At 42.5% G+C, this 121,896-nt stretch overlaps 6 protein-coding genes across 7 annotated transcripts; 3 read left to right on the forward strand and 3 right to left on the reverse strand.

Moving 5' to 3' along the window:
* The first annotated feature begins 10,788 nt into the window (after positions 1–10,788).
* On the forward strand, positions 10,789–25,994 carry ndrg1a (N-myc downstream regulated 1a). The gene is made up of 16 exons (XM_061093298.1): positions 10,789–10,926; positions 15,665–15,736; positions 16,721–16,756; positions 19,277–19,382; positions 19,718–19,838; positions 20,200–20,262; positions 20,364–20,424; positions 21,305–21,391; positions 21,500–21,556; positions 21,691–21,794; positions 21,946–22,002; positions 22,120–22,171; positions 22,468–22,515; positions 22,987–23,022; positions 23,357–23,408; positions 24,450–25,994. The coding sequence occupies exons 2-16, from the start codon at positions 15,683–15,685 to the stop codon at positions 24,695–24,697; spliced, it is 1,182 nt and encodes a 393-aa protein (XP_060949281.1). The 5' UTR covers positions 10,789–10,926; positions 15,665–15,682; the 3' UTR covers positions 24,698–25,994.
* Positions 25,957–34,094, reverse strand: ccn4a (cellular communication network factor 4a). The gene is made up of 5 exons (XM_061093299.1): positions 33,868–34,094; positions 30,343–30,631; positions 29,189–29,443; positions 27,735–27,928; positions 25,957–26,768 (listed from the first exon to the last, which is right to left on the reverse strand). The coding sequence occupies exons 1-5, from the start codon at positions 33,913–33,915 to the stop codon at positions 26,469–26,471; spliced, it is 1,086 nt and encodes a 361-aa protein (XP_060949282.1). The 5' UTR covers positions 33,916–34,094; the 3' UTR covers positions 25,957–26,468.
* A 13,664-nt stretch (positions 34,095–47,758) lies between these two features.
* sla1a (Src like adaptor 1a) lies at positions 47,759–51,930 on the forward strand. The gene is made up of 8 exons (XM_061093042.1): positions 47,759–47,885; positions 48,257–48,348; positions 49,208–49,307; positions 49,480–49,566; positions 49,748–49,851; positions 50,328–50,459; positions 50,912–51,038; positions 51,336–51,930. The coding sequence occupies exons 1-8, from the start codon at positions 47,851–47,853 to the stop codon at positions 51,535–51,537; spliced, it is 879 nt and encodes a 292-aa protein (XP_060949025.1). The 5' UTR covers positions 47,759–47,850; the 3' UTR covers positions 51,538–51,930.
* Positions 51,931–60,291: 8,361 nt separating this feature from the next.
* On the forward strand, positions 60,292–62,241 carry abitram (actin binding transcription modulator). Its single transcript, XM_061093114.1, has 6 exons — positions 60,292–60,459; positions 60,594–60,645; positions 61,208–61,337; positions 61,434–61,510; positions 61,585–61,654; positions 61,780–62,241. Exons 1-6 carry the CDS (start codon positions 60,378–60,380, stop codon positions 61,915–61,917), a joined length of 549 nt encoding a protein of 182 aa, XP_060949097.1. The 5' UTR covers positions 60,292–60,377; the 3' UTR covers positions 61,918–62,241.
* Positions 62,242–65,356: 3,115 nt separating this feature from the next.
* On the reverse strand, positions 65,357–68,948 carry LOC133026454 (galactose-specific lectin nattectin-like). The gene is made up of 2 exons (XM_061093348.1): positions 68,653–68,948; positions 65,357–65,967 (listed from the first exon to the last, which is right to left on the reverse strand). Exons 1-2 carry the CDS (start codon positions 68,946–68,948, stop codon positions 65,418–65,420), a joined length of 846 nt encoding a protein of 281 aa, XP_060949331.1. The 3' UTR covers positions 65,357–65,417.
* A 256-nt stretch (positions 68,949–69,204) lies between these two features.
* Positions 69,205–121,203, reverse strand: ctnnal1 (catenin (cadherin-associated protein), alpha-like 1). 2 transcript variants are annotated; one of them, XM_061092662.1, is made up of 19 exons: positions 120,641–121,203; positions 94,019–94,208; positions 85,420–85,607; positions 84,144–84,263; positions 82,804–82,893; positions 82,383–82,553; positions 80,902–81,102; positions 79,754–79,840; positions 79,292–79,450; positions 78,738–78,830; positions 76,675–76,825; positions 75,622–75,659; positions 75,476–75,526; positions 74,979–75,133; positions 74,181–74,229; positions 73,508–73,564; positions 71,987–72,106; positions 71,319–71,402; positions 69,205–70,825 (listed from the first exon to the last, which is right to left on the reverse strand). In XM_061092662.1, exons 1-19 carry the CDS (start codon positions 120,734–120,736, stop codon positions 70,655–70,657), a joined length of 2,271 nt encoding a protein of 756 aa, XP_060948645.1. In that variant the 5' UTR covers positions 120,737–121,203; the 3' UTR covers positions 69,205–70,654. The 2 variants fall into 2 exon arrangements, with proteins under 2 accessions (XP_060948645.1, XP_060948646.1); XM_061092663.1 differs by lacking the exon at positions 120,641–121,203 and adding an exon at positions 115,737–115,898.
* Positions 121,204–121,896: the final 693 nt, after the last annotated feature.

Genomic DNA, 121,896 nt, shown 5'->3' on the forward strand with positions numbered 1-121,896 from the left:
TATATATATATTTTTGTTTGAGGACAGAATAGTATGCAGTAGTTATCACACTGAAACGATGATTAAAGGTGGTTTTATTCTACTTCCTGGCACTTGGTCCAACTCTGTCATATATATTTTCTTTATCATGGTATGTTTCACTTGGTCTGAAGTAGACGTAACAGTAGCATGAAAATGCAGGTCAGTCCTGTTTTTAAAGCTGTGACATATCAATGAAGACTCACATCAAGTTGTTAAATCTGATCATTTTCACCAAGATAGTCAGTCCCACCCCCCGAGGCCCTGTTCAGTGGGGTGATATAGTACAAAGTTGACTGACCACAGTGGCGAGGTTGAGCTGAGCAAATATGTAATCTATGAAATCTGTTTGCTTTTCTTTTTTCAGGTCATCTGAGGCACAGGTCAGGTCCTCAACTGTAACCTAATTAAATTCATTCGAACAGAGTTGGCTACATTTCACGTGTGTGCACATGTCTACTGATTTGAAGAATTTAGTTTGATATGTGACATTTCACAGTGCAGTACAATGCATCTGCCAACCCACTGTGTGGACTATAAAGGGTGGTGTCACTCTAATGTACCATTTTTACCTATCTGATTTAGTACGAGGAGAAATGGTCAGTGACTATGGGGGGGAAAAACAACCCATAAATGAATGTTTAATTCTACTGTGCAATGTTCTATAGTGTTCTTGCACACTCTGACACATCACAAATAGATAGAGAACACAAAGTTCATGAAATGAGCAGTCAACTGTCACTGCTGTTGGGTCAAAACACATGAGTGACAGCGGAGGGGCAGGACGGGACATGTGGGAATTCATGGCCCAGCCCTTCTACACAGGTTTAACAAGAAAGACTTTAAATAATGTGCAAATAACGTTTGCCTAGGAAATTTACGGCCCAAAACATTGTAACATTTTCTTATCGGAAAAAATGCATGCGTGCATCATATGTATCACGATTGCCAGATGGTAGACAGTCCCAAATCTCTGTCCTCGTTGTCTAATTGGTAAATTGGCTTTAAATTTAATTATCCGAAGAACGCGTCCGTTACAAAGAGATTTGACGCTCTCCAGGTACGAAGCGGATAATTTATAAAATGTGAGGTATTTAAATGCATCTGAACCCCCTTCCACTCTATCGTAGTGAGGAATCTCTTGCAGATAATATCAGAGCATGTGAGTCGAAAGCGCACTGAGGGGGGGTCTGTCAAGAGATGGCAGCTTGGCCCAGCCCTACCGAGGGCGAGGAAGAGAAGTTAGGTGAGCTCAGCATTTGGCAGCCTATGCCCACGACATACTTCCACCCTGTGGGATTACTGGTGGACGACCTAGATTACGACGCAGCCCTCCTGCCTTCCAATCTTTCTTTTTTTTGGTCTCCCTCCCCCTCTCCCTCCCTCACTGCATTGACTGGTCAACAGAGATTACACTCAGAAAGCCTGGCAGTCAGACAAAATGGCTCAGCATGTGACTGAATGAATGACACATTGAGGGACCGGAGACAAAAAAGGAAAACACTTTCTTTTCTTATTGTCACTGTTTCTTTTCCCCCTTCTTCTCTAATGTATTCCCTATTCTGGATCATTTACAGATTGTCTTTCGCTCCCCAAGAACAGAATAGGGTTAGTTTTCAAAGGCTGTATAGATAAAATAAACTTTGCTTATAAAAATCCCAAACTGAACAAATTTGAATATATTGATGATGAAATGATTCCAGGAGATTGAGACTGAGACTCTAATTGCGCAGTCACAGGGAACACAAGCTTGTCTGTCTCTCTCCTGTTATGGATCAGCTTGTTCGTGTTTACTCATTGAGCAAACTCATCCAAGCATTGATCCTCAGAATGCTTCACACTGTCCATACGTTTCTCTCTGTGCTGTTTAACATATTGCTGTGGATCCTACAGATTCCCTGACGTTACTCTATGCAAGCGTGTCCCTGGACGACAGGTCTGTCACATGGCCTCTACCGCTCCGTCCTTGCCACTGAATAAGAAAACATTTCCTTTGTTACAAGAATGCACCAAATTGTGGACTGGGGTCAATAACACTGTGCATGGTCAAATTGGAATGGCCTGATCCCCTCGTTCAGGTGATTTGTTATAGTAACGAAGGAACTTAACCCCTCAGCATGACCCACCGAGCGTGTGTGTGTTTTGCAAGCTAATCTGCAGCTTGTTTACATGTAGGCTAGGAGACTCCATGGGAGTCTGCTGCACTGAGGTCAAAAACACTATTATTAGCTCTCGACTTCCATTTCCTTCCATTTGTCAGTGAGACCTCAGCAGTAATGACAAATATCTCACTGCCGTTACGATATAATATTTATTATTATACTATATTCAGGGAAGTTATTTCAGTTTTATCAGTAAAATGTCCTTAAAGAGTCCCTGTTAATGTCATGTCCTGTTTATTAAGTAATTGTCATGAACATGATTGGATGTTTTGTCTGTGATGTCTTAAAATGCATTTCAATGTGTGACTTTATTGCTTCTATGCTTAAAGTGTCTTTGAGCATCTTTAAAAAATGCCATATAAATCAAATGTATTATCATTATTATCAACCTAATTATTAACCATAGTAACTGTGTCTTCCATATATAAATGTAATATATGAAAAGTATAGTTAAATTGTAATATAAACCAGCATTTTTAAATTAGAAATTATTCTCTAGTTGGTTAGATTTACACCACTAGTGAGTCATGATGAATACCGTTCAGTAAGTTTTACATTTTAAACTCTTCATCTGATATCGAACACATCCACTTATTGAACTCCAGGGCTACTGCTTTACTTTGTTTTTAACTTGAAACTTGAATGTGTGCACTTTAGGCTTGACGGCCCTGTGACATCAGAGGATTAAGACGCGTTAACTTCCGTCACAACAACAACAACAACAATCGGTCCAGTCACGTCGCGCTCGTCCTCCTCGTCCTGGCCCCGCCCACAAGAGCTTCTTCATCCTCGAACCGCCAGATCATCAGCCTCAGGGGCCGTGCTGCGTTCAGGGGCTGCACACAAAAACACACTCATCAGATAATAAGGTGCCTATGGGCCGTTTGTTTTATTTTAAAATGTGGTGGAGTCACTTAAAATATATCATAGCCTAAATGAATGTTTATATTTATATTTACATAAAATTTAACGAAGCGAAATTATACCATATATGTATAAAAGCTTATAACAGATTAACAGTTTAAAAGTTCTATGCACTTTAAATATGCCTAACATATATGAATTGTTTACCAAATATTGGTAAATATTGGACTATACAGTAAAATCCAATACAAGCCTCTGTAGTAATAATCTTTGAGCTATTTTTCTTTTATGCATTGGGAACTTATAATTTAGATTTTTGACGGCGACCAAACATGAAACCGAGATGTCTTGAATGCCCCTTGGCATCAGATACATTTTTCTCAGAGATTAATACACAACTTTTATTTCCGTTAAAAAGTAAAAACAACTGAATTCCTCCACCACTTTCTCCAATGTGATCTTATGTAGTCTAATCAGAGAAGTGATATTGACAACAGTCCGTGAAGGTAGCATGACACACGATGAATACAGTTACACGAAACAATGCTTTTAATATGCATGTGGTTTGAAAAGAGCCGGTGACTAGAGTGTGTCTACGTCACTTAGAGGTGCTTGAGAATATCTTTTTTTTATATATATAATTTTGAATGTACCAGTGCTGAAAACGGTTGGGTCCTGAGGCAGAGTGGAAACGACCTTTGATTTAGAACATTGTGACATTGTGGGATTCTAACGCCTGATCCTGAGGAGGGTGTTGGTTCTTTATCCTCACTCCGAGGTTAATAACAAATCATTAACAGTGAAGTTATCTGGGTCACCAACAACAGACACTAAAGTTACGCAGCAACGCGATATCAAACTGCTCCAGTTTTATTTCCAACCTCTTCCAAAACAAAGCGTCAATCATTAATATGACATTTTTTATTCAAGCCTACGAGCAAAACACTGGGTTAATCAGCAGTCAATCTCCATTTGTCATGAATGAATATCTTAGGAAGTGCAGCGTCAGTCATCGCCCTCCTTGTCCTCTGTATCACCACAGATTTGTTTCAAGAGATGTGATAAACAAGAACATAAACACCGCTCTTATTTGTTTGTGTGTTAAATACATGGCCACAACCAACAATCAGTCTGTCGAGAGGCAACAAATTCACACAAACTGTTTGGGGCGTAGCTACAAATATTTAGGCCCTGTGCATAATCGGCCTTGGTTGGGCCACCTTTTACTTTCAAGACATAAATTGGCCTACCTGAACAGAAATGGAATCCATAATGAAACATGTGCATCTGCGGAGCTCATTTATCTACAAAGTCTGAACACTCATTCCCAACGACATGACTGCTTCAAATTTCCCCTGGGGTCCTCAGTGTTTAGAGGTTACCTGTAGGAAACTCTAATATTGTTACCTCTACCAAGAAGTTATACATGTTTTATTAACTGCGTTTGTTAGTCAGCAGGATTAAGAAAAAACTGCCAAACCGATTTCAATGACATTCTGTGAAGGGGTTGCACGTGACCAGGGGAAGAACTCTGAACAAATGGGCGGATGCAGAAATTCCCTTTCTTTGTAGCATTTGCCACATAATACATTCAAGCTCTCACTTCTTTGTTATGAAACTGTGGCAAGATGAATTTGAATATAATGGGCTAGATAATAAATAGATGGTGAGATTGTGCTTTTAGAGTGTCCTGATTTTTACACACAGTAGCCAACAGTAGAAGTTTAGTTCCAGAGTCGATAATGTAACATTTCAAAACTGCAACATAGACATCGTTGAGACTTCCAGTGTTTAATACTCTTATTACCCTCAACGTTTTTCAGAAACACTGAATAGTTAACTCTTTCATCCTTTTTTCATTCATGCTAATTGGGCTGTGTGTGTGTGTGTGTGTGTGTGTGTGACTCCTTGCTAACTCCCTCCTCGCCATTCTTTAATCCACTAATGCTCCCTTATCCAATAAAAACAACTGCTCTCAACCTGATCATTCAGCCGGCGTCCACTCCTTGTGTATATACACCCTGTTGTTCTGCAGCAGCTAAACCCACATGTGACACAGAGGAGGCTGTTACCACTATCTTCCCTCTGAATAGATAGGATAACATTTTTAATTTCACTTTTAGGCTTCATAGAAATTCCAATCAACTTGATAGGAACTGAATCGAGCTGAGGAGTGAAGATCCGCTCCACTGAGATCACACCTCCGCAGTTGGGCTTGAATGTAACGTGGTGTAGTCTCACCCACTGCTAACATTCCTGTCATCCTGACCTCACATATTTCCCTCAGGAATCAAAACAGGGGCCGGGTAAGGTGCAGTTTCCCGTTTGATAACCGGTCCAACTTTATATGCAGTGGCAGACTTGCCGCTGCCTGAATGTGTTTTTCTTCCCGGGACCTAAATGCCTAAATAAATAGGTTTTTAATCAGGTTTGATTGAACAAATATGACATGGAGGCTGCATGAAACAAGCTGAACTAGAATATGACACCCAGAAGAATGCACAGCTCCGCCAAAGCACAACAGTCCCCTTTAATTCAATCAAGCTGCACCAAATTTCACACACTCATAGATATCACATCCCGAAATTAATTTTTTTTTTTTTTTTTTTTTTTATCAAGTTGCTTGAATTATTCCCTGAGAAACTTGAAAAACACCCTATTTTGCAGTGTGAAAAAAAAAGTTCCCAGATCCGCCCTCGATACGGATCTCCACCGAAAATGATATGGTTTCTTTCCCTCTTCGTGGAAATCCGTTCTGCTGCTTTTGTGTAATTCATGCTAACAAACAAACAAGGATAGAAACCCTCAAACAGACGGACAGGGATGAAAACACAACTAGGTAATACTTGGCGGTTTTTGCATGTTAAACTCTTATTTTCCATGTATGTGTGAATTGTCGTTGGCAAACCTCGGCTTTCTCACACAAGGCGCGGTGCAGAGAACCCAGAGAGAGTGATGCCGCGGCCTCGTTCAGCTGTGTCATCAGTTCCCACTGTGTCCTGACATGTTTACCGTGTCTAAACTTGGTGCTGGCGATTAGGGCTGTGACTCGATGAACAGTGACTGTAGCTCTGAGGATTAGGTGAGCTCCAGTCCACTCACTGTTTTTTTATTTGAATGCACCTCAGAACAGGCTCAGTCCGATGCTGAGTGTCATTTATACAACCACATCCATTGTTGCAACCAGTTGCGTATATAGCTGCACGGTGGCTATTTTCTTTTGTCTCAACGATTGGCTGGATTCGAGCCATTAACGTGGAACCATGCATATCAGAATGTCACTTGACTGCATTGTACATAACAGCTTGTACTAGTGTGAATACACGTATGATCAGTGTAATTGGTCACTGGTCATGTGCCTTTGCCTTTCTGAGAAAAGGGCAGAAGGTATTTCATGCTTTTTTTAAAGATACGACCTTTAATAATTACACAGACTTGTTTGTCTCACTCCTTTAAGAAGGAGTCAGCTGACTGTCAGTGTGTCTACGGCCATTAGTGGCTGTGTGACTCTGAGCCCCCTTCATTAAAACAACAAGTCTCATAAATAACCCACGACAATTAAAAAGAGACGTCTCCTCACCATTGTACAGTTTTTGTGTGTGATTTTGTCGTATGTATGACAATGCAGCTGACAGTGAGAACCAGAGGAGTTGTGTTCTCATTTTGTGGCCGTCGGGTTAGTTTAACCTTTGTCCCTAAGTGTTCATAGACCAAACAAACACTGTTATTAAGGCTTCAGTGTTTAATGAGGACTGTTATGCATCAGTAAAATGTACCCAGCCTGGTTAGTCACTCAGTAACTCAGCCTTATCAACATCAAGAGAAAAGAGGACAGTCTTATCACAGCAGTAACTGCAACTTATTGAGATCCATATTGAATACAGGCCAGGCTGAAGAGGAACCTCACATCAGAACACATTCACTTTACAGCCAAATAAAATGCCACAAGGTTTGTTTGTCTGTTGACCTACAATGAGATGTGATAACAGCATACGTTCATAAAACTACCAGGCCGCCTGCTTGTAAAAATCTCTTTCATGAACAGGAAAATACAAAATACCCCATATTTACAATCAAGGAACATTCTTTTTGAGCATATTTAAGTTAAACATATATTCATGTTAAGTTGTTTGAAAAATAGTCTTTCTTTTTATTTCAATAGACATTTTGGCACAATATGCTTTCATGCCAAGAATTAGATCAGAAGAACGTCACCGCGACATTAAATATACAGCTGGAGCTTGCAGATATTTGGCGAACAGCTTAACAGGTATACCTCATTTTACAGGTAAAAACTAATTGGATTAAACATTTTAATCATTCAAGCACTGTTGCCTCAGGGTGAGCAGGTTCTTGGTTTGAATCCCAGTTTGTCTGGGGTCCTCCCTGTGCAGTATTTGCATGTTCTCCCCGTGTTTGCAGTTTTTGTGTACCCACCAGCCCCCTGCAAACCTAAAAGGCAATGGATGTAATCCACTGTCAGCTGTAGCTTCACATTTAATTTAAAGCTGCATCATAATACAAAAAATATGTACCTCCACTGAGGGGGTAATGTACATTTATTGGTTTGTGTGTAAGCAAAGTTACACAAAAACAAGTGAGAAGGTTTCCATAAAACTTGTGTATGGGTCAGAAGAGGGCGGGTTTTTCTTTTCAGTTTAATGGTACGTTATCTAAACTAATGAAAAGATTTCCATTAATGGGACATGGATACTTTTTTCACTTTCTTTAACATTCATGAATCTTAATGAAAAAAGCAGTCCGATTTGGTGGATTGGTATTTTGACAGAATAGACCTTAGAGAGTGACCCTCTCATCTATCTCTCCACAAGAAAGTGAATAATTACATTTCCCAGAATTTGTCTAAGGAAAGACCAAACAGGGCCAAGCTGCATGTTATGATTTCTCAGCAGGAAACACTGGAGAGTAACTTGCCAACTCTTTGTAAAGATTCACCAGAGAGCTCTTCGGACACGAGTACTGACAAAACCTTGACTTTTCACCCTGAACACACCGGAGACAAACTTTTCCACGTTGCTCACGAATTAACACTTTAAAATCCTTTTACTACGTGACCTACAGGCACACTTCATGTCACATGTGTCTGAATCACCCATTCTTTGCAACCTATTACATCACCCATGACTGGTTGAGTCCGGCTCAGAGGAGGGCCATACAAAAGACTGAAGAATGGGTGTGTGTACGTGTGTGTGTGTGGTGACTAAACTTTGAGGAGTGGAGCACGTTCAATGTCAGGAAACAGTCTGTAATAATTTGAAATTGAATGTAAATATTTGCCCCGGTGCAGGATTCAGCCGCAGGTGGATGAGCTTTAAACGGGCATATTCAACTCACTGCTGTGTTTGCAGTGAACAGCAGAGCAGCGTGGGCATGAACTTGGAGACCAAACATACATAAACCCAGAGACCTCTCACTGGTATCAACAGACACAAGATATGAGACAGTTTCAGTTCGTGCTGTTCCTGGATGTACAGTTCAGAGCCAGTGTTTCAGTGGAAGGGAGAGGGAGAGGGACGAAGACCAAACAGAAAAAGTGGATCTAACTAGTTCTAATGTTCCTTAAAGAAGTGCTTGATTTGAATCAATGATGAATGTGTGACAGCATGTGTGACGGGGGGGCAGCACACACCTAGAGACCTCTGGCCCCTGTGATATGTGCCTGGTCGCTGCTGCCAGCTGCTCCCACAAACACTGTAATCAGCCAGGTGAAAGTCCACCGCTTTTTTATCAAGGATTGAGACACTGGGCGACCTGCATGTGCTGCACTAAACCTCTCACAGTTGGCAGGCTTCGCAGATGCTATCTCTGTTTTCACCCAGATGGTCCCACGGGAGCGGGTCGACGTGTGAAAACGCACACAGGGGATGACGCTCACGGCGTTGATTCATTCATTCAACGTGTACGAATATTTCAGTTTCAATCCGGTTCCATCAGCACTGGCCAATCGTCTCTCTTCAATCCCCTGTGAGCAGTTCAGTGTACTACATTAGCATAGCGGTTATATCTTCCCCCTCCAATGCGGCCATTGTTCCGACATGTTCCTATCGAAGGCCTCACATTACAAGCCCACAGTGCGGCTATTGTGTCTCGACAAGGACCCTTCACACACCCGATGCCAATACTCGCACTTATTGACGAGCCACAGTGCGACAGTCAGAGTCCTGCAGGTGTGGAAATTTCCATGCGCATCCGAGCCCTGTGCAACATGCTTAGTAAGTGAAACCGACGAATCCGGAATCGCCAACATCGGGCTTTTCACTCCGCTGAGACGTGCATTTACCCGCTCAAATCTCAGATTACATCTGACATGTGTGTTGCTAGAAAGGCGTCTAGCCACAAAGAGGACAATCAACACAGATTATAAACCGATGTGAAGTCGCTTTGTGGAGTTGGATAACACGTCTCTCATGCTCACACACGTGGAGCAAAGTGTCTCCCCAGTGGGATTGATTGTTTCGTCTGTGGGACAAGCTAACTTTGATTAGACAATGGTAGAGCACTATCAAGGGAAAATAAGGAGGGGGGGGGGGGGGGCTTCCCTTTGTACACACATATCTACTTTTGGCCTCAAATCAAGGTTGCAGGCCTGGCTTCAGTCCTACAGCCCCTCGGCCTCTAGCAGCCGCACAGCAGACAAAGGCTCCAACACATCTTTATAAAAGTCGGGATTCCACCAGGGGAAAAAAAATACCATTTTGAAAGCTGCTCCTCTGTTGGAGTGAGATTAATTACAGTTTGCAGGGGGGGGGGGGGGAAAGGAGAGAAGATTCCTGTCCCCACCCTGTCAGTGGAGAGAAGGAGCGGTATGGATTCCAATAGAGAGAACATCACATGTGTCACAGGAGAAGAGGTGATGACGACACAATGACACAAAGGTGTGTTGAGAGTGTTGTGCAATTTTTATACATCAACCACCATCAACTGCTGATATTGGTTTTTAATCACTCATCCCTAATTCAATGGGATATGAAGAAACAACACAAACACAAACACACACTGAAATCACGATAAAAATATACAGTTGTACAGTTGCACTATTACAATTGGTTCGGGGGGGGGCCAAGGGCGGGTCCAGGGGGGGCCAGGGGAGGCGAGGGGGGGGCACTGGTCCGGCTGAAATCTCAGTAGTCCCCCGAAGCTGCCCTGGGCCAGAAGCCTTTTCGGGTTTAATAGAATTGCCAACTCATGACATCACTAACATTAAATATGACAATTTGTTAAGGATTTGTCTGTTCTCAACTTTTTGTTGTGCTTAAAAAAGGAAGAGTTCTCAGAATGTGGTTTTACTTAAAGCTATAGACTTAACAGTAGAGAAGGAATTACGTTAATTAGAACCTCACTGAACCAGGAATTGTGCATGGATGTTGCCCCCCCCCCCTTTGTGCAATTTTGGCGCCTGATTCAGAAAAATCTTAGATCCGCCACTGAGATATTTGGGTAACATTGTGAGAGTATTGCTGATATATTTCGGGGGGGGGGGGGGGGGGGGTAAAACTTGCCTGGGGAGTTTTCCCCTCATGAGTCACCATCTGTTTTGTCTTCTTCTTCATCATGCAACCTCTGGAAAGACAAGAGTGGAGCTGCGTGTCTCAGTCCCACAGCTGCTGTTGCCCAATAGAGAGAGAGCAGGGGGGGAGTTAAAGTGGGCTGGCCCTGCACACTCCCCCCTTACAACCCCCCCCATCCTTTATAACATTCCCTCAAACATCCGCCTTGTGCTTCACGTTATAAACAAAGCAACGCCTGTCCCACCACACTGCTGCAATCTGTCTGAAGAGAGAGAGAGAGAGAGAAAAAGTTTGTCTGGACATTTGTTTGCGGGGAGTGATCATCTCAGGACAATCAGAAGAGAAATCCACAGGTAGGTTCCTGCTCCTCTGCTTCTATTTCTCGTCAGTATTTGATAAAGAATTTGATAAGGAAGTGGGGACGCCTGCTGGATCACTGCCAGTTGTTGTTCTCAGCATGTCTGAGCACGTTGTTATTCCTGTTTGACAGTGACACTTTGAAAAGTTCAGTTTCAGCAAAGAAAAGTGTCCCATCACACTAGTGTGAGCTGGAATATATACAGAAAGGAGCAAAAAAATACTTATCGTGCATCTCAGTATTTGTTTGTCTGTGTTGTCACCTACAATGCATCAAGAGCAGGAGTTTTGTTGGTAATTTTCTGAAAGCTTGGATGCATTTTAACAGTAAGGGGGAATTTAAAAAGGAACTTGAGAGTGCTTTTTAACATGTGATCCTGGAACAAAGAGGAAGCATTTATGTCAAATGTTAGGAACACAACTAGGAAACAAGTTTCACAACAAACGATTTTGCTTTCGAACCTTTTCATTTAAAGAAAAGAATGTATAGATCTCTGCTGAGTTTCTGTGACCAAACCTATCCCACCCAAATCATAGGATCTATACATTTCTATACAGCACTGTGAAGAATGCTGTCTATTGACTTGTGGCATTAATGACAGTCTGCTTATAAGAGCATCCCCTCCATGAGTTCCTGTCCGAACAAGCATGTTCCCTGACCTGTTTTGTGAGCTGGGCGTAGATTTTCCTGTTAATTCTGCTGTTTGTGATACAGCCTTTATCCAGCCCTCAAGCCTGAATAGAAAGATTAGGACCCTGCCCTGATCTCTTCAGACGCTCACGAGCAGAAGAGGTTTTCTGCTGCGAGACACAGGAAGGTCTGATCTGACTGTAAACAGCAGCAGCTGTTGCTTGGAAGCCGCTGTGGTACTGAAAAAACAAGTGTTTTTCTCCGCATGAAATCCCCCTGAAAACAACCCACCCTCCCTCCCCTCATCAACTTGCTGGAGCAACAGAGACGGCCACATTTTGATATCTTTTACAATCTGAAAATGTAGGTCTGTGACAGCTTAGTCCAGTGTTGGCCTGCTGCTGTGCCAATATTTCAGAACCCAGGGATTTGACAGATTAAGCGAGTTCCCAAAGATTAGGGAAGCAATCATTGTTCCTGCAGATGGATGCAGCGGGCTTGTGGATTTAAAAACTATATGGAGGGAGCGGAGGAAGGATGGCCTGGCCTTGATTCCAGCCTTTCCTAAAATTTTAGATTCCCCATCCAAATCTAATCAGTGCATATGTTTCTCTGTCCCTCTCTCTCTCGTAGCGAACAGAGGGAGACCTTGAGCTCATGCTGTTTTGTAACTTGGATATTCTGGCTTTAAGTATTGTGTCATATCTGTGGATTTGCTGTGGAAAAACAAGCACTAAAGTGTTATGCAGGCACGCCACAGTGTGAGTGGGGTTGTCGACCGCCAAAAGCTCGAAGCACATTAAGTCACTGTCGAGTGAAAGCATTGGATTTTCAAAAAAGTCTACTTTTCAGGAATAAAACCCAATCAAGAGAATTAGGATTATTGTCAACACTTAAAAAAAAAAAGTAACAGATCATCAAAGGATGGTATAAGATAAGCTTTACTACAGTGTATGATATCATGGGACTATTAGTCAATAAGTTTTTGTTTCACCCAAAACTCATTTCTTTTATTTGTTGTGCAGCTTCAGATTTGTGGGTCTTCCCGAGCCCATATCCTCCCACTGCTTCCTGTTCACGATTGCATAACACAGTCTCACTTCTGCCAGGACCAAGCTGTTTGACTGAATAGTTTGTTTTCCTAACTACAGCCAGGCATGAAAAACACAGGTTTCAATATATGTGCATGTGAGAACTGGTTGGACTTGGTTGGAGAGACAATGTGCAACCGTTGCCACAGACTACAAGCCAGTTTGGAGTGAGGCCAGCTCCAAGAGAGCCCCCTGCTGCAGCCGCGACATAAAACCCCTGTGAGAAAAAAGGTGCACAGCAGAAACATCCCACTCCCCATTAATAATAATGTTCCAGGCATCTGACAGTTTAGTAGAAATCGAAGAAAAAAACCCTGCACAACTCGAGAACTTTTAATCTATTTCTCTGTGAGACACTTTTAAAAGTTCAGTTTCAGCAAAGAAAAGTGTCCTATCACACGAGTGTGAGCTGGAAAATATACAGAAAGGAGCAAAAGATACTTCAGATGCATCTCAGTATTTGTTTGTCTGTGTTGTCACCTACAATGCATTAAGAGCAGGAGTTTTGTTGGTAATCATTTCTGAAAGCTTGGATGCATTTTAATAGTAAGGGGGAATTTAAAAAGGAACTTGAGAGTGCATTTAAACACGTGATCCTGGAAAAAAGAGGAAGCATTTATGTCATATGTTAGAAACACGAGGAAAAAAGTTTCACAACAAAAGGTATGCTTTCTAACTTTTTCATTTGAAGAAAAGAAAACATACACATGCACCTAGGTGGAGGTTACTAACTAACAATTGATTTAATAGAAATTAGGGCTGGGCAAGTTAACTCGTTTCAATGGAGTTAACTCGAGTTAACTCAAGTGATGAGTTAACTCGATTAATTATTTTATCTCGCATTCACTCAGGTTTGATTATTTATTGTTTTATTGTGAAAGTCAGGCTTTTATTTTGTGAAAGTCTGTTGCTGACTGCTGCAGAACAGGAAAAAAGAAAATAATGCTGCAGAACAGGAAAAAAGAAAATAATTGGCGGATAAACAATCGAGTTAACTCATCACTTGAGTTAACTCGATTAAAACGAGTTAACTTGCCCAGCCCTAATAGAAATGTATAGATCTCTGCTGAGTTTCTGTGACCAAACCTATCCCACCCAAATCATGGGATCTATACATGTCTATACAGCACTGTGAAGAATGGTGTCTATTGACTTGTGGCATTAATGGCAGTCTGCTTATAAGAGCATCCCCTCCATGAGTTCCTGTCCGAACAAGCATATAGCAACTATTTCTCTGTGAGATTTGTTTTACGTAAACAGCTTAAAAGTCCACATTTATGTATCAACAGGCGGCAGCTCTCTTGTCACACTGCATGGGATTATCATGCTGTGGGGTTAAACCCCATGTGCTGGCCAGGTGAAGCCTTATCTCAGCGAGGGGGGAAACAGTCAGAGGTGCACGGCTGGTGGAAACAGCAGGCGACCTACTTGTGTCCGCCTGCTGTCCAGCCACACTCTGTGCAAACTGGGTAGAGTCCGCAATCTGACTTCTGTTGTCGTTAATGAGCTCTGTGTTTACAAATAAAGCTTAAGAGGATTCGGTTTTTTTGCACATTTTCTAAACTAGAGCAGTCGGAGCCGTTTGATTTTCCAACATCACGATGTTCACAAACACGCCTCCCTCTCACACGGCGTTGGAATCTCTACGGGGGATGATCTCTTGTCCTCTCCAACAAAGCTCCCGCAGTGCCATGCTTTTGAATGCCTCAGCAAAAAAAAGAAAAAGAAAAAGGAACCTGTTGTTTGATACTCCTCTTCCTCTGTGGTGCTGTGAGGTCCGGTTGGCGCCGGTCTCCGAGTCAGAGGAGCGTGTGTGTGAGTGTTTGTGTGTCCAGGGCGTATTCTGCCCGACAACCGTCATCTCCACACTTGAAACCTGATGAATCTCTTCCTTTAAAAAGAGCATCCCGGGCCCCTGTAGGTTGATGTTGACGAATTGTCTGCGCTGGCTGTGTACAATCACACACACAGAAGGACAGAGAGCACCAAACAGATAGAGGCTGCCTGAAAAAAGAGCAAACATAGCGACTGCAACTAAGACGAAACCGAGACAAACAGAGGAAAGTGACAGAGCTAGGGCGCCAGCAGGGAGCTGAAAAGAGGCTGGGGTTGTGTTGGTGGGAACTCTGCTTCCTGTATGTGTTTGGGTCATTTAAGGCCTCCTTCAGCCGGGGGAGAGAGGAGGGCCGACCCCTGGCTCTCAGGAGCCACCAGGGGCCAGCACACAAAGAACCCTCTTAACTGGCTGATTTGATTTGCATGCAGGAGCTGCAGCCTGTTCGCTCTCCTCCAGATCAACACAGGCTGGCGTCTCTTTCTTAACATGCCCAGTTTTACTTTCTCTCTCTCTCTCTCTCTCTTTCTCTCTATCTATCCCCTCTCTCCTGAATCCTTCTCGCTGAACAGGCCCTTAGTGTTCTTTCTTTTTCTTTTTTTATATCTTGAAACTGGGAGGGGGTCGCTTCAGTTTTCAGTAGATTCTGGCTCCAGCTCAATATTTTTATTCATGTTCGAGTGGCGTGACAACTATTCTGGGTGCACATTTCCTCTTTGTCGTCCTCTTATCTGTCCGCCCTCGGTCTTCCTGCCCGAGCACTGTGTGTCACGTCATGTGTGTGAGACTCTCTGTTCGTGTGTCTCTGTTGTGGGCGGCTTACTGGGTGTGGCCCGCTATGTGGTCCAGTCTCTGCATGCTGCGGCTGTGCACTTGTGTGTATTCACTTCTGTTCAACTCTCTTTTATTTGCTCTGTGAAGAGTCATTAAACTTACGAACACACCCACCTCAAAGTTTTAAAGTCTCAAAGTTAAAATCTTTTCTGCACCTTTTAAAAAAAAGAAGTTCGAGACTCAAATAGTTTGCAAAGTCTTATATTTGTCCTTTTGCTGCATATATTATCCAACATAACTTTTCCTTTCTCTGAACCGGAAGTATTTTCCACGTGAAAGGCCGTAAACCTCAGAGACACAGACTGAATCAGCTCCTCACTGACTCTCCTCTCTGACCCCTGCAGGTTCTGCAACTTTTGGAAATGGATGAAATCCAGGTTGAGTCCAAACACCTGCTGGTGGACAGGGAACTGCCGGTATGTATCCTGATCAGAGCCAAATCACAAACAAGTTATTGATAGTTCTCATAAATAAGTTTTAACCTGCTCAAGGAAAGTTTAGTGCTCAGAGTTGTTTGATTTATACCTAACAAGTCACTCATATAGGTTATTTATAGACTTGGGGTTGGAGATGCTAATAACATTATAGTTACTAAGTTTGTTTAGTGTTTCAAACACTTAATAATGATGAATCTCTTACCACACATACCCAATTAAAGTTTAATATTCTGGGGCACTGTTCATTCAAAAAAGTGAGATTAAAGATATTCATGTAAATGATTGTAATTAATGTGTGATTATGATGTGATTGTTTTTTAGTATCTTGATTTTACTTGCACCCCTTGTTTTTAAGTTAAGTGTCATCGTGCATTGTTAAAGGGGTATGTAAATAAAATGTAGAATTATTCATTATCGGTATGGTAAAAGGATGATTTTTATTTAAATGAAAACTATTAAAATAAAAGTATTAAGTGAGTACTTGCGCAATCCAATACATTTCCTTTTTTAATTTAAAATTGTTTAATCTTCATTTACATGAATACACACTGTGACACAAAAAGTGCTTCATTTTCTTCCTATTTAATTAAGCAAAGATGGGTGTGAAAAAACACAGGGAATTTATTAAAATATCTTTTAGAATAAAAACTTTATAGATCTGTATCTGGATTTGCATGTGTGCCAAAAACATATCAGAACGATGGCTGCAGAAATAATGTCTGCTCCCCCAGGGATCAACAACAGTCACTTTGAATTCCTCATGTAAACCACTGGTCAAACATTCTCTGTGCCACTCAGGTTTCTCAATAAAGTTTGATGTCCTTCATAACACTTCCGATTCTGATGCTGTTCAATCATTATAACCACAGTGATGGGATGACGCCCCCCCCCCCCCCAGGATATTAGATTGAAGTTGTAATTGCATCAGTTTTACATTTTCATTGCTCTGTTCTTTCCTTGCAGGGCCTGAGAGAGGCTGTGCAGCAGCTTGTTATCAAGGTACGTTTGCACACATTTCTTAATCCCGCCACTTGCAAACCGAGCTTTAATGGCTGGTGCTTGACTTTCAGATGAGACCTATAAACAGTTGTTTGCACAGATGGTTTTATTCCGTGTTTTATTATTTGAACTGGTCTAGTACCATCTAGTGGCTGACATAAAGACACTCTTTGCTTCATGAGTAGTCGAGTCTGGTTGTAGTGGCTCGTCCATCTTGGTGATGACCTTTCATCCGCTGTGATGTTATTAGGGCTGAAATCTAATTGTGGCTTCGCTAATTCAGTCAGCTGCTGAAATGATGAAACATTCCCTGGTTCTGGATTTGTAAGATGCAGCTACTGTGGATCAAACCATTTCCCTTTCTCCTCCCGGGCATGTTCACGCACTCTCAACGAAGTTTTCATCCCCTGTTCATTTGTTAGTAAGTTTGTTTGTGGGTAAGTTTGTTCAAAAACAACTGAATGAATCTCCACAAAAGATGGTGGAAGGAAGTGGTATGCGTCAGGGGAGAACTCCTTAAAATTGTGTGCTTATCCCGATTGAACATTGTGAGATTGGTCATTTTACTATGTTTCCCCAGGGAATAATTCATGGATCTGAATGAAAATACATCAGGCAGATTTAGGGAAATGAAATCCATGAATGTGGGAAATTTATTGTACCTTGATTGACTTTAACGGGACTGCTGGACCTTGGGGGAGGTTGGTGCTCCACTGCGCTCTATTCTAGTTTCATATGTGTCTGCTGCTGAGTCTGGGGGCTTCTCAGCACCTTGGACAGCGTCCAGAGTCAGACCCTCACTGTCAGAATACATTTGGTGCTGAAAAAACCTTATGCTCAAGATTTAGAGCATGAAGGTAAGGACTGAAATACCTCAAAACCGGCTTTACTTAGTGCTTTCATCGTCTTTGTTGTCATGGGTCTTCTGGTCAGTGGGCAATGATCTTTTGACTTACGTTGCTGTTAGATATGTGACCTGAAGTATTCGGCGCAAATCTTCTGGTGTTTTTGCGACGACTGAGCTTCCCACAATCAGGGGAATAGGATTAACTGAGACCGGTGATATCCGGGGGATTCACGCCTGACTTTGAGATGCATACATGCACCAACGCAGGCACACAAATCCTTCACCTTTTCCCTTCAAGCTTTATAGATGCATGTACAGCGCATGAACACACAAACAAACAAGTACGTGTCGCCTTGCAGGATTATCTCCCTTGTGTAGCCCACGTGCTTGAGTACGTTCTGCAGGGATGGAGGGCAGGGCGGGCGTGGTGAATCCTGTGATGTTTACATGTACGTTACGTCCGGTAAATAGGTTACACGCATCCTTGGATGTTCCTCTAGTGCAGATCTAATGCAGCAAAGACTGGTTTGAAAACCATCCAACAGATCATCGTGTACAGTTAAGTAGACGAAACAGGTCAGGTCACCATGGGACAGTGTGTGTTTTTTAATAATTCCATTCCCAAATAAATAGTTTGATTTAAAAATAAGTTTTTGGGTTAAAATATAATTATTTTAAAGTATATTTGTTAAAAAATAAAAAGTCTTTTATGACATTAGTAAGTTTCCAAAGCCCTCATCCTATTAAGTCATATCACAGATTCAGTCAGTTATTGACTGTTAATAAAGTATTTTTTTGGGAAATGTTTATAAGTTATCAAAAGTCTTCCACACTTTCATTTAAATCTGCCTTTCCTTTTTTAAACCGTTAAATGCCACCAATCTCAGCTATTGTTTGGAAAGTGTTTCCTGGAAACCCTTCTGAATATATCAACTGCCATCTTCTCCGCACTCATTCATTCAACATATTCCCCCTCTGGCCACACATCCATACTTACTCATCACGTCAACACAGTAGCCAATGGGCCCTCTGTCTGACATTGGCTGATCCAATTTAGGGATCACTTCATCTAGAATTAGCTTGTTTTGAACAGTGTGCAAGGCACCATGGGAGGCCAGGGGCTTAGGGTTGGACTGGTAAGCAGTGGGAGTATAAAACACAGCCCTCGGCTTCAGAGCTGAACAACTTCAGAGTTTCATCAGCTCCTGGATCTATCGCCGCTGCAACCGGTTTATTTTTTCTCCCAGTATTGAGCAGTGTCGAACTCCTCTGCTGCAGTCATGGTTCTGGAGGATTCAGATATGGAAATGATTGTCACTGAGATTGAAGTCAGTGTGAGTAGACTGAAGGCTGCGTTCAAGTAGATTCTAGTGGACTTGTTGGATTATTATCATTTTTTGCAGCTCATTAGACAGAACGGATCAGACTTTAATCAGTGGATGATATTTACAATGATTTTCTAGTTTGGTTGGAAAGTTGCACTGCAGAAATAATCCATAACTACATGAGGAAATAATGCAGGATTGTGTGAAACACTTATATTGGAAATGATTGGACATTTAATCTTATTTAACAGCACTTTTTTGTAAGTGTGGTGAGAACTTTTCCTATTTTTGGGAATTTATATCTGAAAGTTTAAGTATATTTACCTGTCGTTGTTTTTGCCTCTACAGGAGCACGATGTGGAGACTCCTTATGGAAGAATCCACTGTACGATGAAGGGGGTTCCTAAAGGGGAAAGACCCGTCATCCTCACCTTCCATGACATCGGACTGAACCGTAAGCTCTGCTCCTGATTCTGCTCTTTCTATGCGAAACATCTGTTGCTGTGCCTAAAGCCTGTGGCTGTTTGGAATTACTGTACCATGTGGGACCAGATTAGGGTCCACTGATCTAACTTTATATTATTGAAGCGATTGCACCAGAGTATCTCAACTCCTCCGTAATCATCATCAGATTTATGAGACAAGATGATGAGTAGTAACACCTACATGTTGTTCAAAAACAACTCCGAGTCTTGTTCTCAGTTCACCTGAGGTCCTTTCCACTCCTCAGCCAAGTATCACTTATCCACCTACACCCCTTTTTTTTCCTATGGTTTCTTTTTTTCCCAGACAAAACCTGCTGGGACACGCTCTTCAACCATGAGGACATGTCAGAGATCATGCAGCACTTTGCCGTGTGTCACGTTGACGCCCCTGGGCAGCACGAGGGAGCAAACACTTTTTCCACTGGGTGAGCCAGACGCACAAACACACACACACGCATGCACACTCGTAGACGCACTCCATGTATGTCAAGCAGTCTGTGACCTTTGACTCGACAAGTAAATCACAGCGGATGTACTTAAGACAACCTAATTTTGCATGTGTGTTGTTGAGACGGGTGTTTATCTCGTCCCGACTAATCTCTTTGCTTTTATGGTGGGACTTTGCTTCGTGTTAAAAATACCTGGACAGTGATCTGAGGACAGATAGCGAGGCACAGGTGGCTGATATCAAGGATATAAAGAGCATATTCAGAGCAGTGATTAGATAGTGGTTATTATTAAATTGATAACTGAAGCTTTGTAACAATAAGCTTTTTGTTTTCCCAGATACGAGTACCCCTCAATGGACCAGGTCTCTGAGACACTCCCTCTGGTGCTGAAGCACTTTGGGTACGTTGAGCTGCAGTTTACTCACACTCACCGCTCACGCTCATATTTAAGATGTCTTCCAACCTGTTCTAACAGTATCCGTGTCTCTCTGTGCATACCAGGCTGAAGACAGTCATTGGAATGGGCATCGGGGCGGGCGCCTACATTCTGACCAGATTTGCAGTGAGTTTCGCCCGTTTGAACCTCTGAATCAGGCTTAATACATATGAGTTTTAATCAATCCAGGATTAGCACGGCCGGCTAAAGTGTTTCTACGTTTTTGCTGATTTTGGCAACATAACACAGCTTATTGCTTGAGCCCACTGAGCCACAAAAGTCTCAGGAATGTTCCAGCAGTCAACACTAGCACTGTGCTCGGTAGGAAGTCACACTCTGTTGGCAAAGGCCTGACGGAGATACAACATTAAACTCCCTGCTGCAGCTTTCTCTATAACTCAAATATGTGTGAACTAATATGAACAGAATATAACGTTTATTCGACCAGAGAAGCATCTGTGAGATACAAATAGTGAGTTACAGAGAGACAACACCAAAAATGTCACAAATATAAAAAAATAATTTCATCCAAAAAACCAACCTAATTGACATATTATAACCACCCAAAGAGGAATCTAAAAACCTTAAGAATTAACTGAAAAGGAGGAGATGTAACAGGTTGCATGAATTGAACAGAACTAGAATGGCACTTGTATCTAAGACATGGCTCAACAGTCCCCTTCAAATCAATCAAGAAACCAAAATTATTCTGAGGGATACCAACCAAAACCTTTAGAAAAGCCCTTTCTTGTTAATTTTAGGAAATACTGTTGTAGAAAATTGTAAGGGTTCCTCCCTGACCCGTGTAGCATCTTTCCACCAAGTTTTCATAAATCTGTCTGGTAGGCGGATGCATTATGATTCTAAAATAACACATAACACATACAGCCAGAAGAGGTAGCACCTAGTTATTCTATTATTTATCTATTATTTGTATTTAAAAGCCAATACACATTTTTTTTGTTACAGTAATAAATCACTAAGTTCATGTTAATGTGTGTTTTAGCTGGACTATCCAAACTTGATGGAGGGCCTGCTGCTCATCAACATCAACCCGTGTGCTGAGGGCTGGATGGACTGGGCTGCACACAAGGTAACACACAAACTCACACTAGCACCTCATACACACCGAATCATGGGAGAAGGATATTGGACAGAATAAGGTGAATGATGTTTTAAATAAATTCATATCTGATTTCAGCTCAGTGGCTTGGCTCACGCAATGCCCGACGTGATCATCGGCCACCTCTTTGGAAAGGTACTGATTCAGACTCTTTCTCAGGATACAGTAAATCCCATTCCCACCCCACTGGTGCAGGACAGGATGTGGGTAACTCGCTCTTCCAGGTCTTTGTGAGTTAGTTAACAGATGTTTGTGCTTGACGACCACAGGAGGAGATCCATCACAACCAGGATATGATTGCAACGTACCGCCACCACATCCAGCATGACATGAACCAGTTTAACCTGCATCTCTTTATCAAGTCCTACGAAAGGTAAACACATCGATGCATCAGGCCTTTGCATTATGTTGAATTTGTAAGCCTGTATAAAGGTGAAATAATGCACCACATAAATCATAACCTGAGCTGCAACAGGTTGTAGAATCTTAAATTCTTATTCACAAGGTTTTCTTTCTTTCTTCAGTCGAAGGGATCTGGAAGTTGAGCGACCGGTCCCTGGAAGCCACGTCAGAACCCTCAAGTCAGTTTCCAACAAGCAACATCTTCACGTGCTGCATATTTCTCTTTAAATCGAAAAACATAATCGATAATATTTGACCATCATTTAATGTGCGATTGCATGTGTCTCCTCATCCAGGTGCCCCTCTCTGCTGGTGGTTGGCGACAGCTCACCTGCAGTGGATGCTGTGGTGAGTTGACGTTCACACAGCCGTTGAAAACAAGGCTCTTATTGCTAATGATCAGACCTCCCACCACTATAACCCAGCAAACTCGTGCTGGACATGTTTTCCATCCAGTTCGGGCCCATGTTTAAACTGAGGAGATGTGCATGGTTTAGCGCTTACGCAAGAAAAAAGTTGGATTTTGTATTAAAATTCAAATAATAGTACACTTTTGGAACAGTTTGTAGCCTAACCCTAACCCTTTTATAATGTTCAGTGTACAAAATACCTAAATGAATATATGTATTTATGTGAACCTGCAGGTTGAGTGCAACACCAAGCTGGACCCGACAAAGACTACCTTGCTTAAGGTAAAGGAGCCTGTTTCTGTCCTGTCACCCCCTCCCCTCCTCTCCCCCCCGCCTTCTGTCCCATATCCTTGCTCAGATTATAACAGCCTTGATGGAAATGCATCGGCTGATAAGATTCCATTGGCTCAGCATCTACCTGGTGACATATTAACCCGAGTTAGGACAGCTGAGTGCGTCCTGAGAGGTGTGCATGCATGAGGAAGCATTCTGTTTGCCGCTGACCTACTTGTGGTGGCCCGTGATGGCCTCTTATGACCCGCGGCCAAAACCAAATGGCCGTTCCAGCGCAAATGGCGGCCATTTATTGGGGTTAACTGTGCACTGATTGGCGGTAGCAGGGGGAAAGTGTTCCTCGGGTTCAGGTGGGACGTGCTGAGCGTAACGGTGGGCAGTGGCGTGGAGCCACTTCGCTGTGTGAACGTCGGAGCACCGGCATCGCTAACGGCTTTGTGTTTTCCCTCCTCTCTCCAGATGGCTGACTGCGGTGGCATGCCCCAGGTTGACCAGGTGTGTACGTGTTCTGTTTGTGCGACACAAAACCACACTGATGTTGTTGTACAGGGCTGCATAATCAGTGCAGAGGGTCAGGTGGACGGGTGCGAGGCATAGGAAGGTTGCACCTAAGAGCATTAGCAAGTGGCAGACGTGCACCACATTTGTCAGGTTGTAATCCTCCGCCCTGGGCAGCACCTGCTCATAGCAGCTGTCATATCTCAGACCCGGAGCAGTAAGCTGCCGGATGAGAGACCGAGTCTGTCGGTGATATGTAAACAAGTGTGATAATTAATGACAGGAGGACTGATCTGATCATTTCCCTTTTCTGTGTTCTGCTCCTCTGCAGCCAGCGAAACTGACAGAAGCTTTCAAGTACTTCATTCAGGGCATGGGATACAGTAAGTATTCAACACACGCAGTATTTATGTTTTATTCAACTGTGCCACTAACTACTAGTGTCACACGGCCAGACCTCATCCAGCCTCCACACGGCTGGAGAAAGTCAGGAAATCTCCCAACACACGATGTTTAAAAGAAAAACATTGTGTTTGCTGTGTTCAGCCGGCAGAAACTGACCTTACTGCCACCTTGTGGTGACACGAAGTTTGCATCATCGTCTTCACCCCATGGTGTCGGTTGTTAATAAATGACCCGAGCTCTCACTGAGGTGTAACTTGCACTCAGTCTGAGGTCAGCTGCAGGTGTTTACTGCAGTCATTCATAAAATTCAATTATTATTTATAAGATTTACTCTAATTATAAAGTAAAATGATCCAATATTAAGTTTCAATCGCCTCATCGTAGTTTCCTACATACATTTCTATTTTGTAGTTTCTAAAGTTTCTAAAAATGTGATAATGATCACTTATGGTCTGTGTTATAAACTTCGTTGTTGATTTGATGCATTTTATTCTATTATGTGATTTGATTCACTGGATATCAAAATACATTGTTTTACATAAATGCTCATTATAGCTCTTTAAAAGATTCACCTGCAAAGTAACTAGTCACCACAGCTGTCAGATAAATTTAGTGGCTAAACAATTACATTTCCATCTTAAACATTGTGAGTAAAGAAAGTAGGGTATACGGAGGATCGAGACTGCCCAAATCAGATAAATAACTAAATTCATAAATGGAGAAATATATAAATGTACATAAATAGTGTAAAGTTATAGAGGAAAGAAACTGCCAATAGTTTATTTAAAAATGTAATTAAATAAATAACTAAATGTAGAAATACATTAATGAATAAATTAGTCAATAAATACATATAGAAGTACAGAAATATCCCTTTTTCCGCACCGAACTACATATTGCAGTTTTGATCCTCGATATAAAGAAACCTCATGAAATAAACTCTAAATTACACAATTGCACAAAATCAAAGCTTCATTCAAAACAGTGCATTTATGTAATCTTCCTCTTTCCCTCCTCAGTGCCGTCTGCCTGCATGACCCGCCTGGTCCGCTCCCGCACCGCCTCCGGCACCAGCGTCACCTCCTTCGAGGGGAACCGCTCCCGCTCCCACACCCACGAGGGGAACCGTTCCCGCTCGCACACCAACGAGGGGAACCGCAGCCGCAGCCAAACCGCCGAGCACCCACGCGGCCGCTCCCACACGGGCGGCTCCATGGACGGCCCGGTCGACCAGGCCGTGCCCAAGTCCACCGAAGTGTCCTGCTAAAGCGAGCCTCCATCCCCAGGACACGCGCAGCTCTCAAAGGTCCCTTCGGTTCGTGCTGCGTTGCCTCTAACCGACACACACACACATTGCTACTCACACACACATCTAAGCGAAGAGGGACACAAGGGTGGCGTAACCCGGGTTTGTAAAAACGCACAAAGGACACTCACCTGCAGAGGAGTCAGTGCAGCTGAGAGGCCCCAACTAGAAAACATGAGGTCTTGAGTAGGAGGTCAAGGGGTCAACTGTAAGCCTGTTTTATCATTCTGAGGGACTCCAACACATCTGAACTGCTCCTGCGCTCCGGTGTCAGGCGAGTGTGTCGTTAGGGACAACGCAGCATCTGGGAACACCGAATCAGAGATTGTCGGAGAAAGCTGTGGACACCAGCTCGTACATGTATCGCTCATAACCTCTCATACATATATAAAAAGAAAAAAAAGAAAATTGTTTTAAATTTCCATTTCTGCATTTCCTCATCCTGTTTGTATCCATTTTTACCAATATTGACACAGCTTTCTTAAATATACCTGACTGTTTTCTGTTCACTGTAATTGTCTGATCATTTATCTCGTTGTTTTCCATGTCTGACGTGTTGTCGTTGGTACGTAGGAGCAGATTTATAGACGTAGAGAATGTGGAGGCACTTGTGGATAAATCTTTAAAATAAATAGCAGTTTGCTTTTCAAATTGCGAGTGTAACTTTGAACATTAAGGGACGTGCATCAAGTTTATCATTTATATACAACGAAAAATGTTGTTTCATCTCAGCAGTGTCCATTATCCTTGATTTTTTATTTTAAAACATCTTGTTATTTTAACTACTTTTAACTCAAAGATACATATCCGTCATGAGTCTGTCAGCTTCGCCATTAATCAAAACCACTCAGAAACTCAGAAGCTTTTTATAATGGATCGTGGCCTCATACAAAAAGGTTTCTTTCCTCTTTTTTTTAAGATGATTTCTATGCAATCAATCACAATGGAACAAAGATGTGCCACGGAATCGTTCACTCTTTAGACGAGATGCTCCTACGTGGTGGTGGATTATTTGGGGGGGTGACGTGTTAGGTCCGCATGTTAACATGAGGATAGCCGTAGAACTTACCTGACACCTTCTACTCCCGTATTTTACTTTGCACTACAGCAGCGTTTTTTTTTCTTCCGCTTGGTAGAACACAAACATACAGCTTTGTAAAGATTGCGATACACAACCGTCTAATGCCGTAGAAAAGCATTAAAATGACGTAACAGTTTGTATTTATTAAAAAAACGACAATAAAAACCTTGTAACAGATCTTCCCTGACTGAGTCTCTTTTTTTATTTGTTATTTTTATTTGTAAAGAAAAACTCTCAAACGTAAGGCTTTGTCTTTGGCATTTCACTTAAAGAAAAATAAGGAAAACATATCTTCAGTAAAGCCTCATCATGTATTCGACTTGTGAGTTTACAGATGTTCCCAAAGCAGCTGGAGAACATCACATATATTATTACATTACCGAAAGCTACATAAATAAATTAAGCCTTCAATATTTCACACACTCAGTGGCTGAATATTTTCATTTGCAAAGCACATCATGCTTTGTGAATCCATTCTGGAGACGCATATATATATATATATATTTCATATTTACAGATTTTTCCAATAGGAAAAAAAGACCACATGAAAATCCCTTCCCTCCGTCTGACACGTTACAAATACAAAAACACTGCATGAGAAAAAGAAGGTGGAGCTAAGTCCGGACGTCCTTTAGCTGACGTGGCGCTTCTTCAGTTCATGACTTCTGGGTAACCATAGTAACTCTCCAGCCCAGCGAAGATGTCGTTGGGGTTCTTGCAGCTGAGGTTGCAGAAACAGGCCTGGACCCACAGCATCTTCCAGGTGAAGCCCGTCCCGTTCGGACACTCGAACTCCACGTCGATGGTCTTGGACTTGTAGGGGATGCAGCAGCGCTCGTCCGTGCAGACGCCGCAGTATTTGGGCCGGTACAGCTTCTTGCTGGTGCAGCCAGAGATGGTGAGGTTGGAGGGCTGCTCCTCCCTGTAAATGTTCAGACACTTCTTCCCTGGCTGCAGGAGGAAAGGAGGAGAAATACTTTGCGTTAGTTCAAATAGTCGAGCCTGGTTTGATTGCTTCAGAAGTAGGGCTGCAAAGGGGCGGAAAGTTTTCGGTAAATTTCCGGAAACTTTCCGGAAACTTTCCATGGGAAGTTCAGCTCGGGAATTTTGGGAATTAAAAAAAAAAAAAAAACTACGCAAATTTGACGCTGAGCAATAAAAACATCATTCAAAACTCTATTTTAAAGATGGATGGAATGCAGCATAGGCTGCACGTTGAGTTTCAACCCTCCACTGTGCATTCTTCCATCACATACAAAGATAATTCCCAGCATCCTTCACTCTACAGCAGGGCTATTGAGGCCTGCTGTAGTGTGCAGGACTAGTCAGGTAAGTTTCGATGATATTACTGGGGAAAATATATAAGCATGCTGATTGAGGATTGTTCATCTGTTCATCTAGCCTATTTCCATTCATTTATCCATCAATTGTAAAATGTGTTTACAGATGATTCCAATTGTTTGTCTAACTATTTATATCTCTGGCATTGCATTAGTGTTTTTTTACAAACTTTTTTCTCATCTTATTCTACAGAACAATGCCACGTGCACTATCTCATGTGTGGAGACATTTCACCCCATCCAATGTAGAAGGAAAGGCTGTGTACATTTGCAAATACTGTGCAAAGACCTATGTTAAGAATGACAAAACGATGCAGAAGCATAAAGTCAAGTGCACAAAGTTTCCTCAGGGCTCAAATCAGCCTATGACAAAACAAAATGTTTATATATATGTCTGTATATGACAAGGTAAATACAGTTAGTATAAATTACCCACAACATTTCCAGTTCATTCCCGTTAATTCCCGTATATTCCCGTATATTCCCGTTAATTCCCGTTAATTCCCATGGAAAGTTTCCAACTTTGAATATTCACGGAATTTTGCAACCCTATTCAGAAGTCACCATCAGGTAGTACCTTGATGTGTTTGGTGATGTCCACCTCGCAGGGCCGCAGGTTGCAGAGGCGGGACTCTTTGACCAGCTCACATTGCTCGTTGGCGTTGGAGACCCTCAGGGACAGGCCGCGGCCACACGTCTGGGAGCAGGGGCTCCAGGAGGTCGTCTGGGAAATGCAGTTCTTGTGCCAGCTCCCAGTCTCAGCTGTCAAAGCTGGATCAATAGGAACAGATGAGAGTTTAACACATTGATCGACATTGTTATGATTCAAGCTTAACGCCCTTCAGTTTCAACACTATTGTTCTCCTTCCAATGAGCACATCTGAGAGATTGTGTTAAATAGCCCAGCAAATACAGATTACTCTCATATTAAGCGTCTATAAGGAAATAGTGACCCTAATGAGCCAATGGTCTAAAAACACCAAGACACTAAATGTACAATAAAAAAAAACTGACCAAAGAAGCAAACACTCACGTGGGACAGAGAATAATAATAGTTTTATAAAGATAAAAAGGACTAAAGTGATTCTTCATCAGTTGTAGATTAACCTCTTTTCTATTGAAGAATCAGTAAATCTGACTGATGACTAATTTTAAAATGATTTGAACTGATCGAGAAGCCCAGGGGAAATTTAACTTTGATTGACTTTGTGGACAACTTTGGTTTCTTTGTGATATCTATTTTTCAGCAAGGACCAGTTGCGAAGGAGTACTGCATCGCCTGGTACAGTATGCGTTTCTAAATTAAAATCCTCAAACAGAGTTTTCTGAGTGGTCTGGCTTTGATTAAATTCCATTTGCAACACAAAGACGTCTTCGTTCACATTCTTCCCTCCGTGGCTCAGAGCGCCACTGTGTGCTAAACGACTGGAAACTGGACGACACCCAATAACAGTGTGAGGGCTTCAACAGAAAGGGATCGGTCTGTCCCTGCACACACACACACACACACACACACACACACACACCACACACACACACACACACACACACACACACACACACACAAACACACACACACACACACACACACACACACACACACACACACACACACACACACAAACACACACAAACACACACACACACACACAAACCTCATGATGCCTCTGGACTACAAACTGTGCTCAATAGACTTTTAACTGCACATTTTAAACACAGCTGCTGCTGTTCTACCTCTTTTACTTTTCCTCTAAAAATCCAAAGATTTGAAGCTACATGGAATCAATAATAAGTCATAGAAGTTGATTTTTCATCTCCCATACCCTGACATATGTCCTCAGAACTCCATTAAATATAATCAAACTCATGTTGACAATATTTTGGAGTAGGGAAGATTCAACACTTAAACGTTACACAACTCTGAACTTTTTGCATTTCAATGAGCTGGAAGGAAATTAAGGGATTTGGTCAAATGTCCATGCGGGTTAGTATGAAAAGGCCCAACTTCACCAAGCAGAAGACGTGTCCTACCCTCCACTGCGTGTCGCGGCGCCGTCTTGCGCCCCCTCTTGGGTTCATCACAGATCCACTGCTCACAGCATTGTCCCCGAACTTTGACCCGACGTGGGGTCTGGCACCACACCCGGGGCGGCTGGGACTCTGTGCACACCGACACGCAGCCGATGGCACCGTTCACACACACGCACTGGTATTTACAGCTGGGCTTGAAGCTCTGCCCATTACGGTAGATCACACCGTCGTGCTCACAGCCGGTTCCCACCATATCTGGTACCACAGAGAGGAAGGACAAGCAGGCACACACTGAATGCAAAGAGACAAACAGGGCAAAGTGCAACTCCTTGGAAGCTGCATTCATGACTTAGTATTTATGATAGAATAGTTATGAACGTAGATGAAATATCTGTCACATTTTAGGATAAATAAAAGTCTGGTTTGCTACTTTCATTTGCTGGTATCACAAGAGTGATGCAAACCTGGAGCTACGTGACAAATATCACAAATATCAGTGTGAGAGAGGCAGTTTGTTTGGAGTAAATATAGTTAGTATGAACAGCAGGATTTACTATAGACCAGACAGAAAAGGGTCAACTGCATCCACAAAAATGCAGTGAAGAATAAAAAGCAATGAAATGAATGAAAACATACATTAGATAATGACATTATTAGAGCTTTGAATCACAAAGGATGACATTGTAGCTGCAAATGTAACTGTAAAAAGAGACTACATTGAAATGCACAAACCAGAATCCTCTCTTTCAAATTCCCAGAACTCAGACTCTATTGGAAAAAGGTTGTTTCCGTATGTGTTTTCTAAAATTGTAATCACATTTGTGGAGATGTAACTTTTGTCACCGTATTCAAAGAGATTTAAATTCATCTCCGCAACCCAGTGCAGTTTCAAACTACATACATTATTTCCCAGATTCAAATCAGGTCCATGTGACCACTGAAAAGTAATCAGTTAAAGGTACAAGTTGAAGGGAATCCCTGAAGGTGTTATGTAATGTTCACATGGCAACAAATGCGCTACATATTTAAATATAGCAACTACAAACTGCTGAAATAAGCAAAAACCACATAAAATAACATATCACAGCAGAAAATGTACTGAGAGCCTTTTGTTATTCATTTGTTGGGTTGTTGTTTTTGTGAGTGACACTTACATGCACACACTCCTTTTTCGTACCTAGGCTTGTCCGAGCTGTAGTCACAGTACAGTCCCTTGTGGTAGTCGCACGTGTCGGCCTCGTTGCACACCTCGCCCACCTGCCGGGCGCAGGTCTTGCAGCAGTCACAGCCGTCCATGAGGAGGCTCACACCCGGCGGGCAGGCGGGGGGGACCCCCGGACACTCGCAGGGCCACTTGCAGTACTGTGTCCGGTTGTAGGGGTCCGCGTATGGGGACGTGACGCCTGTGGCAGGCGGCATGGCAGTGGAATTCTGGGAGAAGGCCTGGAAGGAGGAACATGGACAATTGAAGCATGAATGACTTTAAAACAACTTTCTTAACAAAATAAGGAAGTTTAACCACAATTTCACGTAAATATAATGTTTTTCTCACTCTCTGAATAATTGTATGCTCATTTTACAATTAATGTTCCATAATATACCATAATGAATATACAGTACAAGCTTTGGTCATCCCCAAACGGAGTAGCTGACAAATCTCTGTGTTGGTGAAAATCTAAATGTTATCTTATTAAATGAGAGGTATTTGCCCCCATGTGGTGTGGCAATATTTTTAATATCTGTAATCCTGAATTATTTCGTGTCCAGCCCTCTCTTTATTAATTCTGTCTCCGCTCCAAAAGCTTTATAATCACTTTTTATGCGCACCTCTGCCTCGCCGCCTGCATGGCTGAAAACATGGCAGCCTGCTTATGTGTGGTCATGCTGTGCCATAAATTAAATTGGTCTATAAAAATGAATTAAACATCCAGCGGCGATAATCTTATTACATGTATGACAAAGTCTTGTACGTGCTTAACACTTCAAAGGTGTTTCATCAACACTTAGAATGTGTAATCCTGCCAAACACAGAAACACATCATCAAGATCTCTCCTGTCTTACGAGCCGCTCGCCAAGATCACACAGCAAAGAGCCCAGCAGCGCTTAAAAACAGATGTTTCCAGTGAAACAGGCCACACGGGGCACGTTACAAGCCCAGAACTCTGGGATTGGTTTTGGAGAGTGGATGCATGAGTCTCTGCAGAGGAAAAACTTGCCCATTTTCAATTTCGTTTTATTTTGTTCACACAACAAATAGAACATTTCAGAGTTGGAATTGAATTCTGCTTGTTTTGAGAACATGATGTGCAGGAGAAAGAGCCAGAGGTAGGTCTGCAGGTTTTCGCTCAGGGAGTGTGGAGTTGAGAAAATGGAAAGTTTCTGCAAATGCTGTGATTAATGATGATTCCTGAATGAAGTAGTAAATCTAACGTCCCTCATAATTACCACATTATGAACTGGTCTAGAGAAGGAGTGAAAGATTTGACAGGATGTCGGTAATGATCTATATCCTCATAAATCATAACATGATGGGTAGTTGATAGATGGAAAGATAGATAGATAGATGGATAGATAGATAGATAGATAGATAGATAGATAGATAGATAGATAGATAGATAGATAGATAGATAGATAGATAGATAGATAGATAGATAGATAGATAGATAGATAGATAGATAGATAGATAGATAGGTAGATAGATAGATAGATAGATAGATAGATAGATAGATAGATAGATAGATAGATAGATAGATAGATAGATAGATAGATAGATAGATAGATAGATAGATAGATAGATAGATAGATAGATAGATAGATAGATAGATAGATAGATAGATAGATAGATAGATAGATAGATAGATAGATAGATAAATGGATGTACTTTATATACACATATGCACATGTATTCATATACACCAGCACAATTAATATGCGATACATTTTCCAAGAGCAGGCTTAATCATCTCATGCATGTCGTATACAGCCATCATTTGTTCTCAGCGCTCCAATGAATCTATGTTTATAACAACAGCTGCTTTTTGTGGTGTTGAAAGCTAATGCAGATAAATTAGTTTTAATAAGAACAGCGCCACCAGACCATTACTCAGAGTTAGGTCAGCCTGCAGCGATCAGGATGAATTACAGAAAACAAACAAACATAGATTAATTATGCAAACAAAGAAAGAAAAGCAGAGAGAGGTGAATGTTTCATAATTAGGTAAACATGGAGTGGGCCTAATGCAATCGTCAGCCTGAAATTGTTCATCTTTGCAGATTAAATTTGGCTTTATTTAAGTGTTTAATCATTGGGAAGAAATAATCTCTTGATCTCAAAATGTCCAGATTTCATCTTTGTTTATGTGTCAACCAAGCCAAAAAAAATAACCATCATCTGGTTCCATGTTTTCCAGGGTGACCTCAAACTGTTTGGTTTTGGTGTTGTGGTGATTGACAGCTAATAAGAAGGGTTGTTCTCCCTCTGCAGGACTGATGAACCCTCTCCCCCTGCCGCTTTCATCTTTCGTTGCTGTCTGCCTCTGGTCACGACACATGGCCTCTGAGAGTGAGTGCACGAGCATGATCCCTTCCTCAGGGGAGAGGGTCACATTTGAAAAAGGAAACCTTTCCAGATATCACCACGGGGCAGTGAAGAAGCTATCACCTAGATGTTGTTTATAATTTCACAGAAGACCTTAATTTTAATAACAATAACAATTATGACTTAATTTTGATAACAAAAAAAACATTTTACAATTCCTTTTGGAGAACTACTCGAGTATAATATATTTACTTGATTATTGTTTGACGACTGTAATTGCTGTTACACCACTAGGTAAATAGGTTGTGAATCTGAGCAAAACTAAAGTGACTTTTAAATAAATATTAGACTGATCCAAATCAAACAAATATTGACCCAAGAACTTTTTTTATTTTGTTTTGCTGAGCACACAGTTTCCAGATGCAAAACAGATGTACTAATTTGTCCAAGATAAAAGGAACAGGAAATCATAACTGAAACTGTTTCCTATACAACCACAAGGTGGCGATATAATATAAATTGAGACTGAAAGTGAGACTGCATGATGGCAACTGCTTTTACTGAGCCATAAAGTTGCCACTGGTTTCAATTTAGAAGCCAATTAGAAGATGGGTCATCAGCAGGATGCTCTCTGTGGAATTAGCTAAATAAAAAAATTGGGATAAGGTCATTTTGGATTCCTAATTTATTACTAAGCATACAGCTCTGCAGAAACAGCCAACTGAGTTAGATGCATTTTAAAACGAGAACCCAATCAGACACATGTGGAGACCCTCAGGATGCAGACCAGTAACACTGTGCATTCATTTTAACAGGAGCTGGGGAAACTGGAAGAAGTCACTTCAACCTACTGTGGAGTTGGTCACTGCCAAAACTCCCTCCCATAAGATATTTGTATTATTATTTCATGGATAATAATATGCTACTATACTCAGTGGAGATTATCAGGATTATAATTTACCTGATCCCCCTACAGACCCTATGCAAACACCACTGTATTCCTCCCGAGGTCAAGAGCAAGATATAGACTTGCACTGACAAACACTGAAGCAATAACACAATAAAACACCACAAAAGACAAAGCACAGTCTAATAAAGAAATACTATAAAAAGATGTGGGTCAACGATCCTTCATCCCACCTGTTGAATCCCGCCTGCTGCTAGAATCCACAACAGGAGCCACCTCATCACTGGTGGAGATGTGCAGATGCATTGAATCCAGAATTGGTCCCGTTTAAAAAGCAGGTGCGCTCCTTCCTGCTCCGGGTCCCGTGGCTGTCATCCCGTCCCGCACCGCAGCTCCTCTGCCCCGCGTCCCGGCCCCACAGCCTGTTAAAGAGCTCCGGCTGACGTAAGGTCTGAGAGGACGAGCCCCGCAAGCCTCTGACAGGGGGACGGTTCCTTTCCTCCTCTCCCTCCGCTCCACTTTCACCCGGTCCTCCTCCTCCTCCTCCTCCTCCTCCTCCTCCTGCTCCTGCTGCTGCTGGCAGACCCTGTGGTTTGGGCGTGTCCTGGGATTATCTCTCCTGATGTTTCAGAGGACACTAACTCATCCTGTCCCATCTCATCTGGGCTTTTATGGCCTTTCTATACCTCCACCCTGGCATGACTTGGAAAAATAGGGGGAAAAAAGCCACTGAACTGCAACTAATGTGTTGAGAAATGATTTTGGTTTTGACAGGAGGGAATAAATATACAGTACAGGTTGCCTTCCTGCTGCCTGCGGGGTCTATTTTAAGGTCGGGACAGTGTCTGGCCCGCAGATGTTCACTTTAAATCAATGATGTCATTGCCACTTTTCTTTCTTCTCATTTTCCTGGAAGTTTCTTTTTGAGATGATGCAGACGAGGGGCCAAGAGAATTCCACTTTGATCTGCTCTTCGGCCGTATGGAAAGTGTCTCTTATTTCAATTAGGCTGCAGCGTTCATACTGAGTAACTAACCCATGTGACAGGTCTGCAGAACAACCTCCACTCTGCAACATCTCATAGACAACCCAGAGAGATGTGAGGAGTGCCCCAGGTCTGAAGCCATATCACTTACAGGCCTCTCTTCTGATCCCTGCCAGGGAGCTGTCAGCCTCCGAGCCTGATCTGAGCTTCTCTCTCTCTCTGCTCCAACAACCCGACCCCTCCACCTCACAATGTGCCCACTCTCCGCTGCTCCCTCCCTCTCATGACCAGCTTCTCCTCAGCTTTACTTGTTCCATCTCCGTCACTTTCTGTCTTTCTCGCACTTGAACCCATTTCCACCCACTTCGGTGGAGGGATTAAGATTAGATTTGTATTTTAGGTAACATCTTCTCTGCCATCTGATCTCCCACAGCATATATCTTCCTTTCCTCAACACGGTCGAAGGATTTCATTCAGTGATTCACTTAACTGAGACACACCTGAGTCTTGGTTCATCTGACAGATACAGAATTTGGGCAAAAAAGTGTTTTGTTTAATGTTAAAAAATGAGTCCTGTGGAACATATTTGTTTAAATTAACATTGAACTGTCTGTGTTTCAATTGATCAAAGTTATGATTAAATACAGAATTAAAATGCATGAGAACATGAGCTATAAGACACTGAAACATTAAGTCATACACTGTAGCTCTATTTATTCATTGTTATCTTATTTGCCTTTATTTCATCAGGTTATTCCCGTTGAGATTACAAATGAAAAATGTCCTCGACACAGGAAAGCTTGACAAGAATAGCAGCAACACAGTTTCAACAGCAAAAGTAATGAACGGACACATTTAAAGAATAATAACATAAACTATCAAAAAAATCTGTTCAAAGGACAGCCTGCTGTTTTGAGACAACCAGAAATGGCGGGGAAAATGAAAGCACATGGTTCTGTCGTTCATGTCTGCGCATTACCCATTTTTCAAACTCTATCTCTTTCCTTCTCTTTTAATCCTACACAAACTTTCCCTACTTGTCCCGTCTCAAACTGTCTTTTTTCACAAACCAAAGCTTGAGCCTCTTCCATCCTCCACTGAAAACAAAAGAGAGAGAGAAGTTTTAAACCACAGATGGTATCATTCATGCTCACGTCGGCATCTGTCCTCCATTTTCTGCTCTGATACGATGGTGGTAGTTAGTGTTAAACTGCGGCGCTTTACATGAACATACAGTATGCATCATTAGGTGACGTCCATCAAAGGGGCGCAGCGTGACAACACGTCTGTGCTGCCTTTGGTTAAAAAAGAAAAATCGCATAATGAAATCCAGGTCTGAGGCGACTGCTGCTGTGTTCTCACATGGAGAGGATGCAGAGCTCCGTTTGTCAGCTGAGCAGGATTCACTGTGTTTTAATGGTTCAGCTGCAGCTTTACATCGAAGGTTGTTTAAGGGGAAAAGCTTAAAGAGAGTGAAGGAAGAAAACGTCACAAGTGCAAAAACTCCAAACAGTTTATCCTTCTGGGAAATACAGTCATTGGTTTTCTATATGAGCTTTCTCAATCGACCCCTGGTGGCTGCCTGCAGTATAGGTCACAAACATCGCCTCCTCCATGTTAGTGGATGGGACAAGACGGCAGCGTTTCTACCTGGGAAATTCTGGCTTCATTTCATGGTAGTGGGAGGAAATGTTGTCCACTTATATTGAGTCTACGGTTTCCAGACTTTATCCTTTATCAACTGATTTTTTATTTATTATACACGTTGAACCATTGATTTCATACTCTTAACCCTTCAGAATCCCTGTGAGGTAGAAACCCCCCTCAGCGCCCCCTTCATATCACTCAGTGTCTGTCCCATGGGGGAGAGGCTGCACTCCAGGTATAAAAGTGTGATATGTATCGGATGCACTGGGGGAACCAACCATCTATGACTCTGGTCTCTCTACATAGCCGGTCAAACTGAAAATCCCCTCATTAAAATCCCCTCCACTCACAGAGAAGCCTTGAAGTCGAAACGTGTTTTGGAAATCTTTGAGCTTCAAAGTCAGAGTGGAGTCGGTATAATCCTCCTGACAATGGGAGAATGACTTTACAACACCTTGAGGCGACCAAAAACTGCTGAGGTGATACCCAAGAAAAAAAAAAGAAGGCTGCCCCTCAGCACAGCCCTGGTGTGGGAACATGTTCAAGACGTCAGATCGCTCCTCTGCAGCTTCGAGCTGTAAAGGGCTGTAAACAGCAGGGTGTTTTCTCTGCAGCCTGAAATAGATCAGAAAAATCTGCCTCGCTGCAAAAAACACAACTTTAATTACAGTTTAGCTGAAAGTTGATGTGACTCCAGTGATTAATACAACATGCTGACAGGATTAGAATCGAGAAATTGTCTATAATTATTTAAACCGTATCAAGTATCTTTTGCTTTTGCATTGCTACTGTTTTTTCCCCCCATTTTTTTATGGGGCTTTACATGTTAGTGTGTATTTGTCATGTTATTTCCTGCATGTCAACTTATTTTCAAATATTTGGACAATATATGCACTGTTTACAATTATTTGTCCTTTTTCTATATGTATATTAAATCTGTGCTTAATAACAGTGACACAAACACTTGAATGAATAGTTAGACATTTAGAAAAATGCGTTCAGTGTTGAATGAGAAGATCGATTCCACTCTCAAGTCTGTACTGTGAGTGTGACGCTCCTGCCAGCGGATGGTTCACTTAGCTTAGCATGAACTGGAAAGCAAGGAAACGACTGGTTTTCACAGTAACCCAATCCACCTGCCAGTACGCCTACTGCCCGATAATTAACATGTCTAGTTTGTTTTGAGCAAAACCCATAGAGTAAAACACACTGTGGTTTGGTGAGCGGCGGGTTTTAGGGGGGGAGGGGCTTTGCAGGAAGTCATTTCACCCTCACGCTGACATAAATAGGCCCTGTGAAAACCAGGAGGTGATGTTTTTACATTGACCATTTTGTACAGATTAAATAAATGAGATTAGATGTTAATTAGTGAGTTTTAAAGGTGCCGTTGGGCAAACACAGGCGGGTTAGCTGCTTCCACCTGTTCCCAGTCTTTATGTTAAACTGCACAGACATAAACCTTCAGGAAGAGAGTTTTAATGTGTGTATTTACTTTACCCAAATTTCAGGACATTCCGTTAAACTTAACTGAACTCTGTCAGCAACAGAACTCTGTGTGTGTGTGTGTGTGTGTGTGTGTGTGTGTGTGTGTGTGTGTGTGTGTGTGTGTGTGTGTGTGTCTGTGCAACACAGAGAAACAGCCTGGCAGGCCGTGCTCAGACCAGTCCAGTAATTATCCACTGTCTTTATATAGCTGTGGTCTGAGCCTCATGGACTGAGGAAAACATCTGCTGAGCTCCACACACATGAAGCTACATGAACTCAAGAGCTGTTTAATTGTATTCTTACACTGTCTAATACACAATATACTGTTATTGACACATATAATGTAATAATGGAGGCCTGACACATACCATAGCCCAAAGAAAGCCAAACCTTTTCAGCCTTTTAGTAAATATTTGATTTATTATACAAAAGCTCTCAGCAGGTTTTATATGAGAAGGTTATTCAATACAAACCTGATGGAAATGTGTTAATATTTGATGTAAATTCTTTTGTCATGGAGCAACATTGTAAACACTCCTTCAGTAATCTTTAATTCTTGAGATGTTTATACAGTAATTAAGTGTGTGTTCATTCCTGTGTTTGTTGTTATGTGGAAAAATCCTGACGGGCTTTGCAAACATTTAGTAAACTGCTGCGCGGCCAAAAACAACTTTTTGTTTCAGTATTTGGTTCAGTGCCGGTCCGGTCCCGGCTCCAGGCTTGGTATGAGAAGCGATGCATTGTTTTGCGTGTGCAAATACGTGCACGCGTTTCTAAACACATGAATGCACTCCGGGACATAAAGGTCTACTTTGTGATTGAAATAATTACGCCAAAGTATTCTAACGTCAATTATTTTTCTCTCCTGGAAGCGTATTTTCACAACATGAGCCAGGACTCTGCTAAAACATTTCCGTTTCTGATCAAAAACCTGCTTTAAAACTTCCCCTTTAGTTGCAGTCATGTCTCTGGTTTGTGTCACTTCTTAGTTTGACGTTTGTCTCGCCCTTCAAGTCACATTTGTCTCGATACACACTTTTTCCATTCTAATCGTAATCTTTTCGAATGTGACACTAACCTCAGCATGATCAACGGTTTACCACAGGGCACAGCGTTTATAGCAACTTCAGTCCGGTGCAGAGTTTCATGTTTTCAAATATTCGACATCTGTGTGCAGAAAGCTTTAACGTCTGTGTAACTTCAGCTGACATTCTTCACCTCATGTCAGCCTTGTCCTGTGATTTAAGTCCAAGCTTAGACTTGTCTTCTGTTAACGTATTCCACATGCTGCTGGTTCTGCACCAGTCTTCAAGGATTTTATTGTTCTCCACTGTATGTGTGTGTATGTGTGTCTATGACAATGACAGATAGGTGTTTATGTGCAGACGGCCCTCTTTGTGCATTGTGAGTATGAACACGCGTGCAAAAAACACAAACTGCACAGAATGGGATTCACATGTCATCCATGAGTTAGGGGCCGGCTGTAATGGAGCCTCTCCTCCGATTCTGACGCGCTGTGACAGCATCAGGGCCTCAGTGCTGCTCTGTTCGTTTGTTTGGCTCTTGGCTCGGGCGAGAGTTGACATGCACGGACAAAGCGAGAGAGGATTCGGGACGCCTCGAGATCCCGACTGCTCTCGAGATCACGGCTTTAAACAAAAGCTGTCTCTTCGAGCGTCTGTGTGTGTGAGGGCGAACGATACGCGGCCCCGTCAGGCGTATGTGTTTCAGTTCAGTGTGGCCTTGGCTGTAGTTCAAACCAAACACTGGCTCAAGCTGCTTTTAGCTCTGTGGAGACATTGTCTTGTGCATTTCAGGAACACAAACAAGTGATTTTTTTTGGGATATGCCTTATGGTTGACTCGTTTAAGGTCCGGCCATTTCTTGATTGCCTGAGGCCCGGCCCTGAGCAGGAATGCTTTCTCCTAGGCGTGGTTATCCAGGCTGACCGGCTATTTCCAAGGCACTAACCTCTGGATAAGTGGTTTTTGAGGAGCATCCATTTGCGCATGAAGCTCAAGGTGTTATCTGACTTAGGGACGGGAGCACGACACAGAAATCACATCTATGCTCAAGCTTTTCAACTCCTGTTTATCACATTCCCTCTGGTTCCTGTGCGTATCTGAATGACTGACAGGGTTAAATGACTTTGAGGCATTCTGAGGCTTTAATGCCAGATCTCCTACATCAGCTTATCCCCTCAGCATCCATGGGATCAGCCATTGACATGTGTGCAGGTATTTAGCCTCATTCTGATGCTATCACATCGATGATTGGAAATGACAAATTCCCCAAATAACACACGTTCGGTTGGATCCAAATGTAAAGCCATTCACGGCAGATTTTAGAGCTGAAAGGAGGCTGAAATAATCAGACGTAGAAAAAGAAGAGTGGAAAAAGGTGTCCAGGCTCCCTTATCTGCTCCATCTCTTGTGAAATCCAAAAGGCTAGGGAGTATTTGGAGCCACAGTGGGCGAATGGATTTTCTCAAAAGTGATGTGAAGTCGTAAACAGGATTTAAAGCATGAGCACATCCTCCAGAGAACCAGCAACAGCTAAAAACCACTCTTCAAATACCTGCATGGTTTACGTAATAACAATTCCAAGCCTGCAGGGACTGAAGGTGAGATGGTTATGACAGGGTTTCCTTCTGTCTTCTCTTTTGCTCCATTTTCATACACCCTGTTTTCCTAAGGAAACCTGCAAGTACTCACTCCAATTTTGCTCCAGTCTTTTTCCTTTGACCTTCTCTGCTCTGTGAAGTTGATAATGGGAGTGAATGAGGGTTAGTTACCCTGTGGGATGAAACACAGCCAGCACACAGTGGACGTCTCTCCAGTAGTTTCTGCACTCAGCTGTGGAATCTGTTCCCACACGAGTTCATGGCCAGACACTGTCAGTACATGGCTGTGACCTGGGATCTGATTCTCCTCAGTGCTGACAGCTGAAGTGTTTTCTGTTTGGTTAGAACAAATTGTTCCAGTCACATCCAAAGAAAAAAACAAGGTTTGACCTTCACTTGGAACAAATAAAAAGTCAGTTTATGATATATTATGTTAGAGTTTAGATAAACAACTCCAGTGAAAAAGAACATAGGAAAGTAAACAGATATCGCAGCTTAATATAAATATAATCACTCTTTCATATCAGACGTATCCGTGTAAACATGTCCTGGATTCTGCTGAGGGCAAAGGGCGTGAGGCTGGCTCAGCGCTGCCTCGATACACTGAACATAGATGACGAGGTGAATTCCAAGGTTAAAAACATCCGGCAGGAATGTCAGGAACGAGGGAAATGACAGGAATCACGTTACATGTATTCAATGACCACCAGGGAGTATTTACCCCCCCTATAGAAACAGTTTCTCAGATCAGAAACACAACCACAAAGCTGTAGAGTTCATCCATCTCCAGGTTGTGTACAGTTGCTGAAATGTTAGTGTTTGCACAGGAAGTAAGGAAACACTCCAACGCAGCTCCAGAGGAAGGCTGCTCCTCTCCTGACCTTAAAAGCTAGTGGCTGTTTCCATAGAAAACATGTTACACATTGGTCAGGTTTTAGTTTTACTGTAGCAGTACATAAACACATTTATGTTGTGACGGATAAATACATATTTTCAGGAGATACCCAGACAATAACTATTACAGTTTTAGGTCAGCTCAAAGCCTAAAGCTACTGTCTGAAACTTTTTGCCAATGCGTAAAATATTAAAACAGAGGTTAGGCAAACCATAAGCTACTGGTAATACTGATTGATGATGACATGACAGCTGTCCTAAAGTCAGGCCAAAGCATCTCGGTTGTCATCTCCTCCATGTTGGTTGATGAGACATAGACCAGAGTAAAGTGTCAAAGTACACATACACATACAAATTCTTCTCAGAGATAATTACATCTAATATATTTTGTTATGATGTATGATTATACTGGACTAGATAAGGTTGGAGCAGCATCAAAACACTCAAACTGATTGGAATAAGCGTTCACATTTACTTATTTAATTAATCTTTCCATTTGTGGAGGACGATTTAGTTGTTTCTTCTTTCCAAAGCTACTCAGTCTTTACATCTCGTCTACGAGTGTTTATGCCTGTACATTTTTGTGTGTGTGTGTTATAAAAAAAACACATTTATTTCACACATATTGAATCTTTCAACCTCACCAGCTGCATGTACAATATCACACTCTGCATTTCAGCGTGTTCACTTTCTCTCCAAACAAACAGGGGTGTGTGATGCTGGAGCCTTTCTCAGTCTGTGAGACAGTCCAGCTCCATAGCAGGATATTCTGTACACAGTAATGAGCTAAAGAAGCTTGACAGCCATGGTTAAAAAAAGTAATTGGACCAGAAATTTACTAATAGCTGGAAATTCATTTCCACAACCTCACTGAGGATCGTTTCTTAGAAAAGCAATAAAACAATTGACCTGCCTGGAGTGTCTGCACAAGCTGAATGATTTTGAAATCCAGTCAACGGAAAATGACGCTTGGTATCGTCTGTTATGCAATGTGTTGTTTGGCTGTGGCTGGAAAGTGCAAGAATCATCCGCTGTTTCAGAGCATTTCACATCCTCACTAAACTGAACACTGAGTAAGATATACAAGTTGTTAAATACGAACATTTTCCTTAACTAAGATCTTTCCAGCGCCAGAAAATAGAACCTTCTATCAAGCTCGTCAACAAACATGAAATCTGCTCCACGCAGTTTGCTCAGGACTGTGAGTTAATACATTTCACACAATCATACATCAGTCATTACATGTGTCCAGTGAGCAAACACATACTTACACCACAGCTGACTGCAGCTCAAATGTCTTTATAAGATCTGGCTCTGGGGCTTTTGTGGGGATTTACATGTCTTAAAAACAGCAGTGTGCCTTGTGCTTTTGTAAGGGGGTGTGTGTGCATGTGCATGTACATTCACAGGTGCACAGTGAAAACATGCATCATGAAAATAGCTCACCGGCCTGTAATGACTAGGTAATAGATGATGACGCAGCGATAAGCGGTGAACTCGCATCTGGATGTGTGGAGGGAGTGACTGGGGGCCGCTGATGCAGACTCTCATTATGGGCTTGGCAGTGGAGGCTGGCAAGGTAACCGATCGTTACCCAGCCCTGGATGTAAAGGCTGGCATTATCCCCGATGTGTGCATGTGTGAGCGTGAGTGTGCACGTGGAAGTGGTGGGCGGGGCTGTCAAAAAACACAGGTGGTCCTGAAGAGAATCAGTGATTACAGGTCGAGTTGAGCTCCGATTCGAGGAAGACTTTCCCTCTTCGCTCTGCACACCTCACGCTGCAGAGCAGGAACGCTTTGGTTTAACGGTGCAATTAGCACAAGACTGCTCTCCCTCCACTAATGGATGCACGATGTGATACGTGTCCGGGAGTAACCTCGGGTGATGTTACTGACTTAGAGATTCCAAGTGGCACGTTGCACATTTCGCAGATGAAAGGGAGCGAGTGGACACGTCATGCGGACACGGCTGTGGAACGTGTCCTGTGGCTCTGAGCTCTGTAAAGTGTCACACAACAAAATCCTCGATGACATCTCAGCTGGTGCTTGGACATTAGAAGACATCGTACACACAACTGCATTGTGGGAAATGTAGGATCTGCTGTGTTTTTGAGCTGGGCCCATATTCGGGGCAAAAATTTAGACTGTTACTCAGGTTTTGCTGTATGTAGCCGTCTACTGTTTTTAATCTGTGTCTTGCAAATCCCTCAACCACATGGAAGCACATTATTGAATCAATGGAGTACCTTAAAGTTCTAAAATATATTAAATACATGTTTTCTGACGTTTGCCCTTTTACTTGTATCTGCTTTTTATCCATCGGGTCTTTATGCTCCAGCAGAAACTCGCCGAATACAAAGGAGGAGCAACTAAAGCACCTATTTACAACAAATTCCATGTTGTTTTAAAATGTGTTTCTATTTATTTTTAATTAAGAACAGACAGGATGTAACAAATGTACAAACAACAACAACAGTGCGGCCAAGGAAATAGAAATTTAAAAAAGGAGGACATGAAGTCAATAAATACTGGTGAGATCAGTAATGGAGCAAGACAAAGTGGCAATAATAACTCAAAATAAGAGGCAGATTTATACAGAATATGCAAAATACAAATGTATAGTAGGACTGGAAAGGAACAGCCAAAGTTATCTGAGTCCAACCATCCATCGCCACTCATTGTTTTATCCAGCACTGATGTATTTTACTTGTTGAATGCTTTTAATTTGAAGCAGGATATGTTTGGTTTGCAGTAGCACCAAATGGATCCAGCTCTGATCCAGCAGTGGGAGAGTGAACAATGTGCATTGAGGTTAGTATCAATGAGGAAAAAAAGAAAACACCGTAACATTGGAATTACGTGCAGCATCGTTCCCTGTGATCATTTCCACTCGAGGAAGTGAGGGTGATTTTATAAATGGCGGATTTCCCCGAAAACAATTAAAACCACTATAAAGTGACTTGATTACAGGCTTTGAATGCATTAAATGCTGAAAACAATCCAAGCATAAATAGTATCAAACAAGGTTTATGAATGAGACGGTAGCGTAAAGCTTCACAGCAGCACTTACGATGATTTACTACTTTTCTTCTGGGGATAGTTTTGAAGGCCCTGCTGCCACCGCTCTGTGAAAAGCCTCCACTTAAGTGAGTGTCATCACTCTGCCCGGCACCAGATTCTTTTTAACGGTGGTCGCGGTTCACAGTGATGTCAGTGATGTAATTCTCATGAGCAATATTTTCCTAAGCCATTAAGTAAGGTCTCATTAATGCGGCAGACTGGAATGAATGTTTCAAGGTCTGGAAAGGTTTCCAGGTCTGAAAGTTGTTGTTGTGGATTCACTGAGGAGGTTTGCTCGTGCTTCGCTGCCATGAAACACTGAACAGAGGACGACGTGGTAATGACTTTGATTTCTTAATGCAATTTTATCCAATTGCGTTCCCATTAAAAAACCCCAAAGGAATCGGAATAATGCTCGGGAACAACAACGTTATTGCAGCTATTTCAAATCACAAAATAAGCAAAAAAGAAATAACACCGCTGCCAAAATCCATCAGAGGATCATTCAGACGGATCGTTTTTGAGAGCTCGGAGGAATGCATTAATGGATGTGAGAAGCAGGGACGGCTGATCACTTGCGCAGATGGTTTCGGTGGATAAGATGCTCCAGATGCCTGCATGACCCACATACAGTAACCGCCTTGCATTAATAATTACAGGCTAACTGCTTGAGGATTTTGGGGCTTCTTTATATATAAGTATTTTTGGCCTCAGAGCGCCTTTAAACCTACAAAGTCTGTGGATAGAAACTGTGGCCGCGATACATTCACACGCAGCCAACACACGCCCGGTTCCTCTCAGGCCTGTGGTCTCGTGTCCAGTGGGGTCAGCCTCGCTTCTGTATTTAGATCCTGCTCGTTACAGCCAGAGAACTCAACAGCCACATGAGGGCTAACTACCGGTGTCCGAGCGTGTGGAATGTGTATTGTTTTTTAGGAAAAGAGGAGCCGAGGAAAGATTTATAATAGTGGCACTCACCTTTTGACAGCATGTCTTGGTTTAGACTCCTAGAAAAAATAAAGTGTGACGGAAATTCTTTTACAGCCAGCAATTTTGCAGTTTTAGAGGGCGTGGTAATCACCTCTCCTTGGATCCTTCATACACTTTCAGACTCGGGCTCAACAACAGTCACTGGTAACTGCCGCCCATGCCAGGCACGGTGAGAGAGAATCTGTCTTTATGTGTTGGCCAGAAAAAGTGCAAAAAAAATCCCAGACTGTCTTAAAAGTGGAGCGTACAACTTCTCCTACATGTGTAATAAACTGGGAACTGAGACATCAATCACTCAGAGGCTCTTTAACAATTGCACATGACAGGTAAATGTGAGCCTGCAGACCTGCTCACACCTGCTCCACTGCTTTCATGAGCATTTTGTGAATAAAGGAATTTCTAACATTCTTTTTGTATTCACTCGAGACAAGGATCTAAAAGAAAAGACAATATTTTCAAATCGTCATTCATGCAATTCGCCAAATAAACACCCGGCTAATAAAGGAAACTCAGATGGGTGGGAGTCTCGATCAATTACCTAAAATAACTGAGGAATACAGTTTCTCATCTTCAGCCAACAAAGGGACCATTGAGCTGGAGGTCAGCGTGCACGGCTCCACTGGTTGACTTTCACCTGTGTTATGTCTGCGAGAGACTTATTCAAAGAGACACATGGTCCTGGTGCGTTTCAGTGACAAGAGCCAGGAGCTGAATAGAAAAACAGAAAATAAAACAAGCTCCGTCGTCAAGGAAGAAAATGTTCCAGAGTAATATCCCCATGTGCTGAAATACAGAGTTTAAAAGTGTTACTGTCGAGCTGTTAAACTTATGCTTTGCCTTTCTTTCTTTCTATGGTGACTTATTTTTGTTTTCTTACAAATGCATTTCTTTGTCATTTATTTACTATTTAGAAATGAATGCTGAATGCTGTTAAAAGTGGATTATACCCATGAAAGTTAATAACTCACTTTGTGGGACAGATTGGTCTTGATGAAAGTATGCGCTCTACTGAGTATTTGGTTATTTAAAGTTCCCTTTCGCAAAGAGACAGTTATTTTTTCATAAAGTTATGAACTTAAAATGAAACCAAAAGGCTGAAGTACGAGTGAAACCTACTTTGAAACGCTCTAAAATTGCATGAATCTGACCACAGGAAATACTGCAAATTCTGCAGTAGAGATAAAAATGTGAGGTCTTAACGCCACACCATCTACACGTTGACGTTGTATTTATTTTCATCTGAAGCCGATGAAGACTTCCTTCCTTCTTTGCAGCCACAACAGTTTGAGTCCTGGCTTCAGACACCAGTCACCACCCACCAAGCCACAGTCGCTTTTTTATTCTTCCCAGAGCAGCAAAAACTTTTGAGCTCAGTCTGACACACAGTTTAGCAACAGTTCAGTTTAGATGGAATGTGATGTCTGGTTTCTGTGTTCTCCCTCAAAGGAATATGTTATGTTTGTAATGACTCTGCTCCTTCACACAAACACACACACACACACACACACACACACACACACACACACACAGCAGGAGGCCAACCAAAGGAACAGCCAGCTCAGTGTTTTGTCTGATAAAACTCCAATTACTCTCATGTGACAATGGTTTCTCTGACTATACTTCTATTTTTGAAACTCCTGGAAAAAGTTGATTTTGAAAAGGAAGCTGATATCTCCTTCTGTCTCCAATTTGCTTTTCCTTCACGTTTGAGTCGGAGAGCGAAAGGTGGTAAGAGAAACCGGGCCCGAGGTGCAGGAGACTGATCCAGCTTTTAATATGGAAAATACATGAGCTAAGATGTCTTGAGAGTAGTAAAGTGTGTCACAAAGGAATATCGTTATGTAACCATGGATCTTAGGCTTCAGATTCAATCATTCCGACCTTATACGAGAGTTGAACTTGATCAATGTCAAACGGGGAGTTAAGGGAGACATTTTTAAATGATATCTTTGGTCTGCACTGTCAGCACAGTGGCAGGAGGCCGCCAAAAAGTTACACAAGATTTATAAGCACAGACCTACATTTCCAGGGGCTTTAAACTTGGTCAAAATAAAAGGATATTTGTTAGCTTTGGCAAAAAACAAGACTCAAAAATACTTAGCTGATATAAATTCAATAAAGATTATGTAAAAATGATGGAGATGAGTTTTTTAAAATTTAATCAAGCCATGGAATATCATTTAAAAACAAAAAATACGTTTTAAATCACATTAGTGTTCAGAATATCTTCATTGACCAGTTCATGTTCTTCTTTTTCTACTTTTTCTTTCTTTCTAACTCTAGAAATCTATCTAAGATATTTCTATAGATAACCACAGTGGCAGAGTGTGGCATTAGCATGCTCCTCTTTCATAAGCTGCGCTGGCCCTCTTCCTCATTTCAATACAGGAAGTGTGTTTGCAGTCAGATGCAGAGCTGTCGCCACACTCTGTGACGGGTCATTCCTCTGAACTTCTGTGAACATGGTACTTCTCTAGTACCAAGCACCGTCACTATGCCCCGTTCGGGACATCACCTCTCGTACCACACTTGATGCCATCGCAGCAGGAGAACTATAAATCCAACAGGTAGGTGTTTCATATTTCAATTCTGTACAGAGGGGACTGTTGACCCTCCGTCCTGTCCAGCTGAACACTGTGTGATGCAAGCCTCTGTTGAAATTCAGGCACACAAATGTGTAAGTCTGATCATAATATAAAATGACCAATGCTTTGCAATTTGATGTTGCAATGGAAACATACACATCTCACCTCAGCAGTCCCATTTTGCAATGAGTACGTAGGGGACACTGTGCAATTGTGAGTTTTTAGGAAGTTACAAACTTTGTGGTGAAGAGGCAAAGAGAAGTTCAGCAGTATGCAATACAGCTTGTTATACGAGTGGAAAATGCACCCGATAGACATATTTACATCTCATTGTCTGTGTGCTGTCACTTCAGGCTGGAGTCCATCTGGAAGATGGGGAACATGATGAAAGGTGGGATCGCCAGGGACAAGCTCGACACTCAGAACTTTGACAGCTCTCAAAAGAGTAAGTTTTTAAATAACACTAAAACCTGTGATGAAGAAACCAATTTAATTTTAGTTTAGAAGCAGCTAAAGTAGTGTGGTGAATTTAAGAAGGGCTGAAGATCAAACATATTTTAACGTCATGCATTTGTACATCACCTTTTGTGTGCATGTAAAAAAATGCACTTTTTGAATTTGAATCTGTAAATCTGTCAACAAAAAGTCCCAGTTCAAGGACAACAGCTCTAGATATAAGTTAATCTAGATAATTAGAGTGTGTGGGGCGACTGGTGGCGTAAAAACTAAATAAAATAAAGAATGCAAATATGCCAAAACTCTTGCGTTCTCTTTAAAGCTTAAAGGAACTCTCTAGCTGGAAATGTGCTGGAACAGTTGCATTTCAAAGTGGTGACATTTTTAGAAGACGTGAACATTATTTCCATTCATTTAAATAAGAAATATTAATATATGCAATATAAAATATTTTAAAAAGTGTGAAATATACATGAGCTGAACATTTTAAAGTTGGAATGGAGTTTCTAAGCTGAAGCAAGTAGAAGTAGTTACGAAAAGGTGGAAGTACTTTTTACAGAGTACGTCCATAACAAATGTCGTAAGAAATGTGCTTTGCAACATATCTGCACTGAAGTTCACAGACTTCTTGGTGGCCAGAAAGTGTTTACATGCTTTGAAACATGCACAGCTTTGTTTATATCAGGAATGTCATAATAGAGTAAATAACACTGAAAACAAATTCAAACAAACACTCAAATTAATTGACACATAATAATGATAAGGGTTAGTTTTTTGGAAACTTCCAAAGCAAGTCTGTGAAACATCGTGTGTCTGTTTGTAAACGCCGTAAATATTGTTCTTGGCAGATTCTGAGGACAACACGGTGGTGGTGCTCCAGGATTACCCGTCTCCTGATATCAGCGAACCCATCTTCCAGATGGGGGAGAAGCTCCAAGTCCTCGCACAGTACGATCACGTTTTGCATTCTTGTTTTCTGACCGAGACATGCATTTTTCAGAGAAAATATCACAAATAAATATGAGGAAATAGAAGCAGTGAAGGAGCTCTCAGAGTATGGAGAAGTGCTCACACAAAAAGGTCAACTGTTGATTCCTCTTTGCCTCTTTCCGTTGGTCAGGGAGGTTTACTGGTGGAGGGTTCGATCCGTCCAAACAGGGAAGGAGAACTACATCCCCAACACTCATGCGGCAAAAGTCTATCATGGGTAAGTTCAATAATACTGACGCTGTCATGAAAAATCCCTAATCTTTCTTCACCTTTATATCTAAGAAGTCTCTCTGAATATCCAAGATATCAGTTGTGTTTCGTGTGACAGTGTCACTGGTGTAAACTGGGAAATATTCCGCATTTGATCTGATCTCTGACTGATGTTTTTGCTGTGTCAGGTGGCTGTTTGAGGGGGTGGAGAGGCAAAAGGCCGAAGAGCTGCTGCTTCTACCTGTGAACCGAGTGGGTGCGTTTCTGGTGCGGGAGAGCGGCAGGGAGAGAGGTGAGAGTCTGCAGCAATCACCTTTTCATTTGGGGTAAACGCTGGGTTTCAGTAATTGTTAGAAAGTAAAGGGTCTGCAGAGGGAAGAATTAAGAAGTCACTAAGTCAGACTCAAATCATGAAAAAGATAGATAAAAAATAGTTTTCACTGATGTTTTCAACTGAATATACAGATTCTTGAGGATTTCCAATGGAGAAAAAGTGTTTCTAAACACTTTTTGTGTAATACAAAACAGCAGAAACTAAAATGTGTACACGCACTAATATCGCTGGTCAAAGCTCACCAAAGAGGAACTCCACGCCCACATTTTCTTGTTTCGATACTCAACCAGGAACAAGCTCAGACAATAGTAAAGCTGTTCACTTATTGACATGTAGATAAGAAAGTCAATATCAGTCTCTTGTACAATAAATATGAAGATGCTGCATATAATCTGATATGATATCATTAAGTGGATCGTGTTTGTCGTCTTCAGGCCAGTACTCCCTCTCAGTGAGGCACCGGAACATAAAGCACTATCGCATCTTCAGACTGGACAACAGCTGGTACTACATCTCCCCCCGCCTCACTTTCCAGTGCCTGGAGGATATGGTCAACCACTACTCAGGTGGGCGGATGCACTAACCCTTCAGATAGCACAACCAATTAGAAACACACAGGCCCTGAAAGACTAATAATACTGATCGAAACTTCACATGTAGAGTGGAAAGTGAGCGAAAAGACTTGTGCAACCACATCAACCCAAAACAACTTTTTGTGATCTCAATATGGAACTGTTTCTTATCAGGTCGCATTTTTATAAATACATTTCCTGCCCTGACGAATCATTTTTGGACCAAAACAGGAAGTGACATACAGTATGCAAAGTAACAAAAAAAGTGTTATCATTGCTTTCTGGAAAATTGCAGTTCTTCTGGGCAAATACCCTCTTCACAAGTGTGGTCGGTGTGTGCTCTTGAGTAACAGAGTGTGACAGAGGTTATTGCAGTTATGGAACATAACAGAGAGCAGTGTTATAGTTACACCCCTCCCCCCCCCCCCCCGCCTTTGCCTTCACAGACAATGCAGATGGCCTATGCTGTGTGCTGACCTCTCCCTGCCTGTCGGCCGCCGCCCCTCAACCAGTCGATCCTGCAGCTCCGCCTGTTGTCATGCGACGCAACTTTGACTGGAAGAAAGTAGACAGGTAGGATATGGGCTTGGTGATGATGACGGTGCATAATAAAACTGGCAGATAGTAGTTTATTTTTGAGTCAGCTTAAGATGGTTTTGAATGTTGAAAATAGCCAAGATTAGATGCAATAATCTAAGTAAATAAGGTTTGTTTCCATCTACATTTCTAAATATCCAAGCAGATTTTTATTCATCTGGATTAAATATCCAAAAGTAGAATTGGATTGCAGATTTGAAGCTGGAAGAGGACATTTGTGTTAATGTGAAGCTGCTCTGTTCTTATCGATGTCTACATCTCCTGTCCTTGCAGGAGACAGCTGGTGAGCACAGAGAGCTGCAGTGACAACGCGGTGAGCTACGGAGTCAGAAACAGCATCGCCGCCTACCTGTCCTTCTCTGAGACTCAGGACAATGCACATTTCCGAGCGAAGAGCAGGAAGAAGAAGAGCAAATCCGTCTATGTTGTCCCGAATAGCGGCATGCAGCACAGTGAATTTGACGAAGACTTCTAGAGGCTGCGGTTGGCTTCAAAAAAACTGGAATAGCTTCAAGCGGAGGTGGCATCCTTCTCAGAAATCTACCACTGCTCTAATGTCAGCAGAGGTGCTGAACATTCCAAACAACAAACTTCAACGAAAAAAACGCAAAGTGCATGACACTTTGACTGAACTGATAAAGAAAGAACACGGTTGCAGTGGACAACAGTGCAATTGAAATGTGATGTGTGTGCATTCAGCATATGAGCCAGAAATAGTCTTATTTGCCACTGTGATTGTATGAAGAAGACTTGTAAGCTGTCGGCGCTGTTGGGTCATATTAATGTCTATATTATATTTTGTCGCTTTCAAACCATCAAACCTAATCAAACCTGTGGTGTTAATAAATGTTGAATGGTTTAAAAGTCATATTGTGAGAACAGTTTGAATTTGCATTGATTGACTCATTTGATATTTTGTTTATATATTGATTAGAGCAGTTTTAAGTTCGGCATTGTATAGAGTATTATGTGATGATACTAGCGGGGAAATCTACAAAACCAATCTCTCCTCTGACATTTTCACATTTGTACTTCCTCCGATTTCGTTAACAGCTCGAGCTAAACATTTCTAACCACTTCTCTGAGGAAGCAGACCATGAGCTTGGGTCTAAATAAACAGCGTGTTCATCCTTAGATCTCTGCTCGTGGCTGGTGCATGTGAGTCAGAGAGTAAAGCCTGATAAACATGTCCAGGAATTTAATGTGCAATATGAGCTTAGTCAGTCTGTGAGGAAAAGTTGACTGGAGGTGATGCGTTTGTCTCCTGAACAGATGCATGCATACGTGGCAGCATCATAACGGACTGGATGATTACTTGGATAAGAAATAAGAAAGTGTTACACAGCAAAATTATACTTATTTTTCAGACCTTTATCTAATTTTTTTTACCTTTTAATGCCTCTCAAATATTTTATATATTCGGTTTGAAAAGGGAAATCACTTTTCACCCACTTCAGGTAAACACTGCATTCGATTAAAGGGTCACGAGTGAAAAATATTGTGAGGAACAGGTTCAAAGATCACGCGTCATTTTCAACCAACAATGCTGGATGTGAAACTTCACTGCTGCTGGGTTAACTTCCGTGGGAACATTAACTGAAACCTGAGCTATTTTGAGACCAGTTTCAGATTGTCTGATAAGCCGTACATCCCCAAACTAATGCATCATGAGGCTCGCGACCTGCAGCCTGTCTTCTTTACTATCGTTCGTCACGTTTATGAGCCAACAGTGTGTGACCTGTCAAGCTCAGCGTTTTCTTCTCTGTCAGTTAAACAGAAAGATCAAAAAGGTTGCCTGGGTTTAAAATTGTAGTAAAATACCTGCAAGTAACCGGGAAGTCAAGCAGGGTGTGTGGGTGTGTGTGTGTGTGTGTGTGTGTGTGTGTGTGTGTGTGTGTGTGTGTGTGTGTGTGTGTGTGTGTGTGTGTGTGTGTGTGGGGGGGGGGGGGGGGGGGGTGTGTGTGTGTGTGTGTGTGTGTGTTTGCGAGTTGAGTGGAACAATCACGGCTGCCCCATGCAGAGACTGCTGTCCAGTCAGCATTACTCACTCCTCACATCAGACAGCTTCCCTCCAGACGACGTGGAGCCCGTTTGGAAAAAAGGCTGGAGGTGCTCAGAGGGAATTTGTTGCCGATCAATGATTCATTGGGATTTTTTAAGATGATGATGGTCACGTCTTAAATCCGAAAATGAAGGGGAGGACGTTGGGAAATTTTCATCAAGTGCTCCTTGTGTTAAGTTCAAAATAAACTGAAGCTTCCCTCCGACCCATCTGCTCATTCTTATTCAATCCAAACAACTCTTCCCTGAGATCATGTGAGCATGTCCTCCATCACCAATGCAGATAAGAAAGACAATACCCTGTCACCCTGCCAATCATCACACATCTGCGTGTGTACACAGGGAGAACAAAGGCTCTCAGTTGGGCCGAAGAGTGGGAGAGTTACGGCTCAGACGTAAGAAAACCAGACACCTGCGCAGAGCATGTTGTCTTACGAGAGAACTCCTGCTTCAAGATGACGCAAAGGGGATTTGAGGTTTCTGCATCTGAATTCTGTTCAATGTTCCCATGGATGTGAGCACCAAGGAAAACACTTGAACGCTGCACTCTGGCCTTTTTCTTGTTTTCCCTGCAAGAAGAGGAAGGGAGAGCAGAGGGCCGTCCTCATCTCTTGTCTACAGGAATGAGATGAAGGCGCAGAGAGAAAAAAGTGAGGGATAAATGAAGGAAATTAAGAGATGCAGAGAGATTCGTCCTCCTACGGCCTGTTTTCGGTTAATCAGGTTCCTTCTAATCTGGCCACATCCTCTCACTCCACCCCGAGGCCCAGCTGTCCAAACCGTTGACTTCACCACTAGTTAGAATCCAGATAAATGTTTTCTTAGCTCAGTCAAAAACACACTCCCTGCTTTAATTAAAACTGCAGCCACTTCTCTCACCATCACATGATGTAACGTTAAATTCTAACTCTGACCTCTTCCTCAATAGGTGTAGAATGACAACAATGGCAGGAACTGAAGAATAGTCCAACGGTGCCAAAATCATGGTAAGGATGTCATTTCTCTGGGAAAATCCTCTCGGTGAGGTGAAAGAACCTCTTCCAAAGAATGGTGTCCACAACACTCGCCTCACAGCAACAGCTCATGAGAACATGTCCTTTAATGCTGAAACAAGGGGCCTCAGCCAATGCACACACACCATATTCAACGCTGTCCAGGGAGCCGGGGGAAAACAAACAGAAACCGAACGTTGCATAAGAAAAAAAGTTCCACATCTTTGCCGGGGAACGAGCTGCTCTTACGTGACCTGCCAGGACTCTGTGTCTGCTCCCATTCCTGTGAGCACTTCTCGTAAATACTGCTGAACAAGGAGGGGACGTTCCTTGTGCTGAGAAAATATGCAACGACATTTTGTAAAATCTTTTGCATAAGGACGCTTTCCCTTTGCGTGTTACAGATGCTTTATCAGCTGGACCTGAGTGACACTGTTGATAGCTACTATAGTCCCTGAACTCTTTTTAGAACATTGGACAAGATGGTGAGTATCCCATATACAAATACAGCAGAGATTAGGGACATATCATCAGTTGTGTTCCTTAGCGTCATTGCATTTCGCCCTTTAAATCACACAACACCCTCTGCTCAGGCGAACCAACACCTGGGTGTGTTACCCTAAAATCTTGGTGCCCAGTCGGGGTCTTTCCATCACCACTGGCTGTAGCGTTCTATGTTTCAGCAGAACTATATATACAGACCGATAAAATCAAGCTTAGTTGATTGTGAAAAGCGTGAAAGAATATTGCTGGACGGGGATAAATAGACATTTGGATTTGGAAAGCTTCAGTCAGGCAAGAGGCATAAATGAGTTCTTCTGGGAAGCAGTTAAAGGACAGATATTTGGATTAATCGGAACAACCTGGCTCTGCTGTCATTCAATTTGGCAGCCGAGTTCAGAGCCCAGAGCATCCTGCCTGCTGCTGCTGAGCTCGAGGTGAAGAGTTCCTCTTGGAGAAAGGTTCATTTTCCATGAGGAGAATTCCAAGCAGCCGTCTGCCAGGTGGCTCCTCACAAATAATCAACACAGGCAACGTGGCGTCTAATTAGAAATTCAAATGTTGGTCAACCTAAATAAGCCCAATTGGTGTTTTATATATATTTGTCCTCTTCAGAGTCTCATGCACTTTAATGTTTTACTAATTTGTGGTAAGAATCCAAAGATTAACCTCTAAAACCTGTAGATCATCCCATGTATGTTCTTTCCATTGCCCTCAGCTCCTGTTGAACCCCATGTGTCTATGGAGATTGATAGGCAGGATGACAGCCATGAAAATGTGGCGTCAGGAATAAGTGCTGCAAAGTCAGTGAAATGAAAGAGAAGACGAGGGAAATGAAGACGAACGCGCTCCAGGTCGAAGAGTTGGCACGAGATGGCTCCGTCATAGACAGAAACTAATTTGTGATGGATGACTACAGATCCGCTCGGCTCGGCTCACTTACTGAAACATTCATCTTCCCTTGTGGGTTGCTATCTCTCAGAGTGGAAGTTCATATCGTTCACAATGTACGTGAGGGACTAAAATAAAAGTAGCGTAAGTGTCAGCTGTTGAAACAAAACCACTTCCTGTTGTTCAAACACTAAACAGGCCAAAGCTAAAATTATGTCACTGCAGTGTCTCTCAAACGTTAACTTTTAAGAAAAACTTCTTCTCCACCCAGCACTGCAGTGATGTACGAGCATTTCACTTCTGGGAGTAGAGACGTCCTGCAACAGCAACTTCTGCCAGGGACATTTAATCCCATCTCTCACACATGCAGCGTAGACACACACACACACACACACACACACCCACATCTAAAACAATGATATCTTTATATCCTTTATCTGAAGCAGATGTCTAAATATCTCGCTGTCACTCCGGGTGTTGTTCATGCAAACCGTTGTTTCTTTAAGGGAATCGTTTGGCATTTTGGGGAGAATGCCTTTCTGGAAGAGATGAGAAGATTATATCAATCTCGTATCTCCGTGAAGAGAGGGAGCGCCGCTTGACCTACAGCAGTTCCCTGATGAAATATGTTTTGACAAAAGGTGCTGATCATGAATTGATTTACACACACTCACATTGTCAGTGCCTGAGGCCCCCGCTGCTTTTGGACAGGGGCCAGAAATAACAGAAAAGCTCTGACGTGATTAATCGCACTTTTGGGCTGCTGATTTCCAGATCAGAGAGAAATAATAATCGTTCGACACAGGACCAGCTTCTTAACAGGAGAGGTAGCGCTCCTCTGCAGCCGTTGCGTATGTAAAGTTCACTGAAATGAGCTCGGGACATGTTGGAACAATCACCTACTAAGCTTTTCCAAGGGGAAAACCAGTCAGATATGTGAAGTGGCCTTATAGTATGATCGGTCCTTTCATTAAAGCGTTAAATGTGCTCTCACTAAAATACTCTGACACGACAGCACATTGGAGAGCCCTAAAAATGATACGAGCGCTACCCTGAAATAACATACGTCCTCTGATCCACTGTACGTTACAGCTAATGTGCACTTTGGCAGCACATTACTCAGTGTGTTTAATGATAGATGCAGATGTGTGTGTGTGTGTGTGTGTGTGTGTGTGTGTGTGTGTGTGTGTGTGTGTGTGTGTGTGTGTGTGTGTGTGTGTGTGTGTGTGTGTGTGTGTGTGTGTGTGTGTGTGTGTGTGTGAGAATGTGAATGTGTATGTCTCCTGTTTCTTTCCAGGAAAAAGGTGGGAGCTATTTCAAAGTACTGCATGCCTTTCCCTATTTTCCTAGACATTAATTCAAGGCAGATATACTGAAGTCAGGCCTGCATTGCATACAATTCCATTCCTTAACACTGAGCTGCTGAGAGTGTTACTGATAGCCTGTCTACATGAACCACTTTGGGGAAAAGAAATTTCATTTGTTGCAATAATTCTCTCCATCTGCACGACAGCACAGAAATATTCCATCTGTCTTGGTGAAACGCTCCAGAACCTGTGCCACAAAGACGGAAATCTTCAATTCTCTGCTCTGCAACTTAACTTCGGTGGGTCCAGTCCTAAAAATAATACAAAAAGGATGACCACAGGTTTCCGATTAGCCACGCAGGCATCCCCCCCTCTAAGTCAGCGCTTCTCTTTTCCCTTATCAGACTCTGCTTTGGCACAGAGGAGCTTCCACTGTTTAAAAGCTGGACATCCTCCATGTGGAAGGAGAGACTGCAGGGAGTCCAACAGCCAAGCAGCTGGCGAGAGAAGAGGAGCTGCTCGCTGTAGCAGTAGCTGACGTGGAGCTACAGTGCGCGTGCATCACACACACACACACACACACACACACACACACACACACACACACATATACACACACACTGACGCCTGTGCAGCTGGAGCCACTCGAGACGCCTGACAGACGGCCAACGAGTGAACCTCAAAGTTGAGTCTTGAACAGGGGGAGACTGAGTGTGTTTCATTCCAACAACATGCAGAAGTTCAAGGGTTGGGAATGTACACACACACACTGACAGGAACATGTATGCAATGAACCGATTGATAAACACGTATGCAAACACACTCATGCACACTACAAATACCAGCATCCTGTGAGGGAATGTACTGGTGAACAGGATGGACTGACTCACTTCCCTCTCATACAACTATTTGAAACGGTCAAACATCCTTGTGAGTTTTTTACAGAATGCAATCTATTTCTCCTTTCTCCCAGAGTCAGGTGATGAGCATCTACTCATTCTATTATCAGCAGTTTTCTGTGAGAAATTTCTGGAAAAGAATCACAAGTGAAGCTGTTGAATCACCTTAAAAATGTTTCTTGTTTATTGGATGTGCCTGATGCAAGACTTCATATCTGTGGGATCCTCCCTTTGTGTCCACGGTTTCCACAATGGAGTTGTGTTTCATCTCTGAAGTATTTGCAGACTCCGGGCCTACCACAGACAGAGCGGTCACGGAAAAACACATTACGATGGGTCCCGACTCCCGACAGCAAAACTTTCCAGGTCTCCGTGAATGGATACATGGAAAAGTCCTTGTGCCCCCGAACGCCAGCCTAGTCTCCCTCGCTCCTGTGCCGCCAAGATGAAGTCATCATGACTTAATCTGCCTCGTGCCAATGCCCCCAACTATGTGTCCCTCTGCATTGTCCACTGAGTGCAAGGCGCGCACGGGGGCCAGATATGTTTGGTATGTGATTGGTCTGGGTCAGAGAGGGGCTATTTGTCACATCCAGGGAGGGGAACATTCCTTCATTCCTAGATCCAGTCTCCCTCAGACCTCTTCATTACATAATCCACTGGGATGCAGACTCAACATGCTAATACATTAAGTCTGTAAGAGTCGTGAGAGCAAAGTGAAAAAAGCCCCAGATGGAAGCCTGCACACCGATGATCACATTCACACTGTGAGGTGAAATATAACAAACATTAAACAGTGTTTAACTGTTTCAAACATAAAAAAATGCAGCGTAAAAAATATATAAGACTCTTTATTTGGAGATTTTTGTAGTTTAGGGGTATTTAATGTTAATGTTGATACCCTCTGAGGACACTTGGTTTAAATCACACAAACTATAGGCAGAGGTATTCTGTGGTTGATAACAGTAGCCTGACATCTAGTGGGCATTGTGAAAAACTGTGCTCACAATGGATCCCGTTATAACAGTATACAAAAGCATGAGTAGTAAAATAAAAACATGCTATGAGATACACTATTTTTATTTGGAATAAATTGATTTAATTTGATTTTAAATCACATTTCTTTACACAGTGCCCTGGCCTCTACCCGACAGGTAATCCCAGGGGCGGATCCTGGTACAGGCGACATAGGCGGTTGCCTAGGGTGAAAAATGCAGAGAGGGCGGCACAAGAGACTGAATTATCACGACGTGACACATGCAATGTAAAACAATATATTAACGTCACACCATCGTCCTCTAACCCCGGGACGCACCGGAGGTAGAAGCGCCGTGAAAAGCGGTCCGCCTCACTTCCTCGCCCATGTTCGCACCAGCAGCGTAATGCCGGGAAGAACCGGGAAACGCCGTGGCCACACACACACACAAGCACATCATCTCCTGTGGGGGGTGGGGGGCGGCTACAGGCTTGCGTAGGTCAGTCAGCTGTGAAGACCAGCATCATTTACCCCTGAACCAGTGCGGAGAAATGCGCTCCCTGGGCCGCAGGGATGAGCCAGCCCCACGCCACTACGCTGCCATTGGTGGAACCAGGACACCAGTGGACACAGGAGCTGGGTCCGAACTCATGGGTAAGTTTGGCAGGCTGTCGTGTTGGCAGGACTTCAACCACCTATTCATTGCACAATATCTAATAATATGTTAAAAGACCATTTCAAATTAAATATATTTTAAAAAAATTAAAAATTATTAAATAAAAAAATTAAATTAAATAAAAAAAAGAAAAGCCCACTGCGCACATCCTGCGCTGAAGCCCATTGCCCAGGAATTGCCCGCGCAGGTTTTTATTTTTTTATTTTTATTCATTTAATTTAATTTAATTTAATTTTTCTTTTTTATATTTAATTAATTTAAATTGACATAGTGTAATACATTTTGCAATTAATAGGTGATTGAAATCCTGCCAATTTTAAGAGTTCAGTATATTGGCGGCTCGAAGATAAGAAAGATTGGAGATGGAACCCGCGGACTTCATGTTGAAGAACGACCACTCTACCCACTAAGACAAACCACCTGCTGACCTCCATGAGGAACTAAGCACGATAAGAAGATGGACAAATTGTCTTGTGTGTGTCTGCATTTATTCATTTATTTCATGTCGTTTGTTGTCCCGCATAGTTAGTTGTCTACTCTGCCTAACTGGAAATGCAGTCTGGAATAAAGGAAACCATCAGGAAACTTCACTACTGTCAAATATTATGTTGTGTTGTGTTGTTTTGTGTTGTGTTGAAGGAAAAGGACGAGGTGAGAGCTGGACTAATTTCACCTTCTGTTCAAATACCCACTTACTCTTGTGAAATAATCATGTAATTTTTAGTTATTTGCAGTTAAATCGGTTCAGATTTACTTCGTGTATTTTATCAGTGAGTTGAGATTTACATCATTCGTGTATTTCATTAGTTTATAAAACTTCCGTTAACTCACCTCTTCCATTCCGGGGGAAACGGGTGGAAAAAAAGCATCCGGAACCTAAGCGGTCGGGCGAGTTTAAATGACGGACCATTACTGTGCCACATCATTAGCGGTCCGTCAAGCCAAGTCGTGGAGTAGCAGACATTTCTACAATTTATTGTGTTTTGTCACAGTCGTGTTGTGAATAGTTTGAATGGACGACACAGAGCAGAGAGACCCAGAGGACATTGCGCCTTCAGTTATTGAGCGGTACTACACACGGTGGTATAGAGCAGGTAAACACAACCTGACTGATCCTCTCCTGGTGTAGCTGGGTGCTAACTCAGCTAGCGTTAGTTGAACCTTCAGGGAGAGACTGTAATTTAAAATCTATAGAATGTTTTCATATGATTGTCTCGATCTGATTCAGATATGAAGGGGAAACCGTGTGAGGACCATTGCGTCCTGCAGCATTCAAACAGGTAAGACCAGCTGGTGTTCACTATCAGATAAACTACCAGTCCTTATTCTAACGGGTAAATAAGTTCACACTGAGTGTAGTTAGAGATACATGAGCCTTTGGAAAAGGTTTTAATTTCCTGATATTTTAGTTGGGTTTGTTTTTTTAGATGTATTGTCTATGGCAGAACCAAACTATCAGGAGCTTTATTCAATAAATAATTAAAACATGACAAATAACAATTTCAAAATAGGACGAAGGTTTACAACAATAGTGGGTTATTTCAAGCCTATACACTATTATTCCGATCGTCCTCTTTATTTAGATGATGTATTTTATTCTGAATATTTTAAACATTGCTTTTGCTGCTCATTTCCTTAACAGAATATTAGTTTCTTATATTATCTCATTATTTCCCTTTTTATCTTCCGTTATTTTATTGCTTTTCTTTTTGACAAATTTTTGACAAAATGATATATGTGAACCTAAATGAACAGAATCAACAGAGGAGTGTATTGAAAAACAGAAACGCAAGAGATTTGTAACATATTCCAAAGGCTCATTTATTAAATTTGTGATTGCAGAATATGTGTTGTCACATTAGCAGAGACTCACCCGATCCTCCAGGAAGGACGAACAATCAAGAGCATCAACTACCAGATCAGCGATGGCTGCAGTCGGCTGAAGAATAAAGTGTCCGGGAAATCCAAGCGGGTAACTCATAAAGCTACGGGTGATTTATGTGCATACCCTTGTTCTTCTGTATCTTCAGGACCTCCTAACCCGTTTTGTCCCCCCCACCCATTATAGGGCGGGCAGTTCCTTACTGATTTCGCACCTCTGTGTAGGATCACATGTTCAGATGAGACTGAATACACGATCTACAGGTGAGGCAACAGTCTGTTTCTAGATGTATATTCTGCATACGTGTACCGATGACTCACAAATCGTATATTTTTAGCTGCATCAGGGGCCGTCTTCTTGAGGTCAATGAGAGTATCTTAAAAACACCTAAACTCCTGCTGGAAAAGGTAAATATGTGCATATGTCTGATTTTAAATAACCCATATTTTTGCAACCCTTAATGTAAATAAACAGTGATGCACACGGAGCTAATCCTGTCTCGAACTGTGTTAATCTTGTCTCATCTGAACAGCCGGCCACTGACGGATACATCGCCGTCATCCTGCCAAAGTTTGAGGAGAGCAAGAGCATAACGGAGAATCTTCTGAGCCGAGAGGACTTTGAAAGAGTCGTCTCCAAACGGATTGCTGGCGAATCGCAGCCCTCCTGACGGCGCTAGGTGTTCCCGCCCTGTTCCAGGTCCCAGCTGTTGTGGATGTGTTTATTTTTCTTCAATTCCCACCAGGCTGGATAAAAAAAAAACTGTGGATGCCATCCTGGAAAAGTGACATTTACTTGTGATGACTCCTAAAAGACTTTCATGTATAATGCAAGCATTGTACTCCCCGACCTAAACAGTGCTTTTATTTGTTTATGAAATTGAAAGTTTGAGGAGGCTCCCTTGGTTTGTTTTTTTGTAATTTGAAGAACAAGGAGAAAGAGATAATAATAATTACGTTCTCTGAATACTGTAATTAAATGCAACCCAACAAATAAATTGGTTAGAATTATTTTTGTAGAATCATTAAAAACAACTACGCGTATTTAAGAAAAATATTGTTTTTTTTTTATGTGTCACTTTTAGCCTTTCAATTGTCAAAAGAATAGATGATCCATAACTAGATCTATGATTTCTTCACATCTGTAGAGCCACTACAATACCCAACATACTTGCTCAGTCAGTACAAAGCATCTCTAAAGCTTAATGTCGGTTATAACACCCTCACCTAGTAATAAAGTCATAACCTTAAGAAACATAATATATATATAATATATCTCTATATATTTTTATATATGATTCAAGTACCAGATTATACATACCATATACCAATCAATACATAGGCAGCTTCACAATGATAGTCTTCATTACAAGTACACTTCAAGGCTCTATTAGACACTGGTGCCATTTCAGAAATATCTGTCTTCTCTTTTGTGAGAAAAGAGAATAACTGTTGACACTGAATGTGGTTTGACAAGACCGGGAACTTAATAACATAAAGTCCTAAAGCATCTCAGTGATGAGATTAAGCAGCTGAGAAACCAGGGTAAAATAAAAATGTGTCCAGTAATTAACACTGGAGGACTAAGAGCTTTACATTTCGTACTAGGAGCAAGCTGAAGATCTTCATGAGAACAATCTTATTTGGCATTAAATTGTTTTTTTCTTCTTTGCATTTCCTAACATGGCACATGGAAGATGGTCTATATCCTATGGAAATTAGATATTAATCATGTGGTGTAATCCACTTTTAAAATACTTAACTATGCAGTAATTATGCACATGAGATGCTAACTAGTGCATCGAGGACAGAATGTACCACAATGGCTAAAATTACATAATGAGTATCAACATTACAAGCCTATGGCACAATGAGCATAGGAGACTGGAACACAAGGGTTTGGTGACGATGACATCATGCAGGATGGGGTTTAGATCTAGTTAAATTAGAAATCTTAATATTTACTATTAAAGATTATATAATGAACAGTTAAGGTTTAGTTCTTGACAGTGTAGCGGTTGGCAAAATTCACTTATGCAACATTAATGAAAGGACATTTGTAAAAGATAACATTTATTATTAACATAATAAAATATTTAAAAAAACACAAATAACTAAACAAAACGTACTAGCTAAAACAAAGATGTGTGTGAGTGTGTGTGTGTTTGTAAATTAGGGTGCTTTCAAAATGGTTGCTAGCCACAGTTCACATCTTGATAAAGGCCGGCGCATGCTTCTGCGTTTTCACGGGCCTGGAGACGCAAGAGCCCTCCCGGGCCCCTCACGGCTCTTCCTACGTCCTTACGTGCGTCGGCCAATTTTTCTAACTAGACGGCAAAGCCCCGCAAGCATCACCCGCCCGCAAGGGCTGTGATTGGTCTGCTAACTACATCATTTCCGGAGTCGCATTTCCGGTTCATGCCCGGAAACCACGGAAGATTTAGAAGAACGAATATGGACCAAATAGAAGAGCACTTGGCAGAAGAGATCCGAAAATATGTCCACTAGTATAACCTGTCACTAACCGGCGGATTTTTCCGCCAGAAAAAGGCTCTGAGGAGCCGCCGTGGCGATGTAAATAAATCGCTCTATTCGTGCCACACACGAAGAAGAGCCGACTTCGACAAAAAACATTACTCCGCCTAGTGTTCTGGTGGGGAATTGCATGGCAACCCGCGCAACGGTTGGAAAACCATGAATGAGAACGAGTCCTGCGTTACAACTGCGAGCTTGCGGGCCCCTGACAACGCAGAAGCATGCTCCGGCCTTAAGCCTGCTTTCAAAATGGTGGTTTGACCCCCCTAAGATAGCACCCCCCCGCCCCCCTCCTTCTGGAGTGGGGACGTAGTTAAGTAGGTGTAGAGATATGCGTGTCTGTGAAAATGCTAATCAGATAATGGCAGAGTTTGCGTAGAGCCTAAATTACATTAACTTTGATTTAGCTTGAAACTACAATAACACAACAAATATCAAACTTTAAATACACCACACAGAATCAAATAAACAGTCTTGCTTAGTTCTAGTATCATTCTTAAGCCCAGTATGTTACCAGTCCTCAGAAAGGAAGAAAGTTGCTGTGCAGTTCATTTAGCAGTTTGTCCTGCCGGCTGTGTGAAGTCTTCTGGCTCGTGTGGTCTCTGCTTCCGCGGTTCTGTTGAGCTGTGAGGTTCAGTTGCTTATTGAATGTTTAGTTCTTACCCAAAGGACGTTGCGTCGCTGCAAGGAGTTGGAAAAAGCTTGAGATGCGTGGAGGTTTCCCTGAGAAGATGAGCTGGAAGTTCGACCTTTGACCTCCGGTTGTTGGAAAGAGAAGATTTGAGCTGGAGAAATCCGGTTTCTCCACTCGCCGATGCAGGAGGAAAGGCCGGCAGCCTTCCCCTTGGAAGAGTCGTGAAAGAGGAGAAGAGTTGCTTGAGCAGCGTGGACCCCCCCCCTCCCTCGTAGTTGAAGGAGAGAAGGCTGGCCGCCTGCTGTCTTCGGTGGTGTTGAGGAAAGAGAAAGAATTGGGGGAGACCTTGGTCTTAAATAGGCCCAGTGACCCCCAGGTCATGTGGCCAGATTGACCAATTGGAGTTGACTTTTGTGGCTTTTCACACTTCTCTGTGACTTTGCTGAAACAAAAGGAACCTGTATCCTCCTGGGAGACTGAGTTATTTGACCTTCTCAGTACAGAGAGAACACGTTGCACCCTGGGAGATTGAGTTCGCTCCAGCACATGCGACTTTCTCAAGACAAAGAATATGTGCTTTCAGGTTTTGACTACACATACAGGCCGAAAGAGAGGCCTGCGGTTTGCGCAAAAAAACATGTCCCAACAAGGGTATTTATTAAATGCATTAAAAATGTTTATGCATTCACAAAAGTTTGAGCAATGCACAAAGGTCCTTATGATCACACAAGTGTCCTTGAGATTATAGTAAATCATTAAACCTGTGTGGGTACAAAAAAATAATTTAAACATAAAATGTGAGTGTTTATTTGTCATTGATTTTAACAATAACATTGGAGTTGTTAAATCAACAAACAACAAATACCTAACAACAAGTCTGAAAAGTAAGGGGGTGAAATGAGAACAATCAGAGCAGTGTGCATTTGTATCTTCTCTGCTGAGGACTATTTCATGTCAACAAGCATCAGGTGATCAGTGACCAGGGTAAATCAGACTTAACAATCACTGAGGACACATTATGCGAGATGCACAAACAGAAGGATAATACTCACGACAATATACATCATTCCATTTCTTATCATTGCTATAGTTGTTATGACCACAGTGTTCTCTTCCTTGGTAGTTGTTTGGTTCTCCTGGTGACCAAAAGGTAAACTTCACTGCACAACCATCAGACCACATCCAGCTGTAACATTTGTAGAGGTCGCTGAGTCCGATCCAGGTTCTTCCTTCAGCATGATCAAAGTTCTGGATCAGGGCTTTGATGAAATTCTGTTCATCCAGACTGTGGATAGACACCAGGTTGGCTCCCTCTGACACACAATTGAGCTCTGCATCGGCCCAGGTCATATGTGTGGACACGTACTTGTAGCAGCGGTTGTTGAAGCCGAAACAGAACATGGGACAGTTTCCACGCTGCAGCTTGACCTCAGGTCCATCTGAAGGAGACACAGCACCCAGGGTCAGGGCAAACAGAAGGAGGAGCAGGATCATGTTGGCGTCTCTCTCTCTCTGTCTCAGGAGCAGGACGAGGGGTTGGAGATGATCTGCACTGTTGGATGAGAATGAGAGTTTTAAGGAGACAAGTGGGCAGGCTGCGTTCTTTTATACTCTTCAGAGAGGGTGTCTGCACTGTTTGATGTGATGGTGTGATGTTATTGGTCAAAGGCACTTGGCAAACACTTTGTTTTATACACAGCTGCCCGATAAAGGTGTTTTCTCTGACCAATAGCTCACCTGGATGTCCCATAACTTTCCAAAAGATTTTTCAGTTCAACCTCTTGACCTCATAAAACCCAGCTTTAGAAAAGACGACACGAGGGCAGATATGTCACTTTGTGGTTGACGTCTTCTCATTCACACCAGGTAAACAACTGCCAAACACAAGTTGACACATCGACAATTTTACGATTACAAAGTCTGTAATGCGTCCTCTCTTGTATTGTGAACTTTGTGTTTTTTCTAACGTGCAAACAGCATTGCCAACGAACGTGTATCAGAAGTGTTTGCCCCTGAATCAAACAACACTCTAAAAAGACAATAAAGAAAATAAAGGAGTTAATAATTGTTCACTAAATAAAACAACTGTTTAACTTTGAAACATCCAGGAGACTTCTGCTCTTTGTTTTTCTATATTCTTATATTTTATGCATATGTATTGCACCATAATAGTGCCACAGTGTTTGTTTCATTTAAAGTAATGAATAATGAGTGGTCCATGGTCCAATCAGAGTTGGCATGAAACAATACACTGTTGAAGAAGCATCTTGAGAAATCCAGCTAACAAATAGATGAACCGCAATGAGAAAGACAAACTATCTGTCAATGATCCATCTGATATCCGTGCTTTCTTAAATACCAGTGAGTCAATGTTACCTTTGCCCTTTCTAGGAAGATGCTGAGATCACTGGGCATCCTCAGCTGCCATTTATCTACAGATTTGATAATTTACTTTTACCTTTGTACTGAGCTTTTCCTTTGGAAATTCTTGACTCACTTTGATACAGTTGGAGGCTTCTTAATAGATCCAGTTAAATAGTACAAATTTTCTAAAAAAGTAAGAAAATGAGATTGTCCAGTTTAGATTCATGATTTAAACATCTTAACTAAAAACCTTGATCATTTCCTTTTATTTTCTTTTAGCTTTTAATTTGACAAGCCCAAAATGCTTGAAACCACTGTCTTCAATGGATCCAGTTAAGTGGAAGATGTTCTTTCTTTTACTTACTCATGTTCCTTAAAACTTTGCAAATCTGTTTCCTGATTTAAGGAGCAGGACTTCAAAATTAATACATTTATGATCTCCCTGTCGATTTACAATTAATAATGCAAGGGATCCACCGAGTTCTGAATATTTAGGTGTTGTCTATGGAGTTTCTTATCGTGTAAGTGTTAAAAAAAGAAAAGAGAGATGGACCAAATACATTCCTTCAAAACAGCTTCCCACCTCAGCCATGTTCTTTTTGGGAGCTTCAGAGAGGGTGTTTGATATCATTGGACATTTCAGTCATATACAACCACAGTGTGAGTGAAGGCAGGTGAAATAAACCACCCGCTCACCTGGATGTCACATAAAACCTACAGTTTATTGATTTTCAGTCAAATGTTCACATAGTAAAACGAAGCTTTAGAAAAGACGTGTAGCTCCAGCTATCTGAAGGCTGAGGGGTCACGAGGGGGAGACGTATTGCTTCATTGTTGTTTCTTTTTGTTTCCATTTAAAACTGATAAGTGATAACAACATAACAACTGAAGGCATATATTTACACAGACATTATTACAATAGTACAAAGCCTTCAATGTGTCCTGTCTTGCATTGTGAACTTTGTGTTTTTCTTTTAACATGCAAACAGAATTTAAAAATTGTCATAAAAATATTTTACACAGTTATGACAATGACAAAATACTGAATACAACCTCCTGTGGTTTTCTCAAGAGTCAACACACCAACTTGCTCCTCTGCTGCCCTCAAGTGGCCATAAAACACAACACATACTTTTACATTCCAGCAGTAAAGCTTCAAACCAACACACACCTTTTTGATCTGATGTGTTTGCAAGTGTTAAACCTCTGGCACATAAACAATTTTGTCAACTTTAAAATACATAAATAAACAATATACTACAATAAATAACTCATTCAGCACATTATTCTGCTCCGTGGACGAGGTGGAGCAGAGTTGTGCCTGTGCACGTGTGTGTGTGTCATGGTTAAAAGTAAATATGACGACCACAGGGCCTCTCTATCGTGAGGAACACCTCACTCATCAAAAGGGTGAATGCACAACACCAACACAAACATTTATCACAGAAGTAATTGATTTTTTAGAACAGAAACACAAACTAATGAAAGGAACGTATGTTAAATATCAATCAGATGCATAATGCTAATATTCCAACGCACACACTCACAGTGCTGGGGAAAGAGATTACATTCCTTGTAGTTTCAGGAGCAACACATTCAGTCATCAAGAGTGATATGTTTGATACACATCCTAAAATGAGCGGATGATTTGTCAGATCTTTGGGGGCTTCAGGAAACACCGTGGTTGACAAATTCACAACTCCATTAATATGAAGTGATATCATCACAGAAAAATTCAAGTGTTCATTTTTGCTCTTCTCATGTTGTCCAATTAATTTGATGGGAAGAGATGCAATGTGTCTTTTGGGGATTTCTCTCGTTTCCACCCCATCAGGAGTCGTAGTGGTCCGAATGGCTGATCTGGATCCACCACCGATTTACACAAGCTTGAATCCAGGTGCATCCTTCAGCATGATCAAAGTTCTTGATCAGGGCTTTGACAAAATTCTCTTCATCCAGACTGTGGATAGACACCAGGTTGGCTCCCTCTTTCACACAATAGAGCTCTGCATCAGCCCAGGTCATCTGTGTGGCCACGTATTTGTAGCAGCGGTTGTTGAAGCTGAACCAGAACATGGGACAGTTTCCACGCTGCAGCTTGACCTCAGGTCCATCTGAAGGAGACACAGCACCCAGGGTCAGGGCGAAGAGAAGGAGGAGCAGGATCATGTTGGCGTCTCTCTCTCTCTCTGTCACAGGAGCAGGACGAGGGGTTGACTTTCATGTATAAACAGTGATTTTATTTGTTTAGGAAATTGAAGGTTTGAGGAGGCTCCCTTGGTTTGTTTTTTTTTGTAATTTGAAGAACAAGGAGAAAGAGATAATAATAATTACGTTCTCTGAATACTGTTATTAAATGCAACCCAAAAAATAAATTGGTTAGAATTATTTTTGTAGAATCATTAAAAAAAACAACTGACGCGTATTTAAGAAAAATATTGTTTATTTTTTTATGTGTCACTTTTAGCCTTTCAATTGTCAAAAGAATAGATGATCCAAAACTAGATCTATGATTTCTTCACATCTGTAGAGCCACTCCAATACCCAACATACTTGCTCAGTCAGTACAAAGCATCTCTAAAGCTTAATGTCTGTTATAACACCCTCACCTAGTACCAAAGTCCTAACCTTAAGAAACATACTATATATATATAATATATCTCTATATATATATATATATGATTCAAGTACCAGATTATACATACCATATACCAATCAATACATAGGCAGCTTCACAATGATAGTCTTCATAACAAGTACACTTCAAGGCTCTATCTATTCTACTGGTGCCATTTCAGAAATATCTCATCTCTTTTGTGAGAAAAAGAGAATAACTGTTGACACTGAATGTGGTTTGACAAGACCGGGAACTTAATAACATAAAGTCCTAAAGCATCTCAGTGATGAGATTAAGCAGCCGAGAAACCAGGGTAAAATAAAAATGTGTCCAGTAATTAACACTGGAGGACTAAGAGCTTTACATTTCGTACTAGGAGCAAGCTGAAGATCTTCATGAGAACAATCTTATTTGGCATTAAATTGTTTTTTTCTTCTTTGCATTTCCTAACATGGCACATGGAAGATGGTCTATATCCTATGGAAATTAGATATTAATCATGTGGTGTAATCCACTTTTAAAATACTTAACTATGCAGTAATTATGCACATGAGATGCTAACTAGTGCATCGAGGACAGAATGTACCACAATGGCTAAAATTACATAACGAGTATCAACATTACAAGCCTATGGCACAATGAGCATAGGAGACTGGAACACAAGGGTTTGGTGACGATGACATCATGCAGGATGGGGTTTCATTTCACTGTTTTTTTCCCCATTTGGCAAACATGTGCAACAAGTTTACAGAACACCACAAAGCAAATAGCTTCTTACGCAGAGGCACGTAGTGAAGACGTATGTATGGCTGAGCTGAACATTAAGTGAACTTCCTTCCTGGTTCACCAGCAGTTTATCAACTTAATGAAGAGTGATTGCAATTTATCAGGCTTGTGCCAGAAAAGGCTTGATACTACTGGCAAAGTCTTACTGTTGGCTGATTGTCTCCATCTTGTGGACTGGGGTGGAACTGGCATTCATGGAACAAACTAACCTCTGGGCACAGAGAGCTCGGGTCTGCTTTTTCCTTATAAACCTTATAAATTCACCCTCCAGGCAGCAAATACAAACTCTGACTAACCCAAAGCTGCCACCTTCACCCAGCAGCTCTGGCCCACTTTGTGGTGGGTGAATGAGGATGAGGATGAGGGGAGTAAAGTATTTCCTGGATTACACGTTCTCCAGGAAGGTGAGTTAGTCTATGTGCTGCTCCGGGGGGAGAATAGTGTATAAATCAGTGTGCGACTGTTTCCTGGATTATTTGCTCTCCAGCAGGTTGAGACCGGCCATGTGCTGCTCCATTGACTTGACACCGAAGCCGTTGCTGTTCATGCTGTTGAGAGCTCCCTCCTCTTTCACAGGTGTCGACACATCCTGCCTCTCTCTCCAGTCATGCGGGGAGCCCAGGCTACTTCTCTCTGACTTGTACTGCAAATGGACAGAAAATGAAGGGACAGACAAATAAGTTTAAATACAGGTATAATGGAGAGACACAGTTTATACTATTAACAAGGAGGTATTGTTTTCATCTGGACTTGTTAGATAGTTAACAGGAAAAACTGCTTGACAGACCTCCCGAAACTTAATGGAAGGGTGTGTTTTGGGTCAGGGAAGAACCAATTGCATTCCAATGTGGATTCAGATGAGGGTGAGATCCAGGATTCTTTAAAAAAGTTACTTTAATGCTGTGAGATCAGGTTTTTTCAACATTTTCCTTAAATCTCTCAGACAATAACTCAGGGGTGAAAGTCTGACTTGTTACCTGATATTTATGTGGCTATTTGGTGTAGATCCAAACAAAAATCCTGATCTAGTGAATTTAAAAGTGGTTTTATACGGGGAATGTTGGGCCTTGGCGCAGGAATGCACTCTACTGAAAGCCAGTCTATTAAATGTATATGAATTAATACCAGAAGATCACCTTTTTATTGAGCTTGTTACAGAATGGGAGGACGGAGACAACCACAGCCAAGATGCCTCTCGCCGTCTGAATGGATGAGTCCACCTAAACACAAAGAAATAAAACATCATCACCATTGCTTCACAAACCTCAGAGAGACACACACACACAAAACTTTTACTGATGAGTGATGAAGTTAACATCAGGATGGAGAGACAGGAGTCGATACATATCAAAGAGACGCTCATTAATCAGCAGAGGAAGCGCTACTCTCCATCCCGTCCTTTTGATTCCAACCTTCGCCTTCATTACAAGGAGACCTGAGGCAGCTCATCCCTGCCCCGAGATGCTCATTAATTCCTCACAGACTAACGCCCATTAATCTCACGCCGTGTGCTCGATAATGCCGGCAGATCACTCAAAAGTTTACGCCAGAGCCGGTAATGCAGTAAAACGGTTAGTCGTGCTCTAGTGTGAGTTCAGTTACTTTGTCTGTTGTTGCGGATGAGGTTTTGATGCCGTCAAAGGTAATTAGAGAGTCTGGTTTGTGCACTCAGCGGGATATTACTCATACATCAAAAATAACAGACTCGGGGGAAAAACAAGTTGATGATTCATTTTTGGAACAAGTGCACACAAAACCCAAAAGAGAAAAAAGACAGACGCACACACAGGCGTAGTGAGGGTACCTTCTGGAAGGTGGCAGTCTTGCCCTGTACGGGAGTCTTTCCCCCCATCTGCAGCTGCTGGCACAATGCCACCAGTTTCTCCATCTCTGTCATCACCGCAGACTTCTCCTCATCAACCAGCTGGAACAGACAGAAACAGGAGATATATAGTGTTCAGGACAGCAGAGGTGGTTTATGATGATATTATCCGCAGACACTGGCTCAATATGTACAGACAGTGATACATTTAGTGGACTGGATTTGCAATCTTGGTCAAACACAAATCGAGCCCCATAAAAAGGAAAAAAAAATTGAGGATAAAATAAATTAAAATCTGGTCTTGCTTTATGTAATCCATCAGAAACAGCCGGGTCATGATCTACTGCTTGAGTCTGTTATCCAGCCGAGTTAATCCCCAGATCTGAGTCACGGGGGCCATCGATCTACTTCGGGTACATGCGTGCACGAGGAAACAAATGACCTAAAAACACCAGCTCTGTTATTCAGAGTTGAACTATTCATGACTGACAAAAGTACATAAGACCTCAATTAAGACGCTCATGTTCATTTGCATAAAAAGTACAATGAGAGAGACACAGATGTGCAACAAGTGCCGGATAAGTACGGGAGTGGATGGAGACAGAGGGACTGCATTAGTGGAAGTTTGTTTAATGTAATTAATCAGAAAGTGTGAGACAAGTTAAGGAGCCGGGCCTCCTGATTATGAATTAATCCTGAGAGGTCACAGTCAACTCCCACACCTTCTTCCCCTCGGCACATGTGCACAAATACATACACCCACAGACACAGGGGTGATAAATGGCGGTCGTTAATGGCTGTCAAAAGGGGCCATTTAATTAAAAACTGGAGGACTTTAGGAAGGAGTTGGTGGAGGGCAAGAGGAAGGAAGTCACCGGGGCTACGTTTGTTTGCTGGGTCTCAACTCGGGAGGAAGAGGAGGACAGTGAAAAAGAGCGACAGCCTTAATTTCCTGCTCTCGCCGTGTGATTTATACGGCAGCCCTGGAACCGTGACATGCCAGAGTGGGTGATGTGGATGGATGTGTGTTTGTGTGAGAGGCGTAACACGAATGAGGGGCACAGGTGCCAGTGTGTGTGTGTGTGTGTGTGTGTGTGTGTGTGTGTGTTCGGAGATCAGCCTGTTCAAAGAAAATAAACCGTTGCTTTTCTCTTTGGTTTCACTCATTATTTACCTCTATGCTGAATCCTGCAGCTTCCAATCAGTTTTCTGTAGTTAAGCAGATTCCAGCAGGGAACCAGAGGCATGTTAGGTAAAAACAAGTCTTTCTTCTTTTTATTAAATTCATATTCAATATTACACTCTAATTATTTTACTGCTAGTAATAAAAATCATATCCTTTTTCTCTACACAATAGATTTTTTCTAAAGTGCGTAATGTGCCAAGATATTTGGGAAAGGTATTACGTGCGTGCATTGTGATTTGGTAACCAGGCTTAACTGTGTGCGAGTGTGCATGCGTGTTTGCTTGTTTGTGTGATTGATTCGTTGCATTCGTTTATACCTGAGTGGAAAACGTGCGGAGAGCTGAGCACAGCTGGAGCCCCTCTTCAGAAAGAACCTTCAGAGTGAGTCAAAGACAAAAAAATACACAAAGAAATCAAAACAACTTTCACAAATAACAGAAAACTTCACTTTTAAAAAAATGACACCAGGAAGCCGTTCAATAAAAAAGAAAGCACAGTTGGCGAATATTAGGATTTCACTTTTTCACCGCTTCTTATCTGTATGCCTTCCCCTCTCTGTCCCTTCTCGTTACCCTTCCTCTCTTATCTCGCTCGCTCCGTTGCAAATGGAATAAATCCTTGCTGACATATTTTGGCCATGATTCTACAAAGCACTGCACATTATTGGCAATGATCCCAATTCATAGGATACACCCCCCCCCGTGAGCAACCTTGCTTGTTATCCCCCCATGTGTCCGAGGCAACCAGGGAAAGTACCACACTGAATTTCCATCGTGACGATAAGTCCTTGTCATGCTCTGTTAGATCTGAAAGATGGAAGTGAGTGACGGGAGCCTGGTATTTACTAACCTATTGTTCTACCAGTCCCTTGTATGCCTTTGGTGTAATAAAACAACAGATGCATTGATTTACAGCTTTGTTGAAACAGGAGGGAAAAAATAGAAAAGGAGGTGGAGAGACGGGGAGATTAGCGGATACGGGTGTACGTACCTCGGCTTGATGGAAAAGATCCAGTGTTGTTTTCAGCAGCCCCTCCCCTCTGGGGAATCAATATGGGACACAGAAAATGAGGAAGGGAAACAAGGATGAGAGAGATGGATGAGGGCGAAAAACATCTGGAGCAATCAACACAAACTGTAACTAGATCAGTGGTCCACCGTGCTGCATATAACGGACAAATTATTTAAAAATGTCACACAGACAAAATGCACAACCAGCAGAGCCCGAGACATCAAAGAAAAGGAAACCTGCACTTAGGACGAGATAGGATGAGCATAACGTTAAATGTGACTTTACTGTGACATTTGACTCGTATGAACTGAGCCCCTTGTGTCTAGTATGCTGGGAAACACTGTTACTATCTCCTTTCGCCCCGAGTTGAACAGAAACAAGCTCAGGGCTCCCATTGATACAACTAAATGATGGGGTTTCACTGTTTTTATTAGGTGGTTATATTAACAGCCTATTATTAAACTCATTTAAACTGAAATGAAATGAAATGAAAGTGGTTATACTGCGCTTACAGGACTAAACAATACTCTTTTATGTGGTTTGTGTGTGTGTCCCTCATTCTGGGAAAAACAAAAACAAAGTTTGGGGGATCACTGACTTAGATGAATCTCAATGTTTTCAGTGTCACACACAACACCTGATATATGCTAATAGCTGAGAGTCTCATTACCACTGAGCTTCTAAAGAGATTCACGAGGAAGCGTATTTGTAAGCATAGGTAGAAAGATTGTTAGCATGTGGGTGACTGTGCATGTAGTGTGTGGCTACCGAGGCTACCTGGTGAACAGGTGCATGTTGTAGGCCATACTGGCCAAGCTTTGGCTCTGCCGGACAATGTCATGTTCTTGATCCTCCCACTTCTCCACCTCCGTGTCCACGTCTGATGACAGCAGACGGAGCTCCAGGCCCAGCTTGGCCATGCTTGTCTGCTCCTGCACAAACACATAAAAAAAACACACACACATTTAATATATTAAAGCCTGAAGTATGATGGATGTCAGTTTAGAAATGCATGTTAGCAAGCGAGGTCATTTTAATCTGTTAACACCCTCAGAACGTCTGAAATCAGCATTATCTCGCATCCTGTGGTGCAGCGTGTGAAAACTGCCGGCCGGCGAAAATCGCAGCCTGTTACATTACAAACGCCATCAATTCTTCAGGCGGGTGACACAAGAGTTTTCCGGAGATGAAAATAATACCGCTGTCAGAACAGGGCGCGAGACGTGACGAGATGTATTGTGCTGAAGGCCAGAAGAGTTCATGGTACACGTTACCTCCGCGTCCAGCTTGACAGCCTTGGCAGTCTTCAAGTTAACCAAGTGTTTCTGCGGGGGGGGAGAGAGGAATGGCGTTAATTGGAGGATAACAAACCATTGGATGATTGTCATTTTTCATGGGGAAGTGTGGGTGTGAGACTCACCCCGGGTCTGGGAAGTGACAAATAAGGTCTTTTGTCTCCTGGAAGTAGAGAGTTCAAGATCATCATTTAAAAAAATAATGACTTCATGTTTTAATCATAGCTGAATTCATTTAGAATTTTATCATTTCTCCTTGTGTCCTGTGTGTATCCAGATAATTAGTGTGGGCAATTATTGGTATTCAGTAATTATGGTAATAAAACGGTTTTGCTTTTATCATCGTCAACGTTTGACACATTTTTTTTTATATAAATACAAACAGTAATCTCTGCTGTCGTGTTCATAGGGGAAGATTAGGAGAAAACAATCAAAGCAAATTCCTCCTCAGTGTCCATATAACATCTGAACAGAGCGTTTTGGCTTCGTGCTGAAACAACAGTGTGATGGATGTGAGCCATTCACCCACTGAGCTGCACTTCATAATATTTACTGCACTTTTATGTGAGAGCCAAAATCGCGAGGGCAAAGAACATCTTGAAAATACGCCAGAACAGATTCCCACTGGCGTGTGAAAGCACTTCAACCTCACACTCCCTAATACAAACGTCTGCATGAGGGCAAATGTAACAGTGGGTGCAAATATACACACAGTTACATCGGCTTGAGTAGGTTAGTAGGTGTACCCTCTGTCTGATTCTCTGTCTGTGAGTGTTTAAGATGAGCTGGGCAGGACTTGGACACTTCAGGTAAACTGGCTCAATAGTTAATGGAGTGAAAGTACAGAGGAGGCGTGAATGCACAGTTGTTAAATGGCATTGACAAAATATCTCCCACAGACCGTGATGATTCATTTTGAAATATCTATTCATGCTGCTTGCTTTGCCTCAACCTGAACTCTCATTAAGGTTATTGAGGTTTTTTAGCTGCAAATTTAGTCTTCAAGGTGTTATTAGAGAATTGAAATCTTTCAGGGTAAAACTACATAGACGGTCTTTATTCACCTTCCGCTTCTCACTCTTTGCAAAAAAACGTTTCTAATGCGTAGGTGTCGTCTGTCCTCCAGCCCAGACTCAACCCCAACGCACCCGAGCATCATTAATTGAACAAAAGCGAACCTCGTCTGCCTTCAAAGACGTCGTTGATCTCTCTCAGCAGCAGGGCCATGTCACAGAGCTGCGACTCCCAGGCCTCGCAGAACACCTCCAGGTTCTCCTTGGCGATCTTGCTGGACGGGTGGAGGGCCAGCGTCTGGGCCGCCGACATGATCTGGGCCGGAGTGAGAGAGATTGTGACAGGGGAAGAAGGAATCTTTAAATTGGGTTTGTCCTTAACCAGAGATAAAACATTATGCAGGCAGAAGTAAGAGTACCAGCATGTGATGTAATTTTGGCCTGAAAATGGGAAACTAGGACATTGGCTGTGTTGATTTTCAATCCAATTAGATGCAACTGGAAGCTGCTATTCTTCCCAAGCTCATAAACAGCTCATTTAATAGAGGCAACAACACTCTACAACAACTAAACCTCGGTCATTAATACGTCTATTAGCAGTGTTAAAAGCTTTGTATCCCTGTTTCCTTGATGAATAGCTTTCTCCCGTCTCTCTGCTCTGTGTGTAATGAGAGGGCTACAGTTCTGCTGAATAATCTGCTTTAATCAACACCAGTAAAATAGCCGACTTCCCTTTCGTGGGGCTCAGATCAGAGGCTCTATCACACTGACACTCTCATTGCAACCATCACTGTTACACACACAACTGCTCACCATAAAAACAAAAAGGCAGATAGGAACTAAAATGACCCTGATGAATGAGCAACTTAAAGATAACACTGCTGTGAGTTATGGTCAAATGCTACCAGTTGAATTAATAATGACAAAGCTTAACCCTCCATCAAAATATTGCAGGGGAATTATTCCAACTACAAATATAGAATTTCGTATGTATTCTAGGTTTAGGCTTCACAGCAGTTGAGTTTGTAAATACAGCAGTCATCTTTTTATTTTTTCTGGTCTTATCGCCCACTCAAACCAGTTGCACCACAAGTCACATTCACCCATTTGTGTACACATTCATACAGTGCTTCTATACACTGTGCTTTTTCTATCTCCAATTCACGGCTCAGTATCTTGCCCAAGGACGATTCAGCATTCAGGGTTGGAGGAAGCGGGGATCAAACCTCCGACCTTTTGTTCAGAGGACGATCCGCTCCGGCTCCCGAGTCACGGCCATCTGTTATTTTGTGTTTAGCTGAATAAAGGAATCACGGTTGATGACAGAACTGTGGTATGACCATCATATGTGGGGCGGCTGTGGCTCAGGAGGAAGAGTGTGTTTGCGGCGGTTCGATCCCCGGCTCGGTCAGTACGCATTTTGAAGTATAGTATGAATAATGAATGTGTGTGAATGGGCGAATGTGGCTTGTGTGTGTTGGATAAGACTTGCTTATCGAGGCGCTATATAAACACAGTGTGAGGTTGTATTGCAGTTGTTGTATTGCAGTTGTTGCATCATTTATATAATCTGCAAAAAAAAACTAACACACACAAACAAAGACGCATGCAAGCGCACACACATTGTACCCCCTCCCCTTGCCGTGTAGCCTTTAATAGCCAATTACCCTCTGGGCCACCCTCGATTACGTTGAGCAGACAGAGAGATATTACCATCGTCACCCTACAATGCAGAATTATGGATTGATTGACCTTTGAACTTTGAAGGAGCGGAGTCATTACTGCAGAATCATGAGGGGGCCTGACATTCTCACCGCAGGACAGGATGATTCTACACTGCTGGATAATTACTGGCATGGATGGTTTCCAAGAGCAAACATAATTAGATGTGGGACAGGGGGACGATGTGGACAGTGCGTTCTCGGCTATTATCTTGAATGGACGGCAGGTGTAGGAGCTAAGCAGAGTAGACATGAGGTAATATGTCTATTTACTGTGTAGAATATCGCTCAGGTTCCGTTTCACTCTGTGACTGGCTCGACTCCGCTGACATGCAATAAAGGTGTTGGATTAAATTAAATTTCATTAAAGGTGAATCTGTATGCCTCTCTGGACCTCTTCTCTTTCCCCTGTTAGCTGGCATTTTCACATCAAGTCAATGGGCCATGACAGTAAGACGAACCTGAAACATCAATCCAAACTGGAGATGTTCGGAGGTGTAATGTTACCTGTGGACCGATGACATGGAAGGTCTCTTCAGCGTGTACGCAGGTGATCTCCAGAGGCTCGCTCCCCGACACGTGGCACAACAGCCGACAGGTCTGGAGGGAAATAAAGGAGGAAGATTAATCACATAAATCCACTTCCTCTAAACAAATGCTTCAATGTCAGCAAATTCATATATATAATATAGTTTTTTGGATCTTAGGGCCCCTAGCGAAGACACGACAAACCGTGTGCTGCATTTTTCAGCTCGGTATTTGCATAATAAAACCACATGTTGCTATTCATTTGGTGGAGGATGTGAAGTGTACTCTACATTCTCATTCATGTGATTGCTTGCATAAAGAAGTGCTTGCGGCCTGATGCTGGCAGCCCAGGCATTTCAATGTGTTTTCAGCAGCTTTGCAACAAGATGAACACGATTCTTCCTCCTATTTTGTTCAAGAATGTTAACTTGTATAGGTTTGGAGAAAGAAAAGAAAAAATATCTGCTACTTTTTTTTACCAGCTGAGCACTTCTACAAAGTGGCACCACTGCCTCCCTGCTCCCTCTGCCCACCTCCACCAGCTGCTCCTTCTGCTCGGTGAGCTTGCGGGAATACTCCGCCACTGCCTCAATGTTTCCCTCGGCCCCCCCGGCTTTGAGGGCCCTCAGAGGCAACTGCTCTCCGTGAACCTTCAGCAGGTCTGAGGCACGGCCGACGGCCACTTTATGGAGCTGGAGGAGGAGAAGAGGGATCACAGATGAAATTGTAGAATAACGGCAAGGGGGAGTTACAGAGAGGTATGAATGAGGATGGATTTTTAGTAGGCAGAGGAAAAAAAGAATTGGGGCAGAGGTGATGGAGTGACGTGATGAGTTGAGAGAGAGAACAGCAGCAGGGGAGCTGAAGAGTGATGCGGAAAAGAAAAGTGGAGGAAACCAGCTACAGGAGCCGAACAGCAAGGGAGAGAAAGCCACATCAGATATATCTTGTTTTTTAACGAAGTCCATGTAGAGCAGAGACGGACTGCCGCTCACCTCACGTCTGAGTTCACCGGCGCTCTGGCATGTCTTCAGGATGGCCACCTCCATGTCCTCCGTGGCCTCTTTGGCGTGGACAGACTGCTGCTCCGGTGGGAAGGAAAGGAGAAGAGGAGATTGGAGCTTGAGACACACACTGGTTTTCTAGTCACACACACAAACCTAGACATTTATATGAAAGATTACGAAAAGGCATTAAAACAACGACTTAAATATCAATCTATATATTAGGGTTTTTCACCTTTTTTCCCCCCTAAATATGTCTGATTATACTTTCTTCAAGAACCATGAATTATTCCCTAGACAATCTGTGAAAAGGTCAATCATCTCGTAAGGTTTAAGTAAATAAAACATCCCTGGATCCGCACAAGAATTTGAATGGCTTGTTCTCTGATCCATACCGCATCCTTCCCCCAACTTTTATGGTAATCTGTCATAGTTTTTGTATAATGCTGCTAACTTAGAGACAAACAAACGAATGCCAAACACAGAAAATCATTGGAATAAAAGCGAAGGAAAAAACAAACAATGGCTAATTGCACATGCAAATTTCTCTGCAATTTCAGAGCACTGCAGCGTTCTGGCCTTTTCAAATCCTGCCAATGACCTTCAACTGCAAAAGCTTCACGAGGTAACACCGTACAATTATGTGGCAGCAGCGTCTGCCCTGTAACTGAACACTCTGGGAAAGAAAAAGTTTGCAAGGAGAAACTGCATCATTATGACTTGTGTTTCGTAAGTCCATTAGTTCTGAAGGCCAATGAGATTCGGCTGAATGGTAACAAGACATGAAACACTACGTGATGTTTCTCTCTCAGCCAAAAGAGCCTTAGTAAAAAAAATCTGTTATTCAGGTGGGTTATTATGCTATGGTGTTCAAGGAGGGATGAGTGAAGAGGAAGTGAGCAGGCAAAAGAAAGGACTGAGGGATTCAGAGAGGGAGGCTTAATGTGTGTGGGTGGGTTTGTATGGGTTTATGTGTGTGGGGGTTTATGTGTGTGTGTCTTCTTTGCTCAGATGGGTCTTAAGTGCGTCTTGTTATCAGACTCTCCTTTCACAGGTGTCAGATGAGATACTTATAATTATCTCAGTACTGTAGCATGTGCCCGTCCAGGTGTGTACATCTGTGCACGTGCACAACATACCGCCTCAATCCAGGCGTTCATCAGCTGCTGAGTGTCCTGGCGCGCCAGCTGGCACACGCTGAGGATGGCCTGCCGCTGCTCGTGGCTGGTGTAGGCCGAGTCGGTGAAATCCTCCGTCCGCTCCACCAACGCCTCCAGCTGGCTGCCGACGCTCTGGGGGGATGAGGAGTACAGGTTCTCCCGCAGGCTCTCCACACTGGACTGCATGAGACGGGTGGGAGAGGAGGGGAGAGGAGAGGAGAGGAGGGGAGCGTAGGAGGGAGGAGGCGAAATGAGTGAAAGAAGGATTTAAACGAAAGGGGAGACACACAAGAGCTTTACGAACTAACTAATGTGCTGAGGAGAGAAAGCATAATTTACAATCTCATTATCCCTGAGCACTTGACCTCATTATTAAATAACAAGTAGTGTGGAGTTTGGCTGTCGCCTTAGATTCACCTTGGGGCGTCAAAGGAACTCAAATATAAAATATAAAATTGAATGCATTGTGCCTGAGTGATGGTCTCAGCTTATGTGTCCTTAGATGACATGTCTACATGAGCTTAACTTATCTCTGCCAATAACTGTGATAAAGCCATTAATTAAAAACAATAAGCATCTCCAGTACTTTTCATTATCATACTTTATTCTGTTTTCCTCTCAATGGAAAAAGATACTTTCAACAAATGTTAATTTCTGAGGACAAGGAAGATGTGATGGAGGTTCACTAGGTCGGATCCTTCATGCTGATTTGCTGACTCACATCTGAAGCTTAGTTAGTCTTTCTATAACGCTCTGTCCACACTACTACATTTACATCAACTCTGCTAGAGATACGCCTGGTGTCCACACAGGTTGAAGTGTAGAGCTGCTAAAATGGAGAAGTTTGGAAACGCTGCTGGCCCCAGTTTAGGTTTGCAACTCTGGGGCTGCGTTTGAGTCTGAAACGGCAGAAATTGAGATGTTTGGAAATGATGATGTAGACAAACTTCTTGCTGTCTGGATCTTTTCAGCCACAACAAAGCTTTTGCTGATTCGTCAGGCTCCTATCACATAACGTCCTTCCGGATGAAAATAAACCGGAATCACATTAACCTCGGATGCAAGTGCGGAACGCAACATGGATAATCAATTACAAGCGTTGCTGAAATTGTTTTCTTTGCTAACAGCTATTGTGCAGTTAAATTTAAATAATATAACTGCTGACATGGGACAAGCTATTTCATGTGCATGCCAAGTGTATGTGAGTGGTCATGTGACAAGCAGTCTTAGGAGTGTTGGTTTGGAAGGGGTTCAAAACTGATAGGGAGCAAAAACGCTTGTTTTAGTTTGAACTTGGTTTTATGGATGTAGCCTCATTTGTGCTCCTGTGCACCTAAAACAAGAGTTACTCAGTGTGATGCCCCACCCACCATAGGACCATAGCTCCACCTCCCAGGCCAACGCGTGTCAGTTGAGCCTCATACATCGGCTTCTTCACCCGTGCTTGTTTCTGATCCTACCTTGAAGTCCTTGATGCCGTTATAGATGCTGGCAGAAAGGATCTTGTTCTCCCCGCAGCTCCGCGCCTCCGTGACTATCTCGATGACCTGCTCCAGGGCGCAGCGCATTCGGTGGAACACTGCGTCTTTGTTGATGCGCGCCGACTCGCAATCCGGGTGCCTCAGGCAAGTCTTCGGAAAGGAATTCAATGTGAAATGTCAAAGCTCGTGGCCTCTTCTACTCTATTCAACTTCTATCGTCTTTCATGTTTTTCAACCAGCATTATTCACGCCATTTGTTTTATTTATGATTGTGTGACTTGGGCTGCAGCATGTGTGAAAACTTGACATTGAACACACTTGTGAATGACTTAAATCTTAAATCTGGACATTAAAGATCCATAACCCTTTCTCCCAGTATGTTGGTGCACCAGCAGTTTACCTTGGAGGCTGTGAGGAGCATCATGGTGCATTTCTCCAGCACCGCTCTGGCTGCCGCCATCCGCGCTTTCTTCTTCTCGTCCTTCAAGTCCTGTCGCACAAACACACACAAACGCACACACCAGATGGTAAAGGGTGGCTTTACTCCAGTTACGGCTTCTTAGAACTCTCAGGGTGTCCGTCCGAGGGACATGAAACATCAAAAGTATTTGATCAATCTCTGTCATGCTGTCTCTCTCTATGAAGGGACACAGATTCCTCTCAGAGAGTATTCACACATTAAACCGCCTCGGTTAATTGTAATCTAATCAAAAGCGGAGTTACCAGAATAGGATAGAAGATGTGCATGACTGGCTGCATCCCTCTCCCTGTGTTTCCAACAGAAATAGACGGCTCAAATTAGGTAGATACAGGATTTGGAAAGGCAGCTGAATCTACTCCTCTCCCGGCACTTCTCCATAGATTAAAAAGCCGATGTGATTATCTGTCATTATTTTTGCTTGCCTGGCTTCAACACATGAAGATGGTAGATTTACTTAAAAGGGGAGCATGAGTGGGAGTGAATACAAAAACAAGTAAAAAAACAAAAAAAGAAAACAGGATGGCAAATGAGGAGAGAGAGAGAACATTAGCTGCAATGTGGAGCGCTGGAAAGAGACGTGATGTGTGTGTCAAAACAGGAGCCCCGATGAAATTCAGAAGGAGGGATGGTCGATCCTCCCTCCCTGTCTAGATATCGCAGCCGCTGCACTTTGCATCAGCTTCTGCAGGCAAAGCGCTTTAGCTGCAGTGGTTGGATGTATGCATCAAAGTGGGATTAGCAGCCTCTGACAGTAAAAAGTTAGAAGACTGTTTTCCTGAAGATAGGAGCAAAAGTTTTGTTTTGCAAATTCGCTAAAAAGAATATGTGCTGCCTGGGAAATGGGCCACTGAAAGCGCAGGTCAGCTCATATTTACATTAAAATGTGATGGTGACAATCTTCGAGAAATATTAGTCATACCTGAGATGTTTTTTGACACATGAATTTAGAGAGAGAGGTAAGTAACTTTGCAGAAACAAGAGGAGAAACCTTGTCACGTTATTGTTTGATTTCTTTGGGACGTGTAAATATTCGATGCTTGAATTATTGATTTGTTCTGAGTTCGCTTGCACATTGCTAGTGTTCAACTTCTGTTTCACAGTCTAATTCCACCACCTGCAGAAATGTTTGTTCTTAAACCACATCCTATCTACCTGCAGCCTTTTTGCCAAGTTAGACCACACACACACACACACACACATCTTTGACCCTCTTGACACAGGAAAGCAGAGGAGTTGGATTTTCTTGACATGCTACTCACGTTCTGTCTGTCTCCGGTGAGGTGGGCGAACTCCACCATCTCGTTGCCAAACTGGCTGAAAATCTGAACAAACTCCTGGAAGGTGCTGACTCTTTCCAGATGGTCAAGGGTTACCAGGACCTGCGAGGAGCCGTGAGATCAGAGCAGTGCGGTGAACAGCGACATATGGTTTGTGTACTTCAAGTCCTTTCTGATGTTACAGGGTTTCAGCAGAAGGTGTGAAACTAGCCAAAAACATCTAGTAAACATCTTTACTTTAAGACAGAGCCAAGAACAACATTTATTATACTAATATATTCATATACTTCAGCATTTTTTTTAGATTCTGTCTTGATATATTAAAAGTTTCCTCTCAATATTGGAGAGAAACGTTTTTGCACAGTGTTGCTTTAAAGGCTTAGCGTGATATCGTGTGATGCAATAAAATACGGTGATAACCCTAAAAGAATAAAACTAGTAGATTTAGTAGTTCCTAACCAGCATTTCAGTTAATAGCAGTCCATGAAGGTGCTAATTTAGCTGCTGGGGGGGGGAGTTAGCTGGCAGCACTAACGCAGCAGCTCCACACCAGACAAAGAAGAGGAAGAGATGTAATTGTGTTTGCCAGTAATGGAGAACAAGGGGGGCTGCTGACTGCCTGTCCAAAGGAGGCTAACCAGTCATTATTAGGCCCCCTGTTTCCATTCTTGGCTCAGTCTCCAGCAACATCCATATCACAGTCAGAGTCTGGCTAAGAGCATCCGCAGGTACGAGGAGAGAGAGAGAGAGAGAGAGAGAGAGAGAGAGAGAGAGAGAGAGAGAGAGAGAGAGAGAGAGAGAGAGAGAGAGAGAGAGAGAGAGAGAGAGAGAGAGAGAGGGAGGGATGTTCTCTGGCTGTGTTTTTTCGTTGTTGCTAAATGTGCTGCTTTCCTTCAATTACCTCCAGAGTGCTCTTTCAAAGAGCCAGTGCTTATCTATTAGGGAATAAAAGAGTGGGAGTGGGGTTTGCAAAGGTGTGTGGGTTCGTGTGCAGGGGCTACATCCATGCTACTACATCAACTCTGCTATGGATACGCCTGGTATCCACACAACTCTGGATTTTTAGAGCAGTTATAATGGAGACATTGTAAATGCTGCAGGCCTCGTTTGAGTGTGAAAACACCGGGACTGCAATTTAGTCCGGATGGGCTGAAACAGAGCCAGAACACTGGTGCGGGCAGAGATAAATTCAGTTAGACAAATAGAATTCATGCATAATCCTTAAAGTCTGCGCCAGTCCCACATTTGCATGTCTCACCTTGTTCCGTGACGTGATTATCTGTTTGATAACGATGCGATCAGCTAACACCAGCACTTTAGTGACTGAAGAGAGGAGCAAGCGTGCAGCTTTCACCATCCCTGTCCTTTCACTGAACACCGGGACACATCCGTCTGACTGGGTGGGCAACACCGATCCCACGTCTGTCAGCTGGGCGATGGCATCACCTGAAAAGAGGGGAGGTAAGGACAAGGTGTTGCTCAGCAAAGGTCTTCGTGGTCACGTTATATATATAGAGAGAGAGAGAGAAAAGAAAAAATTAGCCAGATGAGATCAGTCTGCAGAAGAGGCTTGTTTCTCAGCTTGCTGAATCAACAAAGAGGTGTGAGCAGGTGAGAGGGAGATGGTGCAGTTTGGGGAGAAGTTAGAGTTCAGTTTGAAAAGTGGAAAATTACTTTTGGTTTGAGACTTTCTGGTTAAACCACAAGTCAGAACGAGTCTTCTCCCAGTAGGGGATGCGGAGACAGAACATGCTGGAGGTTACATATCTCATCCGGCCTGGGAGTGCCTCGGGATGCCTCAGCCAGAGCTGCAGGATGTGGCTGGCCAGAGAGACCCCCCCGGCTACTTTGCTTTGCCTCCTGCCTCTGAGATGTGGATGCCGAAAATGGAAGGATGGGGAGGTCAAGAATATTGTCCAACTTTGCTCTTTATTATAGTTCAGACTCCAGAATACACTGTGGCCCAATGTTCTTCCATTCTGCCACTCTTCACCTCTGGGAGAACACACTGTCCTGGACGGAATGAAACAAGTCCTATATTCAGCACAGTGGTATGACAGTTATGCAAACCTGACCCAAACACTGCTGGCATGCTATCTGGGTGGTGTGAGCTGTTTTTAAGAGGGGTGGGGGCACAACTTAGACAAACATGCCAGACACAATTGGCAAACACAGTTGAGCAAACTCATACATATAAGGAATATGCAAATGCGGGGGGAAAAAGTCCAACTTTCCCTCTGAAAGGGGAAGAATGCAAAGTCCTTTTTTAGGCTGAAAATCCATCACGAGAAGAGTCCCTATCAAGAGGAGAATGTCAGGAGTTGAGAGCGCGAGAGAGAAATCTCAGAATAGAGCTCAGAAGGCCGGGGGGGACGGGGAGATGGGTCTCTATCGGGTCAGGCAGCCCGGCTGTCTGTTTGCTTTGGCTGGTCCCTTAAAAGAAGCAGCGCCGGCGAACTGATTGCATCCGACAGGCTGCTTTTCGGTGCCAGCTCTGCTAAACAGTTAAAAACAGAGAGGCCTGGCGCACAAAGAATGCTGCACAACACCCCCAACCACCCCCAACCCACCCACCCCGATGACACTCGCAGGGTGGAGAGCACTGGCCCGCTCAACCCCGGCCAATACCCGCCACCGACCCTTATGAATCGTATGCTGCACGGATTTTCATAACCTTAAATAAAAAACATGAGATCCCACTGGTCCCTTAGTTATTGTCTAAATGTCAGGACCTCTGGTGTCATTTATAAAAAGCTGTTTTGCTTCTGAAAGGAAAATCGTGTATCAGGTGAGAGGAATTTAACTAATCGAGAGAAACTAATCCCTGATGTATTGGTTAATCCCTTAAAGGACATTTAATCCAATATTTAGCTATTTATGGAACACTGTAAAAAGCCCAACTTCAAAATCATTGGTCTAACTTATTTTTAAAAGTTGAGTGAGCAAATTTTTTTTTTAAATGTTGAGCAAACCCAAAGTTTCAAGTTTACAAATAAGTAGTGCAGTCAACTGAACATTTTAAGTTGAGGAAACTTCAAATATTGCTTAGCCAGCTCCGGGATGCAAATATAAGTTCAGATTGAATGATATGAATGCATTTATATATGGAATATATCTACTTAGATATGTATATATAAACACACACACACAAACAAACATATATACATATGTGAACATATATATTTATGTCTTGTATTATTATTATACACATTTACACACACATATAAAATATATATATATATAGCATGTTCAGATTTCTTTTTACCCCTTACTTTGTATTCACCTTCTGTCGTCTTGGAGTTTTAATTTTACCACTTTTACCAACCACATTATTAAATGTCCCCCTCTGCCCATCCACTGCAGCCACACAAGCAGTGATAAAGATAAAAAGTGAGAGTGGGGCTACGTATTCTCCAAACAGGCTTGAGTGGAGAATACGTAATTTACCCTCGACAGCCGACATTTAACGGAGCAAACAGCGGAGAACTTCTTCAACATGGATGACATTAAATTAATAATTGAAGTGGAGAAGTGCAGTAAAAAAAAGATTAATGATGGGACAATGTTGGTTAATGTTGGAGCAAGCGCTGCACGGCGCTTCAGCGTGGCTTCCGCGTCCGGAAAGCGACGTCATGACGTAGTCAGCGTCAATGCGCACTCGTGTTTTGAGACGCCAGCCCAGCGCTCTCAGGTAGAGTGGGCTTGTCCGGACATGTTGGGGTGTAGTTGATCAGATGCACGTCCTTCTATCGCAAGTTCCGCCGCCTGATATCGCCCGACGGCAAGTTTTGTCGACTGATGTCCTCCGACCGCATGTCCTACGGCTGCGTGTCCTCCTCACTTTCTTCCAGCACTAACTAGGTAAGACTCCCGCCGCTATTTTACTGGTTATTCTGCGACCCGTTGTCTTTCGAATGCAATGATTCACAACGTTTACAAAACTACATGTGTAAGCTATCCATAAAATCTACCTGTTAGCTACCCGTGAAAGCCACGTGTTTGCTAACTTTCAGCTACATGTGAAAGCCACGTGTTTGCTTACTTTAAGTTATCTGTAGACCAACCCCACCCAAACCACCGTGCTACGTTTATAAACTACCAACGTGTTAAGTTGAGTTATCAATAAAATAATGGTAAATTTTGATGATCTTCCCCTTGTGTATACTGGGGTATGTGTCGTCTGTTGGTGTCTTTTCTGTTTGAATCTTAGCATAACGGTGAATTTAACAATTAAGCTTTCATACAGAGCTCGTTCACGTGTTATTTATTTCAAAATAACTACTTCTTATTTCATACATTTCCCACAAATATGGGGAAATGTAACTCAAATAGCCCTACATAGTTCTGTGTTTAATTTATTTCAAAGTACACCTACACTTGCCTCTGTATTTTTTTTCTCTTCATAAGAGTTTGGTGTTTTCCTTTGTAACAGGTAAAAATAGCTATAAAAGTCAACAGTTCTTTATTGTTCTATAATTTCATAAATGCAACTTTATAAGCTTTCTTATCAAGTATGTTTCTCAGCTCCAGACAAATTTTATTTGGGCGAAGAGTGGGCAAAATGGTTCTTTTGATGTAAAGGTTGCCTACCTCTGCCTCAGCCAAATTGAGTTTGTTCATTTGGGTGGTGTTAAACTCAAACTAAATGTGTTTTCCTTGTTTCACAGGATTTGGATCCAGTGTAAGGAGTGCAAGTTCTCGCACCCTAATCAGGATATTCTCCTCAAGCATTACCGACTTTGCCACTACCGGGGACGCTTCTGGCCACTGCCGTGCCTGTACACTGACTGCTGCTGCACTTTCAAAACAAGCGGTGGGTTAAAATGCCACCTTTCAAGAGTACACACAAAGTCCAGAAAAACTGAAGTAGAAGTCACCTTTTTTTGTCAATTGTGTGACTTTAAAGACATCTGTGCCCCAAAGAAATACATAGCCCATCTAAGGACTCATTTGAGGCAGCATGTGACTGTTTATTGTTTACTGTTTACTGTTGGTAAGATTTTTTTTTTATATAATGTGTAATGTCCTAAATGCTCTACCAATTCCACCATTCTGCTCAGCTTCCGGATGTAGCAAACCTTTTTAGTTTATAACTGTACAATGTGGGCACCTTCTGTAATTGGAGTCTGTATTAACACTAATACTGTTATTTCTCCTTTCTTAGATATATGCTGAGTTTTTTTGAATCACTCAAGTGGATCTAAAGAAGACATTCTTCACATCTTTGGATGCACACGCCTCAAACCTGATAAAGCTTTACAGAACACGTAGCGGGACACTAGGAAAGGACTTAAAGGCCCTCCTTGACAACCTTGATGAACAGGTAATGCAAGTAGGAGATAAATTAAGGTTTTCTGAGAGTGCATTTTCACATTGCAAACAGACATTAACATAAATTGTGAATAGGTGTGGTGTGATTTTATTTTCAGGCCATGGTATATTTTTTTTAACTTTATTTGTGTCTTTCAGACAACCAATGTGCTTGCACAAAGGAAGGCCACAGCTCTCCGAGGTCTACCTCTCTATTTGAGGGAGAATCCAGGCAACGTCCTGAAGACATGTCTGGTAAGAATACTTCGGTTTATACCATTGAAGTTTTTTTCTTCCATTTTTTTAATAGCTGGGCCAATATAAATATACAAGGGGCCAGTACATCTCTGATTAGGGAGCAAACGCATTCATTTGATAGGAATATGCAATAAAACCACTTATTTATATTCCCTTTAATGTAATATAAGTAGTTATCCCTAATTAAGGCTGAAATCTTTAACAATAAAAGTAAAAACACATTATCAAGAGGTAATCTATGAGGGTTGACCTAAAAAAACCCTTAAATCAGTAAATTTTGCTGCAAGTTTTAGTGTTTGGATTGTGGCCGATTTTATATGCACTGTCAGGGTGAGATATTGTCCATCCTTTTTGGATTGTTAACACTAATGGAATCAAAGGATTATCCCACACCTTTTAAACTGCACACCAGCTGAATTTTAAGAGCACCTTTAGAAAAAAAATGCCAGATTTCGCACAAATTATCCCTTCACATGGATTAATTGATGACATCTGGGTGGTCAAAATTTATCTGGTGGCCTTACAAATTGTATTTTTTAATGTATCTTAAATTTGTCGTTAGGAAATTTCTTCATATTTTGAACAGTGGTAAATGGTAAATGGATTTGTATTTATATAGCGCTTTTCTAGTCTGATGAAGACCACTCAAAGCGCTTTACAGTACAGTTTCACATTCACCCATTCACACACACATTCATACAGTGCATCTACTTGCAGCACTTTGTTATTCTATGGGGGGCTATTGAGGGTTCAGCATCTTGCCTAAGGACACTTCGGCATGCAGATGGTTCAGACTGGGGATCGAACCGCCGACCTTCAGGTTGGAGGCCGACCACTCTACCCCTCAGCCACAGCCGCCCTTCACTTGCAAGTGGTCACTTGCACTCAAAGTTTAACTCATAAAGGTGCATGTCACTTTACTCATGGGCAGGGGTAGATCATTTATTTATAAATGTGGTGATGAAAACATTAAAAATTTAAGTAATGTCTGTTTGTTTTCTCTATGATACAGACTCGGAGGAAACGTCCGTTGCAGGTGTTCAACTTGGCATAGTCACCATTGTTGAAGATGATGTTGGGAGAGCTCACTCAATGCCCAGAACAATCAACATTGCCCTTGTCATCGAGGAAAAGGTTGTTGTGGAGGACATCTCTGACATCAGTACAGCCATTGTCCTTCTCTTTGGATGCATCTACAACCTCAACCTGGACTACCCCAAAGGGTTGAGGTACACTTTTGAGGCCCTTCAAAAGATTTTTATGAACCTTGGCACAGAGTGTTCTGCCCGTGTTCAGGCTCTGAAAAACAACTTGTTAAAGTAGCCCGATACCATGACACATAGACATGTGTTCAATGCACATATTTGCACACATTGACATGTCACTTTATTCCTCAAAATGCTTTTAAGTTCAGTAGTAGCTACACAAATCCCATGTTCCCATTTGAAGTTAGTGTTTACTAACTGCTGGATTTGTTTGTCTCTGAAACTAAACACGTTTGTGTCTTGTTACACGTTTTTATGGATGCACTTTCTATAGACATGTCACTTTATTCCTCAAAATATGTTTTCAAGTTCAGTAGTAGCTACACAAGTTTGTGTAGTGTTGCTACGAATCCCATGTTCCCATTGGAAGTTAGTGTTTACTAAGTGCTGGATTTGGTTATCTCTGCAACTGAACACGTTTGTGTCTTGTTACATGTTTTTTATGGATGCACTTTCTTCACTGCTGGGTTTGGCCAGTGGTTTCCTCAAGTATCTGACTAACACATGTTTTGTGATTCATAGTGTCAATCATACTGTTTTCTATATTATAGCTAAAGTATTGAGAGCTGGTTCTGCACTTTGTTATGTGTTTACATATTCTATCTTTGAAAATAATTGTATAATGTTACCAAGTTCACTTAAGCATCCCTGCTGCTGCAATTTCAATGTTGCCTTTTTTGTAGTTATTGGATGTATATAATGTTAACCCCTGTGTTCTTAATAAACAGATTCTTTATAGAATTTTGCTGTTATTATTGAATTTCCACAACAGTATGAATAGAGTAAACTTGAGTTAGCTCAACTGATGGGCAGCAAAGTTGAGTTAACTAAGCATTTCAAGTTTAAGTTTAAGTTCTCTCGACTGAAACTATCCAGTTCTGTTGATGTATGTTTTCAAATCATTAGCATGCATATAATCTAGTATTCCTAACTTGTAGATTTGAGTAGCTCTGAATGGAGATGTTAAGTTAGTCTAACAGAACATCACCATTCAGAGCTACTCTATATAACATTTTGAGTGAACTTAATTATTTAAGTTGACACAACTCACAAGCCCTTAAGTTAGGTCAACTCAAAAAAGCGTTGCAGCTGGTTGCTTTACTTTTTTAAGTTGAGTCAACTTTTCTTTTTTTACAGTGAATGTGTAATCCACATGTACATCAGCATCTAAACACTCACACACTGCATCTGCTATGGGTTCATCTAGTTCCTGATCACCGTCCCTGGCCTTGTGACTCTTTCTGAGTGAGAAGCAGAGTGATACGGAAAGCACGCGAATGAGAGAGTGACACCGAGAGGCTGAGTGAAAGAGACAGAGACAGAGATCCAACACAGATTGCCTCCACTGACCTGCCTCATTGGATCTCTGCACCGCTCTGATGATGGGTAGCATCTAATTAAACTGGTGCTCTCAGCCTCCCTTTATTTCATTCATTATAGCGCACAAGGCCGAAGCCTGCCTGATTAAACTCTCCCTGTGGTTAGGTATTAGAGAAAATGTCAATCCTTCGCTAACTAGCCCTCCTCCCTCCCGGAGACTTAAAATAATCTTTAAAAAAACTTTCTCTATTATCCCTCAAGATGTCTCTTTTTTAAATGGACAACCAAAAAGTTATTGAGAAAATAAATCAGGAGACAGTTTCTGTCGGGAGAAGTGCAAGAAAACTGTGAAAGAACCTCTCGAGGAGAAAAAGGAGGAGGTGGAATAAATGAGTCACAGTGGGCAACACAGACAAACACACATATACCTCACTTGGCCTGACATATGCACACACAGGCACATTTTCTCGTCGGTCCATTCCCCTCCACCCCCTCCTCCTCCTCCTCCTCCTCCCACCAGCACTCTCTTTGTCCGGGTTTTAGCCGTCTTTACAAATTAGCGCTGTGCTCGGATTAAACGCTTTGCTACACAAACTGGTTCCCCCACAACACAAACCTATTATCACAGTGTTGTGTCTAAATTCTTATCCGGTGTGATATTGTTTCCGGGCTGCTCGTGAGAAGGCTAAATGCGGTCATTGTTTTTGCCTGATACAAACTAATTTGCTGAGATATAAAGAAGAGTTTTCTCCCCCGAGCAAGCGGTTGCAATGATCTGCAAAAAGGAACGTTTAGATGGACAGGAGGACACACGGGTGAGGATCTGAGCCTCGAGTGTTTCTTTGAAAGACATCCGAAAAGAAAAAAGAAACACGTATTTGACAAAGCCCTCACCTCCTCTGTCTCAGGTTCAGTCAAACCTGACAGTCATCACTGAAACAGTGAACCACACTTTCTTGTTTCCTCACCCTGGTTGACACTGTTCACCTCGCACCTGAAACTCTCTGTACCTCTTTCTCTCGCTCAGTTTTTACCCTGGATTTATTCCTCTTTGCATAACACAACCGCAATATAAGAGGCGGTGCATATTAGGAAAACTAAAGCTCCTTCAATTTTGCCAAAAGCCTGGTGCATAACATCTCCATGAAGCTTTCTATCAGAATTTTATTATGCAGTGCTTTCAAACTCAGTGCAGACGCATTAATTCCCCTCATTCTACACGGCACCCTTGGGTGAAGAAGCTGTGTTCTTTTTTTGCAGCCTGTACTTCCAACTTAATAACAACAATGTCTTTAGAGCACTCCTGAGGTCCCCTGGTGTAATACAGCTTGACAACCGGGCTGTCCAGACTAATCAAAGTTTGCTCAAATTTGATAACACCGTGAAGCCTGAAGGTGAAGTCCCACGCTTTATGAAACTGTCACAGTTTGTCGGAACAAAAAAAGCACAGATGAGGGGACAATAACTTAAATCCTAGTGATCAACCGGCTTTAATTCCCTCTGTGGCAAGTTCTGGACGTCATTAAGCCTCAGACGCTCCGGATGCAGTGTGAAGAAGCCTTGAGGATGATGAGCTCTCACAGACTTTTGCAGCATAAAATCACAAAATAAGAGCCACCGGGAAAAGACTTTACAATGTGTCAAAAATGCAGCAGTTCAGCAAAAATGTCAAGTACGTAATGCAATCAAGGCAAAGTAACATACCTGCTCTGCGCGCCTCGAAGCAGGCCTGACCCATCTCATCCTTCAGCTCCTGGTTCTCGCCGGCGATGGCTTCCCCGACAGCAACAAAGCGTCCCACAGCCACACTCACTGCCTGGCCCACCCTGTGTATGGCTGCCAGGGTGCGCTCAGACTTCTTTGGCTTGTCTTTATGGTTGATCAGAGTTGTGATCTGCAGGAATGTGAGAAAAGAAGCAAAGGGGCAAGCAGGCTGTTATTTATGTCCGAGGAAAATAACACAAAACTCATTGTTGGGACTTTTTAAAAATGAAACTCAGTGAATTACAAAACAGCAGCATGGACTTTTTTTTGAAACTCAAAATTTTAAAGTTATTTTACTAATGTGGCTCACTGAAAATGTACCAGTGGGTTTTCCAAAATGGAATCTGATAACAATGCTATAAGGCCATACATAAATGCATACTTTGCTATTATTCTGTTATAAAGATTTCTCTAATAAACGTGTTTTTTTTTAATTAGCCTTTTCTGCATGAAACAATCCAAATAAAAAAGTGATATTCAGTTCACAATAACATGAAAAGAGCAGATCCACACATTTATGAGGCTGGAACAAGACAATGTTTGGCATTTTTGTTTGATTAACAATTGATTGGTTCTCATAGTCTCGGTTAGAATTTCCCACGGGGAGTAAGAAGCATCTCTGGTATCCTTTGCTGCGTGTTTAAGTCATGTTTCCATTGATTGCTCTGAGCCTGGAGGCAAGATATAAAAGTTGCCTAGTTGCCAAACTAAAATCATGACTCCTTGTACAACATTGCAAATAGGCTGTTATTCCTCTAAAGAACATCCCCGATAAGGAAGCACGGTGAGTCTGGAGCGTGCACTCCATTTGCTTATCTAAAGAAGAGAAGGGTTTCCTGCCAGTGCAGCGACAGGTGGAGATAACATTTAGGGAGATGTAGAGCATGCGAGTAACCTGCAGTGTGTCAGACAGAGAGAGAGAGAGAGCACGTCCCCAACACAGACAGCCACCCAACACCACTCACACAAAATATTTCTGAAAAATCATGTGGAAGACTAGAGCAGCGAGAGACACAGCAGATGGGAGAAGTCGTTCATGTCATGTGTGACTCACTGTTTATGTGTGAGTCCACCGCTGTGTACACAGAAACACACTCAGGTGGGGCTGCCTAGTGGTAATTGAAAGTATCAATTATGTATGGATGAGCCAATTATCATCAATTATTTATTGATTTTGCCTCTGTGAGTGTGTGTGTGTGTGTGTGTGAAACTATCTGGGACAGCAGCGGATTGTTTTACAGTTATATTTTAGTCTTTTTTATCTTTGCTACTGTTATTATTGATCACACCACTACTGTTTAGTATTGCCATTATTATCAACCAGTTTGATTGTGTCAAAGAAAAGAGCAGTTACACAACTCCCCCTGTCTCTTTATAGTCACTCTCCTCTCTCCCCCATTTCTCTCCTCTCAACCCGACTGGTGGAGGCAGATGGTCGCCCACCCTGCATGCGAGGTTTAATCCTGGTAAAGGGGAGTTTTTCCTCCCCAGTGCTTGCTCATTGTGGAAACTGTTAAACTGATAAATGTATGTTGTTAAAAAAATAAATGCTACAGCTTGAATTAGTCCTCCAACTGTTTAAGACATGAACCACATTAAAACGGTACATCCACCTCACCAAAAGCATTGTTCAGCAATCATTCCGCAAAATTAATTTTGTGACAGTAAAATGTTGTCTCCCTCTCACTTTGAGAACAGTTTTCTCTAATGCACTTTAATGAGTTAGAAAGGTTTCCTGCTCTCCATTCTCCGGCAGACTATTGTTCTGCAGCAGCACCATGATGACCTGAAAGTGCTCATTCTTTTGCTCCATCACTCTGTCTTTATTATCTCAGAATTAGAGCTTCCCTTCCTGCCAGCTCGCTCTTTTTCACCGACTCATCCCCACAGAGGAGGAGGATACTGCTCAGAAAAGACAAGCGCGGGCTGATTGGACATTATGTGGTCGAACAGCAGGGATGAGGGCGCTGTGAAACATGATTCAACCCCAAGTCACAAATGGACTGCAAAGTGTCAGGTTTATGGTTACACAGCAAACCGCAGTAAAACTCCCAAAGGTTATTAAAACCATCTCAAATTGTATTTGCATTGTATGTTTATTGTGATGAAAAACACTGGGTAAATACAGTCTGCTGTCAATCAATGTTAGGACCAGTGTCTGAGATGCAGCTGATCTCAAAGCCGGCCCACATCAGCTGATGGCTCAGCTGACTCCCTTCCACACTTTCAGGCAAAGCTCAGACAAGGCGCCTCATTTATTTTATCCTCTGTAAGCCATTTTGCAACCTAGCTCCACCCTTTTTCATGCTGCGTTTGATTTATTCAGTGTCATTTCTGTTGTCATTGTTCTGTTCCCTTCGGGGGTCTTGCTGCCGCTCCCTGTCTTAATCTTTCCATGTAGGCAAAGGGAAAGACGGAGAGTCTAAGGCTGTCAGGCTTTCCACGTATGTGCAAGTGGAAGGGCAGTGAGGTCAGAACAGAAGCATTCCATCAAACGTAACATATGCAGAGGCAAATGAGGTTGTTTTGACAAAAGTGGTCCTGACTGAAAAATGCATAAATTATACATTCATGTTTTAACACTCTAATATAAGCATGAGCTCCCTTTTAAATTCTCGTCAAATTGGTTGTAATGGTGTTAGAGTGCGAGAAACACTATAGTCGAGACGTTGTTACGTGTGTGTGTGTTTGTGTGATAGAGAGAGAATAACAATAATATTGTAGGAGTGTGTGTGAGGGGGCGGGGGATTGCCTGTTAAGTGTGTGTGTGTGTGTGTGTGAGTGTAGTTATACACACACAGCACCTCTAAAGCAGACGTCAAGAGGAAAAGAGGAAGAGAAAGTGAAGAGTGGACAAGAGTGAAACAGAAGAAGGTCAAAAGTGACACCAACAGAAAACCTAATTACACATCGTCCTGTGTGAAAAAGACTCCTACACGGCAACAGCTGAGGAGGCTGAGGTTAGTCTAACAAGTTTAAGACAGTGTGTCTGTGAAAGATAAACAGAGAGAGAGAGAGAGAGGGAGGGGGGGTCAGAGAATAACCTGTGGCTGGGATTTCCTTCATGAGAGATCAGTGGGTGGGAACATTTACTGGGCTGTGCAAACAGGAACAGAGCAGGGTGGAGAGAACATAATATTGATACAGTGCCATCGCATGACACAGGACTTTGTGTTTGTGTGTATCAACGAAACTTGTGTCAGACTCATTATACAGACACAATGGAAACTGCACATTCATTCTACAGTTGTCAGTGAATCACAGATTTAAAGTTAAGTTTTAACCAAAAATGAAGAATTTTTAATGCCCTTTTCTACAAACCCCTTTTTTTATTTGAAAAAAGTTACATCTAGAGTTTGACCACTAGTACCGTATAGGAATGTTTTTGTTTTCTCAATGATTTACTGAATGTAAACTTTGTTCCGAAAAAAACTAAAAAGCTAAAAAAGCCACACTTCACATATGTTTACAATGTCAAAACAAGCTATACAAGAAGTTTGTCTAAGTAACATATTTAGACCTTTTGTTATACTCAAAGACACTTTACATACAAATATAAAATACACATCATAATCAAAAGGTAATATGGATAAACAAAGTAAAAAGTAAAGAATAATATTTGAATCACTGAATGTGGAAACCAGGCTGCCAACTCTCAGTTTCATTTCTTCTATTCGGACACAAAGTCCAAAGAGTTTCAATTCCCGGCTTTACTGTATATTTTCTAATATTTTGCTGCAGTTTACTCATTGCTGCAGTTTACTCATTCTCTCTGTTCAACAAACCCCTCTCCTCCCTAACATGCTGCTGTGCTCTGGTGCACACCGGCAGTGGTTGAATGCCAATGAGCATTACCAGCCAAACAGCAACCAGCTCAGAGCCTCCAGAAGCCACGGAGGATTTATATGTGACATGAAATCCGTGAAACGAGCACAAATGTTGCTTTGGATGCAAAGTCGGCCTCCAACTGGTTTGTCACTTCAGGCTGAATGCTTCCACCACCTCAATAAAACTTTATGCCCTCGACTTGGTCCCAGAAACGATTTAATGTGCTTTCTAGTGTGATGAATGTTGGAGGCATTGCGGGAATAAACATGGCAGTATATTATTGTTAAGTAGCCCATTTGTCATTTACTGCTTTCAAAAAATGTATCACATGATCTGACATGATTGAGAGGAAAACTCTGCTTCTTCACAGTGGATGAGTCTCTCAGAGCTGCTCTGCCTTCCATCTCCTTCTTGTTACCTTCTCCCCCCGGAACCCAACCAGTGGACCGAACCATTCACCTCTCATCTCTTTGTTCTCCATAATTAGGAGGACGATCACAATACCATAACAACCACATCAACGGCCCACACTGAGCAACACAATACACTAACAGAGCCCACCCATTGGGGAGCAGGAAATCTACACTAACACCTCAAGGACACAGTGACCGACTATAAATCAGCGGGGAAACAAAAGCTGGAAACATTGGTGGCTGCCTCCCATGGCTACTGCTTGAGTTTCACTGAATGGCAAAGCTGGGAGAAAGTTTGCCATTATCACTCACTTTCTTTCTGCCTGTTTTCATTTCTTTTCATGTACATTCCAATGGCAAATTTGTGCCATTCATTTGTTCAGATATTAATGAGGCCAGAAAAGTATACAAGTGAGTGTGATAAGCTCATCCTTGAGGCCAGAGGGGGATTCTATTTAACACACGCTGTAAAGATTCAGCACGATAATTGCTTGGTTGGCGAATTAATGTTGGCCTTGCTTATTTGTCTAATTTATATCTCACTCTTCTTCCTTTTAAGCATTACTTGGTCTGCTGGCGGCAGGAACAACTCAAACCGAACTTAGACTGAATCGATATTTCAGATTAGAAACAGAACCCAACCAAAGGAACTCATCATTCATCCATTACAAGACAGAAACAAGGATTTCCATGTAAACCATCCATCTATCGTGACAGCACAGCTAATTTCTGTCTATTCAGGCATGTGTATGTGTGTGTGTGTGTGTGTGTGTGTGTGTGTAGTCTTAAGTATTTACTTTGCTGCAGTCCTGCTGTATGAATGTGTTTGAATAAATGTTTTCTCTATGGGGCAGGAAATAATTGGATAGTGTGGAGAAACGGCTACAAGGCAGATAAAAACAAAAAAAAGAAAGGTTTAACATTTTCACTTGCTGTTAAAATGAAACTGTCACAATAATTATGCGTATTCTCCAGTATATCTCCAGTAACTCTACAAGCCTCCTGTTTCCTTGCACCTCACACTGTCGTTTTAATTGCACACATTCTGCAGCACAGGGATCACTTTGTTAAAACAATCAGTGAAAAAGAAAAACTTCCACATCTCATTGCAGTCCGTCACCAGTATGGGATCATTGTTACAGCGAGCAAGAAAGTTAATCTGAATGTTTGTCTTCTCCGTGGGGTGTTTCTCCTGGAGGTTTCCAGATATTATTTTTGTCTTGCAGAGTGTCTGAACTGTGGTGCCCTTGAAAAGGCAGAGTTTCTATTTGGCCTTTATTGATGTAAGGCGAGATGCGGCTGTCTGTTGGCTTGGGGACCAGGAGGAGAAAAAAAGGGATGAAAGTAGCACTGAACAGGCACTCTAATGGGAGAGCAAATTCCTTACGAATTGGTTTGAGCAGACGGGTGTTTGATGCGGTGCCGGTCAACGGCCAGACTGGAGACGCGAGACAAGGAGATGAAAAGAGTTATGAGGAAGAACGGAGGAGAGAAGGTACAGAAGGATGAGGAGAAAAGGAACATCAGCTTGTCCTGTCTTGTTTCTTTCTCTCTGTGTATTTGGTGTCATCCCTCTTTTCCTTTCACAGTGACTTCTGTCTCCTGCCTTCAGCCACCTCTCTTCTTGTAGTTTTCTCTGTGCACTGATAATTTTAGTTTGTCTGCAAGACACTTCAGCTGAGCAGAGTGTGGTAAGTTGTGTGTGGAGAGAGAAGACAGAACTACAGAAGGATATAAAGTGATAGAGAAAGTGAGTCTTATCGGTGCAGAGAGACTTTGCTACTTGTAACGAACTGGTGGTGGTGGGGGGGTGTCACACAGAAAGCACCAAATCTAATTGAGGGCCCTGGGTCCTGCAAAGGCTCCGCAAACCACTGATAGGAGCCCAAAGTCCTAAGATATAAAAGCTGCATCAAACTATTGAACTCCATGTTCTAGCTCCCTCTTTCCTGCGTGCGTACAGTAACTTACCCCCACACACACACACACACACATACACACAAACAGCAAATTTCCCACGGACAAAGGTGGAGAGTGCATTGATTTGGCAGCGGTAGTAGTTGCCGCTGTGAACTAATTGAACGCAGATGGTTTTACGCGGCAAGGCAGATATTTCCAGCGAAAGGATGGTTGAACCGGTGAGTGCCTATACAGCCACAGGATGAGTAGGATAATAGCGACTGATTTCCAAAGAAAAAGAGGCAGAGGGGGGAGAGGGGCACAACACACAGAGCAGGTGATGGATGTGGGAAGAGGCCAACTGACAGGCAAGCTGGCGGCCATGCAGCGGAGAGCCAACAAACAGATCTGCATTCTTGTGTATTTATGCCTGAAGGGAAGCATCTCCATGTACTTTCCATCCAGGCCTTTCATTGAACTTTGCTGTTGCATGAGAACGCTGCTTTTCCTCTTCTTCTATTGCACTATTAATTTGATATCAATCCACTATAATTGCTTTCAATGGAAACATGTTAGGTTAAACTCGTGTTTGTAATCCCACTGAGTCCGTTGGGATAAGAACCAAATCCTATTATTATTAGTTCTTACATGATTTATAATCCCCACAAAGTATGGCAAAACTGAACTCATTACCACACAAGAGCTGCAAAGCTTATTATTTCAACTAATAATTTAATATCATCACGTTTAATAAATCATTAAAAGATACCATTGCCTGTTGTACTGAATTAATCACATTTTAAATTGCTTGAAGGCTCACCTGCTTGTTAGTTAATATTTCATTCCTGTATCCTCATGACATTTTCTCATCTAACTCTTTGCAGGGGAGCAAATAAGTGTCAAGCTATTGTTTTAAATATAGCATTTTGTATCCGTGTAATGCTCTGAGTCACTACAGACACAATAAACATTGGGTGGGTGGGACGGAGGGCGGAATGTGACAAAGGTTACACAGATCAGGAGACGAGCACATGACACAAACCTTAGCCCACTCGCTCATGTACGCCAACAGACGTGCAGCCAGTGAGACAGAAGGGCAGGAGGACACTGATAGAGGTAGACAGAGCGAAGTGGGGGGGTGCAAAGCAGGCTCTTGGGCTCACGGACACACACAGACAAACAGAGAGAGGGGCTAGCAGACTGTAAAGACAACCTGAACAATATACCGGCCATAAGCAGATGAATGCGTATGGATGTAAAACCAGATTGTACCTCGTTGGAAAAGGGCACTGTTTGGCCTTCGAGCTTTGGCTCAGCGATCAGCGATGACATTTGAATATTGTACACAGGCAGTTTCAATCCAAGGCATACACCGGAGAGGAAGGTTATCACAGAGGAATAATAACTAGGTTGCTATAACCATCTACTCTTTGGGACGGGAGACTCTGAATGACAGATACAGAGTTTCTTACAGATGCACAGTCAAGGCCTTTTACAAAGAGGTGAACGAAATAACAGTGGAATAATAATCAATAGTGCACAATGATTACTTGTGTAACAATGACGGTTCTGTACCGAGTCAGTTTCCACCTCCAAAAAGTCGGGTGAAAATTGTGTTCATATAAATTCACAGATAAAGGCACTCTGACACTATGACCCCTTCAATTCCGCTCAAATAACTGTCAAACATGGATCCCCATAATACAATAATTTCCAGTGGTGGATTTGCTTTTGATAGTCACAAGCTCAGCACGTCATTGTTGGGGAAACACATTAACAGCTGCACGAGCACAGGTGCTGTGACAATAAAATCTTTCCAAGGACACAACTGTAGGACATGGAGGTCGTACCCCATCGCATGTGAGGGACTGTGTAGTGTGCGTGTAATCACGGGTGACAGGTTGGGCCGTGGGACATATGCTAACGGTCTTGATTTGACTTGGAGAGAACTGCGGGAAACAGGTAGAGTCTGGTACGGGGATTTGCGGGTGCAAGTCTGCAAAAATGGACCCGTATGCTGTGTAGTGTTAGAAATATTTTGATACTCGTGCCAGCACAATCCATTTAAACACAAAGTTTGGAGAAAGATTGATGTTTTCATTCAACTTTGAGTTATTTATCAAAACAACAAGTACTTTCTTCAAAGATGAATGCTGTTTTAAACAAATGGAAGCCTTCTTTGTTAAGGCCCTGATGTTGGGGGCATGATGAAATATGTCCTCATCATCAGTATAAACAATCACTACTTCCTGCACTTGCGTGCTGAAGAGAGAGAGACCACACGTGTGCACTGCTAGTATGTCAGCACAGTGTTGTGGTCCTGGGCTCTGTTCCAAAACATTATGCTAAGCCACGACTATGAGGCAAAGTATTAATACATTGGTGTTTTAATAGGAAACATTCCACTGCCTACTTGAGTAGAAAAAAAAAATTAAAGTAAGAATTTTGGACTCCTAAGAACCTTTTTGCCTCTTTATTATACCACTGAGTGTTTTAGAAACATGCTCATTGTGTGTTGCATGGGAGGTTGGAGGCTGACATTTGAAAATTAAGGTAAATATAACGCTGGTTAAAACAAGCTCCTTGGCCCTCTGACAACTGTGGCATGCCAAGGCCTTGGTGTCTGCATAGTTACACAGTGCTAGGGTAGAGAAAAGACAGCCACTCACACACACACACAGAGATTGCATTCAACAGAGCACAATACCTCTTTTCATTCCTTCTTGCAAACGTAACTCTCTGAATAGTAGGTGGGAGGGAGACAGAGAGAGACAGACAGAGGGAGACAAAGGGAAAGTCAGGGAGGGGTCGACCAAGGAGAGGAGAGTCGGAGAGCCCTCAACACAACGTGAGTGCTGGGTCAAACTCCCTCTGGCTGTCTCAGCTGTTCACCTGCCCCATCTCCGTTCTACCTGGGGAAGCATATACCCCGAGGGTCAGCATGAGGTTCATGCTCCAAACAGCATTAAGCTCTAACAGCTTCTCCTCTGTGCCTTGAGCATTAACTGAAGAATGTGACTGCTGCATTAAATATTTTCAAAATTCTAAACTATTTAGCACAGGCAATGGATCAACTAAAAAACATACTTAAGCCTTGTCTACACTGCAGAAACTTTTGGAACCAATATTTTCCAGAACTTTAAAAAAAAAAAATTATCCCTTCACATGACGCTCGCTGTACAAAATATCTTGGTTCGACGATGGGAACAAGAAAAAGACAACAAATGCTCAAACAAGCATTCCAAGCCAATAGGAGGCCGTATACATCAATGATCTGTCAAATACCAGAGAAGAACGCTATATTGGGCGAGGCCGATATCTGTGAATGCTAATGAGGAGCAGTGATGCTGAATCTAGCTGCAAACTTTAAATCATACAACGCAGCTCTGACCATTGTTTTTGTTTTTTTCTGGCACATGCATGCTCATTAAACAAAGCAACACTGTGATGCCATCGTTTACCTTGTTGTACATGTATGTATACGTGGAAAATTAAGTTTATGAAAATCTGCACTTTGGAAGGAACCCGAAGTGACTTCAAAAGCCATTTGGGTGTGGACGCGAGGACCAAATATAGAGAAGACATGTGTGTGGACAGTTCGTGAGTCAAAATCTAAAATTAGCCCTTGTTCCTGATTTTTGGATTAAACCACTGAGTTACCAAGACTGAGGAACGATCAAACCAGGCTGAATCAATTCCTGGCACTTTTTAAATACTGGACACATTTCAGTGGCGAACCAAAAATCGACAACCCAGCCATAACTCCCGCCGAAGACAGCCTGAGCAACGTGTTTAATCACTGTTCTGTTCCTGGCCTGGGACTTGAGCGGCTCTCACTTTGCATTTTCATGGTCAGAAGAATAACACGATTTGCAAACTAAACCGTTGTATCTGTTCTCTTTGCAGTCACATCTCCACAGGTGACCGTGGCTGTCCCGTTTACGCCGAGGTGGCATCTAACCCCTGCGTAGTCGACTGAAATGTTTTGCTCCGGGCTCCTCGTATGACTCAAAGCAACGTGTCAAACGCTATTTTTCCCTCTTCCTCTGTCGCGCCACGGCAAGTGCTGCTGCAGTGTGCATCATCATTTTTTTGTTGTGTGTGTGTCTAACGAATTCAAGCTTTGCAAGATTAGCTGACTAACCAGGGAGCCCCTTGAATATATTGGAAAATGCAGATTTGTTTTTCTGGACAAAGCACTAAAACCAATTTAACAATGAGCACATCAATCAACATATTCTTAATGCCGACAGTGGAGACTTGCTCCAACTCTTATTGGCTCAGACTTCACAATTATGTCAAAAGTAGATTCGTATGAACAGCTTATGAATGATACAATCTACAGTGAGTCACAATTTAAAAACAATTTAATTTTAAATCTGTTTTCGAGGACTCCAGTGATTATTATGGCTCTATAGCAAACTGATAATGGATCTGCTCTTTTTACAATTTGAATGCACAGAAGCAGAAACACCACAACAAAATAGATTGTAAGGTTGGCACACAGTCAACAAACCAATAAACTCAGCTCATATTTTCCAAAGGACCATTCACTGTCAAATAAACGACAAATATAATCCCACTTATTGCCTGGTATTACGGCTTGGCATCGATCCTCGGTGCTTTGCCATGGTTCAAGTGTTCAAAACTCTCAGAGGCGGATTTTCAAACAGAAGGGATGGGAACATGGCCCAGGGTTTCCAGATTACATTTTTGCGATTCTTTCACATGAAGAGAAGTATTCATCTCCAGGGCTTCGTAGCGGGCCAGCTTACCATTCATGTGCCATAGCAGGGTTAGTGTTTCCACTCAGGAAGTGGAAGCTAAAAGGGAAACAGAACAGGCCGTGTATACCTGGTACTCCATTGTGGCTGTCGAAAAATAATGGGAAATCTATCAAGTCATAAGTGGGCACACTGCGTGTTCTGAGCTCTCCAGAGTCACTCTGACCTGAGCCAGCTGTAGTTTACTGTATGACAAACTCTGACAAGCTAAATCAAATCAATCTTTATTAAAACATTAATCTTTTACTACTTATGCCCTTAGTGTGCCTTCATTTAAATGTTTGGCTCCCGTGTGCATGGACCGTGCTTCCTATCAGAGTGGAAGTATTAATCGTTTAAATAAAAGATGCATTATAGGTCCCTGCTGACCTGGTGAGCCGGTGCACTATAAGATCTCTTGAAATCGGACCATTGCCACAGAGCTATCAGTCTGACTGATATGAGGTGCAGGAAGCCGAGAGGAACCAGCAGCAGCTGATAAGAGAGAATGATAAACCTGGGAGAAAAACAGACAGCTGTGATGAGAGATAGACGGAAGAATGGCAGAGAGGGCGTACAGTAAATAAGGAGAGGGGGAGGACAGCTAAGATGGAGAAAACCAGAAGGCACGGCTGAGAGGCACTGCAAGGGAAACGATGTGAAATGAGTCTTTACAAGATCACTTTATACTATATCTACAAACTCTGTTTCAGATAAGAGCGCCACTGGGGATCGGACACGAGACAGTGTGAGTGAGAGCGACTGCTGATTCAGTGGTCCCTGCTGGGGGGGGTTAGACAAACAGAACATGGCTAGGGATCAATTTTTGGTCTGTTAACCACAAGCCAAGGTTAACTAAGAAGGGAAGGCGAGCAGGGGGAATCAATCTCCTCGGTTTGGAGAGCAGCAGACCATGACACACACTTCTGCTGTGGTTCACCAAGTAAATATAGTGAATAAAAAAACATTCAATCTAATTTAATGTCAGGTATGAACCAATCACAAAACCACCAGGCATCCACAGGTGTAGGCCTTCATGAGCAAAGCCCTGTATTATCAGAGCACCTCACTTGCGATTCAGACTGCAGTGCTCATAACACAAAGGCCATTTTTAAACCATGCATCTATCTTTAATGAGCAGTTTAAGGGAATGTTTTGACTTTAATATAATACAATTATGTGCTTTCTTGCTGAGCGTTAGCTTAGTGCAGCCATGTAAATTATCTGGGTAAAGACACTGTAAAAAATAAAAAGGGTAAACATTTAGCCCTGCTATGTCCAAAACTAACAACATGCACCCACTGGTACCTCTAAAGACAAGTTTGGTCATGTTGGTTTTAATCCAAACAAAAACCCAACTGTGAAAACTTCAGGATGTAATTTTACAGGGATGGTGTGTTGTGCGTTTACATCTATACTCATAATCAAGATGGCGAGCTAGATGCTTTCCCCTGTTTCCAGTCTTTTTGCCGAACTGGCAAGTGGCAGTAGATGTGAGTCTGTATTTAAGTTATGTTGTCTGTGCTTGTTTTCAGTAAAACACAAGACAAAAGAAGTTCTGCTGTCAAATAGTTAATAAACCAATAAGTCAAACCTGTTTCCCAGGGTGTATCATTAGTGTAGCTCCAGCATATATATGCTTCTTCCTACCAGTGTGTGGGTGATGATGATAACAGTGATGCACCTGGAATGGTGGGCATCTGCCAGCAGCTGAAAAGCACTGACAACATCTCACTTTGAGTGTGTAACAAATATTTCAGAGGCAGTGAATAACCAAAACACACCGCTTCCTGCTTATCTCAGACAGATGCAAAATTCCATGTAATGCCCTAAAAACGTCTCATAGACAAGGCAAAGTTAAGGGGGGGGGGTCTCCGAGCTGCTATGCCCGACACAAAATATACACAAAACATACAAGATGTCTAATCAAGCACATATCTCGCCCAGGCAGGAGGGCAATGCAGATGGGATCCCATCTCATAGACAAGGCATAGTTAAGGGGGGCGGGGGGGGTTCTCCAAGCTACACTGGGCTCTTTGTTCAATAGAAGACCAGGTTAATTCATGTGGGGATGACAGCTTCAATTCATACTTTTCCCTGGTTCAAGGATATGGCCGTTGTTTAATTTGGCAAGGGAACCAAACAAAGCAAGCAAAACACAGCACAAAAACACACAGAGACATCACACTTTAAATCTCAGGACGCCAATCTCGCCATCAGATTCAGATGCTGGCTATTTTCAGGGTAAAGTTTCCACTTCCACATTTGTCGTACAAGGGCGCCTTTGCCTGGATACAGAAGTTAGTTTCATTTCACTGATTGAATATGACTTGCAGCTCTGTAATACAATATTCGTATAAAATTGCACTTGGCAAGTGATTCCATTCCAGGAAGAGAAGAGGCAAAGAAAACAAACCAAAACTTTACAGCGGTTTGGTTTTTGTTTGCTGACATTGGTCTCTTCTCGGTGCAAACACACACAACAACATGCAATTTATGAGTAACTGCCTAAATCCTATTAACGGAAAGGTGCATGGCATTCTGTATCGGGCATAAGAGAAGTCATGCTCCATTTAAAAAAAACTATTTTCTCCTATGGGTTGAATAATTTTGATCCGTTTCACCGTGTGAGATGAATCACCTTCAAAAGAAGCTAATTTACATAGGTTGTGTGACAAATCTCTCTCCCTCTCTTTGAAACCTCAAGATCCTGCCGAAAAAAACACACTGTGGCCCAGAGCGCTGTTCATACTTTGTTCTTTGTACCTCGCTGACTCCAAACTTTGATTGTCCCCCGCCACGATTTCTTTGTGTTGTGGAAACATGATAGGAGAGCACTTGAAAAGGGTAGACTCCAGACCCCTAATGAGGCCGTTTTTTACTTTTCATTCTGTTCCACAATTATCTTGGTTGAGGATTTTCTGGGTAATCAGTACAGATTGATTAAGTACCTGTGTCGAAATCCAAGTGGTTCGACTGTGAATTGATGCAACCTGCCAGAGGATTTTCATCACTCAGCTTCATTCAAAAGATATCACAAGTCCAATTCCAAAGGATAAGGACAACATCCTCATCGGCTAAGTTTGCAGAACAGGCCTCACAGAGCATCATTTTGAGAGCAAAACACCAGTGTCAAATATTTCAAAAATCAAAAGATGCCTCAATGGCTCAATGATGTCTTTGTGACTTTAGTCCACATGGACATGATGCAGGAGCCACTGTTCAAACACCTGTCTCCGAGACACTTTCTTGGACGCAACTTACCAAGACGACAACAGCCTGTTTCAACAACCTGGAGCCACAAACACAACAACCGAGCCATTTGAAAGTCGCCCCCCTCAGGTTTACTTCACACTGAGCCGTGTTTAATGACTGGATAATTATATGAAGTCCTCAACAGGATAATCCTAACAGCTTGCCAACTCGGCCTCGAAAACATCCCATCAGTCACCATGATGGGTAATTACAAGTAATGGACAAATAATAGTGTATGGTGAACAGTGTGTGAAAGTGGCTTAACCAGGCTCTGTGACAGCGTCCCACAGCGATAGCAGGTTCCGGAGCAGAGAGAACGAATGGCTGCAGTGGCTGCTGGGTGGACCCCGACCAAACGCACTGGACACAAAGACTCTAGCTTGCCTCTAAACTAATGAGCAAAGTGACAGAGAAAAATGGGCTTTGTTTCTAAGATAAGATGTACCTTTATTGATCGCCCGGAAGGAAAATTCAATTTGAAGCAGCAGCACAGAAGATTGTGGTAAACACCAAAGAAAGAAATGTATGTCAATAACTATATATGAGAAAAGTAAAACAATTTCAATACAATCTGTGTGTATACACGTACATGTGCAATGCACAATTGATAAATGTTTTTAAGTCTCAGTCAGTGGAGGTAGGAGGTTCTGGGTGCTGTGGCGTTGGAGCCTGATGGCTGATAGTCATCAGCACACGGCTGAATGAGTCCACAGCTGAACTCGCTCCTTTGCCTGAACTTTCTCCCCAGTCTGATCAGTTTGCTGGCACCATAACTCCAAAAGCCACATTCCCAACAACCACGGCAAAGAAGATAACAATGGTCACTGGGGCTAAAAGAACATGAAGGAGCAGTCGTCCCAGAACTTCTGCAAATGGCATGTTTCTGAGGTGTTGAAGGTGAACAAAAACGGTTACAGTGATATGAGTCACACATTTTATCAAAACAGTAATTTTTGGATTCACATTCATTTTCCAAACAAGCTTGGTCACTAACATCTGAACAATATGATTTGTAGACTGTGGCAACAGAGCTTGAATTATAGTTGTATGGTGTCACAGATTCAATCCGATATTATAATTTCAGCAAGAGTGGGATTAATTGTTCAGCCCTACCCTAAATCCATGAGATCTACATTTAACCATTAATCCTATTTGCACAACAAATACAACAAGATACATGCAATTGTAAAAAAAGTAGGAAAGGGGAAGCTGCTGTTTCCCGCTGCTACTCAATGCAGCACTGGAACTAATAGGAAGCCGTCTATTAAGGTTCAAACCAAATACAAATAAATGTCTAAACAATGAGCCCAAATGAATCTACCTCCAGGATTTTTGCCCTCCCAGTTTCCAGGCCTCTTAAAATTCTCCACAGATGAAAGGCGGATGATGGGAAGATAAGACGTCAGGTATGGAGCAACATCAACACGCCTGCAAACTATGCCCCGAGCAGACAAATCCCCACCCAGAAGCAGGAAAAAAGGTATTTCTAAGAATGTGGTCTTGGCGGTTTGACATTTGAGAAGAAAGGGATTCAAAAAGCGAATGAGTGCATTAATAAATCAAAGAAGCGTGTCCCACCGGAGATCAAAACCCTCAATGCAGACAGGTAGTGACTGAGGAGGATGATTCATTGATGAAATTTGGTGAAAGCAAGGTGAAGTTCAAGCCCTTAGGGGATAGAAAGGCACTAACTCATGCATGCCAAAAAGTATGGAGTGCAGAAAGGTCTCGGTATCTGAGACCTTGACCTGTGACCCTTGCTGCGATGCCCCTATAAAGAATAAATGGACACAGTTTCAGACGGCACTCTCACCGATACACATGAGCTTGAAACACGAACCCTTGAAGGAATGCAGCCCCCCTGACTTCAGCCTGCATAATGGCCTGTGTTGTGTGACACACTAGATCTCTCTAACACATTAATGGGGGGCTTAGAGAACATGCTTTCACTACATTCACGACATGACACATACTTTAAGTGTCTGGAGTTAGGGCTTTATTAAAACCTCAAAAACCATTTGTCTAAATCAAGACATTAGGTCTCTTCAGCAGCAATTGTATCTAAAGACAAAAATATAGTCCTATCCACAATAAATACTTAAAATTGATCAGTTCTCTGAAGTAAAAATGTCATATCATCAGCTCCTCAAAAATCTCCTTTCAGCCCCTCAGATAACACACAAACACAGAACAACTGCAACTTTATTTCTGGAAGGTGAGTGACTTTAACTTATTTATAGAGGTTGGCACTGTGAGTGTGTGTATTAGTTGACAGTATTAGACACTGGGGCTGGCTGGCCCCCAGCTTCCACCCACTGGCTCCAGTCACCATGAAGCAGTGACTAGATGAGAACACCCTGCCCATACTGATGGAGCTAGCTATCAGGGGGGGGTTCAAGTTATTGATCAAGGAAGAATACACAAGCAACAGACTGAATCTGTGGTCGACTCTTCAGAGAAATTAAAAGGCCAAACCAAAGATTTGCCTCTTAGTATTTAATACATAAAAACAAGGCAAACAAAAATGTTTTATTTATATATATGATAGTGTTTTTTAAAGATCATAAGGGGATTTGCAATGCTGCTTTTTCTTTCAATTGAAAAGGCTACTTTAAAAAGGGCTGTGAATCTGTCTACTTGAAATGCAGCCTCATCCTTCAGTGTTTCAACAAAACGTATTTGTCCAGAAACAGAAAACCCTCTCTGTGTAATCTTATCAGTATCAAGTTAAAGTGATATTGTCCCATGCTTGGCGTTTAAATCTTTTCAAGATCCTATTTGCTTTCAACACGTCGATGACTTGAAACCCCGTTTCCCCTGGAGATATATGACGGTGTGACAAAAGAGAGCAGGAAAACCATAATGTTGATCACCCTCGGGTATCCCATGTCAAAGAAAGGGACAGCCAAATCTGGATCAGCTGGTTACACGCTGTTCCCGTTACTGTTCTTCAGAGTAGGTGTGGGTCTGAGGATTGTGTGTCAGGTTGCAACACAGAAGAAAGGATGCTGAGATTCTGGGCTCTGTGCAACACCTGTAGCCTCTGGCTAGGTTTTCAGTAGGCTGCATAATTAATAAGGTGATGCGGGGACACTGGACTCTCTGGAGGGGTTGAGATTAAAAGTGAGAATACAAGTGGGGGGCTAAGTGGAGAGATATGAGGATGAACTATAGCACAAGGCTTAAGACGGAGAGTGAGGTGTGTGAGAGGAAAACAGCTAAAGCAGGGGGAGGAAAGACGGAGGGAATACAAACAAGATGTTATATCATCTCCCAACTCATTCTGTTGCACTGCCAGGCCGATGCGTTGTACAGTACAATTTATAAGATACTGGTAATCAAAGGATTCCGGTCAACTTTGAGTGGTCGTCGAGACTAGAAAAGCGCTATATATTTTCAATTTCCATTTACTGCATACTGTAGGTTGAACAATGTGAAGAGAGTTACAGTGACAGAGCAAACTTAAAATATTAAAAAATTCTGTCTTTCCTGAATGAGAAAAGATAAGAAAGTGTTTGGCATTCTGCGTTCTCAGGGTGTCCTTCACGTTCGCTTTGTTCTGTCATGTTGAACCTCATCTCTTTAAAAGAACTCATTATCGGGAGGGGAGAAGTTCAAAGACGCTCGAAGAAAGCAATTAACACATACAGGACAGACTGAAGGATTCCTCAGTGGTACAGTCAGCAATGTGCTGCTGGAGGGGGAGACAAGAGCAAACTAGAGCCCAAACATCATTGGATTTATGGGGCAAAGGATGAGAAGGTGAGAGACGTTTTTATATTTGCAGAGGAGATTATCAGGTGTTTTGTCTTCACTTGTCCCCCACCAGGGGCCACAAATGGACCCCTCTGTATCAGCTACTATCGGTCAGGCTCTAGATCAATGTCGACTTGGAGATTATTTATTTTTGATTTACTTGGATGTATGTCAGTTATTTAATGTTTCGCTTAACCTTTAAAGATGGAAAATGTAATACACTCGCTATACTGTGTTAACTAATATCAACTTAACAGTACCCACCAAAAGAAAGATGTGACAAAACAATATTGCACGAGGTAAAAGACACAACGTGATTGTTATAATATCTGAAATATATGACTATACAGGCACGATACACATATTTTTAGATCAGTGTACATTACATAAGGATATGACTGCTGCCGCATGACTTTTGGTATTGATAGCTATATGTACAAACATGGCCTCACAGTAAACAGGAACTGCTAATAGCTCATTCAACATACCTTTACTGGGGCCGATATCTCCAGAATGTAAACAAATATAGGCTAAAGTTCAGGGTTTTTATTGCAGCCCGCAGCTATTACATGACTCCATGGCGCCATTATACCTATTTACATATCCTGCAGCATTATGGGAGGTCGGTTCGAGAACTTAGAGCATGATTAACCCTACAAATCAAAGTAAGGCAAAGAATAATAACAGGGGGGGAAATCTTGTCATGCACGTGCAATGTCAATATTTGTTTTGACATCAGAGGAGTCAAGGGTGTTGGGTGATGTAGTCGTCTGATGGGACGCCCACACACTCAGACTTTGAAAGCTCCGGGCATAAGGAGGACAACAGTGGTCGGGTAAGATGCAAAGCAAAAAATATGTAAAGATGATCTAGTGCTTGTATTACTGCACCAGCCAACTCCAAAGTTTTTCTGCATTTGACAGGATTTGTGGAACAGTGCGAACAACCGTCCTAGTCAATGTCACACTTTCAAGACTGGAGTTATCGCTGCACCGAGCCAAGAAACCAGCGGCAGAAAAGCAACGCGAGACAAACAGCTGCCTGCCAGAAAGTGATCTGTTTACCTGCAGTTGTCCGGGCAGCAGACAATATAGATACATCCAGCGATATCTCTGGCAATGCATGACAAGACGAGTGCAAGAGTACACGCCTGCAAGATTACAGCAAGTGGGCTGTACCCTCTCTGTGTTTGGTATTCTCTGTACTGACAGTGAGAACAGAGACACCTCATGTTTCTGTCTCCATATCTCTGTACCAGCTTTAGTGCTGGAGGAAGGAGGAAGCCAGATAAAGAAACAATACTCACAACTTTCATAACAACTAGTAAATAGCATTCAAGGTACATGCATTGTATTGACATGTTGGAAATATTACATACATGTTTTTCCATTTCCCCTTAAGTTTGCAGCTAATAACTACAATGTCAACACGTATGTCGTTGTCTGTGTTTCCTGGGCGTGTGTTCATGCATCTGTTTTAATCCACAGGGTGCTTCCTCCGAGCGAGACTGGATAACACAAATCACCACGCTACATTAAGCACCACATCCCCACTGATAGAGATCTCTTCCCGTGTGCCGACACTCATGAGACGTCTCATCACCATCTGATGGCCCTAATCTAAGAATATACTGTAAATACAGGCTGGTAATGGGGCAGAGAGCCGCTTGATAGTTCTTAAGAATGCTAATCCTCTAATAGCTATTTACATAGGATACATATGGGTTGACCAAGGAGAATAACTATTCTACCAGGGAGCAGAGGGGAAATGTACTTTGTGGTGACAACAGAAATAACGATATCGGTAAAACAAAATTCTGGAGCAACATGTGATTACAGATAATGTCCTGGTTGGTCTGTGTCATTGAGATGAAGATGGACGGTGCATCTCCAGTCATTACACACACTCGACCAATCACGAGCCAGTCTCAGCTGTCAATCATGATGTTTCACTCTGTTTTTATAGAATCAAATAACTAATTAAAACCAAAGTTACCTGAACATGTAACACTTTATATACAGTCTGTTGTCAGAATAAGAGCCTACTCTGAGCTGTTTTCTATCAATATCAGTGTTGGATATCTTCAAACTTGGCCAAATTAAGCCAAACTACATTGTGAAAGGAAAATAATTATCCGCAAATGACCCTTCTCTCTTGGGAGCGGGTCACTGAAATTGCTTTCCAGTTTCAGTTGACTTTGAGCTTTACCAGAACAGGTAATGCCACTGTGAGGCTCTCTGATAATGAGACGGTAGTTTAATCAATACTTTATCAACCTCTCAGTTACGGTAATAAATCTTGTTGGTGAGGCAGACGCTTTTCCCCGGGACAATTAAAAGTGGTTATCGCTATTACCTGCAGCCGCCAGATAACCTAAATGGCAAGAGGGTCAAATAGCTTTTTTCACCATTAAGTTAACTGTGCCGTTCTGTCTAGGTGACTGATCCCTTTAGGCTGGTGTCACACACACACTCACACATTCTGTAAGTATATTAGCCGGGGAGAGGTCAATGTATTGACATGAGAGACAGACCCTTTTATTGGCACTTACAGAGAACAGCGATATGTAATGACTCCCTTGATAGTAATGGTGTGAAGAGCGAAAGAAAGAGGACAAGCGGGGGTCGGGGGGGAGGGAAACAGTGGTCATGCAAGCATTGAGTCACTGGGATGCAATAAAAGTAGACGTAGTAGCAATTTCATAACATGAACTCCTGTATGCCTTTCACTTATGAAGAACACAGCAGGAGATTTTCCAAGTCAGACGCATTTAGAACAATAGGAAAATGTCCGCGACATTCAGGGGAAGTGCCTGGATAGAGCATGCAGGAAGCAGGACATGACGTTTACAAAAAAAATTGCAGCAGATGTTTTAGTTTGAAGCACATCAACACGAACGTTCCAGAAAATTGCAGGGAAATGTTCTAAAAAGTTCAGTGCATCTTTTAAAAACAGATTATGAGAGACAATGAGGTCCGGTGGGGGGGGGGGGGTTAACTGACCAAATTAACTGACCAATACAACCACTTTACCAAAATACAACGGGAGTTGAGTGGAATTACACCTTATTTCACTTTAATGACACGAGGTTCTTGACCGCCCGTGTACAAGCTGAGCAAGAACTTGATTTTCAACATTTTCTCAACCATAAAGTGAGTCAGGGTCACTGTGATTTGAATTGACTCAAACACAGTGTTTGATTTGACTGAAATAAACCAAGCACAAACTCTGCAGGTCTTAAACTTTAAGAGACAAAAGATAAACAAACCATCGGGAAATGGAGTGTGTGTGTGTGTGTTTGTGTGTGTGGGTGTGTGTGTGTGTGTGTGTGTGTGTGTGTGTGTGTGTGTGTGTGTACACATTGGCCATTCTTCAATGTCCTTGGCTGATAATGACACAACAATCAAAAGCGGCCGCCTCGTGGACCTGCGCTGAAAATGTATTATCACACTCAGTATTTTGCTCAATGCCTCAAAGGGTTGACGGCTGATAAGCTGACAAGTCACGGTGGCGACAAAAAAATGCAGGTGACAGCACAATAAACAATGGCACCACAGTTTTAGTTTTCGTCGTCCATTAGCGAACAATTACACAAATCACAAAATGCTGAAGCAAAGGCACAAAAAGCACCCTGGAATCCCCCACACACATTAATTCACACAATAAAAAGGCTTTTTTAGTCCCATTCTCTGGAGGCAATTTTTGTTTTTGTCCACGTGTGTGTGTGTGTGTGGGTGCACTCACACATGCATGCTTGTGGCACACTGTAATCCTCATGTGGTTTCACCTCCATGCCAGGGAGCCATTTGTCTTCATTATCATCATACGGCTGGAGGAAGCAGATCTGTTAGGGCTCGTGGCAACAGTAATGCCTCTCCGTCTGAACATAAAAAACAACTTCACTACCTGGACGTTTGTCATGTCACCCCACCACAGAAACAGGGACATTAAGAGGGACATATAGTGCCTCGTACCTCAATAAAGGTCCTTTTCCAATGATCCAGAAAGACGGATGAAAATTTGACTGATGGCTGTGCTTACAGAGCTAAGTAAAGACTGTGCCTATGGAGCACATTTTGTCAGCAGTTGGTTTAATGTGCAATTTATAAGACGAAATGCTAATGCCAAGAGCAAATCACATCCGCAAACCTGCCACTGAGCCTTTGTTTGGTGATAAATATGCCATTTCAGCATAGTTTCAAGTACAATGAACAGGGAAAAGCTTTTTCACCAGAGGGCACAGAACCCCTGGAAGCATGGCAATGTTAACACTAACAAACTCGGACAGAGAACGGATTTTCCCGGCCCAATTATAGCAGAAAATCTGTTAAGAAACTCCTGGCCGGGCCTTGCTGAAAAATGATTGAGCGTGAATAGCTATGTAATCACAAGACCGGCGTGTCACAAGCGCTTAAATGTTCACCCATCTGATCAAAGTCTGATATTTCTCCTGCGTCCTGATCCGCTCCAACACATTTTGTTCTACCTCAAAACAACACCCGTCTAAGGACCACCATGCCCACTGTGTCTTTACTAGGGAACACACCTCAAGTTACAAAAACCAGAGAACAGAACTGCTATTTCACTAATCACCACTTCAAAACCTGAATCCCATAGCAAGGCAAAAACAGCCAGATTACTGCTAATTGCCGTCCTGCTGGCCGCAGACCACATCACAGGTAGGACACACACAACACCGGGACGCGTCTGCATAGTTTCCCCTTCTCTCTGTGTGATGCCCATTACATTGCTGACCACCACCAGAGCAATTCATTACCCTTACCATGCCCCTCACAATGCAGGTCCATTGGTATGGAGATGGCCGTAGAAGAAAGGGCGAAGCAAAGCACATTACTGAATGCCTAGCTGCAGGAAAAATTGCCTACACGAAATTAAGGGGAAACGGCCCCTTCTGTCTCGACATGGGTGAAAGTGATGGAGGAGGCAGCGAGAAAAACATCCAGGTGGATTGCAAAAACTCCAAACAGCTGTATTTTAGGGAAGCTGACATTCAGACTTGCTGTCAAAGTGATAAAGACATCCATCCGTATAACAGGTGAACATATATATATTTATAAATATGCAAGAAAACAGAAGAGGAAGGTGGGACTGTGGGCACACGTTTCTATCTAGAGTGTGTTTGTGCATGTGTAGCGCAAGGACGGGAGTCTCCCAGGCCTGTAATTACGCCCTGGTGGGAGTGAAGCAGATAACAGAGGCCTGAGGACATGGACGTCACAGCAAGGCTCGGCATGAAGGGGAGAGGAGAGGAATAATAAAAGTGGGGGATCGTGCGCTACATGATACCTTATCAAGCACCGACTTTCCTCCAACACTCCTTTTTCATTTCCTCCTCGATACTTATCTGAAGACCCCTACAACACGTAAGCATGCATACACACACAAACAGGAATCACACAAAGCTCCTTAAGAAGCGAAGCTTCACAACACAGCCAGCATAGTCTGTTCTTTTACACCCACTATAATAATTCAATTAAAACCCATGCAATGCAATATTGATTCTCAGAACCGCCACTTAACCGAGTTATCTTACTCACATTAGGGGGGGGGGGGGTCAGAGCACCACAGCTAGATTTAACATCAGTCTTCCTAATAACTTATGGTAGAATTCAAACGATATCTTTCGGCAATTTTCTTCCTCTGCACATGCCACAAATACCCTAATGCAGCAAGTGATGGGGCTTAAACTGGTCTGTACATGCAGCAAAGGCCCCTTATTTTCCTGTTATATTCCCATTTTCTATTGGCCAGTATGATACCACGCCCACCTCTGGACATAACTACACCATAACTCTTGCTGGATACTTCAGTTTTCTATGTCGTACATAGGGCTGCATGCACCAATACTCCCATTATCAATAATTCACCAATACAAGTCTAGATTTTGAAATTAAGCCAGTGGTGATGGGTTAAAATGTCTTGTTTTCTTTCTACACATCAACACTCCAAAATCCAAAGACACTCAGTGTAATCTCTCAGAAGACTGAGAAAACATGCAAATATTCACATTTGAGGAGCTGGAACCACTAAGTTTGAGGCTATTTTTTTATTAAAAATTTTTACCATGGGATTGTGGAATCATCATCTAAACAGTTCAGCTCTGCAAGCTCTGCATATTTGCCGCTACAGAGATATCTGCGTGCATGTGACCATACTGGATGAAAAGCGCTCACATCAGGTGAAACTAATAAACCAGTCAGCCCTGACCAGCAGACCCTCCTCCTGATGACATCACAACAACCAAACGTTTAAACGCACTGACGTAGCGGGCCTTGGAAATGTTGTTTCTCTCAGCATTGCAGAGCTCTGTTGCTATGGGGACATGCTTTACACAGAAGGGAAGAAAAAAAGAAAGTTGGGAAACATTGTCCTTGAGGCCCACTATTCAGGAGTGGACTGTAATATGCTGAATCCCGTTACAGTATACAGCACATTCTTCTATGCTTAAGGACTGGATCGCAGCCAGCCGGTCTCAGCGGGCAGGGGTGCACCATACGTTTGCTGCAGCCCAAATATTATCAAGATCAAGCCGAGTGCGGCAGATTTACTGGCTGCTTTTCTCTCAATGTTACCCCAGTGGGCACTTTTCTTACAATAACTGCTTCTTGCATCAAGAGTTACAGCTCACCTGGATCCCAACTAGAAAATATTACTTATGCATAACTGAAAATCACCTTAAGCGAACAGCCTGAATGAAAAAACAGCTCCCTCTATAATAGATGATTTTTTCAGATAACAAACCCATATCCATTGAGGGACAGCGTGACATTATATCTTTCAAATGAGCCAGTGCAATCAGAGGGAGGAAGCAGGCTTTCAGCATTGACAGGGGGAAGGACCGGGTCAGGGACCTTCCATCATGGTATTGTCCAGACCACTGCTAAGCCACCACTGGGGAGTCTCTCCCCATTCCTCTACACCAGTGTCTCTGAGTGGAAACAACAGAACATTTACAGGACTCTGTCACTTCAGGCTCCTGCAACAACAAGAGGATATTAGCATTTATAAGACCATGGTGATCAGTCCCCTATTCAGGAGACACATCCCACCTCCAATCCTTGCGTGACCTCGCAGGAAGCAGCGGTGAAGCTCGTGTTGAAGGCAGAACATTTCAATGAGTCACCTGTAATTGTTACCTCCACCAGGGATACTATGATTATACCCCTGGCTGTTGGTTTGTTGGTTTGTCTGTTAAAAAGATTACACAAAAATTAATTTGGACGAGTTGCCACGAAACTTGGTGTAAGGATCCAGAACGGGTATGGGAAGATCCACAGACTTTTGGTTTTCTCCTTTTCTTCAAGAGATAGGGCGTTAGCCTTGACTGAGGCATGTGGTCTCTGAGTCCTCTTGTAATTTGTTTGTTTGTCTGTTAGTTTGCGGCATTACACAAAAAAATACTAGACGGATTGCCACAAAACTTGGCGGAAGGATGTGTTATGGTTCAGGGAAAAGCCCGTAGAGTTTTGGCGACTTTGAATCAGGAGGCAGATCAGGGAATTACATTGCCCCCACTCTCTTTAACAAGTGAAGATATTGTGTTTTTTAACGTTTTCACAAATGTCCCAGGGAGGAATGCATTAAACCTCGGAGACAAACAAAATCTGGCATATTTATGGGACAGATAATTACGAGTGTGTGCAATTTAGTGCAGATCCAAATAAAGAAATCAAGATAAATGCAACTTCAGGAGGAGATCTTTGGAGTCCTGGTGGCAGTATGCGCTCTAATGAGTGGTACTCTCCTCTGTAATTGTTCATGAATGGAAATCAACAACCTTAAACTTTCTTTTAATTACAAATCAATCGTGAGTGTGTTGCAGGACACACTATAATGATTGATTGACTCGTTGACCCGAGCTCCACACGTTTCGAGCTGGGGCGACAGTAATGAGAGTGCAGGGGAGCAAATGGTGAAAGAGTGCAGCGGCTTTAAGTGGCTCTCTCATCTTCTGCTGTTTATTGAAAAACAAAACACGTGCCTCAAAGTGGCCCCATTACAGAAGTGGGAGTCATTGAGCAGTTCAGGGGTGGAACAGGGGGGGGGGACTTTAAAGTTATTTTGAACAGATCTCCAGCGATATTAAGGATTATTTAAAAAATGTCATGTTTTTGTGGCTCAGCATTGATTTGGCTGTTCTTGTTCTATCTTCCCTCCTCACAGGGCAGTGCAGCCTGTTCTGTAAAGATGTAATAACTGTTCTGTAAAGATGTAATAACTGTTCTGTAAAGATGTAATAACTTCTGCCTGACAACAACAAACTAGTGTGTGTGTGCAGTCTGCTGTGGTTCTGTCCCACACGTTTAAAGATGTCTCCACATGTTCCGGGGTCCGGCTTGAAAACAAGTGGACTTGGAAGTTCAGTGTGTAATGAATTAGAGATAACAACTAACTGGAATGGATGCAGTGGTCTCGATGGGAGTGAAATCCCCACATGTGGAAGTGGAACAGGCTTTAAACACAGCCCGAGAAGGAGCCACACAAACAGGTAAACACGAGAATCAAAGTTCGCCTCAATGGTTCCGAGCTCGGATGTTGTCCGAAGCCGGAGCTCGTTTTAAAAAAGTGTGAAAAGCTCAGAGGCTTAAACATGTGTGTGTCTGGTGGACGGAAGTGGTGGAACTCACCTGGGACACCAGAGGAATAAGCGTCTGCTCCACCGAGCGAGTTTTGATCTCCAGCCCGGAATCGAAGTTGCTGTTGCCGCACGGAGATGAAGCCATTCCCGCCGAGCTCGCTCTGCCTCTCCCCGCCTGGCGCTCGGTGTCTCACGGTCACTGCACCTCCCTTCACCCGGAGCCTTGTTCCCGAAGGACTCGCTGGTTCCAACCGGGGGTTTCTCTCGCTCCCACCCGGTCACACGGTCGCTTCTCGAGGGGCTTTAATTCACTCCGGCTCGGGGGGCTGCGCCGCTGCGGCCGCTGATGTCCATGGAGTTTACTGAACTACGACGGAGAGCGGACTGCAGCACACCACTGTGGGCAACCACACACACTGAGACACACACGCACACACACGGAGAAACTCTCACACACAACCACACACACTGAGACACACACACACACGGAGAAACTCTCACAGACAACCACACACACCGAGACACACTGAGACACTCTCACACAATGAGACACGCACACACACTGGGAAACTCTCACACACAACCACACACACTGAGACACACACACACACTGGGAAACTCTCACACACAACCACACACACCGAGACACACTGAGACACTCTCACACAATGAGACACACTCACACACACCACCACACACACTGAGACACACACACACACACACACTGAGAATATCTCACACACAACCACACACACCGAGACACACACACACACACACACACACACACACTGATAATCTCTCACACACTGAGACACACACACACACACTGAGAAACTCTCACACACAACCACACACACTGAGACATACACACACACACACACACACACTGAGACCAGGATAGGAGATTTATATATTTTGTAGGGGGCAACTTTTTCCCCCACTGACTGAAATCCAGGGGCATTTGAAAAAAATTGGGGGCACTTTTTGAAACTTGTGAAATAACATTTAACCTTTGTTCAAAAATAATAAATATACTTATTTAGCCCTAGCCCTTAACCCTAACCCATTGACTTCCAACCTTAACCATAACCAATTTATGACTAACCCTAACCAGAAATTAACTTAGGCCTCATTAGGACTGGGCCTAGGTCCCATGAGGTCTACTGGTCTTGAAAAGGTCAGTGTTTATACTGGAAAGGTTCCTAAAGAGGGTTCGCTGCAGACTGCTCGTGTGCGGCTCAGAACATAACCAAATTGCAGTTCATCACACTTCAACATGACAATCAGGATGATTAATGTTATTTA

This window comes from Limanda limanda, chromosome 19 (assembly GCF_963576545.1).
Source record: "Limanda limanda chromosome 19, fLimLim1.1, whole genome shotgun sequence".
NCBI lineage: Eukaryota > Metazoa > Chordata > Actinopteri > Pleuronectiformes > Pleuronectidae > Limanda > Limanda limanda.

Coding starts and splice junctions, on each gene's coding strand:
- LOC133026454 (XM_061093348.1), bottom strand. CDS start 68,948: ATGATCCTGCTCCTCCTTCTCTTCGCCCTGACCCTGGGTGCTGTGTCT. Junction 65,968..68,652: donor ATTCAAGCTTGTGTAAATCG/GTGGTGGATCCA, acceptor CTCATCCAACAG/TGCAGATCATCTCCAACCCC.
- sla1a (XM_061093042.1), top strand. CDS start 47,851: ATGCCATCGCAGCAGGAGAACTATAAATCCAACAG. Junction 48,349..49,207: donor CTTTGACAGCTCTCAAAAGA/GTAAGTTTTTAA, acceptor TGTTCTTGGCAG/ATTCTGAGGACAACACGGTG. Junction 50,460..50,911: donor TATGGTCAACCACTACTCAG/GTGGGCGGATGC, acceptor TTGCCTTCACAG/ACAATGCAGATGGCCTATGC.
- ndrg1a (XM_061093298.1), top strand. CDS start 15,683: ATGGATGAAATCCAGGTTGAGTCCAAACACCTGCTGGTGGACAGGGAA. Junction 22,003..22,119: donor AGCCACGTCAGAACCCTCAA/GTCAGTTTCCAA, acceptor CTCCTCATCCAG/GTGCCCCTCTCTGCTGGTGG. Junction 23,409..24,449: donor CATTCAGGGCATGGGATACA/GTAAGTATTCAA, acceptor TTCCCTCCTCAG/TGCCGTCTGCCTGCATGACC.
- ctnnal1 (XM_061092662.1), bottom strand. CDS start 120,736: ATGGCTTCATCTCCGTGCGGCAACAGCAACTTCGATTCCGGGCTGGAG. Junction 79,451..79,753: donor CCGGTGAACTCAGACGTGAG/GTGAGCGGCAGT, acceptor CTCCTCCTCCAG/CTCCATAAAGTGGCCGTCGG. Junction 75,527..75,621: donor TGTCACTTCCCAGACCCGGG/GTGAGTCTCACA, acceptor CCCCCCCCGCAG/AAACACTTGGTTAACTTGAA.
- abitram (XM_061093114.1), top strand. CDS start 60,378: ATGGACGACACAGAGCAGAGAGACCCAGAGGACATTGCGCCTTCAGTT. Junction 60,646..61,207: donor GTCCTGCAGCATTCAAACAG/GTAAGACCAGCT, acceptor TTGTGATTGCAG/AATATGTGTTGTCACATTAG. Junction 61,511..61,584: donor ACTGAATACACGATCTACAG/GTGAGGCAACAG, acceptor GTATATTTTTAG/CTGCATCAGGGGCCGTCTTC.
- ccn4a (XM_061093299.1), bottom strand. CDS start 33,915: ATGAGGTGGCTCCTGTTGTGGATTCTAGCAGCAGGCGGGATTCAACAG. Junction 30,632..33,867: donor CAGCAGGCGGGATTCAACAG/GTGGGATGAAGG, acceptor TCCTCCTTCCAG/GCCTTCTCCCAGAATTCCAC. Junction 26,769..27,734: donor ACATCACCAAACACATCAAG/GTACTACCTGAT, acceptor TTCCTCCTGCAG/CCAGGGAAGAAGTGTCTGAA.